The sequence below is a fragment of the Corapipo altera genome, unplaced genomic scaffold, assembly GCF_003945725.1.
Source record: "Corapipo altera isolate COAL_440 unplaced genomic scaffold, ASM394572v1 0, whole genome shotgun sequence".
Classification (NCBI taxonomy): Eukaryota; Metazoa; Chordata; class Aves; order Passeriformes; family Pipridae; genus Corapipo; species Corapipo altera.
The window spans coordinates 44,895,761-45,039,939 of record NW_020884872.1 but is presented as its reverse complement, the minus strand read 5'-3'; the positions used below and the strand labels follow the sequence as shown (position 1 = coordinate 45,039,939).

At 35.2% G+C, this 144,179-nt stretch overlaps 1 long non-coding RNA gene across 2 annotated transcripts; it reads left to right on the top strand.

Annotated features, from left to right (window-relative positions):
• The first annotated feature begins 79,714 nt into the window (after nt 1–79,714).
• On the top strand, nt 79,715–137,332 carry LOC113945326. 2 transcript variants are annotated; one of them, XR_003527047.1, is made up of 4 exons: nt 79,715–79,726; nt 79,856–80,004; nt 80,414–80,498; nt 137,214–137,332. It is a non-coding gene; the product is annotated as an uncharacterized LOC113945326 (long non-coding RNA). The 2 variants fall into 2 exon arrangements; XR_003527049.1 differs by lacking the exon at nt 137,214–137,332 and adding an exon at nt 88,446–88,531.
• Nucleotides 137,333–144,179: the final 6,847 nt, after the last annotated feature.

The window sequence follows — 144,179 nt, the reverse complement described above, 5'->3', positions numbered from 1 at the left end:
AAAATATAATTCTAAACAAACCCTAGCACTGATATTTAAGGCCTGTTCCAAAACTTTCAGGACCTCACAGAAAAAGGGAAATTTGGAATGGTGACAAGCAGTAAACATGAAGGAAAGCAAACTCATGACCCAGTTAGGACATGAACCACTGGAAATTTGAGGAGTAGTCCACATAACTAGTCTAGTAGTGGTGAGTAATTTATAGTCTACTGTTTGTGGCTGTTTGCAGTTCTTCACTGTAGTTGGAAAATACATATGGTTCTGAAGTTATTTGCATAGCTGGGAACACTGAACTCCTCCTCAAATGCTTCCTTTTAGATTAGTTGCATAATTTTCCTATTTTTTTCTTACAAGTCAGAATGTTTCACATAATTCAGATTCCTCATCTAAACTCTTCAGTCTATCCATAAGCTTTCACCTTAATTCAGCCTACAATACAATTTTTTTTTTTTCGTTGCAAAAAGAACTCAGTAATACAATTTTCTGTTGTCTTCTCCTGAATGGGCAATGGCAATTCCACCAAGGCCCCTTTTGGGAATTAATTTCATCTTGTGTGAAAAAAATAATTTCCTTTCTTATTTTTGTAATTTCCTGTATTTCAGTTTGCTGAAGGGATCCCTTTTCATTATGTGAGAAAAGGAACACCTGTTAGAGAAGAACTTTAAAAGTCATATTTTAAAACTTTTGTTTTCATTAATTCAGTGTTTATATCTATTTTATCTTATCCTTTCTCATTTCTCAAGTACATTAGGTAAATAAACTCTAGACAAAGTTATTTCAGGTATGTTTAGAGTGACGAGCTTTTTTCTGTGTATATGTGTGGTGTTGTTGCTCTTGCTTGTTTTGGTGTTGTTTTTTGTTTGACTTGGGTTTTTTTATTTTCAATAGTGAATTGCCTCAGTGGTATCTTTCAGTTTTTATGTACACCTGAAAATGTCTTAGATTTCCATCATAAGTGATTACCAGGTAGGTTTCTTTCAGATAAATGCAAGTTGTTTACTTCAGTGCTTGAATTCAGGAATGAAGCATTTTCTGAGCTTTTTAATTATCATATGACTTAATCTCCCTGGAGATCCTTTCCTTCTCCCAGACTATTTGGGTTTTATTAAGTTAGGTGTTAAGGTTTCTTTATTATTTATTCTGAAGAAAATGAAATTGCAAGCCTCCTGTCAGAGATTCAGCTGTTTGCAACCTTGTTTTCATATAGCACAACAGTGTAACCTTGGCTCAGACATCTGGGATAACTACTAAGCTGGGAGAAAGTACCTAGACTAGAGCCATGCAAGATAAGAAAATGTGAAATTACAAGCTATGGTGACACTGTTGAAGTGTGGGTACTTAAGCAACTGAAGAGGATAAAGACTAACAAAAAAATCAAAAATTTTAAGGGAAAAACAGAAAATCAGAAGATTGAAACTCAGCAATACTGAGGATCATCCTCTTTCAAAGAGTAGTAGGGCCTGACCCATCCCAACGTGACTGACACCTTCCTGGCCAGCAAAAACTCATTGGATGTGTTACAAAGCCCAACAGCTTGCTCATCTCAGCTATTTGTTACATCTAGAAATAAAAATTCCAGAGACAGAGATTCAAAGCTAGCTTTGAAATATAAAAATTGCCCATACCAAGAGAAAGAAATAAAATCCAAGAAAGACAAGTGACACAAATGAAAATAATAGTTCACCACCAACCAACCGTACGCAGCCAATGCTTGAACAATGACCTCCAGGCACATCTTCCCCTCGTCAGCTGCTGAGCATCATGTCATATGGTATGGAATTTGTTTATGAATGTTGCATAGCATCACAAATATGACAGCTCAATGCTGAAGGTACATATTTCTGTTCTGTAAAAATAGAAAAAAATATGTAGATCTGGCACTAAGGATGTTGATGTAAATGCTGGTTTTTATGGAACTGGAAAGCTAAATGGAAAAAAATAAACGACAAGATGATACAACTCTGGCAATTATAAAATGTATTCAGTGATAACAGTTTGGGGGGTTTTCAAGTTCTAGTATCTTGCAATGTAATGAGGCAAAATTATTTTCAGTTTCTTGTCCAATCAATTAGGTTGGAAAAGACCGCTGAAATCACTGGGGCAGCCCATTCCAATACCTCATCACCCTTTTTGTGAAAAAATTCCTAATACCCAACCTAAACTTCCTCTGGCACGGGTTATAACTATGTCCTCTTGTCTTGTCACTAGTTGCCTGGGAGAAGAGGCCAAACCCCATTGGGATACAACCTCCTTTTAAGTAGTTGTAGAGAGTGATGAGGTCACTCCTCAGCCTCCTCTTCTCCGGGTTAAACTCCACCAGCTCCCTTAAGCCTCTTCTCATAGTACTTGTGCTTCAGAACCTTCACCAGCTTTGCTGCCCTCCTCTGGACTCACTCCAACACCTCAGCATCCTTCCTAAAATAAGGTACCCGGAACTGCACACAGTACTCAAGGTGTGGCCTCACCAGTGCCAAGTACAGAGGAAAAATTCTCTCCCTAGTCCTGTTGACCACATTATTTTTGATACAATAATATCCTTTGATATAAGGCCAGGATTCCATTGGCCTTCTTAGCCACCTGGGCACACAGATGGCTAAATCAATATTTTTTACTATCAAATTGTAGAAAAAGAATTAAATTATTTACTACGGACAATTAATTCTGAAAATGAATTCAATAATATGTTCTCCAACATTAGGTAGAAGGAAAGACAGCCTTCTAAAAATATTAATTTATTTTTTTAATCCATTTAAAATATTAAGTTCTTCTGATTTGTTTGTGTAAACTTTTTGACACTATTTTTTTGTCAAGAAAATTCACGACAACTTCAATTGCCAATACTTGAATTAAAAAAAGCACTGAAAAGCATTAAACAAGATAAAATTGTGAGGAAAAACTTTCTATGGAGTATACTTTATGCTGACTGTGATATTCTAAACTCAGTTAATCATAGGAGAATCACTTCTCACTATCTTAGTTGTAGATTGGTTCAATCAGAATACATTAACTGAAGAAGAACTGTAAAGAAGCTGCATTAGCTGAAATATACATGCAGGCATAGCCAGGGGTGGTGTTAAATGAAGAATAATCCTTGTCTTTTGAAACTCTTTGCACTCTGCTGGTGTACAAATGCCTTGTGATTTCTCTCTGGGATTACAGGGTCTAGATTTCACTGACACAAAACAAGTTATATCAGTCCAAGTCAGTGGTCCCTAGACCAGCATGTTTTTGGCTATGTCCTTGTTGTTAAATTAGTCTTTTGGAGATTAAGGGATTCATTACTTATTCTGAATTGATTAACACAAAAGTATTCAGTAGTCATTTCCCACATTAATGTCCTGTAGTTTAGTTGTCCTGGTAACTAACAGTGTATTCTGCAGGGGGAGGGGGTGTGGAAAAACTCAAATTGATTTTGGTGTCTGGTACAAAAGGAATTTCAAATTTTTTTTGAGAAACCAATAGAAAAATTAAATTAAAACATTGTTGAAACACTGAAAAACATTATTAAATATTTTTTCTTCTGGTATAGGGAAAAAAATAACATAGCTAATAGTTTGGGGGGAGTGTAGCTGACAGAGAATTTAACCACTAGGATCCTGAAACAACAATGTTTAACAATTCAGTGGTTCTTGAATGAAAAGGCCTATTAAACTGTGGATATCTAAAATACATTTTGATGTGGAAGTGGTTTGTTAAGTGCAAAATTTAGAAATATTCTATCTACGTAATTGGCCACACAACCTCTCCAATGGAAAATCTGAAGAGTAGGAAGCATCAGTTCTGTCTTTCTCAATCAGGGTTACAAACAAAACTTGGAGTTATAGTTGTTTCTACTGAGACAGAGGCATTTTGATCACCCACTTCTCAGGAGTAAGCTAGAAAAAGATTATGTGTATATTCTAAGGGTCAGAGAACTCAACTGTGGTTGTGGCCAAGCCAGGGTAAGGTCTTACTTCTTCTGTAGTTGACTGGGGCTTGAATATTCGGCATCTCAGAGGAATACTTGAACTGACTTGCATCCAAACCTTCTTATCAAATATTTGTTAAGAATCATTACATTTGCCAGAGGGAGAATATATCCCTATATCTTAGGAGATTGAATGCACAGTTTTATGGAAAATACTTACTTTGCTGAATATATAATAAAGATTGGTTTAAAATGCTTTTGAGCCTTATAGGGAATCTGAGGGTATATTTATACTATTAAGTAAGAGAGAGAAAGTGAGCTTGAGTGCCGTGATTGTTGACACTGCACAGTCGTTAGCTTACTTTCTGACCTTCTTTGGGCCAGTCAGACACACCTGTTAGAAAATGGAGCATCTGAACAGAAATGTGAACATAAGATAATCTATGTTACATATCCTCGAAAGCCAGAGATATGTCCTTATCTCTCTTATTTAACAACATGGCATTCCTCAGTGTTCTTTTTCTGGACAAGAGAAGACATATTTTAGCTCCTGGAATATACAGTCATAGTTTTGTTCTCTGGTCCATGAAAAGTGAAGGTATTTCAACAAGGCAGCATAAGAGAGAACAATCTTCTGGCTCTTCAGCTATAATCAATTTTATAAGCTTCCACCTACGAGATGTTGGGTCAGACTTTAATTTTCACATTGAGTGAATGAGCTGTGTCATCCTGCAACCTGAGTGAGTTGGAGTATTTGCTGAGTTACTAAACAAAAGGGGTACACAACACTCCAGGTCACCGTGTCTTCTACAGTACTGAATGCTGTAGTGATTTCAATAAAATAATTATCAGACTGGGTTTCGTGATTAACACAAGCAGAATGTGACCTGGGTTTTACAACCTAGGATGATTTAAGGAGAAATTTTTCAGGCTGTGCTAATGTATAGGGAGCTTAGTACGTCCTGGAGAAAATGTGGGACATCTTGATGTTGATAATTCCTTTCAAGCACTTTGATACCTCAGCCAGCAGGAAGAAACTGGTACACATTCTGAGAAACTGTGTGTGTGGGTTACAAAATAATTTATATAATTTCAGATTTTTTTCCAGAAAAGTAATTATTTTAGTATGTAGTACAGAGTAGGAAGCAAGAAAACCTTAAAATAGTATTTCTGTCACAGTATGGCTCTTTGGTATTGTGTGAGATTGTGTGAACTCACATTTACCTGTTTGGCATTTGTTTTTGAATAAGTGAATATTTCTATGAAATAGCAAAGTTTCTGAGCTCATTATAAGAACACAGCATTAAAAAATAATGTCACTAATAAATACAGTAATTATGAATCTACTTCCATATGTGAGACTGAAGTTTGTCCCTTTCATAATACTGATTTCTCAATTTCTACTGGTTTCCAATCACAAGATCACTCAAAAATGACATCTTTCTTAATTGCTTTAGGTTTCTTAATTTAATGGTAGTAGTACTATTTTTATTTGATGTCCTAAATATTGTTGTGTAAGCACAAATTTAATTGAATTTTCATGCTTTTTAATCTAATATTTCGACCAACCCTCTACTCCAAAGTTTGCCAACATGTTGCACATGAGAAAAAACATTTTTAATGAAAAAAAAATCATGACGCAAAGAGAAAATTGTTCGCTATTGTGGCAATTTAAGGACTGAACTCTTAGAGTATGTCGTATTGTATACTTCAGTTTCATTCAACAACAACAACAAAAAATCCATTCACAAAGGACTCCTCTTTTAATAATAGTATATCCTTTCCATTAAAAAAAAACAAACAGACAAAATTCTCAAGGTTAAAAATAAGACAAGTGTTTAGGATCAGGGTGGCTTGCCTTTGGTTAGGTTTTCGTTTGTTTCTTTCCTTTGTGAATTATATAAAATGTACCAGTCATCTGTCTTTGCTGAAATCCTCAACTGGTTTCCATTTCTTTCACATAAATGTAATGTTTCCTTGCAAAAATCCCCTTGACATTTGAAATCACTCTCTTTTAATACCAAGACAACATTGTGCATAGTATTGAGCATTACATAAACTAGATTTTCCTCAGAAAGAAGAGAAAAAAAGACTAAAGGGATTGCTACATTTTAAGAACATTTTGACATAGTGTTTAATAATTTTAACATTATATACCCACATGCCAAAGGGGATTTTGATGCTATTTGTATTTTCACAATGTTTCTTTAATTAACAGACTTGGATCACATAATGTTCCTATGACAGTAACGCAGACCAGCACCTATAATTTAGGGTAGTAATCTGTGAAATCTAAATTTAGGCTCTTTGGAGGGGTAGTATGGGTTATTTACAAGATGCTGCTAGGACCAATATAATCTCATCAGGGACACAGAAAACTCAGCTCCTCAAGCAGAGAAAAGCATGGTTAAATTGTTAGAGGCTGCAATCTTAAATTATACATGATTGTTGACAACTCATAGTGTGAACAAATGCTATAATGTTCCTTTACAGATTTTCATTTTTTTCCTAAACCTCCCCTCTATCTATGCTGCTCAGGGTGATAGAGAGATCAAGTTGTCAAATGCTCAGAGTTTACATTGCTTTCGTTCATTTAGCTTCTTAGAAGCTGTGTATTTATTTTGCCATACTTTATAACCTTACTTTTGCTGCTCTTCATGTACAAACATTCCTTGTGTATGTATAGCACAGCAGGAGATACAGTTTTACATAATTTCATTGTCACCAAGCATCTATCAATGAAGAATTTATTGTGTTATCTACTGCTTTTATATGCTACAGCCATTCCAGAAGAGTTAACTGTTCTTTCAATAGGAACAGATTGGAAAAGCCTTTTTGATTATCTGCTTTTAGTGCCTTAGATACTGTGAGTTTGGAGACCTTGGTTCCTACTGCTCTGACAATGTTTAAGAAAAAATTACGTAAGAGAACTGCACAGAAACTGTCAGACTCAAAAAGTCATCCATTTCAAATATGCCAAACAGATTCTGTGCAGCTTTTCTATGCAAACTTTACTGTTTAGAAAAAGTAGGAAACAAGGTCTCTAGCCCTGCAGTCTGCAACATAGAAAAATCCAGTAATCAAAGATGTTTTTCCATCTGTTCCAAGTGAATGAAGATGAAGCTATCATTAATACAACTCTGGTACATGAAAATCATATAAGCTTCAGATAGATAGAAAAGTTGTGTTTATTTTTAATAAATCAGATGAAAATTACACCAGACAGAGTCTTCCAATTTACAAAACAAACAAACAAACAAACAAACAAAAAACCTCCCAAAAAACTGAAACCCAAAGACCCAGTCACATTTAAAACAGAGTTTACTGCATGATAGATGAAAATCATAGATTCTCCAAACCTCATCACAAGAGCTCCCCCCACCTTCAAACCAAGGGAAAAGGAAAAATAAAACAAGAGAACCAAAATGAGAGAGAGGCAGCTAAAGCAATATATATAAATATATTTACACTTATATTACATTTATATACAATTGAAATATATGTACAATTTCAAAAGGAAAAGGAAAAGGCAAGGGAGAAGGGAAAAAAGGAACAAAACCAAAATAAAATATACATGATCAATAGCCCAAGATCTAGCAACTAAAAGAATTAGCAAAAGAATATCTTACTACTCTCCTTGGGACAACAGAAAGTCACACTGGAATGACCACCGGCAACCTCCATATCTCGGCAAGGTCGGCAAGGCCTCACCAGGCCTCACTCCCCAACACAGCAGACTCAACAGCAGGGAACCTGCACCTCCAAAGCCACAGGAAGGAAAGGGCGGCGAAGTCCTCTCCTCCTTTCTTCTTATACCCTGGGTTACGTAAAAATTGTAGGGAATACTGGATAAATTTGGGCACTTCCTTGCTTACAAACTGGTCACCAAGGAAGGCCTAGACTAAACTACCACACTTGGGTTGGAAGGGATCTCAAAGATCATCTAGTTCTAACCCCCCTGCTGCAGGTACAGCTTCTACTATACCAGGTTACTAAGTTGCTCAAAGCCCCATTGAACCTGGCCATGAATAGTCCCAGGAACTGGGATCCACAACTTTTCTGGACAGTTGTCTCTGTTGCAGTGGCTCGTCATCCTCATAGTAGAGAATTTATTCCTAATATCCAATCTAAACCTACCCTCTTTCAGTTTCAAGCCATTCCCCCTTGTCCTATGACTACATGCCCTTGTAAAAAGTCCCTCTCCAGCTTTCCTGTAGTCCTCCTTTAGATATTGGAAGGTTGCTATTAAGGTTTCCTCAGTGTTCTCTCCTCCAGCCTGAATAATTTCTCTCTACCTGTCTTCATAGGAGAGGTGTTCCAGCCCTCTGGTCATATTCTTAGCTCTCCTCTGGATTCGTTGCAGTGGAACTCCATTTTTCTTTTGTTGGGACCTCCAGAGCAGGACACAGTACTTCAGGGAGGATCTCACTAGAGGGGAGTAGAGGAGTAGAATCACATTCCTCAACCTGTTGACCCAGGATCCAGTTGACTTTCTGTGTTGAGAGTGCTGACAGGTCCTGTTGAGCTCCTTGTCTGCCAACACTCCCAAGTTCTTCTCCCCAGAGCTTCTATCAATCCTTTCTTTGCCCAGATTGTAATTGTACTTGGGATCACCCTGACCCAGGTGTAGGACCTTTCACTTGATCATGTTGAACTCTGTGAGGTTCACACAGCTTGTCAAGGTCCCTCTGGATGGCATCCCTTACCTCCAGTGTGTTGATTGCACCACACAGTTTGGTGTCATTGACAAACTTGCTGAGGGTGCACTCAGCTCCACTTTCCATGTCACTGACAAAGATGATAAACAGTGCTGATCCCAGTGCTGACCCCTGAGGAATGTCACTCATCACTGGTCTCTATTGGTCCACTCCACTTGGACATCGAGCAACTCTTTGAGTTTGACTGTCCAGTTAAATTTTTTTAACTACTAGCTGATACATCCATCTACCAGCTGGTACATCCCTCAAATCCATGTCTCTTCAGTTTAGAGAAAAGGATGTCCTCTGGGACAGTGTCAGATGTTTTGCACAGGTGCTGTTAATTGATGTGTGTAAGATTCTATCACACTCCTTTCTGCATGACTTGAAAAACTTATGTGAAGGTGTTGCATTAATGGCAATACTAATTATATATATAAAACCTACATATTTTTTCGAAATAAACTTCTAATTCTAAACTTCTAACCTTTCTAGTTAACTGTTCAGAAAAGCTTTTCAATTCTTTTTCTCCTTAAATTAACATAAAATCCACACAAAAAGGAAAATATTAGAGCAGATTGCACAATGAATGGAATGAAGTATACAGATTTGCATATGGGTAAAAACTTTCTTAAGTGATCTGCAAGGATCTAATTTATAACATACAGTACGACCAGGACCACTTGCTGGTTCTTCTCTGTGTATGAGTGTTATTAAGCCATGTCTAAAATGACTCATGAATTAAGGAACTAAGTTTTTTGGGAGTCAAACTTCAAATATTAAATGCCAAGACATAATTACAGATTTCCAGCACTCAGCATGCTCCCAAAATACATCTTTTTAAGGTACGCATAAAATGAGGCAGCATAAATGTGTAGCCTACAAAACTTTAAAAAAACTCTCTCTTTTCTATGTAAAGAGTTAATATATCCCCCCATTTTATATTTTCTTTCATTATTACTATAAAAATATACATTTTCAAATACATTTTTTTCTGATTTCTTTTAATTCTTTCTTTTTTTTTTTTCCTTCTGGAACCTTAGTTTATCCTCACATACAGAGGATAAGATTGAAGAGTAAACTGTTAAGGCAAGCAATGGTTGTGGTCCAACTCTAGTTCCATAAATTTTGTGCTTCAGTGGTCATTGGATTGCTAAGTTGTTTATGTTCATACTACACTGCAGTTCATTTTATGTTTATTTTTCTGGCTTATGTACCACTCACTAAGTAAGGGATATTTAGAATAAAAGGCAACAAATTAGTTAAATATAATTGCAAAACAATATGCAGAAAAAAATCTTAATATCAATAATTTCTGAAAACATAGGCCTAGAAAAGACTGACTTTATCAAAGAAGAAATTAATTCTATCAAAAAATGATCAGCTTTTAATGTAACAAATTTATTGCAGACTAAAACCTAACTTGAGAATTTTTCCTTCTCATATCTGACACTTGGTGTTTATTCTTTTTTGTGTCCTTTAACCTCTAAGAAAAAATCAAACATATGCATTGATTTCACTACTCTACATTGAAATTGACCCATAATTATATGCTTGATTAGTTTTGTGTTTGAAAAGTTTTATGACTTCTAGAAGAAAAAACTGAAAAAATTAAACAATGTCAAAACAAAAATCCCATTGTTTCGTTTTAATGTCTCCCCAAGGTTTGCCCCAGAAGATGAACCCATGAGATATATTTATCATCAGAGTGAGATCTGAGTTTTCCATGCAAATGTCAGGAAAATTATTTTTTAATAACTGGCATTCTAAAATCACCGATAGGGAAGGCCATTTATTTCAAATGCAGTGCAACCATTGTTCTCTGTCAGTTCCTGTAATAATTATTTGAAAATCATCTCCATAATAGATGAGAATCTTCTACTTTGGAAAACGACTACCACTTAAAACAACTATGTAATCCTCACATGTCTGAAGAGTGCTAGCTAAAAATAGAGTAGAACATAGATTTATGCAGAAACTTTTTGTATGTATTCTGTATTGTGTGTTGCCAGCACAGCAAACATCTAGTTTTTGCGTTTTAAATAATTATCTAACATAGAATGCATTCAGGAATAAGAAAAAATATCAGATTACCTAAACTCAGCATCTTTTCTGCAGTCAGGCTAAGAGGTAATGATTACACGACACACTTATATTCAAGAATGGGTTTTGCACAACCTGACAATACATAGTCATCTATTAAAAAATAGTTTGTCCTTTTAAAGTGAAACACAGTCCATCAGAAAATTATAGCTATCTTTGATCCTCTACGAGACCCACTGCAATGTCAGTGGGAAAGTCAACCTATGCTAAAGGTTTCCAAGGCATTAAACATTTCATGAAGCACAATTTGAGTTCAAAAAGTAAGTGGTAATGCTGGCAAATGCTTTCATGAAGTTTTCAGTTCATTCAAGCTATATTTCTAATGGAAGAGTACTAATACTGTACCACAATGCTAAAAAAGTAGTGAGATCATGTAACTCTAAACTAGTTAATCTGACACTGGCCCTGGAGATTATAACACTGAAACTAATTCAGAATCTTTTGGCTAAGAATTAAAGAAGAGTAATATACTTAATGCCAGTCAAACTGTGTAATAAAAAAATAAGTCTTGTCAAAAAAGTTTGATTTGTTTTTTTATGCGAGTATAAACTAAGCTCACAAATGTAAGGTGTTTGTTGAGTATTTGATTTCTTCCTGCGAAACCTCTGATTAAAAACACCTGTACACACACACAAAAGTGGCATAGCACAATATGAACAAAATGTGCTCTAGATGCATAACTAACATCTCAAATGCTATTGGTGAGATCTTGGTTGAAGGGGGTGTTTTTGGCAGGATTGAACAGAAATCACTACTAAGTCCTATGTCCAGGAATAATCTAGAAATAAATTTTAAGTTGTTATTGATAAAATGTAAATATGATATAAAGATAGATGACATACTCTTAAACAAGAATGTTAATCATATAGAGTTCATCTTCTGTGATCTTTTAAGAAAGCTGACTGGTGATGCAGGGAGGGAAGTTACTTATAATAAAGGAAAGACTTATAGTAAAGAAGCAGGAAACTGGTATTGAAAATGGGGTGATATCCTTGAAAACTATTCAGTGTTTATAGCAGATAATGATTTATTCTTAGCTCCCATATAGCTTAGGGTTAGAGAGAGTTAATAAAATGCTTGACCACAAAACCCAAACATAGTTTGTGCTTTTATCAGAAATATACAAACTTTTACTGAGATCTTTGATCTAGAGCAGAGGCTGTGTCACAAACTATTGATTGAAGGGTAAACCTAGATATATTCAGAGAAGTGGCACAGAAATATTTTACAGTGAAATCTTAAGAGATTATGAAATTCTCCCCACTTAGTGACTTAGGTACAGTGGGGGAATAGTAATAATAAATATAATGGTTTATGTCATATATCAGATTTTAGAAGATTATCTAAATGAAAATTTCAACATTATATTCAAAATTCAATACTACATTACATCAGAAATAAAATAGAAATTCAATCTTAAATAAAAAATAAATTATGTGAGAGAGAAGGAAAAATAATATCAAACAGGATTAAAGAAAATCTATTAAGATAAGAAGACTCAGATACTCTCATCATCGTGTAGTGTCAACTGTTGACAGCTATCAACAAGTAAAAAAAAAATATTTTTGCTTGAGTATCCATCAAAAAGAGCAAAGTGTTGTAAATCTTCATCATAACACACTCCTCAGTTGCTGCTTTATGAATACCAGCGGATTGAAAAGGTTCATAAGGAAAAACAAATGAACAAACAAAAACGACAAGGCAAAGAGCTAGGGCAGGGTAGGCTTGGGTGAGAAACTTTTACTGTACAGTATTATGGAAGAAAGGAATGAAAAAAAACACATAGGGTGATCCCTAAGGAGAGAACAGATGAATTGCTGAGGAAGAGTTGAGGACTCAGTTTCTTTCCCAAGAAACAAACTACCAAGTTTGTTTCTTGGTAGTGTCTCTGTTATAAGGTTTTTACCTCCCCCTTTTCTTTAGTATCCCATTTGAACAAACTCTCAGACAACCTTAAGGGAACATGTGCCTTTTCTTTACAGATGGTATCAGAAAAAAACCACACCTTTAAAAGAAGATTTTGTGTTACTTTACGCATATGCCCCATCCCACTTTTTATCTAATATGTCTTTACTTAGCGTGAAGGATTTGTCTGGTAAAGACATAATTTCACTGACTGCCAAAAAGATATATGTACTAAACATCCACAAGTAAAACTTTTTGTTAGCAAACATCAACATGATGCCACTGGTGCAGCTTCCATTAGACTTAATGCATTGGTAAAGCTTTGTCTACAGTTTTAACTTTTTATTTGCATATCATCATTCCCATGATATTTCATGAGCAGATGAAAGCACAATTTCCCTAATATTTTAAAGGCTTCCTCATTATTTTTCTTATAGTTTTTTCAGAGTACCAGAATAATTAATAAATGCCACTGAACCTGCCATGCAAGCCTACAAGGTAAATGATCAAGCACATCCAAGATCCCAAGGCAATGTGTCACCGGAGTTTGACTCAGGCTAAAAGTCTGAGCAGCTCCAGAATTAGAATTGACTGCTCTTCTGTCTGTGTATCAGAGCCCTCAACTAACATTTATGCAATCCCAATGTATTTATGAAGAGGAGGTTCATGACCCTCAGCATTATCTATTTTATTTTAAACACTAGTGCACATCAATACAATGAATTATTCAGGATATACTGAATTTCAAATGTGTGACTTAGGTCAGGCTACAGGATCATCATGTTTAAAATTCAGACAGAAGCAGGGCTTGAGGGGATTGTAAGAGAAAGGGATAACCTCTGGAGTAATGAATGTATTACTAAGGATTTTATCATCATTTATTTTTTGTACATTCTGATCACAAGAATATGATAAGTACTGAAGTTAAAAAGACTCGAATCCCAGCTTTTTCATACCTTAAGAAAAATTCAGAAGTTATGTCTTCTGTGATCTATCTCTATGCTCTTCAGAAAGATGATCAGTCCTTCTGTCTTTCTTTAATTTTAACATAATTAACAGTAACATGTAGACCAATTCAATTTAAGCTCCCTCATTCTCCCACTGCTTTTAGTTAGAAGGACATTTAGAGATTTATAATTAGGAATCAAAATTGTATTTGTCAAAATTATATAGTTTTAACAACTACCATGAAATTCAATAGTCTTAACATTATTTTAAAACCCTAATAAATCTGGCAACCAGGTAAATTTATTTATAGAAACTGAGTTCATACCTGATAATTTTTCTCTCTCTTTTTTTTTCATCTTTTTTTTTTTTCAAAAGTGTTAACTGTCCTGGATATTCAAAATAAAACAGGAGGGTATACTTGGATTATAAGCTTATTAAAATACACTTGAATAGCATCTTTGTTTTACACTAACATTAAAACCTTACTTGTCATTCAAACATAGGCTTTCCCTTGATCACAGACCAAGAAAGAAAATAAAACAGAAATTATATTGTGCTTTCAGTGCTGGTTTATATTTAGATAGCTGTCTAATAAATCACAATCTCCTCTCGAACAATGTTTTCTAAATTCTTTAAAGACTTCTTTTTACATGATTGCTGTGTTTCTGCTATTGTGGAAACATTATTTTAGATCTCAATGGATTTCCTAGTCACAGTTCGAAGAAAATATGATGGATAATTACACTGCTGAAGAAACTTAAACTCTGACACTAGTCTCTCTATCAAGGAAGAGAGAAGACTATGTCTAACACACCAAGAACTACTTCTGAACCATACCCTGAATCAGTGTGGGTGCAAAACAGTAATTTCTTACTTCCATGAAAAAAGACCACATGAAAACCTTATTCATTTCCATCCTCAGAGGCTTTGAGGAGAAAAGAAAAACAGCCTACATCCCAAATGTGAAGAATCAGGAAGTTATGCCTCAGTAGGTGTACTTAGTATGGTGTAGATTACATTAAGAGACTTCAGAAGGGAACTTTATAGAATAAGATTTTTTGAAGTAACTTGGTGTGGGTTAGTGCAGGCTCATGGGTTGAGTCAGGAGTTTTATTTTAAAATATAGATATAGGGTTCTTTAATGCCTTGAGGTAGCATCAATAGAATAAGCTACAGACTTTTTCCCAAGAGGTATTTTTATTGATAATTAAGGGAAGAAAATAAGGGAATTTGGCAAAAGTTCAAAAGGGCACCACACAAGCTAGATAAAATGTTCCACCACGATACTGACCCAGCACACACTAATCCACAACACTTAAGTCAAAACCCAATCCCTTCACAAAACTTAAAATCCAATCCATCCACAACACTTAAAATCCAATCCCTCCAGCTCCAAGCCACCCAAAGCATCAAGAAAGGAATAAAAAGAAGAGAAGCAGATGGAGTAAGAAGAGAGGAGAAAGAGGATTATATAGCTACCACTGAAACTTTGTGGAAGACCAGCTCTCACGTGTCCAATGGCAGGGTCACGACATGAGGCAAACACATGCCTTTGGTTTTATCTGCTCTGGTCCCTGTGGCCAACCTCCGCTAGGTGGGCTCTCTGACCCAGTGGCCATTCTGGGGTTCCAGGCCAGGGTGAGGGGCAGTGTCCTCGCTGTCCCTGCCAATCTGAGCTGGATGAAGGACTGTAGGAGGTGTGGTGTGTTATACTTTTCCCGTGCTGTTTGTGACTGACAGCTACTCCAGGCCTTCCCTGTGTGGGATCCAGGGGCCCATGAGGTATATGATGCCACTTCACCCTCATGAGGTTCAACCCATCCCTTCCTCCTTCACACACACCCTACAAGGTGGTTCTGACCCAAAAATTACAGATCTGGTGTCTAATAGGTGGTGAGATATCCAGATGATGAGGTGCACATCTTTCTAGTATGAATTTTAAAGCACTCACTGAGGATGGGGAGATGTTCCATGAAGACCAAAAGACAAAAATCTTTTTTTCCAGATTAAGCAGAAAGAGAGACAGAGAGAGATAATCCAGAAAAAGAATATTGTCAGGAAAATATTTTCCCCTCAGAGGTAGATCATTGTGTTTAATTTTCCATGAGAAATATTTTTGTTTTATATCAGAAAAAGATACACTCTGGGCCTGTTTATATCTTGTCATGAAGCAGAATTCTTGCTTTCAGGTCATCCAATAATTTTCCCTTGAACTGTATTCTTATACCCAGGAAAACTTTATCACTGAAAGTGATAAAGTATTTAACAATGCTAAACTCACTATGAGCATTCACTTAGATTCTTGGGTAAAAAATGTGTCTAATTTTTCTCATAGTCTTAATAGATATATATACTGCAACACGTCCCATATATTTCAACTTCTTTGCAACTTTAATCTGTCCTTAAATATTCCATTGCATTCTACTCTTTTTTATCTCATTCTTTTTTTGAAGGATAAAGACAGAGATAATAGCATGGTTTTAAAATAATATTCTACTACTATATAAAAAATGTTATGTAGTTAAATGTTCACTTAAGATAAAAAGCAGGTAAAGTGAGTCTTTGATAAACTACACAAATGAGCCAAATGTGACTATATAAATAAGGCATAATGTGCATATTTTTCTGGTTGCTGTACTTGATTATAATGACTCCTATGTCTAGGAATATCATTTATATGACGTTGATGAATAATAGGCTCAGTGGCACATATAATATACCTCAAATTAACAACGCATGTTGAATTTCCTCCTATTTTTAAAAACTCATCCAAAGCCTGTTGAATCCTTACTTAACTTTTAAAAAAATACTGTTCATTAAAAATAGTTCCTTTTACTTATATGAGAATTTGTTAATAGGATATGATTTATATAGATACCACATACATCTAGATCTGGTATACAGTAGTTGAAATCGTAAGAATTCAAACACAGAGTTTAAAAGATAGGTAGGTTTTTTTGTTTGGGTTTTTTTTAGGTTACTCGGACACATATCAAAACAGAAATCAGAAATGAGAAAATTTAGTTTTCTTTGAGCTTCTAGATTTCATGTAATGTTTTGTAATTGCTATTGCTTATTATAAGGCTCTTACTACTTAGAAACTCTTGGAATTTTGTGAACTTTATCTCCTCAGCCTCTACTGAAAAAATCCTTCCCATCTTGTAAATATTAACACAGAAGTGTAATATTCAGAAGTACTAATAAAAAAATAAATCAACTTATACAAATTTTTAACTGTTATTTAGGCAGAAAAGTAGAATCTGGATAAGTGACTGGTCAGTAGATGAAGCTGCTGTTGTTTCAAGGCAAATGAAACCCCTGATGTTTCAAGGTAAGAGTAATTGAAAATGATGACAGAAAAGAGAAAAAAAAGGAAAAGTACTGGGTAGTATGATAATCCTTATCTTGCCTCATAATTTCTAAGATTATTTACAGTCAACAAAAATATATTTACTTATATGTCATACATGAAGAGAACCAGTTAATTCTTAGTTACAGTTCTGACCATGAATGATGTCAGAATAACATCTGAATCTGCCTTTTAAGGAAGAAATGTGGCTACAGGTAACTGAGAATTACTTATAATTAGGCTTTTAGATCTCAGAAATTAAATAAAAATATTATGTAATGATTGCATAATTACAGGAGAATTACAAATTTAACCTTTGATTCAGGTATTGCCAGATACTAAATTCTATTTTTTATGTCTATTTATCCGTAAGTAAGGAAAGACATGAGAAATAAGTAAAAGATAGGGAAAAAACCAACCAAACTCAAACCCAACCAAAGCCAAACTAAAATGAACAATCCACAAAGCAAGCTCTAGGATTTAATTTTCATACTGTTCATCTGTTATACTTTCTAAACTATCAGCAATTTTGTAAGTGTTATATAAGTAAGTGATTCAATGAATGTCATATAACATTGATACGGTAGGTAATCCAGTTTATGGCTGTTGGCTAATGACAGAAATCTCAAGGTACTGACTTACTAACCAGAGTTAAAATAATAGCACACAGTTGAGTTACAAATGGTAGGAGCAGAAATGCCCTTTGAGACAGTATAATTAATTTCAGTCATTTAAACATTAGTAACAACATTTTTAGGTGGATTATGTTAATGTAGATGCAAAACTAGTAAGGTTCATACTGAACATGCCCTATGATATCTCGTACTTTCCAAAGGTGGATTGAATTTACCAGCAGTTTTATATCCTCCTGTGCTAACCATCCATGCAGAAAGTACAGCTGTTGATGGTCACCTTAGAAATTCAAATGTTATACTTGAAAAATCAGGACAGCATGACTTCTTCATCAAGGCATCATGCAATGGCTATAAAATGGAACCAACAGTGCCACAGTACAAGTAGACATAGCTCATGTATTTTGTGCTGTTGGAGTGAAGTCCTCTCTTGAACAAGCATCAGTACAAACACAAGCATGAGTTTTTCTGTGAACTGGACACCCTTTAAACTTAATTTGTTCTAGTTATAAGCAATTTCTTTTGTAATTAGTCATTTGAGTCATATGTTACTTCAGCTTTTGATATTTAAAATTACCAGCAGCTACTCTTAGGACACTGACCAAAACAAATTAGCATGGAATAGGAACAGGAGTGTAACAAAAACTGTTTATCAGAATTTGCAGATATGCAGCTGGAGAGTTACTCTGAACTTCATGGTGACAAATTCTTTCATAATCATCAAAGACCTTGAAGAGATCAAAAGCCCTCAACTTAAAATCATTTACAGTAAACATTTGATTACTTCTTGGAAAAAATAAACCAAAACACATCTCACCTGTAACAGTCTGAAACACTGAGGAAATTCAGTACTTTAAATGAGAGACAAAACTCTATGTCTATGAGTGTATATCTGTTGCGTTGAATATCTTTCCGAGAGTGACCCATGCTGGAAAGAACAACAAAGAACCTAATTACAATGACACTTTCAAAAAGATAATAAAAAAACCCCAACCTAATAAATTTCTTTTCTACAGTCTAAAACAATAATCAAAGATGAAGCGCAGAAAAATCACTGTTAACAGAGAAGAAAAAAGCTCTTCATTCTTTTGCTTGTGAGAATCCCATTATACTACAGAATATTGATACTACCTCTTGCATGTGGTTTTTTTTTATGTTTCTGGGTTATTTTTGTTGTTGTTATTTTGGGGATTTTAGGGTGTTTTTTGTTTGGGGCTTTTGTGATTATTTTTTTTTAAATCTGTTCTGCAAAATGTCACCACTTCCTCAGGAAAACTAGAATTTCTGTTGTGTGCATTAAAACAGTCCATAAGTACTTTATTATTACATTAGAATACTCACATGTAGCTTAGATAACCACATACCTTAGACAGCTGCTTAGCAATTATTTGCCTCTGAGAACTGGGGGAAAAGAAAAGAAAATATTATGGAAGCATACTACATGGTGTACATTTCAGGAAATTGTTACAGTAAAGATAACATTGCACATCAGATGAAGGGCATAGCTCTGGACAGAAATCCAAAATTTTTTGTTAAATTGTGAGTACTGAGTCATAACAATGACAATTTTTAATTACTTAAGTATCTAGTACCATATAAATGAAACATATTGCAATGCACTGGGCAAAACGTGTAAGTCATATTTAACATTACTTTGATACTTTTAAGTTGCAGAAAATATTTTACCAAAATGTTCCTCTGTACTAATTCTGTAGGAACTTCATAGTAGGACAAGAATGACACTTGTCACTCATAAACTGATTACAAAATGCTTCATTTAAAGATAAATAATAGAAACATTAAAAAAATTGTAAAAATTATATATCCACTTTTCATGGCTGGTTACTCAAAAAAGAATTAATGAAATAGTAACAAGTGAAAATACCTGTAAAACTATTAATTTGGATTCAGCATATGTCAAATCTATCAACAATTCATATTAATGTTTCACTTCATACTTCTTTTATTAAAAAGAAAATATGGAATCAAAATACAGCTTTGCTTTCTCATGAAACTTTCACAGAGAGATCCAGCTTAGACTTTCAAAGTGTCCAATTCAGATAAAAAAAAAAGAAGGGAAAAGTGTAAATGTAAGTTAATAATGTCCACTATACATCTGTTTACTTTTCCTTTTTTTTTATTGTTAATACTACATATAATACATTGATTTAGATCTTTGACCCGTAGTGGGTTTTAGTTTGTATCTTTTTGTGTTGTTTTGGTTTAGGTTTGGTTTTTTTCCCCTAAAATTTTTGAGACCTGAACTTGAATGTGAGGTGAAACATCCACTAGCATCCTAAAAGTACAAAGACAGTTTTCATCATGAAAACTCCAGAGCATATCTTTAAAGAATGATGTAATAAGACAACTTCTAAGTATTATAAGAACTTCTATCCAAATCTGCTCATTAATGCTTTTCTCACAAAGCAAATTGTACACTTATTACTACATTCGTGCCCCATGATTGAAGACTAAAAAGTAAAAGATTTTGACTAATCAGTCATCCGTTAACAGCCCCCTTCAAATAAGTAGAGGAAAATCTTAACCCTGTTTCTAAACACCTCATGCAGAGGAGTGAAGATGATGGAGACGGACTTTTCTCAGTGGTCAGTCACCATCTCAGTGACAGGATAAAAGGTAATGACCAGACACTGAAATACAGGAAATTCCACCCCAGTGTAAGAAAACAGTTCTTTTGTTGTTACTGTGAGGATGGCCAAACACTGGCACAGGTTCCCTGTAGAAATTGACAGGATGAGACAGCTGGGGTTGTTCACCATGGAGAAGAGAAGGGACGGGGAGGCCTGAAGTCTGCAGCCTTCCAGTACCTTAAGGAGGCATATAAAAAGGAAGGAGGGGGACTTTTTATACTGGAAGATACCAGCAAGACAAGGGGCAAAGGTCTTAAGCTGAGAGAGGGAAGGTTTAGATTAGATATTAGGAACAAATTCTTTACACAGAGAGTGGTGAAGCACTGGAACAGGTTGATCAGATTGACTGTGGATACTCCATCCCTGGAAGTATTCAAGTGCAGGTTGGATGGGGCCCAGTTGTGTTATCTAGCTTCTAGATACATACATACATATATGGAAAAAGAAGCACAGATACAGATAAGGATGTTATTGTCCTTACAAGGCTATCACAATATCTGAAAATGAAGCATATGAGCTATGAATGATAAATAACAAAAATTAAAATTTTCCATGTTGAAAAAGAAATCTGAGATACTTTCCTATGGAAATTGAATGTTTTTGTATAGAAAAAGAAATATGAATATGAAACTGCTGATTCATATTTTTTTTAAAAACTAAAATATATAAAAATTATGGAATTATTTTTTTTACATTAAGTTAGATATGGTAGTGTAATAATAACCCAGTTTAGAATTCATATTTGATTCCTTATGTTTTAAGTGTTGGACCTCACTTTGTACCTGAACTTGGCTCAAGTAGCCCAGATTTCACACTTCAAGCTTTCTGAAATTTTTGCAGGCAGATTTTTAGAACTTTAGTGACTAGGAAAGGATTTACTGTATTCAGCTTTCTCCATCTAAAATTAAGGTACTTATTTTTTAAAAGATAACAATGGACAAGGATGTGTAATTTTAGAAGACTAGTTAAATTATCCTAAAATATGTAAGATCAAAATTGACTCGAGATTTCTGTGTGTTTGCTTGATTTTAACAGGAACTTAAGGTAACAAAAATCTACTGTTGTGTTCTTAAGAATTTAGGCATCAGTCAAAATAATCCCTTTAGTCAATGAAAAGAATGGGTTTATCCCAAAGATGATTCATGGTAGGAACCTAATTTTGTGCCCTCTGAGTATTACTCTGGAGCAGTTATTTCTTTCTAGTAACTCTATTTGAATTAAGGTGAACTCTCTATGAATTTTCCTCTACAATTTTTCTCAGAGTATACTTTCATGACCTCCTTTCTTAGTTCATGAATGTCATCTTGGAAACAGGTGCTTTGGTAGGATGCCTGAGGTCTGGTGAGCTGAACTAGGGAACTTTTTCAGATTCAGAGTTGCAGATTTGTAGTACCTATCAGGTTGACATCCTAATTCTGAAAGTAAAGTTATGAAGCATCATGTGATTTAATTCTTCAGACCCCTTGGTCACTCTATGGGAAAAGTGGTAGATTTCACTCGACCATTTATGTACCCTAAAAATTTAACCATTTACATGATTTTGTATATCTATATCAGATATTACCAATAGGGTTCCATAAGAAAAAGATGAAAAAAATCTGACACTCATTGTAAGTTAATAAACAGAATGAATCAAATAACCATGGAAATGTACGGAAATATTTATAGAGTATCTGTCAATTAATACTCAGTGATGCTTTACAAGTGATTATGTACTTGTAATTAAGCTCTGAGCTCTGTATGTCCAAATTAAAAATATTAGTTCCACTTTGAAAGAACGTAATCTTTATAAATCCAGTCTGTACAATAGTTTAAGAAAACAAATAGGTTTAGAAAATAAATAACCAGATCCTTTTTTTGTTGAGGTTGCTATGCAATTTTACAGTAGCTAATATCTGATTTAGAATTTCTGAGCTACTTATAATTCTTATAGTTAAAGGAATATCACATAGCAAAGAATCAAAGCGACATATTTCAAAATAAATCACAGTCTAAGATCCATGATTTCTTTGATTTCAAGGGCAATGGACAGGTTCAGTTTTGATCTGCCAGTAGAATTCTGTGAGTGATGCTGAAGCTTACTCACAGCACAGTATAAATTCCTTGAGTAATAACTGCTTTACCAGTGTTGCCTTTGTTTTCCTCCATCAAGTGCTATCCCAAAACAAAAAAAAAAAAAAAAAAAGAAAAAGACCTGCTAATTTCAAGCTATATGTAATAACTTGTAAGTAATATGTGCAACACACATCAAATGCTATTTGATTGTAGTAAAGCTAAAACAATTGTTATATTACAGGTCTAATGTATTTATGACATAAAATAGACCTGCAATCTGTTAAATGTTATGACTCGCAATGTCTTTAAATGGGACCTTGATGTCTTTTCTCCTTACTGTGGAATTCTCTGTGAAGAACCGGTAGGAGTCACCAAAATGACCTTCCTAGTTTTACAGCCTGCAATGGAGGAAAAGGACACTTACCAAGACTGTTATCCCAAAACTACAATGCTGTATCTTAAGAGGACAGAACATTTTCTAATGCTGGTAGTCTTCCAGTACTCTCCCATTTGAGAAACAGATAAGACTTGACTGAAAATGGGTCATATTTGTTTCCTCTTTAGTTACTGATGTCTTGAACTGTGGATCTACATATTTCTGATAGCTATAGATTACTATACGTAAAGGACTATTGTACTCTCTGCAAGAAATATTCCAAGAAAAAAATGTACACAAAATTAATTGAGGCTACCTGGTGACAGTTTACCCTCTTTTGCAGCTGATAATCTAAAGGAAAATATCAGAAATATGTATAAAAGTTAAAAAAAATATTTCACCTAGATAATTCACTGTATTACTCAACTGCTGCATACTAAAACTAAGGAAGTAGAATATAAATAAATCATAATTGAGCTTAAAGATGTGTAATACAAATTTTTATTATCATGTTAATCTGATGAGATTTCAGAACTCAATGCAATATTTCATTTAGAATCTTGGTATCCATGAAACTGTGAGACTGAAGCTTCACACTAAGGCACATTGAGCTTTCAGAGATCTTTTAAAAGAAGTCACCTACTGAAATTCACTTCTCTTGAGTATCTGATTTTTATTAATAAATAAAGATTGTAAGATGATTAATCTATGGAAAAGAGGCTCTTAAAATTTGAACAATACTTATATTTCTTTCCCACCATGAACTAAGTTTTTAATTGTAACACAAAATTTCAGAGAATTAATTTGGATTTTGCTGAGTTTTCTTATCTAATTTGTTTACAAGAAGTAAATTATAAAAATAACTGAAGAATAATTATTTAATACTGAAGGGAGGTTGCCAAAAATACGTCAGGTGGCACAGATCTCCACTAACTTTTGTCCACACTTTACTCATGTAGATATAAGTCATCTTACGCTCCTTTAAGGCACTGTACTACATTCACATGTCAAGGTTTTGGTAGCAGGGTGCTGTAGCGGAGACACCAGAAGATGCACCCATGTCAGACAGAACCAGATCCAGCTATCTCCAAAACAGATCCACTGCTGGTAGAAGTTGAACCCATTTTCGGAATTGGTCGATGCGTCTCTGATAACATATTTCAGAAAGGGTTAAGAAAACCAGTAGGCAGAATCTGTGAGAGAAGTGAGAATATGCGAGAGAAAAAGCTCTGCAGGCACCAAGATGAGATAAGAAGACGAGGGAGGAGGTGTTTCAAGTTATTTTTTGAATCATTGAAGAGACTTTTTGCAGCATGCTCTAACAATAATATTTTGCAGTCTTTATAAGGCTGGATGTACACTGAGACATCTTTCTAAGACCTAGGTATACCTCTAGTTAACCCAGCAGTCAACATATACTGAACGGGAAGCAAAGGAGCAGACAGTATGACCTGTGACACAACAATATATCCATGGAGGAAAGAACAAAGTAGACAGGCTGTTTCCAGTTACTGATATCATGAAGACATCCCAGTGACACCATACCATTTAGGACATCTCTACTTCTTCTTGCTGCTGATGTAAGTAGTTGCCTGGGAATCAACTTATTTTTATAAAATTGTTTAATATTAAGATGGGAAAGAAGGAAATACTGAAATAGATCCTTAAAAATGTTGAAAAATACTTTAGAAACAAAATAAATTAACTCCCCAAAATATATTGAAAAGTTACATGAAGGAATCTCATATTATATTAAAGTTTATTTCATTTCAAATACAGGCTTTGAAAAAGCAGAAAATTCAAAATCTACGTATATCTTATAAAGATATTTAATTTTCTGTGTGCATGGGTGTTTGCACTGTTGTACAAAAAATGCAAACAACAAAAAAGATACTCAAAAATTTAAAGATTTACTTACCTGTTCTGCTTATGAGTATTGTGGTTCCATCTAGCACTTCTTATCTCTAAACTTAACCTTTTCAAATTATGTAGGAGTATTTTTAAAAGTACAACATGAAGGAAAATATTGAGTGCTATGTTACAGTATGCCATATTTATCCTAGGCTAAATCCCAGAAATTAACTTAGGCTGGTTATCATCTAATTTCTAATTCTTAAAAGCAAAATTTCTTATTTCAAATAATTCTGGATTTTTTTTAAAGAGTCTAGCAAAATATTGTCATACATAGTTAGATTCTTTTGCTTTCTAAATCTTTTGTTAGCCTGACATGGTCCTTTTGTATAAATTCATGCATAAAAAATTAACTACATGGATATGGGTATATAAAACATTAGATGTATACGTTAGGTACACACTGAATGATAATCATATGTTTAGGAGATATATTCTTTAGCATTCTACCAAAATTAAGCAAACCTCTCTTTTGTAATACATAAAATTTCCGAACAAGCTTTATTTCTACCTTAGATTGCCTAAGAACTGAAGATAAGCAAACAGGAAAATAATCTGATGTAGACAATTAAAAAAAAAAGTAATTAATATATAATATAAAAGTAATTAATATATACTTCTTCCAAACAGATTTACTTTTTCAATCAATCATGTAAAGCACAGGAAGTGCAAACGTGAATATTTAATGCATTGTCAAATGCAACCATAATGAAATAAAAGTGGAAGTGGAACGTGAACAAGGAGAAGAGGTATGTGACAGATTTATAAGGCCTCAAAAATTAAAAGTTAATTTAGTTGCATTTTTAATATTTCCTTGATCTAACTACATCTCTTAGTTGGTATTCTTCAAATGCATGTTCCTTCTACTCCCTTATTCTTTTACATGGAAAATTATCTTTATAATTATAGCACTTATTTCTACTGTCTTCCTATGTGTAGCTTATTAGATGAACAGAATATCTTGCCTGTGGATCGCAAGCAGTTGGGAAAAACAATAACCCAGTCAACAAACTGGATGAAAAAAATCCGAACACATTGGAGCATCAAGTATTTTCCTTTGAACGGAAGTCAAAATAGGCAAGAGAAATCCTTTCTCAGTGGTTCCAAAACCATCCTGCAAAAAGTGTGAGGTGTTTAGTTTTGAGCTTTTCTTGGAGGACATCTAATTTCCAGATGCCATCTAAGACTCATAATTTTTTGCGTTACTGCACTACGTTTGCAAGTACAGCTAGTTTTCTCTGGATCAAATGCAGTTTCAAAACAAAAGATGCCATCATCTGATGTCGGTGTTTCTAAGTGCCTGATTGCACTTACCATTATGTGCTGCCAGATCAATTGTGTGAGCTGGCTGTAATAGAACAGCTAAATGTAATTTAGTATTCAGAACAGTGCTGAATGCAATACAGCCCTTTGTACTTGTGTTTTAAATAGTGTTAATGTTGCAGTTAACCTCATTTCATTTTAGTTGTTTTTTTCAATAGGTAAGTGATATTTATGAATATTGGAACATTGGATTAGGTTAAAAATTAGAAAATATGATGAGCAGGTGTAATCTGCATGTGAACAACCTATGTTTTAACAAATCTGTTTCAAAGGGGTCATATTAATGACTGAAGACAAAGAACTTATAATGGAAACAGGTGAAATACACAAAGGATGAAATGAAAATTATTCACCGTCCCTGTTCCATGTATTATCCACATAAAAAAATTACTATGCCTTTCCTACCTTTTTCAGGAAAGACTTTTCTATTCCTAGAAGTAATTGAGAATTTTCTAGTTAACTGATCTTATTTTGGAAATTGGTTATAGTTTGAAATCCTAGCCTTGCAGAAAACAGTACATGAACTTCTAAAGAGATGGATTTTTTTGGCAAAGACAAAATTTTTAACACACAGTCAGGGGAGCCAACGGCACTGAAGATGAAACACTCAATTTGTTTTCAAATTAGAAAGATGCTATTCAGATTTGCTCTGTATGACAAAAAAAGTATTTAAGCATATTCACTATGCCATCTATTCTGCCATGCAGAGTATTGTATTCTGAGGTACCATTCTGTCCTCCTGGAACTGTTCTCTGTGACATATCTCTGTGATAAGCTACAAACAGTTGACATGAAATTTATAACCCACAGTGCTTTTTTGCTTTTTTTTTTCTTTTCTTTCACTTTTATTTGTCTAGAAGATTTTTTTCCTCTATTACCTAAATGAACATTTTTTTACTTTTCCAACCACTAATAAAATTCTCTGAGAGGCACATTCCAATGTTTTGACCATTATCCTGGTTTAAAGGAGATATGTTCAAATAGATTCCTTGAATTAGCAATAAAAGGATCTTTATCAATGAACATGTGTATATCAGATGACTACTCTAATATAGAAGAACTAGTCCTCTAGGTGTTAGCTGTGATACAGTTACTGCAAGTAGTGGATAGGAGAAATAATAGGTAGATTTTTCTGATGACATCATAAAAACATGAAAGCATAATTCAGTCTTCTGTAGGTAACTAAATAGGATTCACCTCACCTAGCTTCAGACATCTGTGAATAGAACTAGTTTTCTTTAATAATCTTAATGGTGAAACCAGGTACTCAGAATCATAGAATAATAGAATGGTTTCTGTTGGAAGGGGGCCTTGAAAATCATTTAGTTACAATCCCCCTGCCATGCACAGGGACATTTTCAACTAGGCCAAGTTACTCAGAGCCCGATCCAATCTGGCCTTGAACATCTCTAGGGATGGGGCATCCACAACTTACCCTACTTTTTGACCTATTCTTCCAGTTTACTCTGAGATGAGAGGATATGTGAACTAAACATGACTGTTCTTTTTCCACTGGTTTTAAAAGACTAGACAACTAGTTCAAAAAGTTCCATGTCTACATCTATATCTGATCAGCTGAATACAATTTCCAGAAACTAAAGGATCATATATTGCAGTGGAAACATCTTATTTACTTGGAAATTTTTTCCTACTTTCTTGGAAAGTACATCATTTTTCTGAAGCAGGGAATAATCTCGGCTGAAATACCATTCAAGGCCAGGCAGATGGTAAAGGAAGTTACTGTTATAGGAGGTATAAGCATACACCTGAAATCTTAACTACCAAGACCTTTTTTATTCACCCTGTCCCAGTCTGTTGTATCTCATTGAATTTGAGCTACTCATTTATGTGCTGTGATGCCTTTAGTCCTAATAGGATAAAATATACCCAAGTCATAAACCAGATAAGTTACTCTTGCTTTATTTAATAATTCTGAAGTATGAGCCATATGGTCAAGTAAAATTATTCCTTAAGAGAAACTCAGTAATAAAATTTAAGGTGAAAAAATTAAAAGGAGGAAGAAGAACTTGATACACTAGAAACCATTCAGACTGATGAGAAAACAAACTAGGGTCAGTAGGAAACTTACTTTATAGCAACTGACAGATAGCTAACACTGTTAACTAGAGCAACAGAAATGCACAACCACAGAGACAACTACCTCTGACACTTAAGATACTAATAGGATATTAGTATCTCAAACAGACTCTTCTCCCCTGACTCTGATGCAGCATTTTTAGCCATCACACATTGAATTTTCTGCAGTTGTGACTCTCTGACCTTTCTGTGTCTGCACACAGCCTGCCTGTTACATCACCTTTTCTTTCTCCCTATGAATTGAACAATCTTTTTTGTCACTTATAAATGAAATTATCTCAAAATATTTCTACATTAAGAATAAACCATTATTACAGGAGTCTGTAAAATATGCTGGCAGAAATCTTATGTACTTAGTAGTAGTTCTTCTAAATTTCTCAGCCATTTTCAAGGAGTTTAGCGTGGACACTTCCTTAGTAAAATATTGCATTGAATTTAACCTTCAGGTAGAGTTGCTAAACTCAATGTAATTAACAAACTCTTTAGTGAATATTATCCTTTTTCTTACTTTGTTTGAGTTCTAAACTTATTAGTAAATTTTTATTCTTCCTTGTAGCTAAGATACAGCAATACAAGTCAAGGTTTTTAAAACAGGTCCTCTATTTTTTTAAGCATTGATGTGCAGGACCTCAAGAAATCATCTTAGATTGCAGAACACTATGACATTTCTTTTATTTGACTTTGTACAAGGAATTCAAAAGTTCAGCATGAGTTAGTGAGCAACATCCAGTCAAGTCAGTCAAGTTAGTCAAGGAACAGTCAAGTCAACTATAGTATGCAAGGAGTTACTGCTGAATGTTTTGAAGTTTGGGAAAGTGTACATGATGACAACACCATCTATTCCTCTTCAGTTTGATTCTTTAATCTTTGTGACATTTTGACTGATACTACTATTGATGCATTGAGTAATTCCTGTGTAATAAGATGAAAGATATAGACAGAAGCATTAATTCTTTTACTTTTATTGTCTTCTGACCTTACTCCTACACATAGTACATGTATTAAGCTGCAAGATTTAACATAAAGAAAAATTATCTTTTATTTAGATAAAAAGTAAAAATTACCACATCAATATGAGTTAATTGCTATTCCCTCAACTTTCTATGCTAGGTAAACAGTGCCTTTTTTAAAATTTTATTTAATCTTCTTATTTCAGTTCCAGTTGTGTGTGATTCAGCGCACCAGGTTTTCACAGTAGCAATTAAGTCATAGTTTTCTAATTGCACAATGGTGTCCAACTCCTCTTACTTTGCCACGGTCCGCGTGGTAAAGGGGGATGGGATCGGGCACTGCAATCAGGGTTCTGACACGGTTGAGGTCTGGTATAACAATGCCAATTTATTCAGGGGTACAAGGGTTTAAATAAACGAGTTTTGAGGGGTGGATTCCAAACCGGGGAGGTGCAAGAGATTGACAGCTCAGGGAGAAATGTGATAGGGAGACAGAGGGAAGATGGGTGGAACTCCCGGGTCTCTGAGGGAACTGGCCAATGGTAGCTCTCCCTGCACTGTGGTACACTACAGCCAATCAGTGGCAGAGGAGCGGGAAAACAGAGAACAAAGGGACAAACTTTCGAAGGGAAAGTCTGAGGGAGAAATGGGGACAACATGGAGGTATAACAGAATTCATAAATTTTGACAATAAACGGGTGCATAAGAATTCATAAGTACACAACAATAAACTGGGGTAAAACTGTCAGTCCACTGGGTGGATTGTCCAGTCAGTAACAAGTCCATTTAGATTCCATTTATGCTTCTCCAGGCAACATATCTCTCCCATTCTGTCTTTTCATCCATCACATTACTTATTTTCCTTGCTGTATGCATTGGTATACAGGCTCTTCAGCTGGGTTATCAGCCTCTTCACTGATAGGGAGTAGCCTTCTCTAATGGAAGGGGCCTTCATTAATTATTTGGGACAATTTACAGGTTTTTCCCCACTGCTTTCTAAAGTGGTGGTGTTTCCTGGTTTGTTTCTGACAGTGCATCCCCTGCCCCCACTGAATTTAGTTTTAAGTTCTGCTAATAAATCCAACCAGTTTGCTTCCCAGAACACTCTTACGCCGCTTGGTCAGGTGCACCACATCCAGTGTCAAGATGCCTGGTCTCACAAAGGTGTACACGAGATCATAGAACTCAAAACCTTGAGCATGGTACCACCCACTCAGCCAGTCATTCAACTAATCCAATCATCTCCTTCTTCCTGAGTCTCAGTCTCCAACTGGGAGGATAGAGGAGAACACTACCTGTGCTTCTGATACCTTCAACTTCTTTCCAAGGGACACAAAGTCCCTTTAGATATTTCGCAGTCTTCTCATTGCAGCCTCATTTGATCCTACACAAAGGAGCAGAAGTGAATGATAGTCCTCTGACTTTACGAGGTTTGGTAGCCTCTTTGTGACATTGCTATTTCAGGCCCCAGTAGGTATCAAACTTCTCTAGAGAGGTTGTCCAGTAAATGGGTTCTTCAGGGCCTTTCAGCAGGAAGACTCCAATTACTAACACTCTTCACTCTTTCTTGGTGGTCATTCTAATATGGATAGTTGATTGTACCAACTTTGTACCATTGTCCTTTTCTTGGCCTTGAGTATTTAATGTGAAGTTTTCTTCTTTCAGGCCCAGAACATCCTATCTGTTATGTATGGGCACATTGGTAGCAAGAAGTAGACTTCCTTCTGCTTTGAGCAGAGATGAGAGTCCAATCTCCCCTGTCTTGCAAATCAGACAAACCTGTCAGCTCAATTTTGTAAGCTAACTTACCTTCCTCTTTCAAGGGCTTGAGGCAGGAGTGTCGCTCTACCTGTGTCAGTGCATAATACTGACATCTCCCAGTTAGATTCCTTGATAGTACACTGCCTGGTAAGCTCTTCATGCAACATGGCTACCTACTCAAAAAAGTTTATCCAGATGGACATGCTTGCACTCTTGATGCCCACCTTTGTTGGGAAAGTGTTGCTACTAAGAAATAAAGACAAGTCAAATTTATAGAGTTCAGCAAATCCCTGTGTTCTATTGTGGTTTTTTGGGTTTAATTTTCTTACTTAGAAGAAAGCATACCAGACATTTTTAATTCTTATTCTGAAGTTTCTTTGTTTACACTATCTTTTAAATTGGAACCATTTTTAGGAAGGATGTTGAAAAGCATCATAAAGGCTAATCTGCTTCTGATAAAAATAGATTTCAAGAGAATTTCTAAATTATACACTATGTACCAAACACATATGTAGGAGTAAAGTCAGCATATGACTGACACAGAAAATTGGAAAAATTTCCCCACTTGACTTTCCAGTCAAAGTAGCACTTGCAGATCTTGCCAAATGACACATTCCTTTGTAGACTATGCACAGTCATTATTTTTTCTGCATTATAGCAGCTGCTGCTCACGTCTGTGATAAAAGCACTTCAGTTTGCCTTTTCTGCTGCTGTTGTCAGTATCAGTATTTGATGTTCTGTCTGGATGCAAAGATTCTTTCAGTTTTATGCTTGCTATATAACAGTAATTTTGTTAAGTAAATTATTACTGCTTCAAAACAATATTTTGACGGATCACAATATTTCCAAATGTTATTTTCAAGTAATTACTATAATTACTTTGAAACATTTCAACTAGCAAAATTATTTGTGATCTTTCAAAAATTATGCATCTATTTTTCTGTTGTTATGTCATCAATAAAATGCAAATAAATATTTGTACATCTTTAGAACTTTAACTATTTTTCATTCTACTAATGCATATTTTATATATGTATATGTGGTAAATTCCACTTAGCTGAACATAATTAAATCAAAGAATACAGATTTTGGTGAAGAACTTTTTTTTTGTTATTGTTATTGATATGATTTAACACCTTTAGAATATAGAAAAAAGGTCTAAATCATTTCAGGTTGTAGGTACATGTTAGAGCACTTTCACATTGTTGCAATACTGCTACCTTTATATTTGTTGAAATTTAGACTATTAACTTACATTTCATGCTGTATATAATTTGTCAGTATAGCTTACAATGCTCTGCAACATAGTTTGTTGAAGAAATATAGTGTTTCCTTGAAAACTCTGTTAGCTGTCATCCCATTATCTGTGCTACTAAATTTCATTTTTTTTTAATATAAACTTTTATTCTTTCTAAATATTTTTGACTAGAAAGTTCTTATGAAATATGATCATACTAAGAATGATTCTAAAGGCAGAGAAAACTTTTTGTGAATAATTGTTTTTCTTTCAGGCTGAAAATAGAGCGTAATTACTCTGTCTTTTTTGCTTATATACTCAGCCTCATAGTGGAGTTGTAGTATCACTTCACAGATCATGGAAAAGAAAGAAGCTTCTAGTCAAAGTACAAGAATGAGACCATGTAGGAGTTGAGGTCTGTCACCATTTCCACCACAGATGTCTGTAATTTGGGGATGATCCATTACTCTTTAAAGTTGATTTTTATTTCTGAAGTAGTTTAGGTGACAAAAGATGTTTCTTCCTTCTGCCATTTTTCTTTTGGACTTAGAATTGCATCATTTTCTGGAAAATGGAGTTATAAATGGCATTAATTTATTCCGTTTTTGACAGACCTTTCCATACAACCCAATTTCTTTCCTCTCCTGAGAAAATAGAGGACAACTGCTAAGCAGCAAGTGCCAGAGTCCCTACAACATCTGGGAGCAGGTTGTTGAAAACTGATGGAAAACTGGGAAGCAGCACCTGCTGCCACCACTTTACTTCCTTCTGTTTTCCTTTCATCCTCTAGTTCGTCTGCCAGTGATATCAGCAGTAGTAGCAACCTCTTATGCAGTACAAGAGCACAGGAGTATGTGTTCAGTACTTGCTACAGCATAAAACTGGAGTTTCAGAAACTCTCTATAGACCCAAAACAGCCAAGTTTATAACTCTAAAAAGTGCTTGCTCTCCAAAGCCTTTGAATATCTATGTGATCGTTGTAAGATATTATCACAGGGCATAAACAGGAGGTGAATTTATGAAAAAGTCAACTTCAAATATCCTGGAGACATATCCACTACTAACAATAAATTCAATTTGTCAGAGATAGAGGAACACTGACCCTTTAATAGTGTTTGATGGAAGAGAAACTTGAGATATTATCCAGTTGTCAAAAAAGGGTAGAGATGACAGAATTTCATCACAGATATTGGTCAGTATGTGTTCTAATACAGCAGAAGGAAATCACCAATGAAGAAGCATTGTATAAGGCACTATTAGGAGGTCAGTAGGTGTGATAGGTTAACAGATCCTTGTTCTATTTTGGTTTTGAGTTTTTTCCTGGGGTAAAAATTCAAGAAAAACCAACAGATTGAGGACATCCACAGTTCCCCTCAGAAGATTATAGTCAATAATATATCATATTCTGTAGGTAGGTGAATGCATTCAGAACTTAAGAAAGTATGTGTCCTTGCTTAAAAAAATTAAGGTTTCAGCTTTAATGTGCCTACCAAAGTACCATCTAAAGATAGATATGTCTTTTTGTAACATATGAATGAAAATAAAACAACAAACAGGAATTACAGAATCACATGGAGGACACAATTTTTGGACTACTCTGTTTTGTTCATGCTCTTCATGACCTGTAAGACAGTGACAAAATTGACAGTTTTTCAGGGTATCTGAGAAACAGGCAGCCTAAGAGGGTACTTCGGATTGAATTCAGAAGTTTTTACATCCTGATAAGTACCGTGACATTTATTTCTTAGCAAGAAAACGCCATGGTCCAGTGGGAGTAGGGAAATAGAATCATGACACTGCACAAAGGGGTCTGACAAGGTAGAAGATTGGGGTGCAACGGTCACTTTATTAAAGCAGAGCAGGGAATTATGTAGGGTTTGGCTGAGGGAGGCTTAGCAACCGGGGTGGACGGTGCGATGGACATCTTAGGGTATAACGGGATAGGAGGACATAGGGAAGGAGGAGGAACTTGGGAGGGGTGGGGCATCCGGGACCAATGGGGTCTCACTCCGCACTGCGCCATATTTCCGCCAATCAGTGCAGGATGAGTGGGAAAGCTAGGGAGAGCAAGGGAGTAAATAACTTTTGGCGGGAAAATAACATTGGGTAAGCCCGGGCAAGTCTTGGGCTATACAGACAAGGGGGATTAATACAGATACTTGGGGGAAATACATTAAATAGTGTTCAAAACTGGGTATAAACATGAAAGTCGATAAAATATAATGTCTTCAGGTGTCGTAAACGTCTCTCCACGTCTGGAAGCGTTCCCATTCGGATTCACGTTCCGCAACAAGCAAATGCATCATCTATTTTGAATCTTCGACAAGGAAATAAACGAGGAAAAAAAAAGATGTGACCCTTTTGGCTTCAGATGTCTCCTCCTTGAGTGTATGTCCAGCACCACCTCCAGAATGTGGAGTGTGTCTCCAGCCCCTAGAAGTTTCAGATTTATTTCTCAGATACGTTTGAGTACCGGTGCTGTGTGCTTCTCTGATGACCTGAAGTTTTGGTGCATGACAGGCTACTCACAACAGTTTGAACTGTCTGGAACGGGATATGACTGTCATTTGGTAGTTTACAGTCTCTTCCCACACAGGTCACCCCTGTAGTCTCTCGCTACTTAAACTCTGCAACTTATGCTAAGTGCAAATATATAGTTGGCTAAAAATTATATTACTGATGATTTAAAATTAATGTAATAACACGTCTGATTAATACTATGTATTAAACCATAAAACTACAAGCAGGAAGTTCTAAGGTTGAACACTGAAATGTCTAAATATCCTGTTTAGGTTAGGAAAACGTTTTACATCCAGAAGGTGGTTGAGTACTGGAACAGACCACCAGGGAAGTGGTCACAGCACCAAGCCTGGCAGAGTTCAAGAAGCGTTTGAACAGTTCTTTCAGGTACATGGTGTGATTCTTAGGGTGTCCTGTGGAGTTGGAGTTGATGATACTGATGAGTCCCTTCCAACTCAGTGTATTATATGATTCTATGATTCTATGTTATTTAGTGATTATTTACCTTGATGTTAGGTTTCTATATTACTTACCTACATGTTAAGAAAAATGTACTTCTGTGAATGAGATGCTTAAGGGCAAAATAGGGGGAGTCTAAACTAGCCAGAGGAAAAATTAGTGGATCAAGAGGTGTAAAACACGTATGGCCAGTCTTCGCTAACGAAGATTTGGGAAAGGTCTTTACCCTTTGAGCCTGCGCAGTGGATTTTTTAGGTGAGACACAGTGTGCGCTGAGCTGAGCCCACCTTCAATCCTAAGGTTCATCTGCCGGGACCGAGTAAGCTTGGACAGTGGCAGTGAGGTCCTCAGGATGTAGGTTTGTTTAGAGTGACCTTCTCTTAGATGGATGGCCTTACAGGGCTGATGAGCTCCATCTACCCTAGGGAGTTTCCCTGACTGGGAATCGAACCTGGGCCACAGTGGTGAGAGTGCTGCATCCTAACCACTAGACCACCAGGGATCCCCATGGTGTAAAACATAAACTGCAACTATACACTGTTTGCACAGTCTGTGTCAACAAAAGAGATTTGGGTTTCACTATAGTGTCAAAACCTTTGAGGACTGAGGACTGTTAGGAGGAGACCTAGGATCCACCTGTTAAAGTAGGCTAATAGTATTTTTTGGTAGGCAGGTAAGAAAGACTTAACTAGGAACAAAACAGAAGGAGGATGAAAAATCAACTGAGGAAACGGTGACAGAGTTGGCAAAGAAAGGGTTCAGGGTGATGGGGACAAGAGCGGCCTTCTATTCAATAAAAGAAGGCTGCACATCATGCTGGCCTCAGAGCTGCTCACTTCAGCTGCTGAGAGTTCATTCGTTCCAAAAGAAATGTGTGTTCAGAATCTTCTAGAGAGTCTTGGAGGTTTTTTGTGTTTGGTTTGGTTTTGTTGTGGTGGAGTTTTTTAATGTTTTGAGGTCTTCTTTATTCCTCAAGACGTAAAGTACTAGGTACGCATTTGTGGAAAAAAGATGTTATCATGACAACTAAGAAGAATAATTTCTCTATAATTATAGAGTAATCTATACATATATTACTTCTATGAACAGTACAGTAATTGTTCTGATAGGAAAGCACAAACAAGCTGATCTTGTGTCTTCATTACAGAATGATAATGAATTCATTGGAAAATACTTGTACCAACCTTAGGTTATATGAATGAAAGCAAAATATGAATATATGAAATCATAAGTGAATTGAGTTTCTTTTTTGAGTTATGTTGAAAAGTCTTTAAGAGTTAAGTAAGAACTTAGTGAACTTCAACACTTTTATCTTGACATATTCACAAGCAGATTGTGGTAGTCATAATGACACTTGTTACTCAAAAATTATTCATAAATTCCACTATAAGGTTCTCCCTTTTTACCTCATGAACAGTCCATAGACAGTCAGATGAAAATGCTGGCTCAAATTGTATAGTACTTCTCTTTGGTATTTTTTAATATTTTTACTTTTTCTCCTACAGAGGTTGGCAATTCACTGACTTTAATGAAAATTCTTTGAAAAATCTTCCCACACAGAGTTACTTCTGGGAAAGAGTCTTTTGTTAGTCAGATTTTTTTTTCTTTATCCTCTGGAGTTTTCATGTGCAAGTCAATAGAATGTGGGTTTGAAGTTCTGAATGTTATAGTTGAATGTGCAGTCAGAATTTACTGCTCAATAAAATCATGAAAAATCTTCATAAATATGTCTAAGAAATACTTGTTGAAATACTTTATTTGTGTTCAGCAAGTTCTGTATTTATGGGAAAGGTTTGCAGAAGTATTGTGAACTGACAATTTCTTAATTTAAAAATAATGATTGTTGAAAATATTTTCTTTTTGTGATCAGATTTACCCTATGTCTACTCTGATGTCACATAGTAACATAAAAATATTCAATCTAGTTTTCACTGACCAGTTTAGATACATGTTTAAGTCATTTTTGAAATATGTTGTTCACAGAAATGGTACTTAATTTTACGAGCAGTGAAGATTTTTTTTACAACTCCTCTCTCTGGCCTCCTATTCTCTTCTTCTAATTTTCCTCTCTCTAGATGTTACAGTTATTTGACATTTCATTTCCTGTACTAACATCTGTCTTCTAACTTACCATATACCTTTTTTTTTTTTTTTGTACCCTAAGAAACCTCTACTGTTTAGCTCTAAGATTGAATTCCTCAGTAAGAACTACAAACACTGATTATCTCCTGGTATCATGGCTCATCTGTGTCAACTAATTAGGAAAGTCATAGTTAGACACTAGAATCACAGAATTGTGGCGCCACAGGATGGTTTGGTTTGGGTTTGAAGGGACCTTTAAAGTTTATTACCAGTGTCCCCTGCAGTGCATCTTCTACAAAATAAGCTTGCTCGAAGTCCTGCTCAGCCTCACTTTAAACACTTTCAGCAAAGAGACATTCACAGCTTCTCTCAGAAACCTGCTCCTGTGTCTAACCATTTTTTTACAAAATACTTTTACAATATCATTCTTTTTATGCATGACATGAATGGTGTGGAAGGTTCCGACTATGCTGACCAAAAATTTAGAGCACTGACTCAGAAAATGGCCCTTCTAGGCTGAATATCCTGTAAATTTTGTAGGACTATGTATAGTTTTTGCCCAGGAAAAGGAGTAAAAGGAACAAAAGAGGGAGAGACATGCTAATAAATTAATAGTAGTCAAGGAAAGTTAAAAAATTATATGGCAAAAGAACACAACAGATTATGTAGTTTCACTGGCAAAATATCTTTCTGGAAGGGGACTAAGTGGTTTCTGGTTCTTAATTTTAGGTTTATTTCTCTATGATTCTTTAAACATTCATTATGGAACCTCAGCCATAGATTTTGAGAAATGCTAGACAATATTAATTGGGAATAAGACAGGTGCTTCTGATCCTTTCTGTGGTTCAATAAATGGGAAATATCCTGTAACAACTCTCTTGCAAACCTTATTTTCTATGTTTTTATAACTTTTAAATATATTTAGGTAATAGAATTGGAAGTTTAGAATTCTTAATTGTCAAATGCATCAACTTTTATCAACCTACAAGATTAATATTCCCTCTCTGTTGTCTGGTTCTTCTTTAATAGTGTTGACAAGAGACAATAATTCAGCAAAAAAGCTCATCTTCAAGACGATTCTGCCTATGATACTGAGATGAAAGATAAGGAATTATACCACCTGCAAGTCAAAGAAAGAGTTGAATGGAAAAATAGAATTAAACTTTAAGTTGTGGTTCACACATATTGTTCATCCATCCTACTTTGCTTCAAACTGTGCCCATAAATAGGTGTCCATGAAAAAGGAAAACTTGGTGATCCTCAATACTTCCCTCATAATACTCTTTCAGTTTCTGACTATTTTCTGTTCTGTTTTCTAACAATTAGACTTTCATGGTTGGTAAACCTACAGTGGATCTCTCTTCTAACTGACTACAGCATAAACGAAGTCCTTTGCAAAGCAGAAAGAGGTCTGCTCTTCTCTTTATGAAATACACTACCTTCTTGTTTTGAACCCAGACTTTGATTTGGTGACTTATAGTCCTTGTATTGGAAGAAAGAGTGAACAGATGTCTCAGATGCTTTGATTCTACCACTTACAAGCTTTTAGACTTATGTCATAACTTTACTATTGTTTCTCTTTCCTAGACTGAGAAGTTCTAGACTATTCAACACCCTACATATAAATCTTAATCAATCCCTCTTGCTGCTCTCTGAAACTTTTCCTATTCTATTGTGTCTTTTTTAGGTAAGGCAACTGGAATTACTCCCATCCTCAATGTGGTTGAAACACATTTATACATTTGAATCCCTGTGTTTTCTGTGGTTTTCATATACAACATAGCTATGCTATATATATATATTTAATTTTTTAGTTGCTTTCCTCATCATACTGAGCAGTGAATTGTTTCTTTTTCAATTTTCTATCAAAGATTCTAGATGTCTCTACAGAGTCGAAACAGTCAGCTAGGAGGACTCCTTTCTGTATGTGCACGTAGGTATTTTTCTTTTTCTTCATGGTCTGCCCTCCCATCCCCCATGCACGCCACTGAACATGTTCTACAGTCAGCTTCATCTGCCTTCGTACTGCTTAGTCATTTAGGGATATATTAATTTGGCCACACTGCCATACCTTTTAAAATTCCTTCTACACATCTGCATAGTGCAGCAGGTAAGGCATAAGACCCAAAAAAATTTATGACAAGCATGAGCTTATGACAAGCAGAATACAATAAAGAGGAACAGAATTTGACGTGCATGTCTATGTTTATCTGTCTGCCAAGATCGTATTCTGAGCTACATAATGAGTATAGAGGCTAGAGGGGAGGTATCTTGTAAATCTAGGTGCCTAACTCCCTCATGGTCTGCAACTGACTTCGTCTTAAAGATTTCTAGTAAAGCAGTGTCTCTATGACATCCCAGACAATGACATCAGGCAGATAACTGACCACTATAGGTATAAAAATAAAATCAGTGAAAAGGGAAATCTGTTTCAATTTTTTAAATGAAAAAAAATAATCTTTGGGGCTAATTGTTCTTTTCGCACATCTAAAGATGAAAATTAAAAGACCAAAGGAGTGACATGTATTAAATTAACTAAATTAGGACTTAATTTATGCTTTTACAATGGATCTGACTTTTTTTTTCTACCTTCTTCTGATTTTATTGGTTTTATTATTTAATATTTTTAAAAATACAATTTTTCCAAAATTCTCCATAATCCTTAATTCAAAATAAATGAAAAAAATAAGAAAAAACCTAAAACCTGTTAAACTTAACTACAATGGCAACCCTTAAATCTGATTTCTAATCTTATAAATTCCTTGAAAACAAATGTGAGAGTGATTTTCATTGTTATGCATATATTTATTTATTTATTTTGTTTATAAATTGTAATTGCTGGTACATAAAATAATAACTTCACAAGAGATTTAAAAGGAAATTTCTTGATGTAATTTAAACACATAGACCTAAGATAATTAGTATTTGATATTAGATTTAAAAATGACATGTAGGTAAATTCAAGAATTCTAAAACTATTAAAAAACAAAACCAAAAAAACATTTTTAAAAAAAACAAAACCACTCAAAACTGTTTTAATTTTGCACAAATTGCACATTTTTGCACTTTTTAAAACTATTTTTTCTAACATTTCAATAAGTGAAAATATCTTTTCATATTTAGATATTAATAAAACATTGATTTAATATTTTTACTTAGACATGAATTATAATGAGCTATATATATCCCGAAATTAAATCTTTAGCTTATGTGCACTGGTCCCTAACAAAAACCTGTCAGGCTGAGATTCATCTGAACTGATATTATCTACCTAAACCCTAGGCACTTCATACCTACAGTGGTTCCACTAATAGTTGTCATGCAGTAAAGTTCATCTTGTAAAAATTAATTCAAGATATAATTCAACCTAGATGCTGGATGTATGTCTACCTTGATAAGTTGTCTTCTTCTTTAGCCCCACAAAGGATTTAATCTTGTTTAGACTAAAAATTTATAAAAAATCTCAAAATTTAAATATAATCAAATGTGGTATCTAGAACTTGCAACAAAACATAGAGGTAAATATAGAAGGATATTATTAGTCTTCATTTTTATAAAACTAATTGCAATGAGATGTTATATTAAATTGCAATTTTCTAAGTACTCTGATGTCCAGACCTATGACTAAAAGTGCAATAATTTGCTTTGAAAAAAAAAGACTGATAGACTGACTAAACCCAAACATCCCCCTGACAAAGTCCCATTTTTGTTATCAACTCTCTAGAGGAAGAATTTAACTGCTTTATTTGGAGTAAATTACTTCCCCTAGATTTCAGAATATTTTCAACTGCAATTGCCTTGAGAAGATGGGATGATGTCTTCAGAAATGATCGTTTAATCTTGTAAAAATTTCTGCAATAGAATTTTAGGAAGTTAGCTTGTTCTGAAGAGTTTTTGGTTTGATTTGGTTTGGGTCTTGTTGTTTGTCTTTCTTTTCAGTTATACTCAGATATATATTTTTCAATTTAATAAATTTAAAATACACATAGGAAGTTCAATTTCAAAAAAAAGTGAACTATACAAAAAATAAAGTTAATCTTTTTCTGGATTCTTGTAATGTCAAAATATAAACAAACAACGTGTTCTAGGGTTTTTTGTCAGCAGATCTGAGTTACCTAAACAAAAATTAAGTAATTTAATAAGTAGAGTTCAAATATATACTGCATAGCTGAAGTTTAATATTAACTTTTAGAACAAAAAAAATAGAAATTGAGCCTCTATTTTTACATTATGTGATCATACAATACAAATCATACAAAATAATAAAAATTGTCAATTTTCATTTAAAATTGAGGCTAGTATAATTTCATCTAGCATAGCTCAGGAATCTGAACTCAAATCAGAAGAATTATCAGTATAGAAGTGACTTCTTCTCTTTCTAAATTTACAGCCTAATTAGTACTTCAAATTCTGCGTCTCTCTCTCAGTATTATGTTTTTTAATTGGTTTTTTCCTTCCTCATCTTAACAGCAAAAATAGAAGACTATAAACTTATAATAATTGATGTGCAAATTTAAATTGGATATTTAAGTAGAAAATGCTTCTTGAGGATCATAGCAACTAATGGGAGACTGGGGGTGGGGTGAAATACTGACTAATATCAGAAAGAAAATCTGTCAAGGGAAATATATACATATTAAAAATATGAATATTAGGTTTTAAAGAATGCATTATATTTTTAATATATTAATTTTTTTCAATATGCTAACTAAAATGTGTATTAATTTACTCAGTTTAGCACATTCTGTGGTTTCATTCACGAAGACAGACACATTCAAAAATGACCAGTGTACATAAAGGGTTTGTTGAAAGCCCTTGGGTAACACTACATTGTGTCAACAAAATCTGGAGTAGTTTTTGAGTTAGAAAACCTGACAAAGTAGCACACTTTCAGGTTGATTTGACATTATAGCTGGATGGTGAAAAACAAGCTGAAAAAGTGGTATACTGCAAAACATATTTCTCTAGAATGTGTTATTCAAGGTCATTTTTAAGATAATACTATAAGGTTTAAAAATACTGTCTCTAATACAAAAAATCCCCTAACAAAATAAGGTTGAGGATGAGGGAGAAGAAGAGGAGAAAAATTAAACTATACATACAAAGGTGACACCCAGAAACAAATTAAACTGAGATAATGTCTTAAATAGTGCCTCTCTGTAGCTATAACACATCAGGATCCAAATAATAAATCAAAAGTTAATTCCAGTTACATTAAAAAGAAACATTGCGTCCTTTAAGTTGGACAACACTAAGTTTGGTCCAATGATGTGTAGAAGTTCTGCAGATGTTCAATATGAGTATGTGAAAAAATATCTGAATATTGAAAGAGACACCTTGTTCTGTTGTCTTTTCTGATAAAGTTGTAGGAGACAAGTGATGCTGAAAATCATTTAAATGAACCTCAGTATAACAAAGATAAAAATGTGAAAAACATTCTTCCTAAGTGCTGAATAACAATAGGCAAGATAGTATGACACAAATAACAGATATACACAGGAAAATGCTTATACCACAATATAAAAAACTATATTTTTTGAAGTTAAAAAAAAGAAGGAAGAAACTACTAAGTAAAAAAGCACAAACTCAGTAGCTAGATCACTGATTATGACTGCTGTTTAATTTTATTTTTTTCCCTCAGTTTAAGACAATTCCAGTCTGACACAAGGGATACTATCCATAAGCAGAGTAGATCCAAGGTAGTCAGTGTTTCGGATGAAGACAATCAGATTTGGACCTCTTTTATTATCAATTTAGACACTGAAAGAAACGAAAAGATAAGGCAGGTCTACTAAGGAGACACCAGGTTTAAAGAAACCAACAAGTAAATAAATAGTAAATAGCTGAAAATTCATGATTACTAATGGATGCATGTCAAACTGCTTGGCATTCAAAACAAAAAAAAAAAAAAATGGAAAGGCAGAAAGGATAATATTTTTTTTTCTCTATACTTACTCTTTTCCTCTTATTTACATGTTGTTGAGTAAGGAAATCAATATGATCCTAACCGTAATACTCCATATCAGAACAAAAATAGCATGAGAGGAAAATTTTTTATGATGCAATGAAAAATTACTCCCTTTACCTGGAAAATGATCAATTCTACTTCTTGGCAAGTGTAAGCAGAAAGACTGTCAGCTACCAATATTTTCTTTTAATAAAGGTTAAATAAAGAATCAGGTAGAATGTTGAAATTCCTTTATTCTGTGACAAGTGAGGGTTGTATTTGGCAAGAGATGTTTAGATGCTGTCTACTTTAAACTACAGTAATAGCCAATGGGCTATGCTTTTAAGTTGAAATATACATATGTTGCTTATTTGCAGTGGTTATTGATTTTTAATCAGTTAAGTTTTAAACTTGACTAGGAAAAGAAAAAGAGTGAAGAACTGTTAAAGTATAAAACACAATAAAATAAAAGTCTGCTCCATTAGAAGAGGTAAACTAAATGGAAGAAACTATTATGTTATTTCAGCAATGATGATGTGGCAGTAAAATTCACAGGGGACAAAATGAATAAAGGAAGGTAGAGCTGTACTAATCTGGAACATTTCACTGAGTTCATAAATAAAAGGAGGAAAAAATTATAATTACCAGTAGAAGTGTAGATTGACAACCTATGACAAAATTTCACCAAATAATAGTCTACATTTCATCTATTTGTTTAAACTTACTTTTACAGTCAATAGAGAAAACTTTACACTTCTAAATTAAAATTTACTCTTAGAAAAATACCTACACAGATTACAGAATCATGCTACTGAAAATCCTAATTGTCTCCACCAATTAAAATAAGGATCTTGAAAGTATATACTGTCATTTATACTGTAGGTTATCCATAAAGTTAACTGTTCTTTGAGATTTTCCTCACAATGAAAAATACCATGCTATTTGTTCACAGTAAATAGTCACGTATTTTGATTTAACTTGTTTTAGAAAACTGTATATACAAGCAGTGATATCTTTTACCCACACTCACAAAAAGAAAGTAAGAATAGTAGTCCAAAAAGACAGAATATTATTTTGTAATCTGAAGTGGAAACTTGCTTTTTCTAAACCTTCTTCTTGATACTTATCTTTTTTAGACTTGACAAAATATGTTCTCAAATTTGCTCTAGAACTTTTGGTAGATGAGTGTGTCACTGGGTGTTCTTGTTTCTGAAAAAAATTGGTCTAAAAACACATGTTCATGCACTCTCTTTAATTTAAATTCTCTTATTGTTGATATTCAGAAGTATTAAAAAGCTGAAGTTAGATGAATGAGAGTTTTTCATATAGATACTGATAGCTCATTTGGTAGAAAAATGATACAGCTGATTATAAATTACCCTTGTGATCATTATACTGAAAGATTTGAAAAATAGAAATCTGAGTTCATGAGCCACAAACAAAATGCATATCAATCTTTGGATAGAAAGATAGTTGAAAACAGTGTTAAATGCTAATTTGATCTACAATTACTTATGTAGTTTCTCTTTTCGGGGAAATAAAAGCTCTTATTGTACTTCAGTATCAGAAAGCAATGCCTACATATTTTAGTTATTTCAGATTTTAATTTTTTTTAGGTTTGGTTTGAGATTCTTTGGTTCAGTTTTATTATGATACTATAGAATATAACTGAATGGGTATTTTCACTCATTTTTATTGTTGTTGACTAATGAATAACATATTCTGTGATTTATTTCCCTATTCTTACACTAGTTTGATAACAAATTTTGACAACCTAAATTTTATTTTACTGCAACTCTTTGCAACATTATTCATCAGTTAAAATTTCAGTTATAAAGTATGCAATAGGATGAGGTAGATTAAATGCAGCTATAACATGACATGTGACATGTGTAATCTTTCTGACTTTCACTCTCATAGGTGTAATTCTCTCATAAATCATTCATTCGCAACAGCCAAAGGACATTAGCACAAAACCGCTCGTATATTTTACCTAGTTGTGCAGTGAAGCAGAGCAGTGTACATTTCCAAATACTGTCTGTACTAAAGCAGTGATTGCTTCTCCATGCTAGTTTTCAATTTTATGTAGAACTTACACTTAAAAAGTTGTTTCATTGTAATGCTTTGAAAAGATTTCAATAAACTTAAACCATAAAATTTTCAAGGTGTTTTGTATATGGTCAAGGTTCATTGATTCCAATTCCTTCTTCTTGCAGGACTACCTAAAACTAAACCATTTGACTAAGACCATCATACAGATTCTCCTTGAACTCTGACAGGTTTTATGCTGTGATCACTTCCCTGGGAATCCTGTTCCAGTGACTGACCACCCTCTTAGTGAAGAAATTTTCCGTAACGTCTAATCTGAACTTCTCCCAGCAGAACTTCATTCAATTTCTTTGTATCTTATTGCTGGTCACCAGAAAGAGATGTGCATCTCCCCATACGATGTCCCCCTTAAGCAATTTGAAGACTGTGAGGAGGTTGCCCTTCATCATCCTTCTCTGCTCTAAGGCAAACAAGTCAAGTGACCTCAGTTGCTCTTCCTAAAGTCTTGCCCTTTGAGACCTTTCACCATCTTGGTCACCCTCTTCTGGCCACACTCTAACAGTTCTTCTTATATTGAGGTGCCCATAACCACACATGGTACTTGAGGCAGGGCCACACCAGTGCAGTGTAGAGAACAATCACCTCCCTTGATTGGCTGACAATGCTATGATGGTGCTATGATGCACCATAGGACATGGTTGGTTCTTTTGGCTACCAGGGCACACTGTTGACTCATAATCAACTTTCTGTTGACCAGAAACTCCAAATCTCTTTCCATGGGACTGTTCTTCCCCGTCTTGTCCCCCAATTTGTATGTATAACCAACACACGCTGGTCGTTGCCCAGCTCTTCAGTCCATTCAAATCTCCCTGTAAGGTTTCTCTATCCAAAAAGACTCCCACAACTCCTTCTAATTCACTATTACTAGCAAACTTACTTAGTGTACATTCATTCCTACATCCAGATAATTTATAAAAACTTTAAAGACACTGGTTTTAAAATTGTGCCCTGGAGAAACCCACTGGTGACTGGATGGTAGCCTGATGTAACCCCATTTACTATAACTTTTGGAGCCTTACCCTTCTGCCAGTTTTTCACCCAATACCTCCCTAGTTGTAGACTTTTACTGAAATATCTAGCCTCAGAAGAGGATATTGAGTATCCGGATATCCAATTTCAGCTCTTTTGAAAATGAAGTGGTTTTGAATTTGATAGCATAAAGAAACTATTAAAAATGTGACAAAAGAAAAACAATATCTTGCATTTTCAGTTTAAATACTTAGTTTATCTCATTTATTACTGGGAAGTGTTATAAAAAACCTAGATGGTTAACTCTACTCCCATGATATTGGAAACTGAAGTCCTATACAGTGAGAATGACAAAAGTTACTGTTTATTTTCACTACTCACCTCACTTAATGCTATGTGTCAGTAACAAGGTAACTTCAGGAGTTTCACTCTGGGAATCCCACTTGCAGTTCTTTATAGAGTCTCAAGTGTTATCTTTGGGATTTAAACCATGGGAAATGAACAATCGGTCTCTAGATAAGCTTGCTTTTAAAATAAAAAACTTAACCTCCCTCTCAAAAAATAAAACAAAACAAAAAAAAGTCAAATGCCACACACACCCCTGCTCCAGTGGGATGGCGAGTAGAATTCTGAAAAAAAGGTAAATCTTATGTGTTGAGATAAGAATAGTTAAATAATTGAAATAAAGGAAAACATAATAACAATAATATAAATGATATAATTCATAATAGGAATGAAAAGGAGTGGGAGAGAGAAAGAGAAGAATAAAACCCAAGCAAAACAAGCGATGCATAATACAATTGTTCAGCACCCACGGATGGATACCCAGCCTGTCCCTGAGCAGCAGTTTATGGATCCTGACCAAGTCCCACCACCTTATATACTGAGTATGACGTTGTATGGTATGGAATATCCCTTTTACCAGTTCAGGTCAGCTGTCCTGGCCACACTTCCTCATGGCTTCTTGTATATCTCCTCACTGGCAGAGCATGGGAAACTGAAAACTCCTTGACTTAGGGTAAGCACTACTTAGCCATAACTAAAACATCAGTGTGTTATCAACCTTATTCCCATACTAAATCCAAAACACAACACTGCACCAGCTTCTGAGAAGAGAATTCACACTATCCCAGCCACAACCAGGTCACTGGGAATGAAAACAAGGAAATCTGACTCTTCTCTGCAGTGGCCAGTGACAGGGGACTCAAATTGAAACACATGAAAATCCGTCTGAATACAAAAATACGCTCTCTTACTGTGATTGTGCTCAGACCCTGGAACAGGACACCCAGAGAATTTACAATTCTCTGTCCTGGGAAATACTCAGTACCCAGCTGGACAAGGTCCTGGGCAACCTGCTCTAGCTGATTGCGGATGGGCAACTGGGGAGGCAGGAGGGGGAAGAAGGGGTGTATGGGCAAGATAACCTGCAGAAGTGCTTTCCAGTCTCAACCAACCTGTGACACTGTGAAGCAGGGGCTTAAGCACAGTCATAGCATGTCTTCCAACTGTTGTCCCCATCACAGAGCACATTTTTTGCATTAAAGTATACTCAGAGGATTACTCTGGTGCCAGAATCTGTAAGTGTGACAGCTATGTTGTCAAATGGTGGACAGGAAAAAAAAAATGTAATGCTTGTCCAGAGACTGACCCTGCAGAAAAATAACAAATGTGATTTTTCAAAATTTACTTTGCAGCCAGTAATAGAACTGGATCAGCAGGAAAACAGAGGAATCCTGTCTTGTTAGTGTGACAGACAAAATTCCCTTTTCCCTTGCTCTTGCACCCTCTCATTCCCTCTACTGAACCAGTCTGACCAGCTTTTTCAGGTTTTGTTGTTGTTCTTTTTCAATTTCTATTAACTTCCCCTGTTGTTTAGTACCTACCTGTCTTCTATAAATGCAATTTTCTCACAATGATTACATCTTCCTTTCCTAAATTCTTTTTGTGTTCTTTTTTTTTTTTTTTTTAAATCTTCTAAATGACTTTGTAATCCATGCAGTTTTTCAGCCTTTCTATGTTGCTATGCTTTCTATTATATACTGCTGTTACCAGCTAGGATGCAGTGTAAGTCACCTACAATCTTCGCTGACAGGTACTGCACAGATGAGAGTTTCTGCAGCACAGACAATAAGAAAAAAAGGAAACCTCCACTCTTTACAAAATCCTTTGATGCCAGGGGGAGGAATTAAAAAGAAACCCAACTGTCTTCCTGCAGTCTCTTGTGAATTACTTTGGAGCTGACATGAATGACGAATAAGTGACTATCAGTACTGTGTGACTTTAACTTCAGACGACTGACAGAAGGTATGACAAAACCCCTTTTTTTTTTCCTTTTTATTGCTTATTTCACTTCACTTATGCTTAGTTTTATATCATCTATCCCATTACTTCACCTACTTACAATACAAGATACCTTATATTTATGCAGCCCTGACTTAAATTTCTTTAACAAAACCAGTTTGTGATTTCAGAACTGCTTGTATGATCTCAATTTTACTTATATTTTCTTGACGTTTCCATCATCTGTTAGTGATAACTCGGTAATACTGTTACTTCTTGAAGATAAATTTTCTGAAGTGCTTAAAGTACGTCATAGACATATTTTGATGAATGCTGTGTGAGCATAACAAAAGCATAAACAAAATTTGTTCATGAAAGTTCTAAAAATTGGGTTTGGTCAGTTTGTAGATCATGGTTTGGTGCATTCTTATGGAATAGATCTCTTTGGTGAGCCATTTATATTAATAAAAATAAAATTTACTTTAATGTTGAATACAGTAAGCTTCAGGGTTTATGGGGTTTTTTTCAGGCAAAAGACATATCAAGACGTGGAGGAATTTTTGCATAAAGTAGTAATCAACATTTCTATATAAAGATAAGATTTTAATAGGTCAGAATCTAAAATAATTTCTCCTTAAAATTATCAGCTTTATTTCAACCTTTCATGAGTAAATCAAACATTGGAATTTAGTATATAAACCTGACAAGGTTTGTCGAGGTTTTTTTTTCCTAACTATGAAATATTGAATATTTGTACCAAAACTTGGCTAAGGAACCTCAGTAAAACAAATAACACTTACCACCTTGTTTCTTTGTTTACCTTTTGATATTGTTAAAGGGAAGGAATTAGGAATGAAAGAAATGACAAGTCATTTTTATCCAATAGAGTTAAGTATTAATATAAACTTTTTACATTCCCACAGATTATTTTGCTGGTCATCAATCCATATGAATATCTTAGGTAAAGTGGACTATTTTTGAAAAATTCTTAAAGAAGTATTTTTGAAAATTTCTTAAAATATTTTTGAGGGTTGGAATCAGCTGAGTTTCTAAGTCTATGGAACTTCTGTAAATTACAATATTTGTTCATAAGATTAAGAAACACTATCATAGTCTAATTTCAGTGTCCACATCATTTCAATCTGTGACCCCAGCTAGGCAAGAGGAAAGTCTGTTGAACTCAATATTGCATTTTCCACCTGTTTGTTTTTGTTGGGTCTGGGGTTTTTTTGTGTTCTTTTAACTTACCTATATGTGCAGTAAATCTCCATGATTTGAAATTTCTGTACAGGTTAATTTTCACTCGAAAGATTGTTTAGGAATGCTATTTATGGTATTAATCCAGTTATCTTTTTTGAAAATATTTTTATGTAAACATTAGGGTACCTTGTAATGTGCTCTAATTTAGAACTCTAAGTTGTAAACTGAAATGAAATTACAAGCAAAATATGTATCAAGTTAGGTGGAAAATGTTCGAATAAAGATCAGAGTCATCCCTAGAGGAGATATTTTTTTCCCTCCCATGAGATCTATATATTAGCAGAACCGGTGTCAAACATTTTCCTCTCTTTGTTTTGATGTACTCTTTCCCTCTTGTCATGAATGATTTACTTGCACATTTTTTTTAAATACTTGACATAAGTACATATATAAGATTCATTCACCACTGAATGAGTAAAAATTTTTCCAACAATATCCATTCTGTCCCCTTGAGGTCCTTCTATTCAAACGACCATAGTTGGTTTTTCTTCTTTTAAAGTAAGTGAATCTTTTGTGATGATGTGAAAAGAAGCTTTATTTACTATAGCTTTTTTTTCAAGACATACTAATTGAGGTATTCCTTCTGAAATCAGAAATGTTGCAGAAATAATTAAATGGTCATAACAGCCACTGAGAAAACCAATTTAAAATAAGTCCAGAGTATTTCAGAGGAAACACTACATTAGAGAAAACTAATGAAACCCTAAATTCCTCATGAGGAAATCGGAATTCTGTATATTTATGAGACAATCACTGCTCAAATTCTATGATTTTGAATAGTTTTAATGAAATTTCATTAGTTATATTAACATTTAAAAAAAACCCAAACAACTCTTAACTCTTTTTTTTTTGCCTTTATTTGTAGATATTAATGCAATTAAAATAGAGTTTATTTCATCACCCTGATTGTCTGGTCACCCAAAGAAACATGTAATAGAACCTTGGGAATATATAGTGCAATAGGATGAAAAGAATTGACCGCTGGCAGTGATTAGAAGGACCACGATTTTTTATACCAGTATAGAAGTAGTGTGTGATTCTGAGTTCAGAGTCTACCTGTCAGGAACAGCATTCATTTTTCTGTCCTCTGAAGAAAATTCTGAAGGCTGCAGATCACAGGCAGCTGCATAAAAGGAAAGAGCATGGATTTTTTGAAACACACGTAAAGACAACATAGTCTTACCAAGAGTCAAATCTGTGGAGTATAGGATGAATGATTTGTAATCAATAAACTATAGTTTTGCTCTATTTTTAACACTTAGAAATAACTTATCTATTTTGATAAGATATTGAAAGCATGTATTATATTAAGTCTATTACTATTACATTCATACCTTAATTTTCTTTAATAATCAAGATACCAAAAGAGAGAAGATACTTATGTGGTATAATTTTTAAGGGAATTCTGGCAACTTCTGAAGTAGTTCTTTGAGTTTCTGAACCAAATTCCCAGGAAAGATATGCCAATTATTTAACGTGTTCTCTACTTCTATAAGATAAAAGTTTAAATATATTTTCATTTTCCCACTCTTCTAGATATTTATGTTTTAGAGCAATGACATCTATGACACTGTTTTTTCATGTGGCTTTGTGTGGCATCATTCAGCTGTGGCAAAGTAGTTTGACTTTGGACTTCAGATAAAACGGTTTTAGTTCTCCAGGTTATTCCTAAATTTAGCACAGAAATAAATCTTCACAAAACCAAAGTAGTACCAAATTCCAGAGCAAATTATGTCTGAATAGCTTGTATTTAATCCTCGGTATAGTTCCTTCTTTCACTACCTTTTTCCACTGTCTCACTCTCCAGTAACTTTTATTAAGTAGAGAGCTGTGGACAACTGACATTTAAATGTCAGATACAAACAGCAGAGACTCTTCCTGGACCACACAGTCTTTTATAGTGGTGTTTTCTAGTGTAGACTGGTAAAAATCTATCACATCATGGTCATCATGAACATTTTCTTTGCCACTCACCTATTCTCAAATTGTGTTCCTGTTATTGAAGCAAATATGTTTTTTTCAGTTGACGTCAATGAGCACCTTGCCTGCATAGGAAAACAAACTATAAAGCTTTGCCACCTTATTTCTGACCCATACACTTACCCATTTTCATACCCTGCCTCAGACTTCTCAGATTTCAATACTGCTTTATGGAAACTTCATTATCAATAATTCCTGCAGACAAGTTATCTTTTCTACTCCATAATACGCTTCCAAATATCACCTGAGATCATGTGCATTTGTCTCTAAGTGGTTACAGGCAAGAAATACAGTGTCAAAATCTTTACTGAGAGACTCAGTATTTCTATTTGTTTCCTATATCTGCATTCAATTTTTTGCTCCTTCAAGTGTAAACAAGTTTCAAGAGTGTGTGCAAAAACCAATATCGACAATCAAGATTTAAATCTGAAAAATATTTTTACTCATTGCTATCTTTTTCTGAAAATCAGTTGTTTTGTTTTGTGTTTTGGCTTCTGTTTTCAAAATTTCTGAGATAAGGAAAAAAGAAAGAGACCAACAATGAACAGAATTAAGTATTCTTAAAAAACCTTAAAACAATCAACCCCCTCCCACCCCATTAGATCTTTTAAATAAATTCCACACAGTCTTTATTGTTATGAGTTAAAATTCAATGTCAAGTTTCCTGAAGCAGTCACAGGGTGAGTTTACTAGATTGTGCTAATTGTGTCACATTAGGCATATTGTTATTGCTATTAATAAGTGTGTCAGCAATTCCTCTTGACAGGTTGCACCCAAGGCAAAGAAATGCCAGTGGAAGCTAAAAGAAATAAAGAAGAAAAAATGTTTTTCGTTAGAGAATCACTGAAACATTCTGCATCTCTTAGCGGCAGAATGAAGCAACTGTGAGGCAACTCTGAGAATGCGTATATTGTGAATATAATGTGGAATTTTAATGTATACATAGTATCATTAAAAGATCATAAGTAATAGCAACAGTAACAAAAATAATTATAATAGTAATTTGAAGCTTGAGGCTAGTTCATTACAGAATTTCAGGTTCATAACACTTGGAATATACTCTTTGTTGGTCCAAAAGAGTAGGAAAAAGCCCTTAAGAGAGAGTAATAAAAAAAAAAAAACATAAAAGAAAAAAAACTTTAAGGGTGGGATTAAATCTTAGATTCAGACGCATAAATTTAGGTGTCAACAACCTCTAAACTCCTCTTGCAGTAGGTGAAGATACAGAAGCAGATTCAATTAACCAAACGGAGATGCCTCCTGCCACCCCATAACAATTTACAACATTTGTATGGGACTGTAAGCTAATTACTGGGCTTCAGAGAGATCTTCAATATTCTGGACTGACAGTTGGATTCCAGGTAAGATACCACAGGACATTACAAATATTATGAGAAGACTGAATTTGAGCAACGTAATCATATCTTTAAATAAACAAGTTAGAGTAAATCACAGAACCACAAAATGGGTCAGTTTAGAAGGGACCACAGAGGATCATCTGGTCTGACCACTCTGCTCAAACAATGTTATCCTGGAGCACAGGATTATGTCCAGGTAGTTCTTGAATATCTCCAAGCGGGGAGACTCCACAACTTCTCCTGACAGTCTGTTCCAGTGCATGGTCACATGCATAGCAAAGTTCTTTCCCATATTGAGACAGAACTTCCTATGCATCAATTTCTGCCCATTGCCTTGTGTCCTATTGCTTGGCACCTCTGAGAATAGCCTGACTCCATTCTCTTGACACCTTCCCTTCAGATAGTTGTATGCACTGGTGAGGTGTCCTCTCAGTCATCTCTTCTCAAGGCTGAACAGGCCCAGCTCCCTCAGTCTTTCCTTATAGGAGAGATGCTCCAGTCCCTTAATCATCTCCATAGGTCTTCACTGGACCCACTCCAGGAGCTCCATGTCTCTCTCACACTGAAGAGCCCAGAACTGGACACAGCACTACAGATGAGGCCTTACTAGGGCTGAGTAGACGGGCAGGATCACCTCCTTTGACCTACTGACAATGGTTTTCTTAATGCATTCCTGAATACCACTGGTCTTCTAGACCAAAAGGGCACGCTAATGGCTCATGGAGAGTTTGTTGTCCACCAGGACCCCTAGGTCCTTCTCCTCAGAGCTGCTTTCCAGCAGGTCGGCCCCTAATCTGTACTGCTGCATGGAGTTATTCTTTCCTGAGAGCAGGACTCTGCATTTGCCTTTGTGAAATTTCAGATGATTCTTCTCTGTCCATCTCTCCAACCTGTTGAGGTCTTTCTGAAGGGCTGCACGGTCCTCTGGCATATCAACAACTCCTCCCAGCTTTATGCCATCAGTGAACTTGCTGAGGAGGCATCTATCCTTTCATCCAAGTCATTGATGGATAAGTTAAACAATACTGGACACCACTAGTGACAGGTCTACCTGTGCCACTGACTACAACCTCTTGGGACCTGCTATTCAGCCAGTTCTCAATCCACTTCACTGTCCACTCATTTAGTCCACAGACATACAGGGCGCCCATGCTTTTGTCGAGTGGACAAGGAATGTCAGGTTGGTCATTGAAATGGTGTCTACAGTGTATCACACTCAAAGGCATCAAAGTTACTATTTTGACTTTTAACGTTCTAGGACAACTCTGGTCGGTAAGTATAAGAGTACAGTTTCATTTAATTTGCTATACCTACTCCTGTATCCTTCAGCTGCTGATTCAGAAGGGCATGAGTCTCTGCAAATGCTTTCAATACTGAAAGCCTCATGCAGATTTCTCAGATAACTTAGACAGTTTCAAATTACACTACAAATCTATGTTTGACAAGTGAATTGATCTCATAGTCAGTAAAGTCAATGGAGAGACACACATTTGTTTTAAAAAAGCTGTTTATTTTAGGGTGAAGTGAGTCAATTGAATGTATTGATTAGCTCACCTCAGTGGGAGTTTACAAGTTTACACAGCTAACTCACTTGTAGTCTCTTACACTGTATATACCAGGAGTCTATACAGTTGTCTATAGATAAGTTCTTGATGTGCTCTAGGATATACTTTTTATTTTCAGCTGTTGCTTCAGGAGGGCAGGAGTCCATCATTTATCCTGTGTCATATATTTCTTACCTACACCAGTGCTCTAGATGTCTAGGGCTCCTTGGCTTCAAAGCAAAAGTTATTTTCAGGTGAGGTTTGTCAGGGAAAGTAAAGCCTATATAGGCGGACTTAAGACTCAGGAGTCCCTGACAGAAACTATGAATAAACAAAATTATAAATATTTATACTTTTAAAGATGAAAATTAAAAAGAACAATGTAAATGGTACAAATGATTGTTTCACATGTTTAAATTTAACTTTTTTTAAACAGTTTACATTTTGTGACTTGCTAGTATTTACATAGTCACCATGTCATTTGTCAACTGAATATGTAAGTTTCCCCTCTGTACTGACAGAGAGACCAGACAGAAGATCCTATATCATCAAAAATGGCCTTACATGTATGTATTTAGGCAACTACCTCATTAATTGAATACATCACCATCAAGTACAATTGCATGTTAGGTAAGTTTCATGTTGACATCTATTATTTCAGACTTCTGAATTGAAAATCCCCAAAATCTTATTAATCCTCACTGATAACAGTGACATTCATTGTTTAGTTCCTGAATTCTCATTGCATTTTCTATGAAGGTCTCTTCTTCTGAACTGTGTTCCATCTTCTCTTAGAAGAAACAAGATCATGGAGTGGTATAGTAACAGTAATATTCCATGACAAACTAACTTAATTGCTAAAAAATTTATTATCTAGGGATTTAATGATCATTTTTTGTATTTTTTGGAGACAAAAAGAGAGAGAAAGCATGTAAGGTGAAAGTTTATGAGTCAGTTGAACCAAAATCTATTGTCTACGGATGTAATGAAGAAGCTGAAGCGTCTGTCCAGAGATTCCTCGCAGCCTCCATCCTTGAAAATTGTCAGGTCCCAAGTTCATAAAACTCTGAGAAACTTGATCTGATCTGCTCTGATCTAAGAGCTGACTCCTCCAGTGTTTTTAATGGAAGTCTGTTACCTCTACAAATTTCAGGTTTGATTTTTTTTGTTGATTTTTTTTTTTTTCTTCATAAAATTATTTTCTCATAGCAATCCTCACATATTTAATTTGTAGAAGGTTTATGTTTTCTAAATCCAATTTTCCTTTCATTCATATGTGGAAAGCAATATTAAGCCTCTATTAGGTTTATTTTTGTATTATGTAAAAACTAGAAATTATCAATTCATCTCTGCATTTCAACTATTTTTTACATTTCATGTGCAATAACAAAAGCTTTCTACAGTAATTGGTTTACAGTCTTCCAGGTATAAAAATAAAAACATTTGAAATAACATTTAATAGGAAAAAGTGTTTGTTTCAATTCAGTTTCTTGGGAGTGGTATACACTCTATAACATATTTAAGTCAGAGTACAGAAGTGATCTTACCTGGTTGTGGTTCTGAAATATTTTTCTGGACTATTTTATCACTTCTAAGAACAAAGTAAGAGTTCTCTCAAGTTTAATTATAAAGATATGTTGTAGAGTAATTCAAAGGTATAAATGAATGAGGGTGTGACCATGCCTCTAAACGTTATCTAAGAAGTGAAAAGTAGATTAAAAATATAAGCTGCATGCTTTTTATAAGAAAATATGATTACTAAAAAAAAACAAACCAGAAACTCTACTTGCCAGAGATATGGAGGGGATAGGAACAAGATTACTGAAAACATAAAAACTAAATTGACACTTCAACTATAGTAGTAATCTTTAGTCCATTTGCTTTTTGCTTTTTGCTTGCAAAGAGAAGTAATTATAAGTGTCCTGTATCTGGCTGGAATGGAGTTAACTTTCTTCATGGCAGCCTGTATAGTGCTTTGGGTTTGGATTTGTGTCTATAAAAGTGTTGATAAAACACGAATGTTTTGGCTATTGAGGAATAGTTCTTGCTCAGTATCAAGGTTTTCTCTTTTTCTCTGAGAAAGGCTGGGGATGGGCAAGTCAGGAGGGGGTAGAGCTGGGACAGCAACCTGAATTGTCCAAGGGATATTTCGTAACATATGATGTCATACTCAGCAACCTAAAGCAGAGAAAGAAGAAGAGGGAGGGACAGGGCGATGTCTCCCAAGGTGACCATTGCTTAGAGTCTGTCTGGGCATCAATCTACTTGTGTGGCTGCTGAGAAAATACCTGTGTCATTTCCTTTTTTTTTTCCTTTTTTTTTTTTAAATTTCCTTCAACCATAAACTGTCGTCATATTAACTCACAAGTTTTCTCATGTGTCCTGTTGGGCGGGGGATAGTGAGCAAGCAGCTATATGGGTGTTTAACTGTTGGTTTATGTCAGCCCACCATTATAAGGATAAAATTTAATTTGACAACCAATAATTATTAAAGGTTGTTTTAGCTATTTTTCATTCTGGAAAAAAACCCTAGCAACATGCATAAATGTTGAGATATATCTATACAGGGGGCTATATATACATATAAATATATACATATCCATATATATTTGTTTGTTTTCCTGTTTCCTAGAAACTATTTTTTCCCAGAAAAATCAAAAAGGAAAATGATATTTCAAATTTTGGCACAAACTGCTATTTCTTAATTGGTGAAACCTCGCACAAAATATAGACTGATGATTTTTATCCTAAATCTGACTTTTGAGACACTGGTAATCTGTACAAAAGTCAGATGTGCATAACATATCCCCCCATAAGAGGCAAATCTGACTGGTTAAGATGGAGTTAATGACGAGTTGTACTGGTTTTGGCTGGGGTAGAGTTGATTTTCTTCACAGTAGCTGGTATGGGACTGTATCTTGTATTTGTACTGAACACAGTGATGAATACAGAGATGTTTTTGTTATTGCTGAGCAGGGCTTACACAGAGGCAAGGTCTTTTCTGCTTTTCGTACTGCCATTCTGGCTAGGAAGTTGGAGGTGCTTGGGATGTTGGGAGCAGACACAGCTAGAACACATGACTCAAATTGACCAAATGGATATTCCAGACCATACGACATTATGTTCAGTATATAAAGTGGGAGGAAGAATGAGGAAAAGGGGTATATTTGGAGTGATGGTGTTTGTCTTCCCAAGTAACTGTTATGTGTGATGGAGGTGCTTGAATTCCTGTCAGGCCATGGAAAGCAAGGAATCAATTCCTTGTTTTGCTCTGCTTATGTGCATGGCTCTTGCTTTCCCTGTTAAACTACCTTTATCTCAACCCGCGGGTTTCCTACCTTTTACCCTTTCAATTCCCTCCCCAATACCACTGGTGGGGGAGCAAGTGAGTGGCTGCTAGGCCTTGGTTACTGGCTTGGTTTAAACCACAATGCAAGCAAAGAGAAGAGAGAAATTAGAAGAACACATGGAAGAAACAAGACACATACAAGAGAAAAAGGAGCAACGTGTTTGGGACTTCAGGTGTATTTAGAGAACAGCAAGTCATGTCTATATTCATCTTACAGAATGACAATGAATAAAGGCATCTCTGATTTCAGTGAGACTGGGATTTCAACCCTGTCATTTCAGCTAGTGTTTTACACCAAGTAGAGACACTTAAAGCCTTTTTGTTTTGTTTTTTTTTTTTTTTAATAATAAAGTAATAAAAGCTTTACAAATGCAAGACTTTATATTTTGTTGAATGTGAATTGACCCGCTGACATTTGAAGGACTGCTTGCATTTTTATACGCTGTTTTAAACAAAGTAAAATTCTTGAGACCCTGCATTATATATACTGTGTTTCTAACTATTTATTTTGTGACTTTCTGAAACCAAATCATCTGTGTTTTCTGCCTATGTCTTTTCTGCTTCAAACTGTCTTGTTGCCATGGAATCTCTGTTCTGCATTAGGAAAATAAACTATTGTTTAAAAGAGAAGATGTTTTGTCAAAGTACACAGGAAAACTAACCAGATAACTGATATTATTAGATGAGAAAACTGTAAAGGAAAAGAGAGCCTTTTTTTAATTATTTACGATGTTTATCTGAAAGCTGGACTTGGTCATTAACTACATAATTTTATGCACATAGTTCTGTCCATACAAGTTACCCAGGCATCCCCTACAGTTATACAACCATTCTTAGGCTATGGTGTTAATAACCAGTGGAATTAGATTCAGGAATGCAATATGTGTAATCTACACTGACAATATATCTGTATCAACCATGAATCGGAGAGAGTGAAATACCTCTCTGAAAAGTTGTTCAGGGAAAAACTTTGCAGAGCAACATGCATGACCAAGATAAGAAAAAGTAGAGGAATTATTTCTCTAACTGGCTGAGATGGTTGAAAATAATACCTTAGAGTACCTAGGATGACTTCAAATCACTGGAGAACAGCAGAGAACCACTGAAAATGGTAGTTCTGGAATCTGTAAGCCATATTTCAAATCCCTAAGCAGTTCATTTTAAAGGTCTTCTCTCTCCAAAGTGGTAGAATTAATTTAGGTTATATGTATGCAGATAATATCACATGGACTGAAATACAGCTAAAAGAAGAGATGCCACTTGCATAACGGGGGGAGGGACTGAAAGCCTCTAGCTGGGCAGTGCTGGCCACACCTGCCCAGGTAGACATCACCAATTAATTGTATAAAAAGTAGAGGGCTCGTGCTGTGGGGCAATGCAAGCTTCACATCAAAGGACTACGTTGCCTTTTGTAGGGACAGCCGCTATCTTGAGAGTCTGATGACTCCCCGAGAATGCAGCTTCTGCTATGGGTAATTCTAGGCATTCTGGGGCGGTAAGAAAAGTTCATAAGCAACACCTGCGTAACTGGGGGAGTTGTACTGAGGGCTTATTTTTCTCCTCCTTCCTATATCTTGGGTTTTTCGTTTTGTTGGCCACCTCTTGGTAATCAATATTGTTTGTGTTGTGCTTTCAATGGTGTACTGGTTTCAATTTCAGCATCCTTCCCGGCAACACTTGTGTCAGGTAATATTTTAAGGGAAAAAACCTAAATATCTGAAGTCTTAACAAAAAATGCATTACTCATCTTGAACTAATTCAATGTTCCATAAATTAGAATGAAAAAAAAATGAATCTGAAGACCAGTGAAACAAGTGAAAAGCAATGTCAGTGGTAGACTGTCTATTAATTATGAGGAAGTTCTTGGTAAGATACAAGAAAATATTTTTAATATTGCATTAGGTAACAAAACAGAAAAAATAATGGAAAAAGGAATGATCATCTAAATATTGAAGAAAAAGGACCAGGATTAAACTTAATATACAGAAAAATTATCTCAATAGTATCATACTCTTATTTATATTACTTTGTATTAAAGATAATGCTCTTTGAAAGCTGCTACTTACCTTGTACTGTTCTATTGGTAAATGAGCTTCAGTAATTAGTGTATACTTCTTTATAAATTATATAGAGTATTTTGCTATTTTGGAGAAAAACATATAGCATAGTTGATTAGTATACTTGTTAAGGTTTAAATACGGCCATAATGAAAATGAAGAGCAGAAGAGAGAAAAAGATACACTACAACTGAGTAAGCCAGTATTTTGATATTCTTTTTCAGTGAGTAAGTTTATACCATTAAACTTATGACTGCAGTGTCAGAGCAAAAGGTGGAGTAACTGAAAAGTCAAGTTGTAACTGAGTTTTAAGGGATTTTTCACCATATAGAATTCAAAGCAGAGCTTCTCATAGTATATAACACTTCAGAAAAGTTGAAAATTTGTCATCTATCAGATCAGCCTGGCAATTAAGTTTCAATTTGAGCCTTACATTAGGGAATCTCATGAAATTTATTGATTAAAATGAAACTGCTTCAAGACAGAACAAATTAGAATGTCTCAAATCACTTGAAAAGTTTAGGAGAGTAAATTGTGAAATATCATTGTAATTAAGAGGTGTTGGTTACATACTTCTTGGTACATTTACCAATTCTATTTGCTCATGACTGACTTAGTATATTCATTTAATTACAGATCCTGATATTTTGTTTGACTCCCTAGAGGCACTATAAAGACATTAGGGACAAATCAACAGTATTAAACATTCACAGAAATCTTTATTTTTCTTCTTTGAATTAACTTTTTATCAGAAGACATCTTTCCAAAATCTGCAAAGATATGGACTGTAACTTGGATTTTATTAGTTTGATTCTTCCACTTATTGTTTTACCTGTCAAAGCAAATATCCTAAATATTTTTTATATTATGAGAGTGTCTTTCAGTTTGTTTATTATTTGAATTGATTATAGAAAAAATGTATCCTATGAATCAATTGGAAAAATTCTTGTTTAATCTCCATCTGATAGCTAATATCCACAGGCTACTGAGATAGTGGAAGAAGTAGTCTTCAGAAATAGCCTTCAGAGAAAAGAAACTACTTCCTTGTAGGACATACAGACTATTGCAATGGTCAAAAAGGTCCTTTTTCTTCAACTATTCTGATGTAAAACACTCAAGGCTATACAGGATGGCATAAAAACCCAACTACTTGGTGTTCCAGAAAACACCATTAAAAACCATGACACTTTATAATCCCCCAATTATGACTTCCTTATTCCATCTTGAAAATAAAAGCTTTAAATTGCCCTTTGTAAGAAGCAGATCACACACACAAAAAAGCCAAAACCCAAAAAGAAAATCTACTGAAAATTTCAAGAATCACTGTAGTCATTTGTGTCTGGCTGGCAACCCATACAATTAAAGCATGTATGTTGATTATTTATATTAATACCTAATCCAGTCCTCTTATTTTAATAAAATAGTCTTAGCGAATAACTTTAAAAATCAAAATAAAATAAGGCATTGCACTTTTTTTTATGAAATGGTAAATAAAATTTAAAAATCCATAAATTAATATGAGAATTTTTTTTCCTTAAAATTTGGTTTTGAAATCGTTGTAATTTTTGAGTAGTGAAATTTTGCAGTGCTAGATGCTTAGTAATTATAGTTCCTAAAATTTTTTGACATTCTTCACTGGAACTGTGTTTGATATTCATGAAATGTCAGAATTAAAATAAAGCAAATTAGTTTGGTGCCTTCTTACGTGTGTGTTATCATTTATTTTTTTAATTTTTTTAATTAGTTTTTATGCACACTCAAGCTACATTAATTGCATGAAAATTTCTTTGTATTTTCTTTTTTTCTTCTCAGAGGGCTCTAAGGATTATTCTTTTGATGTGATCCAAATTATTCAGTAAATGTAATTTTTTTTTTTGTCACATAATTAATTAATATGTCCTGGAGAATGTTACTAAGGTGCTCTGACCATAGCATCTGCGTGTTGAATTGATCTCAACAACATATTTGTGGAACTAAGTAATACTACAGTCTTCATCTGTGCAGATAAGAAATTTAGAGAGTGTGAAGTAAAAGCTATTAGACACCCATTAATCTCAGTGCCAAATTGAAAGCAGAGAAACTCTGATATTTTTCCTGGTCATGTAGAATTTTCACACAGAAATTCACATGTTCAAAGGATATAACTAATTAAATTTAGTGACAGCCATAAGCCATCATCATGTCTGTAAATTTGAGTCTTGGTGTCTTTTATTGAATATTTTCAATATATAGAATATACAACTAGTGAGTATTTATGAAGAAGTTGATGCATCACCATCAGAAAAGAACTCTGTTTATCAAAATATGTTCATATTACATTCTTCAGTATCTAATTCAGTCTTCTTAAAAAGAAGGATAGTTTTTCTTTTGCTAAAACTTTTTTCTTCATTTTCACCACAAAAATCTGTGAGAAAGAAATACACATATTGCAGAAAAGGGAGCAACTAAGTATGTAAGTGTGGGAAACCAAACAGGTGTTCAGTGTGGTACATTCTAGGAGGACTATTCGTTCTATAAATCAATGAAATGGAAATCATATGAAAATAATGTCATATGATCATAACATCAAATACCAAGATTGAGAATATGTATTATGTTTTATAGCCTAGCTATTCAAGTAGGATGAGATTGAACTTAGAAGTATTATTTCTGTCAACTTGTTATTATTGTCATTGATGTAATTTATGTTATATTCTTCACAGAATCACAGAACAGTAGAGGTTGGAAGAAACTTTTGAAGTTCATCTGGCCTAACTTTTCCTGCTCAAGCAGGGTGACCTAGAGCAGGCTACCCAAGGCTGTATCCAGACATCTTTCAAGTATCTTCAAGGGGGAGACTGCACAGTCTCTCTTAGCAACTTGTTCCTATGCTCAGTCACACTAACAGTAAACTAAACATTTCTTGATGTTTAGAAGGAGCTCCTGTGTTTCACTTTGTGTCCTTTGCCTCTTGTCCTATCACTAGGCACCACTGAAAATATGGCTTGATCATCTTTGCACCCTCCCTTCAGGTAATTACACATTCATTACATTATCCATGGGCATTCTCCAGGCAAAAGAATCTCTGCTCTCTCATCCTTTCTTCATATTCCTGGCTGTTAATCATCTTTGTGACTCTTCTCTAGACTCTCTCCAATACATCGATTTCCCTCCTGTACTGAGGAGGCTGGACATGGGCACGGTTCTCCAGGTGTGGCCTCACCAGCGCTGAATAGAGGGGAAGGATCACCTCCCTCGCCCTACTGGCAGTGCTTTCTTGTGATAATTTCAACTGGAATTTGTTTGATGTGATTTTAATTGGTGACAAAAGGAGGAACCAGTTTTATAACAAAAGTTTATTTCAGTGATATTTTCACAGTAAAGGTAATTTACATAAGATTATGCAAGATTATTTCTATATTCCTCTCCCTCAGCAGAGTGAAGGATATAATGACAAAAACAGATCAAGAGAAAAATTCAGATTACTACTATTTTTCCACTAGAAATAAGAGTATTTGATATTTTTAAATTTGTTAATACCCAAGTTACCAATTTATGAATTATCATAACCCATTCAATTTATGAATTTTCATAACTGTAATTGTATAAAATAAAATCCTCTGATAATTCATGAAGCAGGAGCTGAAACAATTGGTATTGGACCATTTCCCACAGAAATTTAAATTTGTTTATATTTTTTAAAATGTTTCATATTACTGTATTTCAATTACCTCAGCCAGCTTCTAACTTCTCTCTTCCCCAGCAAGGTGTGGAAGAGAACAGCAGCAAAAGCAAGAAAATTCATGTGTCGAGGAAAAGAGAGTTAAATATGTGAAGAAAAGAGAAAACAAATGAACAAATAAAACCCAGAACAAACAAAACAAAAAGGGACTCAAAGGCAAGTAGTAATCATCTACCACAAGAAGACCGACAATCAGGCAGTCTCTGAACAACAGCTACCTTGTAAATCAAAACACCACCATTTTTGTTTGATTCTGGACATCATGTTGTGGAATATCCCTTTGATCACTTGGGGTCAACTGTCTCTCCCATCATTTCGTGCATCTCAACCTTGGGTGCCTATTCTCTAAGCAGGCAAAGTGTTAAAAAGAGAAAACCACTGTGCCTTTCTAGCTAGACTCAGTACAATCTTCACCCTTTACTCCATACCATTATTTTCATGCTCAGTCTTACACTATAAAATATATCCTCATTAATACCCTCCGAAGAAATTATGATAGTATCTCAATTTAGAGTCAGATAACAATAATTCAAAATGACATCAGGGCAAGGAATGATCATAGGATCAAGGAGCCATTTTTTATTTAGTTGGGTTTTTTTAGTTTGTTTTGGTTTGGGTTTGTTTTTTTCTATGAAAGTGAGTAAAGAGAATGTATTTTGTGTTTCTTGAACACAAAGAGAAAATATTGTATTTAATTTAAAGTTGTGATATTTACAATTATTTTGATTATTTCTTATAAGGTGCAGTATTCATTGAATTCATTAAGGTAACACATGAATTTTTACAAGATATGGAGCAAAGGCAGCAGGTCAAGAGAATAGAATCAAAATGATATGTCACGACTATAGCATGAAGACATAAGAGATTTTTTAATCAAGGAAATCACAAGTAGTATTATTTGGGTAAGGATATAGCAGGAAAAAGTTGCTTTCAGCAATATTTAATCACACTGGTGTCCTAGAGGGAAATGAACAAAAAAAATAAAACCTCAGACTGATTGGATTCTTTTTTTTTTTCAATTTAAATATGTTAACCCCTGTAGCACCTACCATGAATTGGGGCTTATTAAACATTACTTAAAAAGGAAGAGACAAGAATAGGGGAGTAATTTAAGGGTAAATGAACTGCCCAGAGAACCTCTGAGGGGCAGGCTGTAAGTCACTGCAATAAGTGGCAGCCAATTGTTGAGCACCATGGGATTCTTGATGAGCTGATCTCTATATAATTCTATAGCTGACTGTGTCTTCCATTGCTTGAGATCCAAAGAGAGGCCCTAGACAAGCTCTGATACAGAACCAATCCCACACTGACTTTGGAAGCCACTAAGACCTAACAGAGGGGACAGAGGGGACCCCACAGCCCAGACACAGGACCATGTACCACACATTTAGGACTCCTGTGAGGACTTGCCTGATATTTTCTCCCTCCTCTAAGAGGGAGAGAATATCACTCAAAATTAAATATAAATATGTTTTGGTATTGAGTCTATGTATTGAGGTATATAGTCTCCCCACTGATAATTAGGTCTTATAGTGCTACAAGACCACAATAACGGGACCAGAATTTTGGAAAATTTTAATAAACAGGACAACTGCATTTAAAAAAAAGTAATTCTATAATTTTTTGTTGAAAGCAACATGCTTATTCATCCTGCCACAGTTTTGGACTAAATATATAAAGATTATTTCAAAATCTTAAATATTTTGTTGCAATAAAAATTGTCTACATTTGTCAGAATACGTAATTGAAGCTAGAGATCACATCTAAAAGAAAAGGACTCTGTCTCTCTGTTGCCATACATTGCTGGAAAATGCTCTTAATTGAATGAATCTTGATTCACCAACTTTTTGACCTGAATATACTTTATCATGTATGGGATCTTAAGGAATCTTTTTGAGATTGATTTGCATGTGCTGATGCATGATGTATGATAGTTACATATGTACTATCATAACAAATGTGCCTGTTGGAACTGTTTCACTGGGATAAATTTTACTGGGGTGATCTTGCCAATTACAACTGAAAGTGTTGCGATCATGTTTCAAATAGCAAATTGCCCATATCTAATTTTCTGCGACATAATGGAAATGAGGGAATTGTTCTGTCATTTAGAATTAGAAGGGTGAATACCATGGTGAAAGGTCATTCAGCCTTTGGCTGAACAGAATGAGTTTCAGGAACATGCTTTTAACACTATGTAATATTAATGTAACAAAACAACAGACTTTCTAGTGCCACTCTATCAAGATGAATAAAATATTAGAAGTATTACAAATCAAGCATTTAAAATGAGACAGGTACTTGACTGGGATAAAGTTCAATACTTTAAATTTTCTTTTAATTTTTCTTTAAATTTTTCTTTAAATTTAAACAGTTAACTTTTGTCTTTTTTTTTAATTGGAAAATATATCAGTGCATAAGGAAATGTCACAGAGCTATCACAAATACTGTGAGAAAGTACTAATACTGATTGATCAGCAATACAGATAGTGAAAGGGCTGTGTTTTACACACAGAGAGAATCAGGTGTGGTCAGTAAGATTCGTCTAAAACATTTAGATGCTAAACTAAAGTAAAATAATATAATTTAAGCTACTTAAGCCTAGTGTAAAAAATAAAATAAAAAAAAAAAAAAAAGATAAAATTGGACATCAGCACAGAGCATGAAAGTGTACATTTCCATTTTCAGGGAGAAAGAATAGCAAACATGTCTGGAATAGAATTGTGATGGACTGTCTGCTTTGGTTTGAGGTTTTTTACTTTCTTTTTTTCTTTCCTCTCATTTCCAATGCTGTTTTCTTTGAGAAGGTATGAACACCTGGGAGAACAGGAAATTGCTTATTTCCTGGAGAGCTCTTAGGCATCATTAAGTAGGGCAGTTTCCATTAACTGTAAGATATGTCAGGTTAAAGGATCTCAGACAAGAGTAGGCACCTGAAACCAAAGAAGTTGTCACAAAGAGAGTTAGGTAACATGCACAGTAATGGCTCACAGAAGAATAAAAAATTGTTTCCTAGGGATAAAAGTAGACTGCGATATGATACAATCATTGAATTTAATAAAACTAAAACTGGAGGAAAATTCTGACTTAGTAGGACATCTTGGATAAATGGAGAGTAATTTATAATCTATTTTTCTTTCCACACTGTCTTACCTTTAGGCTTTGAGATTTTTATATTTTAAAATAATGTATTTCTGTTTCTATTGTATCTAAATTTGTGTTTTGACTCTGTTGTATTTTTTGACCCTGTTGTATTTTTTGACCCTGTCTGATAAATTACAGAAATTATACAGCTAAACAAAATGATGCAGGTCTGTAAGGATTAAAGAGTACAGTTGCCTGTCTCAAGCACTGTCAAGGTCACAGAAGGAACTTGCCATAAGTCCCCACAGTGGAAATTTCACATAAGCACAGAAGGGAAGAATTTATGAAAGGAAGGCACTAATTCCAGGCCTGGGGGAGGTGAGGTCTGGTTAGCAGGTCTGGTTGTTAATGTTTCCCCTTCACCAGCCTGCCACAACCTTTCAAATATTAGATATTGTGTTTTAGCCCCTTTGTCAGCTAGTTCCCTGAGGACCTGATGATACACCTCATTGGGTTACATGGACTTGCTCATCTTCAGGCTCCTTAGGTATTCTCACACCTGGTCTTCTACAGTGGATGATTTTTCATTCACCCAGTCCCTGCCTTTGCTTACTTGGGTGCTGTGGCTGGAGCACTGAAGCAAAGAATGAGGCAAAAAAGTCTTTGAGTATCCCAGCCTTTTCCAAAACCTGAGTAACCAGGTCTCATGTTTCCTTCTGGAGAGTGTCTACATTTTTCCTAGTCTTCCTTTTATCACCCATATACTTATAGAAGCTTTTCTCATAGTCCTTGATGTCCCCGGCCTCATTTAATTCTGTGTCAGGGCTTGAGCTTTCCTAAACTGATCCCTGTCTGCTAGGAAAATCTCTCTGTATTCCTCCCAAGGCTACCTGTTCATGCTCCCACTCTCGGAGGATTTCCTTTCTGTGTTTAAGTCTGCCCTGGAGTTCCTTGTTCATACATACAGGCCTCCTAGTGTTTTAGCTTGATTTTCTCTTTGTTGACATGCATCAATCCTGAGCTTGGAGGAAGTGATCCTTGGATACTATCCAGCTTTCCTGGGACCTCCTTCCCTATTAATTATAATATCACTATCACAACAGATGTCCTAGCTTAGAAAAGAGAGTGTATGAACAGAAATGATTGGGGTATTTTAAGCACCTTCACAACAATTAGATTCTGTATAAACTACAACTTAAATTTCTTAAGTGTGAAACCATTCATGGATTATCACAAAATTATGAAATAGTTGATGTTAAAGGGATCTCTGGATGACCTTTGATCAAAGCTGCTCAAACAGGATCACTGAGACCCCATTTTCTAGAACCATGTCTAGACAGCTTTTGAATATCTCAAAGGACAGAAACTCCACAGCCTCTCTGGATATTCTATTCCAAGGCTTGGTCATCCTCACAGTAAAATGCATTTTCTGATTCATATAATAGTATTATCTTTTCTCCTGAAAAAAAATTATAATCTTGAGTTGCATAACTCAATTCAGAGATTCCTCAATGTTTTACTAGTATTGAAACTGAAGTATCTCAAAAAAAGAGAGTGTGAAATTTTTAATCTAATTAAGTCAATGGGAGTTTCTCCATGGACTCCAAAAAAGTGAAAAATTTACAGATAGACTGATTTCTCAGAAAATCTTGCAGTGTTGGACTAACAGACAACAGGAAATATAATGATTTAATAGATTAAGATTAATTTGTATTTAAATTAAACAATAAAGGTATTGCTCAGCAGTGCAATGTAAAACGAGCATCTGGATTCTGTATACATAACTTTGATGAACTTTTAGAACTAAAAAACTATAGAAATGCCACTTTTCATTAAATAAAAAAGATATTTAATTTGAAAAACTATGCTAACATTAATGTATTAGGTAAATAATGCCAATGTTTTTTGTCTAGAGTCAAGTTGAAATAGTAAGAAATATAAGGTATCTTAAAGATCTTAATTTTTAGAAAACTAATGCTTTTAATTGCCAGTTATAATGAAAAAATTATGTAGCTCTGGAAGAAACTTAGTAACACAAATAAATATTTTCCTAACAAAACTCTTTTACATATACCCTATTATTACTTCATAGTTTTACTGTATCTAATGGAGACACTTTAAATATAAAAAATAAATTATTTCCTTATTTGATTTTTCAAACTTATTTGCAATTCACAAAATACTATTTTATTTCACTATCTGGTTACATAATAACTCTAAGCATCGCTATACAGCTTGGATCTATTCTGGATATGTTATATTTGAAACTTACTGGATTCCTAGCCAACAAATTAGCTTCAAATTATTTCTTCAGATTTGTAACCTATGCATTAAAAAAAAAAAAAAAAAGATATGGAAGAACACCTTATCCATCAGCAATATGTGAATGTCTAACAACATAATAGATAAACAAAGTAACCTCTGGCTTTGATGATTTTATTCATTCATATTTCTTAAATAAGCCCTCATTAGTTAAAATTATTGAATGCTGGTTATTATTCCAGCCATGTTCACCTCCTCAATTACAGAGTAGTAACAAGTTTGGAAAAGTATATTTTATGACAGAAATCTTTGGTGGGTTAGATATTAATTAGAGAAGTAAAGAAATTCATATTGAAATACTCTGTGCCATTTTGACCCTTCTTCATTGTACTGCAATACTGAGAGCACTATGTCTCCACAAATTAGTGAACATCCAGTTGAAGAGAAGATTTAGTGAGATATAAATATTTGAATTTTTTTTTCTTATGAGTCTGATGGTGTACCTCGCCCAGCCTGACCTTTATTTCCCATAGCACTCTTCAAGTGATAACCACCAGCAGCAGTTGTAATGGATGGATATGGTCATAATGGTTGCATAGGACTCCAAGTAAATCTATTAGAGACAGATAATAACAAAATAGCCAAGAGTTAAACTAAGTAATTCACCCACCTAACCAGAGTGCTGGTCAAGGTTTGATTCAAGCCAAGTATGGAATAAACTAATATCTATAGTTGATATGCAAATATGACCATAAGTATGTCTGGAATTAACTTACCTTTTTATATATCTCTCAAAATACCCAGTTTCAGAAAACAAAACACACAAAAGAAACACTCTTTCTCAAGTTAACCCCTGACTTCCCTATCTTTCCCTGTTTCTTTCCCATTTGATTTTAACATTCATCTGGTTGAGGAATAACTCAAGTTCACACAAGTTCTGTATGCCTCTTCAGGCACACATAAATTCCAGACACATTCAGAAATTAGAAGCTGTTCCTCCTAAACCTTTTGGGAATTTCTGTGTGTTAGACATGTACATTTTTTTTAGTACCTTTGAAACAGGTTGTAAAACATTCATCTTGTTGAAGCTATCTATGCCCTATAGATTCAAGATTCAGGGAATATAAAAAGAACTTCAAAGAGCACCACAGCTTGAAACCTGAGTTTAATTAGTTATTTATTAAGCCAGATTGAGGGATGAGTTAAAAATGAACAAGACTTCAATTACCTTTCACTGTATCTCCTATTATGAATTGGAGAACCTCTCCACACTCACATGACTTCACTGCCTGGTGGGATCTGCTACTGTTTTGGGCAATGCTACCATCCAGGCATGGGTTACCAGAAGGAACCTCCAGGGTACCAGACAAACACACTCACTGACTTTCAAGTGGGGCTGCAGCAGAGAGGACAGGAAATTCCCACCACTGTCATCTTCTGCCTTGCAGTGAGGGCTGCAGGATGCTAGGAGCTTGCTGTGATTGCCACAGGCAGATTCTTCTCAATGAAGATGGAGCTGTCAGTCTTGGGACTTAAAGGAATATTGGAAGGTGAATGTAATACACAGGAAAAAAAGGATAGAAACTAGATTTTTTTTTATAATACATTTAATTTTTGTGAGGTTTTTCTGAATTAGATAATCCTGACTATTTGACCAATAAAATATCAACAGTTGTTGGCTTCATATATGCATTGTGTTACCTTTTGTCCACAGCAATGGACATAGTGCTTCAGCTTTTACACAAAGTTCAGATATGCCAGCTATGTACAGACTGACTGTCAACACCTCCCTGTAGATAAGTACCAGGCATTTCCCTTGTCAGTGTTCTATTAGGAGTATTATAAAAAGTCTATACATTTAAACATGCTGTATAGGAAGTTTCAGACAGTCATATGGCACTTAGCTACATCCCTCTGTTCAGTTAAGTTCTGAGTTCCTTTTGCAGGTACTTTTCATAGACACTGAGAGCACAGCAACAAAGGAATCTGAAGTGCAGTAAGAGAAAACTGATGAGTAGTATGAAAAATTCAAGTAATGTGAATTGCTGGGACCAGAGGGTACCCATCTGAAAGTTCTTACGGAACTAAAATTCAAAATATCAGCATCATGTGTGAGCTATGCCTTTTTAAAATAAAGTTTTTTCGGCATGTAGTGAAGTCCCTAATGGATTCCTGTCTATAAAAGAGAATCCAAAGAAGGAAATCCAAATTAGAGGTTGGACAGTTTCTCCACAGTTCCCTGGAAACCTAGGGCTCTTTAAAGTCAAAGAACGGTTGCTCCACTTTTCTTTGTGTTCAGATTTTTTGCTTTTATGCAGCCAATGTATTTGAGAACAGAAAGCATGACACTACTACAAATTAGGTAGTTATGTGATATGTGATCTTGTGAACTTAGTTTGCATATGCATCTTACTGAAGTTATTTTTTCTATTGTCAGATTTATGAATGACCATTTTACATCTACACCTGACTGCTCCTTCTATGTTTGAGGCAATTTCTATGGTACAAGTTTCCATTTGTGCTCACCTTTAGAATCACACTGAGAAGTGAAAACTGAGCTGTAAGGCCTTCATATTTTGAGGTCTTTCCCAAGAAATAAGCTCCCATCCCTGAGTATTGAACAATGGGGAGAAAAAGAAGATGAATTACAGAAACACAGATTTAAAAGCAGTAGAAGAGTGCAAAACATGTTGTGGGTACCTGCTGGCTCTAGAATTACTTTAAGCATTCAGTTACCTGTAGATTGCAGAAACTGACTAGGACTGAACAACATTTTAATAAATCTAGACACATAACATTTTATATGCCTATAAGCTGTGTGAATATACTGTCTAGGTTCTCCATGTGATGCCTGAACAGAATTAAATGTCTAAGAAAAGCATCTGACCACAGTCAGAAAAAAAAAAATAAATTACTTAAATTGGGACAATGGGAAACATGGAGAAGAAATGAATTAATGAGGGCCAGTTATAATTTCCTTACATAAGCTTAGCTTCCAGGATAATGTAAATACTCATTAACACACAGTAGTTACTTTTTTTTTTTAGTGAAATGAATGCAAGTGCAGTTTTATGAAGTCAGATTTCTTGAAATCCAAACATTATACATCTGCATTTGTTGGTAATTATTTTTAATTTTTTTAGAGGTTAAAATATTTGGTACTTAATTAATGAACAATGAATTTAACAGTCGTACTACCATAAGTGATTCTTCAAGGAGTCTACAAAGATCTGTCATAAGTCAAATTTTTGTATAAACTTGCACCAGCCCAAATCCTTTGAGAGTCACACAAACACCTTAACCTGGCTTTGGGTCCATTCACCAGCCAAGATCTGCTTCCCAGAGGTATCCTGAGCTACAATACCACACTTTGGATGTTTCTTATAGCCAAGGGAAACATCCCCTATTGTGGTATCTGGCATTCCTGTCTCCAGTCAGTTTACCCCTTTTGCAGTTGGTCATAAATTACTACTGCTGAGAAACTCTCAGTTCAGTTTCCCTTTCACATGTCTGGAGAAAGACTATGCAAAAGACTATTCAAGAAGCTGCAGTAAAAAAGCCTTTGAAGGAGCAGTTATTAAGAGATAATTAAATTTATATGAACTTCAGAAACAATACAGTCCTCTGTATTACAAGAATGAAAGAACTTTATACCTATTATCTGAAGTACTAACTCTTCTAAGGGTATATTTAAAAAACCTGAAATAATAATAATAATAATAATAATAATAATAATAATAATAATTTTTATTTAAGTATAGTGTATTGTAACAGCTGCAAAACCATGGGGGAATATAATGTCACTAGTCTTTAAAAATAGTTAGATGTTTCTTTTGAATTTGTTGATTTTTGCCACCATGAAAAGCAAATTAATGTTGATATTAATAAGTTAGTAAATAAGACGAAAATTGTTTAAGTTAGAGATTGCACTGAAACTAGAGGTAAACTGAATGCTGAGAATAAAAGTATTTTCTTAGGTCTGCTTACAGACCTTTATATGTGGTGCATTTGTTTAGTTAGCATAGCTAGATTCAAAGATTGTGTAGCTGAACTCTTCATACTCGACTGCCAGTTTTTCACGAACAACTCATTATATCATCTATTACAAATGTGTTGTGCTTTTTTTCTCCACTAATGTGAAAGATGATCACTAAATCTAACATTTCAGAAAACAAGCTAGTCTCTTGAAGTACTACAGATGAATTATACTTAGTTTACAGTTTAAGTACAAATCAGTATATTCCTCTATATTTCCCCGGACACAAATTTAACCATTCTCCTCTTGGTTTAAAACTTTCCATTTAGAGTTTCAATACCCACTAAATTATTTTAAGAAATTTACTGTAGAATTAGTTATATTGGTTTCTTCTTTTAAGTTTATAAATAGAAGTTTAGTTTCCTGAAGAGCTAGTTTTTGCTTTAATATATTTCAGGGAAAAAAAATGAGAAAGACTAATGTTCTACAGCTATGAGTTGCTGGTTTAAATAAAGAATGAATTTATGTCTGTCTTTGAAAAACCTCAAACTGTGGTGTTGAAAAAAGTATTGTGAACCTCTTGAAAACCAGGACACGTTCTGAGATCACTGTAGGTCAATAGCACCTTTTGGGTCACATCAAGATTAAGCTACAGATATTTTAAATACTGGCTCTTTTTCATCAATTATATTTTAATGGTCAGACACTGCTGATGCATTTTGTTGCTAGAGGATGAAAAAGTCTATTTTGAAATAGCAGCTATGTAATGTTGAAAAGCCTCCCCCAGCACCCTATACATATTCAGACAGCAGGGGACTTTATCAGAGAGGAGCTGAATTAGGCCTAGTTAACTCAGATGAAAGAACTGATCTCTTGAACATGAACACAATTTTTGCTACCAGATTTCTCTCAAATACCCCAGTACTCTGCTGATTTAAAGGGGATGTTAAATTAAAGCCATGCTATAGAGTAGAGAGATGATTCCAGCAGAGATGGCATTAAAATTAACTTTCTTATAGCAAAGATTGTTGCATAAGAGACTGAGAATGTGGGGGTTGATGTTTAGTTCTACAATATAAGCAATATTTCTGAAACTTATGAAGATGATAATAATGTTTCATTAAAGAGTTATAATAATAAGGTAGTCAAAGTTAAAATGAGCCAACTTTACTACTGCTATAATAAATTACATAATCTTAGAATCACAGAGTCATTAGGGTTGGAAAAGACCTCTGGGATCATCCTGTCCAAGGTCTTTTTAATTCTTGAAGTAGAATGTGTATGACAGTATTTCATATTTCCTTTTTAAAGTTTTTAAAAGAAGTACCTCTCTTCTTCAGGAAAACAACTGAAACTTGCAGTAGCATCACTCTTGCTGAATTTCTGGGAGCAAGCAAGCACTAGGAGTGAAAGTGGCTCAGGATCCCTTACCCTTCTGACAGGTTTTGGCAATTCAAGATAGTTTATTTGGAATTCAACATGTTTAAGGAAAAAGAAAAATGAGGGGATTGATTCTGGTCTCAATAACACCTGGCAGGTCCTTGGTATCTTTTGGTGTTATGAGAGACAGTTCCTTCTAACCTTAGGGACTTTCTAAACTGTGAGAAATCTTTACTCCTCAGGGAGGTCTACATGCAAGTCTCCCAGTTGGGCAGACATATAAGAAATCTGCTGGAGCATATTTATCCGTATTTAAGTGTTTCTTTGTTCATGCTTGAGTGTTTCTTTGTTCATATTTGAGTGTTTCTTTCAGGGAAAAGTAGACTCTTGTGGGAAATGGTCTCTATGCAATTGTTCTGGTATGGAACCATTATACAGCCTCATCTGCTCACTTAGTATACAGAATTAATAAAAAGACAAACAATTATCTTTAGTTTGGATGTACCTGTAAGTTTCAAACTCCTCTGACTCCAGGATTACCATCCATTTACGGAAAGAACCTTCTTCAGTTCAGAGTGTCACAAAATTACAGACTTTCAGAATCACAGAATCAGAATTACAGACTCGCAGAGTGGTTGAGGTTGTAAGAAACCTCTGGAAAACATCCAGTCTAACTGCCCCTGCTCAAATAGAGTCACCTACAGCTGGACCATGTCCAGGTGGCTTTTGAATATCTTGAAGGAGGTAGATTAACAACATCTCTGGGCAACATGTTGCAGTACTTGATCACCCTTACAGTATCTTTATGTTCAGAGATAACTATCTGTGTTTCATTTTGTGTCCACTGGCTCTGGTTCTGTCACTGGGTACCACTAGAAACCTTTCATATTTCACTAAAAATATCTATTTTCTGGAGGGAAAACTACTTTACATGAAAAAACAAACAAATATGTAAACCTTACAGTAGTCTAAGATCTTACTGCTGTATCCACACAAAACTGACACAGTGTTGGGACAACCTTAGTTACTGTCATAGTAACCATGGATGAAAAAGGTCAGAAAAGAACGGGAAGAAATCTTAAAAATCTGACCTCTTCTTTTAGAGTTCACACTACTGATTAATTTCTATGTGGAGTACGTAAAAATTCATGAAGAAATCTCCTCTTTAAATCTCAACGCATTTATTTGTGACAAGACTAAACTTTCACTTAGACTATTCTACAAGGAAGCTAACAATTTGCAAATTTTATTGCCTGTACTTTTGCATAACACTTGAATAATCTGTGCATTTAAACTTCCTAATTCAAGGGTCTTTTCATCAACAATCCTATGATTTCCGTGCCAACGAATAAAATCAAAAAGACAAAACAAATAATTTTTAATCTCAGGATTAGGAAATGAAAAACACAAATAACAGTACAATGTTAATGGGACTATCAATGTCAGATTAATATTTCAGGCAACTGATGAAATTCTCAGAAGCAGTATGTTTGTCAATTATACTCATTAGAAGAAATGTTCAAAAATTTGGTTTAATGAGAAAAATTGATAATAGAATATAATAAACTTGAAGTTTTTGTGGTTTTTTTTTCATTTCACTTAACTTTATATTTGAGCCTTCCATAAATGCGTACATAGAATTCAGAGCTAAAACAGTGTTTCTTACTTTATAAATTATTTTTTTTCTTAAATTTACAATTTTTACAATGTAAACCTACTTTTAACCCTGAAGTTATAGCATCTTACAAAGGAATCTATTATAGAGAGCTTAAAGGTTTAGTTGAAGGATGATCCACACAACAAACTCTTCCTTTACTTTCAATGTTGTTGATAAATTCAACAGTGCACCACTACTTACTATTTTAAGATAATACTGTATTTCACCAAATAGAGTGCTAGAAGAGGTTTGAGCTACTATTATTAAAGATGGCATTTACTGCTTAACACATGCTTTAGTTTCATATAGTTCCTTAAACTGTTCTATACAAATGATATGCTAATTCAGTCTTTATTAAATATGCATTCATTAGAAAGAAACATTTTGTGTTTTCTTTCTCAACAGGATGGAGTTTCCCCATTAAGAATGTCTTTATTTTTTCTGTAGAAGTTCTCAAATTAAAATGTATAAGAATCACTGAAAACTCTCACGCTTATTTGCCAGATTAGAACTATAATTTCGGTTATGCTTAATTTTGCTCTTTTCAAGACTCTGTAAGAATGTTACTATCTCTTTCTTCATTTGGAAATTAGAGAAAGGTTTTATGATAGCAGACAGACATTAAAACTTCTGAGAGTTTTTATAGCAATATCTCTGACACAGACATGAATGGTAATACTTCTATTAACACTTCTGCCTGTGTGTGAAGATAAAGAATTTTTCACAGTTTAATGCTGTATAATAATAAACAAAAATCCTTAGAATTTAATACTTTATGATAGTTAATTATATGGTAAGTCCTTGTCATTTTTTTAACCCCAGCTGGCAACTAAGCACCTTGCAGCTGGTTGCTCACTCTTCCCACATTAGGATGGCAGAAGAGCAGAAGTGAGGAAACTCATTGGTTGAGATATAGGCAGTTTAATAGGAAAGCAAAACAAGGAATTCATTCACTACTTCCCATGGGTAGGTAGGTGTTCCGCCATCCCCATTGGAGAGTAGGGCTCCATAGCGGATAACTGTTACTTAGGAAGAAAAACACTATCACTCAGTGAAAGACCTGGGGCAGAAGTGACCTTGATAAAACCTGCTTCTCACTGGGGAAGATCAGCCAAGCATAGGAAAGGTAAGAGTAATTCCAGAGTACAAGGATGGATACCAGGAGATCTTTCAATAAAAGTGATAGTATTTTCAGTGAGACTGTATTATGATGACTACGAAAGTTGAATACTGATATAAAGAGAGTAATGATGCCTGTATAGTGTATTTGTATTCAAATAACAGTTGTTCTATTAAATTGACAGTAATTCTTACCTTTATGTATATGATGTCTTCTTTTTTTGCCTGTAACAGTATTTTGAGTGTGACAGTGAGTCTCAAGTGCAGATTAGTGAATAAATATAACAAACAAAGAAATCAGTTATATCTCTGGGTGTTATATTTGACAGGGGTCCTTACAAAATGAAAAAAAATCAGTTCCCATATTTTAATTTGACATCTCATCACCAGAGTATGTGGGTGTCATCTGATTGATAGACTCCAAGGATGTTTCTGTTATGTTTCAAAGAATGTTTTACACAAGAATGCTTAGTCAGTTTTTACCATCCTCCCCACTACTCCCATCAAAGATGTTGTACTTGTAGGTGCTTTAAACAGTAAGTCCACAAGATAGTTGAGGTTGGAAGGGAACTCCTCACATTAGCTATTCCAATCCCCTGCTCAAGTAGGGTCACCTACAGAATGTTGCCCAGGACTGTGTCCTGTTGTGTATTAATTACCTTCAAGGACTGAGGCTCCACTACCTCGCTGGGCAACCTGTTCTTCTGTTTGACTACTCTCACAAGTAAGAAAATTTTCCTGTATTCTGACAGAATTTTGTATGTTTTAATTTATGCCCATTTCCTCTTGTCCTGTGACAGTGTACTTCTGAGAAGAGTCTGGGTCCCTCATCTTTTTTCCCTCCTATCAGGCATTTATAACCACTGCTAAGATCAACCTGAGGCTTCTCTTCTCCAGGCTGAAGAGAAAGTCTTTACAGATGAAGCCAAAAAGATTCCCAGGTGAACAGTTCAGTAGGAGGTCAGTAAAGAAAGAGAGGTGCTGAACTTGTAATCAGTTTATACTTTGATACATATGAATGAAATATTTCAGCTCTCCAGAGAGATTCTGCTCGCTGTAAATATGAATCTCATTATCTCTTTTACTGATTAGGGTTTGGAGAATTTTTCTTTAAAAAAGACAGCAGATGCACTCTTCCTCTACAGACGCTGTAAGAAAAGATCAAATGCATATTTTTAAACTGCCTTAAATTAAAATATGCAAACATTGGTCTTTTCCAAAATATGTAAATTGTACAATGGTGTATGTTTTTAATTATAGAGCTTTTATGTGTTTAATTTATTAATCCTTGGAATTTGATATTTGAATATTTTAGGTACAGAATTGATCCCTTTCTTTATAAGCAATCTTCAGTAAACTTTTATAAGCAGAGGTTTACTGAAGACAGTTAAGACCCCTCATTAAGAAATGGTCCTCTTTGTGTATAAAGATATACATCCTTATTTAAAAAATCTAAAAGGTTCATAATTAATTATAAAGTCACTACTATTTTCATACAAAGTTCATTTACTGTATTATTTATGAACTCCAAACTGATTGATGACTTATATCAGTCAATTATATACTACTGTTTCATCAAATAATCAAAATCACAGCTTAAAAAAAAATTGATTTTTTTTTGCCCCATATCCTTACAGAAAAGGCTGTTCCAGATTTTAACTGATGGATAGAAAGTTATTCTAAATCTATTAATTTACCGACTTATAGATGGTACTTCTTGTGCCAACCCTCTTCTTTATCCCCAGTCTTACTCTGCATGCGGAAGACCTCTCAGTGTACAGTTTCTTACAGAGCATTTCTCTTACATAAGACATTTTCTTTCAGTCTGCAACAAATTCAATTTAAATATGTCTTTTTTCTTGAGCACCAGATTCAAGAACTGAGCATGATATTTCTTTTTGAAGTCCTATTAGTGGCATTAACGCTTCCCTAAACCTATTGTAATATATCTTCTGATGAATTTCAGTATTGCTTTTGCTATTCATGACAGTAAACATACCACACTCCTGATTCTCTGTCTAAGATCAGCTATATTGCTAGATCTTTATTTTAAAATAATAACCATTTTTATTGCAAAAATCATAATTATTTGATATTAAATGCTGTGAAATCTTACTTTATTTTTTTACATTTTTATCAATTAAAAATACAAGGTTTTCTGAGGATAATAGCCCAGTCTTTTTCTCCTGTGTCAATAGTTCCTGACTTTATTCACTTCTTCTTTTTCATTCTTCTATTCACTGGTGTTTCAAAAATGTTATGAATTCCACATTCTTCACATATATTAACAATTTCTGTGAGCAGACTTAGGTCTTTTAAGCGTAAGAATAAGCTTTCGTTTAGTTTGGTCCTAAGGTTTCTTCAGCCTTATGGGTAGGCTTAGTGTTTGTTTCTTCACCGTCTTACTAGTACCTTCATGGAAGCATAAAATATATAAATCAGAATACATTATTCCTATGTAATTCTGGGTCAAAAAATGATCAACAGAAATATGTTATCTCTCCGAACCTATTACATATATTATTGGCCATATTTTGAGTAAACAAGTGTCCTGAGTAGAGTTTTTTTCACACTTTTCTATGGATTTCATACTGGGATCAGAAAATGCATTATCATCCTGTATTTTCTTCAGTATGTATAGTGAAATTTGGGGGTTATTTCCCAGGTTTTATTCATTCAAATCTTGGATTTTCTAAATTTCAAGATGTGTCACAATGCCAACCTTTTCTTGGAGGCAAGAAGTGGAAGACGAGTCTGAATTTTGTCAAGCATATTTCATGTTATCAAAGTTCTTATATAAGTCTCTTAATTGTAGGTTTCCTGATGTCTTTCAGGAGATGGTCAAGTGATGTCTCATACAAGTTACATGGCTTCTATTTTGTATTACCAAGAAGACAAGTTGTGTTGCAACTGTTTATGAGGTGCTTACTATTACATGTTTTCACAAATACATAAGATAAACCTAACAGCACTTGGAGTGGAAGAGGTAAGTGCTTAGTTGCTCTGGAAGTTCTTTCCATAGTTCTCAGCCGTTCCCGGACCAGTACATAGCAACGTCTGGGATTTGAATCTTCACTTAACAAACAGAAGATAGAAATAATCCATTACCTTGCATGCTTAGCCATGTTAATTTAAAAGGTTTGAAATGACTGAGTAATGGGGGTTTTTTTATTACCTTTTATAAAAAATTCATAGCATTTCCATGATTCAGTGACATCACTGGAACATTACTTCGTTGAATTTTAAAGTTTTAACTATGTTTTAACTTTAGAAGATGCTTAGTACTATGAATAAATTGCTGCACTAAACAGAAAATATGCTGTGCTATGTTTTACTGGGAGCATATAAAACAGATGTTTCACTTGGTTTCTTTTATGTTAACTGGAATTCTGAAGCTTTAATTCTCCATTCAACACCTGGAAGGACTGGAAGAGTTAACAAACCCCATCGATCATGACCTAGACTATGACTGATTCACTTGTGAGTATATCAGTTACTATAATTTATATGTTATTTAATGATGTTGAGATTTCTGGAATTTTAGGGACTATTGGTTACAATGTTTTTTATCACCCTAATGAAGAGTTTTCAAGTACTTTTTTTGTACAACTGGGACACAGATGTTTGTGATGTATTTGAGTATGTGGTTATTCAGTCTTTGTAATTTACATATAATCAGAAGCTAAATGGAATTTGAGAAGAAGATTATTACAGGATTGATTACGTTTTTCATTCTTTATTCTTTATTTGAGGGAAAAATATCTTTGAGAAAGAACTGTCACATTCCATAGACATTGTTTTCAGGATAAACAAAGGCTAAAATTTACTTTTAAATTTCTTTCAAAAATAGTTATCCGTATGTGCAAGTCACATTTGAGCTCTTGATTATGTCAAGAGCACTTTTTAATAACACAAACTTACTTTTCTAATTGCTACTTAGTAGTTTTATGAGAAGTTGTCTAGTAATGAACAATTATAAAGCAAGACAAGGCAAAAGTTTTGGTTTTCTTTTTTTAAATGAACTTGTTTGAAATGTCCAAATCACAGTACTATATATGCTTCAGACTGAAAGGTTGACTGAAGGTCTTTCTTCTGGCATGGACTAGGGTGCCCACTCATGTGTGTGTGGTGAACTGAACACCTGCCAGTCTAAGATTATAAGAAATCACAAACCATCCAAAAATAAGTGCATTTACATCTAAGTAGAGTTAGACATAAGACATACAGGCAGTTCAGTAAACCCAGGGCATCATCAAATTTTGTTTGGTAACCCAGCTGAATATGTGTGGATGTGTTTCTTCCTGAAAACTTTGGTAAGTTGATCATTTTACTCTTTACCTTTAGGATAGTCAGATAAGGATTTTCTCTGCTTCCTAAACTAATTTTTGCATTAAGAGTATTTTAGTTCTCACAGCACCTGGAACCAGGTTCATAGTGTTTGCAGACCTCTCATCCTCCTTTATAAATACACAAAGTATTGGAAAAAATACTCAAAACTCACAAAAGTCTGCTGGATATAACTATTTAATGTTTTATATGCCTAATTTTCATATGAAAACCGCAACTTTTTTTTTCAACTATATTTAAGAATAGGAAAAATTAATCCTTTCTTTACATTACCCAACAAAAGGCTTAGGTAAAAGTCTTTATTACCTCTACCAGAATGCTGAAATTTTGCAGAATTTTGTTATCTAGTCATATATTGGAGTTTTTAAAATAAAAAGGAACAAAAACTAACAAAATGAGATAAAGTATAAGTCTATGTCAATTTTATTTGATACAACAATTAAAACTAACAACCTTGAACCACACCATCTCATTAAACAAACCAGATCATTAAACATACTAGTGCTAGATTAGAATTTTATAAATTATGTTTCTTCTGCATTTGTGAGAGTTAGAAAAATGTAAGGAGAGGGTTTAAGGAAACTCTAGACTCACTTGGGGAATGTCTCCAGGGAGAGTTATCCTAAGGAGAAAGTCTGCTTTGTGCTTCAATGAAGGCTGTACTACATTATGCAAGAACATTTCCCATTCTCTGGGGTCCTGTGTTGAAAATATTCTGGTGAAATTCAAAAAACATGTCCTGGTTTTCCATATTGCCAAGGCAAAAAAATATCATGCACATTCCTGTAGCATCTGTAGCATTAATTATTTGAAGAACATAGTTCATGAATTATCTTGCTTGATAAAATCAGAGAAAACTACTCAAATCAGAAAAGAGCTATGTTAAATTAAAGTCCAATAATTGGCTAAGAATGTATTTCTTGGGAATTTTGTATATATATATATATAAAGATATATATTATACATATATATGTGCACAATAGTTACAGATATATAATATATATATTATATAAATATATTTATATAATTATACATATATACATATATAATGCACCTATCTATATCTGTGTGTGTGTGTGTATATGTAAGTATAATATACACACATATATGTATAATATTTTTTAAAATGACAAAAGAATCCACTTAAGTACCTCATAATACAAGATTTGGGTAATAATTCCTGTATTTTCCATACATGGAAGGGCACTGACTTAATTCTGTGGACTTAGCCCCTGCAGGAGCAGATTCAACTTATCTAATTTTAGCTGCTTTAAAATGCAAGTATCTAGTGTCACATACTTGCTTAGTCTCCCTTTAATAGAGGTGAAGAATCATTTATGTAGTTTATTTCATTCTTTATAGCATACCTACCTTAGAATGGGATGACTTGTCTTCCCTAAAGAAAGCTAAGAACTTAGGTTAGAAAATCTGTAACTCGAAAAAAAACCAACAAAAACAAACAACAAATCCTCACAACCATATTGAAACAAATCTTATCCTTACTTCTCTCTAGTTCACTTTAGTCAGGTTCTGATACATTAGTCAGCAACATATGACCATGGAATTTCTTAAAAGTATAATAAGCAACATGATAAACAATGGCTTTGGGTATAAAACAAAAGTTGTTTTACTTTACAAGTTATAACTTTTAGGGAAGAGATTGTTTCAATTATACGTGGATTCTGCTTTGCATAATAAAGAGAAGTAGTTCCTTCAAGGAAACAATAAATATTGTCTATTTCAAATAGCAAATTCAACAGATTTGTGTACTAAAAGTAATTATTTTTTCTATTTACTAAGTGCAGAGGGCAACTGTCTCCTACTACATATATCTAAAAAAGCACAGGTAGCCAGAGGAATACCACTACCCCAGTATATGTCATTTGTTAATCAGGGTCTATAATTTGATTTTTTTTTTTTTAATATTAAACATATGTCTTTGGTTGGTTTCATAATTCAGTAAGTGACTAGATGGTGAATTAAAATTTGAATGGCTAAAAAGTATGTGTTCAAAGCACAACACAGTCAATATGCTTTAACATAGACACTATGCTTAATAACTTTATTTCCTAACACATATATATAATGTATGTATGTTATTCACCATTTCTAAGGCCAGACCAAAGCTTACTTAATTTTAGACAGAATCACAACTGGCATTTGTTATATAATTACAGAGGCAATTAAACCTTCACTGTTTTAAAATTCCATGTGTTATTAAAGGCAACCTTTCTGAGCTGCTGCTGTTGGTATTATTTTTAAATTGCGATTAACATTAGGTTCTGAAGATGTTGTCTCACAAATATCATTTTTGCTTTTATCCATAGTTTTCAGGCAAAAATTCATTATTGACTGATGACAGTGCTCCAACACTATGAAAATAACTATTAAATAATCCATTTACAATTGAATTAATTTAGCAGTTTTAGATTGCTTATTTAGAATGTTAATATGTGTTGCTACTAAAAATAGCAGATATAAGTACACTATTCACACAAACTAGAAGACTCAGGATACTTACCTTTCAGATTATTCTTCAGATTATCTTTTTTCTATATCCTGAAAGTATTTCACAATATAAGGTTATAACAATATAATGTTATGAAGAACTTGGAAGTGTTTTGAGTATCCAACTGCTTGCAGTAACAGGTGATATTTTATCTTTATGATGAAATATCAAGATTGATATTTGTATGCCAAGTAGTACATTATACTTTTGATAAAGTACAGAAGTCTGCTTGTGGGATGTCTGATTCTTGGAATCAAAGACATGGAAAAAAATCAACAAAATTTCTAAGAACATGCGTAACTGATGTGCAAAAATATTCATTAATCATTAGGATCTCAAATTTGCTGAAGACCCTTGCAATTTTTGCTGTAATGTACCTGCTTTTTACTTATCTTCAATCTTAGCATTTTTGAGAGACACAGTGTCTGCTGTTGACCTCTCAGATTCATCAAGTCCTAGTTCAATATCAGACCAGACCAGATTGCAGAAAAAGTGCTGTAGCTCAATGCACAGTAAGGTTTTGCAAAATATCTGCCCGCTACATTCTCTCTGTAACCCATAATTAATTCTCTATCCTCTACCATTTTTAAATCAAGCCTAAATTCATTGTCAATTATTCACAGAGTAACAAAGACTTTTACTTAAACATTATTTAAATAAGACTGAAGGAAATATTACAAGTTGCACAATGGGAGGAATAGCATCATAAAAACATTATTTATGAAAATAGTTATTAAAAATATAGTAACATCATGGTAAAGTAGGCCAAAATGAACGGTTTTCTTTAGAAAACAGAGATATGTGAGAACAAAAAATGCAAAAATTAGATGGAAAAACTGATGTTTAGAGAATCATAAATAAAATGTTTATGGTTTTCATAGTGGAATCAAAAGTTAGTGTTAATGAAAGGTGACATTTGTGTATGCTATTCTGTAGCTGTAAGGTTTATTGGCACTTGCTTAACTACTATGATGATTTTGTCAGTTTTGCACTTTGAAAAGTTAAGAAGTAGAGAAGGGATTATATAATCCTAAAATATTTGTAGGGGATAAAGATGTAATAAACTTTCTTCCTTTCAGAGAAAAAAAATTCTGAAGAAAATAAAATTCTAACTACTAAACTGCTAACCTTTCTGTGAATTCCAAAGTACTTCTTTTAATGAAATTATTTATACAAGTTGAGCTTGTCTAAGATGTCTCTGCTAGGTATATTGATTTTTGATGTTAAGATGTAAGAAGTCATGGGTCATTATAACCACACCCTGGATTCTCAACTTCAAAGTCACAAAAAATTTTGGGGTTTGGGGTTTTTTTGGTTTGGTTTGGTTTGGGCTTTTTTGTCTCTGGTTGTTTTTTGGTTTGGTTTGGTTTGATTTTTTGTTGTTGTTAATTTGTTTGGTTGGTTTTGTTTTCCTGTTTGGGGGTATATTTTTAAACTGTTAATGTAGAAGGTTGCCCAGATGGATTTTGTTGGGATGGGAAGGTTACCGTTGTGATAAACAGATAAAATATACAAGTTTTTCTGTTTTATTTTGCCTTTAAGGCCCTTGTTGCAACAACGTGAAAGACTCATACTGTCTACAGATAGCTATAAATCAAACATAAATCCTATACCATATCATAATAACTGTAAAATAACAGTTAAATTTTATTTTGTTAAACTAGATAAAGGGATAAATAACAAAAATATAACTTAAAAAATTCACTTTATCACACAGTCAATATGAAATGCTTTTAAAAGTATTTTCTTCTAAGTAATCTACAGTTAAAAGTCTTGAAAATTTTATTTATATAGTGGAATAACATATTTTTTTTTTTTCATTGTTAGTTATTCAGTTATATTTTAGTTAGTTTATGTTAGCTATTCTTAGTTATGCTTTAGTGGGTGTGATGATATTTGGTTGAAAGTTGGATTTGGTGATCCTTCAGGTCTTTTCCAACTTAATGATTCTATGTTTCCATTCTATGATGTTTCATGTATTTGACTGTTCACAGGAAAATGAAGTTATGTACAATATCCAGTTAATCTACAGGACTATATAAAAGACTATTTCTTTTAACAGGACTGTAAACAGTAAAATGTAAGACAAGATCCAGAGTGACTGTGGCTTTTTCTTGGTGGTCATGAATAGAACCGAAGAAAGTAAGACTAGCGAACCAATTATTTGTCATTTTAATGCAAAATATAGTGATTTGTTTAGAGGAGTCCCCCCAAACCCAACTGAAAACTGAGTGAATAATTCATAGCAGAAGACTCAGTAAAAATATGTTCAGTTTGTTGGATTTTTTTCCCCCCTCACATTCTGTAGTTCACAACAGCTTTTTGCTTGAAAAGCCTTCTCAAATCCCAGCTGCAACAAGTCCTATTTCAAAATTATTTGCAAGTTTTTTGCTCTAAAGGTCTGAGTTGAGTAGGAATTAGAGATGATCTGTTAGTTATGGGCAGATTTACAATGCCAGTTCATTCCCTTTCTGTTACTTTCTCTCTCTCTTTCGCTAGGACTATCTTAATTTCTTTGGTCTTTTGTATGATTTTAATAATCTTTTTAGGATCTGTCTGAAAATCCATTGTAACATCAGTGCAAATATCTATTGTATGGCTTTTACGAGATGTTTGACTATATCTGTACTACCAGGATGGGGGTGGAGGAAGGGCAGGGGGGAACTAACAGAAAAAACCCAAACCAAAACCAAGCAGCAATACCATGGTGGTCTTCAGACCCACACTTCATATCTATAGAACCTAAACTCTTATGCCTTCCTTTCATGTAGGAAGTCATTCTCATTTAAGGGAAAATCTTTGTTCTCATGAGATTGTTTTCTAAAATCTTGGTTTATTTGTATAAAAGTCACAATGAAACACACGTTTCCTAGTTTACCAATTTACCTAGGAAAGTCAGGGTAACTTAGAGGCTGAGAATTTCAGCTAATTACACTGTGAACTGAGCTTCCACACAGGGTTTCTGTTCAAACTAGTAACATATATTAACAAATTTGTTTCCTTTTCAATCCCAAAGAGTGAAAATTGACATATCACAGCTAAAAATCCACTCAAAAGGGAAAATACAGTCTGAGGTAGGAAGAAATACTGTCATTGTGATATACACAGAAAGTGTGTCTCAGTAAAATTAAATTACTTCTTTAATGAGCCAAGAATTTCTTTTTATTCTCAGTGAACAACTTTTACATGATTTCTTATGCCTATGACTTCCAGAATAATCAAAATACCTTTACCTAAATCAATTATTGGCTTTGACTATAATAACATGAGAAAGTAATGTTTTTTTCTTTTCAACTTTTTTCCAAAATTCTGGTTTTGTTACTTACTCTATTAAAGGATATCTCAACTCCATATGGAAAAAGGTCCATTATTTTATGAGACAATTCACATCCAATAGTCATTTACATTTCCTGTGAATTATTTTCTATTTATACTTTATATAATTTAGAAGAAATACCTACTATAATTCTTTCAACTCCATCTGTAGATGAAATAGTCAAGTTATCAAGTTCAATCAAGATAAATCTTGTCAGAATAGCAAAGTACCAAAATACAGCTTAAGATTAACAACATCTACCATCTTTGGCAGCTATTATCTCATACTCCTGATCCCGTGAATCTCCAAAACTTACTTCTAGAAGCCAAAAAAACTCAAATCAACCAAAAAAAACCCAAAACAACAACAACCCTTCCCCCCCAAAAAAAATCAAAAAAACCCCAAACTAAGCAAAAAACAACAAGACAAACCAACCAACCAACCAAACAGAAAACAATAAAATACTCAACCAAATAAAGAAAAAAAATAATTACCAGGTGTGATGGAATGGGAAATTTTGTGGGAGCAAGAATACAAGCATCTCTTGATGCAACTCAAGAACCACCTTGCACAAGATAAACACTCAGCATTGACCACCACTTTACACTGTAATTGGGGACTATACTCTTCAGCCTTTATCATTGTCAAATTATATTTTTCTTACTTACATCAAATCTGTTCATATTTCTGAAAAGTTAAATTAACAACAACTGAATTATGTTTTCCTTTTCACAAATAAACTCAAAAATTATTAATACAGGACAGTGAATGAATTGGGCTTATCTGTAAAAGTTTTCAGAAATAAGACTGAGTGTGAAAACTCTTTCTGTTGGACATGATTTTTTTGCGTATTGATACATGGCTGCTGACGAAAACCACAAATAAATATTGCATTAGTGTTAATCATTACAATGACTATAAATATTTATTATTATTTAGAGTATGCAGAGCCTGCTAGAAAGGTGATATCATTAATGTTATTACAAGATTTACTTTCTATTCTCATGTGCAGGAAAGAGTAAATACCTCGAGGAAACAGAGACATGCTATTTTGCAGTGTCTGTTTAAGGCTGTGTCAAAGTTTTCTAGGAACAATTCTGCTGGGTTTGGCTGGAATAGTTACTTTTGTAGCTACTAATGGGCTATGTTTTGAATTTGTGCTGAAAACAGTGTTAATAACACGGGATGTATTGCTTACTGCTGAGCAGTGGTTACACAGCCTCAAGGCCTTCTCTGTCTCTCACCACCCCACCAGTGAGAAGGCTGGGAGTGAGCAAGAATTTGAGAGGGGATACAGCCAGGACACTGACCCAAGGTATATTCCTTACCATATGGTGTCACACTCTGCATATAAAGCTGGGGAAAGAACAAGGTAGGGAGGGATTTTTGGAGCGATGGGGTTTGTCTTTCCAAGTCATATTATGCGTGATGTGACCCTGCTTTCCCAGAGATGGCTGAACCTGTCAACAGGAAAGAGTGAATTAATTCCTTGTTTTGTTTTCCTTGCATCCACAGCTTTTGCTTTACCTATGAACCCACGAGTTCGTCTCAACCCACAAGTTTTTTCACTTTTACTCTTCTGTTTCTCTCCTCCATCCCACCGTGGGGGAAAGTGAGCAATCGACTGCATGGTGCTTAGTTGTCACCTGGGGTTAAACCATTACAACAGCTGACAGTGTTTTATTTATATATCTCCATTTCTCTGATAAGAAGGTCTCTTGCTAAAAGCTAAAACTTTGACTACTTAACAAGAAGTCCACCCACCCCAGCTGGAGTAAAGACTCTGTCTGTTTGAACAGTTGCTCAATATCCATAGAAGTATCCATTATACTTGGACAGATCAACCCAACTGAACATGTTGTAGGTATCCATAATAAGTCTGACATGCTTACAGTTTGGCATAATTTGTTCATATTCATTTGCCATCTGTGTTGCACATGTAGAGGTACTCTGTGTGCCCAAACTAAATTGGATTCAGTGAATATGTCTACAGTAACAAGTAATGCAATTAGATAGGACTGATCTTGCAAAGTGAAACAGCTGGTAGTGAGGATGCAATATACACACAATAAGCATTTCAAAGCAACTTCACATTGAATTGTACATCCATCAGCTGTTCAGGTGCCAGGCAAACACTTGGATTTGTCTTTTCAGTAAGTACCATTCAAAGTGAATGCTGAGGACAACATAGTGATCTGTTCCAAAACTAACTTCTAAATGAAATCAAAATTACTCTTTAGATACCCCAACTTACCTCTGTCTAAAAAAGACCATTGGAAAGTGACAAGTAATAGGTGAATATTAGGGAGAAAACAATGTATATTTTCTGTGATTTTTTTTCTTCTGATTTATACCTTTATGGAAATGTATTAGTCAATTAAATGTTCCAGTGGTAGTAACCCTGGATTATGGATTAGCTTTGTAATAGAAGTAGGTACTAGAGCTGAGTTTTTGTAGTACCACCTTCTCAGGGGAAGGAAAAATTGGATAAATTCAGATCAGGCATCATCTTTTAAAGACTCTACTGCAACTAAGATTATTGGAAACAACATGTTTCACATCCAGGGATGAATAGTACATTCTATGAAAAACCTTTTTTACAAATGAACTTCGAAACACCAAACAAAATTTTCTTTACAAGTACAGACTTGATAATACAGAAAAACACATTTTAATGGTCTCTTACAGCTTTTCCAGAGGTAATAAACAGCTTAATTATTGAAATGAAGCCGAATATTAAATATACGATTAAAAATATTTTCTTTTTAAAAGGAGTTTTCACTTTTAGAATCTATGAAAGAGATGTCAACACTTTGAATTTATTTTTCATAACCTAAATCCCTTATTTATTTCTATAAAACCAGAAATCTTTAATGTTTACTAACAAAACAAACAAAAAATTCAGCCTATGGAAGCATATCAGAGTGTATAAACTTCTTGTAATATGTTGCTGTGCTTCCCATAGGTCCCAGATGAGATACTACATCAGACACATTTGGAATGGAAACAACACTTAAGTATGGTTATGCTGTGCTATGCTTGTTCAGAAGTTCAATATATACACTGCAAATTTTTATTTATTATACTGATCAATATTGTCTATTTGCTTCATGGTACTTTTCTGCCTCGCCTCAAATATTATCTGTTCTCTTAAACTCCTCTATCTCTAAGAAAGTAGAGATCTTTTTTAGTTTGTACTTCTACAGCATTTAAATGTCCTTGTCTAAAGTTAGAGTTTCCATACCTCCATAGTAAAAGCAGTATACTACTTATGACATAGAAGTGATATTAAGTTAATAAAATTGTGATTAAAATAAGAATCATTTTGCTTAGAGGATTATTCTACTGATTTTGCATAATTTCAAATTTTTTTACCTGAATAAAGGAGTGCTAATTTTTTACATTTCAAGACCAAACACTAAATTCTTTTTTGTCTTGAAGCAAGTCCTCTATATACCCCAGATTCTATCCTGAATGCCAGCTATTTTTAATATTAAGTCACAATAAACAGGAAAATGCAGTTTTGCTGAGTTAACAGAAGCGCACTGCTCAGCTAGAGATTCTGAATTTAGGGAATCATGGAACGGTTGAGGTTGAAAGGGACCTCTGGAAGTAAGTTGGTCCAACCTCCCCTGATCAGTCAGGACCGCCTACCACTGGTTTCCCAGGTCCATCTTCAGACAGCTTTTGAATATCTCAAAAAGGAGAGACTCCACAGCTTCTCTGGGCATCCCATGCCATTGCTTGGTCTCAGTAAAAAGGTATTTTCACGTTTATATAATAATAATCTCTTTTCTTTGACTTTTCTTCTGAAAAAAAAAAATAATCCTGACTTATATTATTTAATTTAAACTTTCCTCTAAATTTTACTAACATTGAAACTGAAATATCCTGAGAGAAAACATGACAGGTAGAGGAGTGAAATTTGTAACCTTATTAAACCAATTGGAGTTTCTCTGTTGTTCTAACAAAGGTGAGAAATTCCTTTGATGGTATCTGATTTCTCAGAAGAACTTTCAGTAAAAATCTCTTTCCTGATATTCAGAGGGAACCTTCTGTGTTTTAGTTTGTGCGATTACCTCTGGTCCTGTCACTGGACACCACTGAAAAGACCCTGACTATGGTCTTTGCACCCTCTATTCAGATATTTATACAGATTGATAAGATCCCTCCTGGACCTTCTCTTTAGGTTTAACAGTCCCACTTTCTTAGCCTTTCCTCATGGGAAGGATGCTCTGGACCCTTAGTCACCTTAGTGGCCTTTTTTGGATTCTCTCAATTATGTCATTTTCTCCCTTGTACTGAGAGACCCAGACCACCTATCGGCAACACTTCCCCTTATGCAGTCCTGAATACCATTAGCCTTCTTTGCAGGAAGGGAATGTTGTCGTCTCTAGTTCAATTTGGTGTCCACCAGGACCCTCAAGGTCCTTTTAAGTCAAGCTTCTTTTCAGTCAGTAGACCCCCAGGTCTGGTGCATGGGTTTATTTCTCCTCAGGTGTAATTTCCATTGTTGTACCTCATGAAGTCCCTGTCAACTAATTTCTTTAGCTTGTGTAGGTCCTTCTTGATGTTACCATGACTCTCTGGTATATCAGTCACTTCTCCCAGTTTTGTGTCATTGACTGATGGTAAATTCTTCCTCATCATGGGGGACAAGACTGACATAAGTAAATAAAAAGGTGAAAGGAGCTGTTAGGAAAAAAACCGAGAAGTGTTTTACCAAAAATGGACATGGCAGAGAGAAAGATGGGGGATTGTCATAATGTGTGTATTTAAGTCTCTGAAATCAGAAGGAGCTATGGTGGCTCCTTACCTTCAGTTGAAGCGCATTAGACACTTCTGGTACAGTAACAAAAGCTATGGAACGTGTAGTGGTTATCTTTTTTCCACCAACTTTTTTTATATCTGTGAGACAAAGGCAACCAGAAAATTTATATCAGTTCTAACTTGCCACAGATCAAAACATCCCATCCTTACTTTGCTCTTGCAGAGATGTGGTGGGTTTTAGTAGATCCAAAGCCTAGTACAGATGCAAAATACTGCTTTAATTTACATAATGCATATGCAGGTAAGGAGTACAGGCCTTTATTTGCCTGGGGTAAGAGAACAGCTTTTGTATGGTTAATTAGACTGGAATCCAGACATGATAAACAAGTCTTTGTCATAATTTTGCTGTTACTTCTGCCAGTCCCTTGCATTGTTTTGATTAGCTATTTTAACTTGCTAGAGGCCTTGCCCAAAGTAAGGATGGAAGTATCTGCTGGGTATAAAGATGAGACTTAAGCAATATTTATGCAAGCATGATGCTCTGTAGTTTGACTGAAGGAATCTCTGCAAAACTATTGTCATCATTCTTAAGGTGATACAATTCATTTCAACTGTATCAACAAGTAGTTCACACAAACACCATCTTTTCCAAACAGTTCAAGAATTTCAGGGCTGAACAAATCTCGCAGCTGCTTGTTCTGATGGTGATGTTGCCTATATGCTTGGCTCTGCTCTCTGCTTATCCTTCTCCTTCAGCTTCCCACTATTGCCCAGGACATATTCCCTGCATTATCAAGATAATAGAGAACTGATAGTGGGAAGACAGGTAGGTGAAAAAAGTCATGCTCAAGTTGTAGTCTACGTCCCTCTTCTCTGTCTTCTGTCCTCTTCTGGCTACTGGCAAATTCGTGGTCCTCTGAATGTCAGACAGTAGCTTCCGAGACAAGATGAAAAGATGGGCAAGCAGTAAGACGTTGTTGGACTCAGATAGTACATTGACGCCCTGAAGAAAATGCCCGTGACAGTTGAGCAATCCACTACCACCTCTCATCTAATACACATCACTGCTCCAACAGCTGTAGAGAGTCTGTGTCTCTCACTTTTACATGCTTATGCTATTTCCATTGACCATCATCCTTGTAATCTTATGCAACTGCCTCTAGAGCTTACACCTAACCTTGCCAATGTGTTGTTTACAAACTAAATTAGCAGAAATTAATAGAAAATTAGGTTTGTACCTTAAAAGAAGGTTTTTATATTCTAAAAAATCTCTGTCCCAAAATGGAATTGAAAAGTGAAAAAAAAAAATTACTAATAATATTAGTATTTCAATTATTAAAAAAAATAATTCAGAAATTATTTTTATGTCATAGAAATGTGTTGATTTGTGATTTGTATCTGTAACAAATTTTTAATGAATCAAGAATTAATTATTGAAAAATTGAAAACAATTGTTGGCTTCTTTGAGCACTTTTACCTTCCTAAGTAAGTAACTCTACAGGGCATTAATATTTTCGGTTATATCTGCTGCAGATATTTTTATCACTTTGGCTGTTATATCTCACACTCCAAAATTACTTAATTTCATACCATGATAGAAGATATTCATAATATATGTATGAGACAGTATCCAGGGATTAAAATTCCCTAAATGCTTTAGCTAACCTGAAAGGTTTTTTTAAATATATTTATTCAAGAAGGAAAAGAAGGCTAATGTAAATAGCTTAAATGCCACAAGAATTTATAACACTGTTGAAAACATTGCGTCACAGCCTTTCTCATCACTAATAACAGAGATTCTTTGGCACCTTCTCAAGCTAACTGGCAATGAGGATTACTCTGTCAGAGTAGGATAACAATAGACTAACATTAGATCATTAAACATTTCAACAAACACAGAGAAGAGTATCATTAAAATTAGTTAATCATAGGGCATGTAGAGTAGCAGCCAAGGAAAGCAACACACGATATTGGAAAGAACAAAATAATGTTACCAATGGTTTGAGTGAATTAATATTAAAAAAAAAAAAAAAGAGAGAGAGACAAAAGGGGAAAAAAGACCCTGAATATATGAGCAGTTGTAAGCATTGTTTTATAAACTAATAAAATAAGATCAAATACTTGATCAAATATGCTGTGCAGGTTTTCCATCTCCAAGTGTCATATTCAACTTGTCACGGTTTAACAGTTTCCCTGGAGTTCAAAGCATTCTAGCTTTACTAGAGAGTAGATTGAGAGCTGTACATGGATGAACAACAATCTGAAGGTCTTGTAACTAATGCCTTTAATACACTGATCTATCTGAATTTAGAAGGTAAAAGAAGAAAAATCGCATGAAACAAAACCTTTGATTTTTATTATCCTTATTGAAAAAAATTTAAATCATCAACTTTAAATAACCAAAAGAAACAAGGTAAGGGAAGCTCTTCTAATCACAGAAATTGTTAACTGAGTGACCTATTCATGAGCTTGGAGATGGAAAACTTGAACACCATATTTGATCGAGAATTTGGCCATACTATATTTACTTTTAAAACCAAGCTTACATTCTGTGTAAGAGAATGTGGAAACTGGGGGCATGTACTTTTTTAAGTTATTTGATTTAGGACTATTCAGTATAAGAGAAATAAGTAACAAAGAAATTTGTAATTAAACATATCTATACACAAACCTAAAAGAAGTTACAACAGTGACAATAATGAAGATCAGAACTCTTTGGCCACTAGTGGATGGGACATAAAGGAACTACTGAGATATAACCCTGAAGATGGTTACTTTGAACATTGTAACTGCCACGAGGAAACAAAAATAACAAGATTATTAGGGATTACTTGACTGGGACCTGTGGAATGTGTGAAATTTACTATAGGATGTTTAGGATAAGGGTCAAAGATGGTGAAAAGGAGGCATCACATGAGATAAGGGAGGAACAAGTGTGGGAAGACAGAGAGAAGAGGGTATAAAAGGGGCTGGTTGCAGGTAAAAAGGGCCAGTCAGTACACTCCCAGTCTGTATTATTTTTTGTTATATAAATCCTTTTTTCTTAACTATTTTTTGCCTCTTTAATTTCACTCTCTGTCTCCCTGCAAATAGGAAAACAATTAACTGTATCTCTCAGCCCGGACAGGTACTCCAGGAACCAGGCTGGGCTCCAGTAACCAGGGGATGAGAGTCTTTGGCTGAAATCACTGAAGAAGGCAGACACTCTCAACATGCCTTAACAGCCCTAATTCCAAAATTCTTTAATATAGATGGTTTTTACTTTGAAGTTTAAATACTATTCTGACAGAGTTGCATTTTTGACACAAAATGTTACAGAGTTTTCAAGTAGGAATATTCAGTTTTCCTTCTCAAGCCTTTCTAAATATAGGAGGAATATTACTCTATGACAATGATTTATAAAGAAGAAAATTAAAAGTCAGCAAAGTGACTATTTCTGTATCTATTTTATCTATACAGGATAAGAAAAACCTGAAAGCTGGCCTGAAAACTCAAAAATAATGAAAGTTAACTGCACTGTATTAGTATGAGATGCATTATACCATACTCTTATTTCAGAGCAGAAGGAAAAAAAAATATTATCACTATTAAAGCAAATTACAATCTTAATGCATTTATATTTAAATCTTAGCATCATATACACACTCAAAACCATTAAGATAATAGCAGAATTTAACAGATGTGTTCCATGCAAAATAGCAAACGTGCCTTCATCCCATAAAATTGAAGGTCCTAGTACTAATTCCACATTCTGCTAATTTTTGGTATTCTGTTTTAAATTTTGTCAGTTCCCATTACCACCACCATCCTCCTCTTCCTCAAAAAGACCTTGTTTTTCCTGGGAAAATGTGACTTTCATGAGTTTTACCAAGAGCAAGGATTATTTTCCCACAACTCTCATGTTAAATTAGAAATGGACAAATCTCTCAAGGCTTGGAAGTACAACTGAGATAAGCAATTAATCTGAAACTTTTCTTAGTGACCTGAGGCCTTCAGTGCATGTTTATCATTTAGTATTCCACCATATGTTTGGAGAATTAACACTTTATTGTGCCACATAAGAAGAATCAAAGGAAAGCTAGTTCCAGAAGTCATACTGTCTTGGGGAAGATTAGAAGAATGAACAGTTTGAATTGTGTCAATACAGAGGAGAAAATAATTTGTTGCCCTTTATTTTTATTTTTGTTAAATAAATTTACTTTGCACTTTGGTGTTGCATCTGTCCATGTGTCTCTACTTCAAATGTTTGAGAGAAGCACTTGAAGACACTAGGAGCAGGTTCTATTCCCTATTACATTTACAGTGTAGCTTTATTCTAAAAATTATTTCCTTTTGCATCTATGTAAAAGACTCATTACTACCCTAATTTTATTCCAGTTGTGTAACACTAAATAATTTTAAAAAAGGGAAAGTTGTCTGATATTATAACCTGGGCTGTTGGTGAGTAACCGTAGCTCTAACACTCCCTGGTTCTGGATCTTTAAAGCTTTTATTTCTCCTCCCTTTATTATATGCCATTCTCTTTCTGTGCTAACTACAAAGTTAACCTTCTTCAGTTGTTCCATGGTCACAGTTCAGTACTGCAAAACATTGTAGTAAAACTATTGCATTTACTACAGTCTCTATCCCAATTAGGTTTATTATACCAACACCATGGCTACTGAGAAATGCCACTCATTCAATATCTAACATTCTTAATCCCAAACCCTAAAAGTATTTTCTTTTTTCTTCATTTGTTCCATTGTATTTATTTTTTCTCAGTCTTTTAACAGTGCTCCCTGAAGTAATAATATATCTTATTTTGAATTTCAGACATTGTTACTTTGTTGATGTATTTCAGAATCTTTTTTTTTTTTTTTTTAAATCAGAAACAGGATTAACTCAAGAAGAAAACATTTTTACCATAATTGGGGCAATGGAAACAGTCTGCAGGTATCACATGATTAACAATTGTTATTCAAGGCTTCTGTCTTGAAACAATTGATTGTAAGACTACTCCATGACAGGGGTGGGGGTTTCTGGGTAGATTTGCTGAAAATAAGCACAGATCATACTTATAGAATCTCCATTAATGATTGTCCCAGTTTAGATATTAACTCAGTAATGCTAAGACAGATAGTGAACAGCAAGCAAATACATTTGTTCTAGAAAGAGATTCTAAGACTATAAGTTTACTAATTTACATTATTTCCTCAGTACCACTTTGCAATAACAGAATGCATCAGGCTGTGATTTTTTCCTCTCTACCTATATGGACAATTCATCTCATTACAGCAGTAGCTTGCCAAATAGCCAGTGCAATTTTGTAAATTTCCAGGGCTTTCACTGTTCAGAAAGGAAAATAAGATCTTGCATTTTAGCTGATTAAATTGTACTCCATAGTCCAACAAGTAATATCAGCAGAATTTGTATTTCTACCATTCTACCCACAGAGTCAGCACTATCAAAGCTCTCAAAGCAGTTGAATCAGACTAATGATTCTCAAAAATACAGATTTGTCGCTGGTGTTTGGCCTCTTTCCATCAACCTCAATCCTTTATATGCATTTCCTTCTCAGAAAACAGTGACCATGACTGTTGAGCGAAGTTCCTCTTTCCTGAAGGTAAACTTATAAATACTAGAGGTGAAAGGGAGATATCATTAGTAACTACTGAAAATCTCAATATGTTTGAGAAAGAAATTCTTCAAGACTTCATCATCAGTTGTAGAATAGACTTAGTTAGGTAAAAAGGTTATTCAATAGGTTACAAAACACATGCAGTGAAACTATAAACTGAGAAAGGCAATCACTGTTGAGTGTACAGCTCTGCACAAAAAAGGCTTGAGCCTGCAAGTCATATAATTTTAGTTTCTAACTTCTTTTTTCCTGCTGCCTGAAAATTACTTAAGGCAGAGACTGTGTGTTCTTATTTGGACAATTCTGGGCACAACAGGGCTGAAACTGCTGGAACAACAGAATCTTGCAAAAGTAACTTTTAAAATTAACAGTTCAGATTAATTTGAAAAGAGGAAACAGTTATGCGTTAGGCTGATTATATGAAAAGGTTTTCTGTGTAATTTAGATTAATGTTTTCCTGGCAACAAAATTAAATATAAAAGTATTAATTATTCACAATGTAATAATTAAGAAATTGGTAAATTTAATCACATTGCACAGCCAAATGAAATTAACAGATGTCATCAAGAGGAATAAGATAATATATTATTAAATAGGGAAAACATTCAGGAAAAAAAAGCAACAAAAAGATTTAGCAATATCACTATTTTTAAGATGAATGCTACATTAAAGAGGACCAAAGGGACTAGAACATTATTACACTGTGTGCCGGTGCCCACGCTGAATCGCTAAAATTTCTGAAGACGAAGTAGAAGACATTTAAAAAGTAAGTTCAGTTTCTATACCTTACTATGTTTCTTTCCTCACAAATAAGAGCATGTATGTCAATAAAATGATCTGAATAATTTTGTAGATAGTTTAACTTCACAAAAGAGATTTGCCATCAACCACCCTCAGGGACTTTTGAAAAATGATATTTCATCTACAAACAATGTTTTCTGTCTTACAGCTTGTTCCCCTTGAAAGACATATGGATTTAGGACTCTTCCTCTGAGCACTAAAACACAACTTTCCAGACTCACACCAAAAATATGCACTGCTAAAAGTGTTTGTTAAGGGGTATGGAGGGCGGATTCTTAGCAAGTATGACTAACGGTGCAACCTGAATTATTCAGTTATATTTTTACTATGCATCAACCTTTGGAAAACTCCACATCCCTTTTCCTTTTAAATGTTTATATTTGTGCAAAAAAGCATGTTATAGATACATGCAAAACAAAAATGCTTTTCAAAATTATTCAGGTAAATTCAAATATACACAAAAAATAAATTGTACAGATATAATTTTGCAGAATTACGTACATGCTTTGACTTGAAAAAAGTTCTTCAAATATTAGTTTTAACTTAGCATACATCTTTACGGTACTTTATAACAGCTTTGTTTATACTGCAGAAAAATAGAAATGTAAAGAAAAGTTCAAGGAGCTCTCTGAAGCTCTCTTCTTTTGAGCTTTTTCTGACTGCAAAACAAGTAAAGAATAATCATGTCTTATGCCAGGTCAGGAGAAAAAAACTAGCCGTGCTGTTTCACTAAATTCCATTTAAATAGACATAAACTCGAGGAAGAATGTATTATATACTAAGTAAACATAAGGAAAGATAAGGAAATAACTGATTTTGAAATTAATTTTCAGTTATAAAAACAAATATAAGAGTGTCAGCTAAAAAAGTCACCAGCATTTTCAGTGAATTGAAGAATCAGACAAATGCTTTCTGAGCAGAATGAATTATTTTATTCTGAAAAAAAGTTAAATTTAGTTTTAACATATAAATTCTTTTCAACATTTAAGGAATAGGATATTTCAAAATGAAAAGTGAATTTAAACAAAAAATTACAGAAATGTCAAAACTTGCCATCACAGAAATGAAATAAGAAATTACACTTGCATCATAGAAAGTCACAAGAAAAAAAAAAACAGAGGAAAAAAAAAAACCCAAAACAACCATAAAATGCTTGTCAGTCTTCCAAACTTTGGTTTAATAGAAGAAACCAAACCACTGTATAGATGGTGTCTGTCTTTTTTTTTTTTGCTTCCCAGTCAGACATCAAACAGAAGAATATTTTGCATAACAGTTGTCATTCAATATATGGATTATTCTCTTCTTTCAGATATTTATGAAATCTTATTGCCAATCAACATGAAATTAGATGAAATTGTTTCACTATTTATTACACTGTGTTTGTCCTGCAGAAGTAAAAGCTACTGAAGTGTTCCAGTGGAAATACATCCATATTTATTGAAATATATATGTATGTATGTATAACTATAGATGTATATGTAATATATATATATATATCTCCTATACTGGTGAATATATCTTCTATAATAGTGAATATATTGTAACCTTGGACCAATTTGTCTACAACTGTAAATTTTTCTGCATCATTTGTTAAGTGTCTCCATTATGAAAACAAATTACACTTGACCTCAATGTTATAGAATTAGCTGCATGGTCACAACTATTAGCAACTATATGCTAATAATTTTCTCTTACCATAAAAACTCCCAATTCAGTGGGCTGATATTAAGCAAATAATAAGTGAATCACGCAAATAATAAGTGAAAAGATGAGGTTAATCAGGAGTGTAGGAAACATAGCTCTTAAAAATTCCAAGCACTGTGAAGAAATACAAGAGCATTCTGGGTAACTGGACATATCACCATGTGTTAAAGATTATATGAATTTCAATCGATTGACCTGTTTAATGACCAATGACCTTAAACTGACCTTTACAATCATGACTTATCCCTGTCGATTATAGAAGGAGTTCAGCAAACCCTTTTCAGGAGTCAAGAATTACCATGTAGAGAAACCAAAAATCATCTTGCAATGCACTTAACCACAATGTTGACAATTTTGTATTTAAAATCCATCTTGAAAATGTTCTTTCTGTTTGCAGTTCAGACACGTGGTAACTAGTTTGCTTAAACAAGACCTACTAAAGTAAATGAGCATTTCTGGATTTAGGTGAGGCTTCTAAACACATGCTTTAAATTTATCCTTAAGTAAGTATTTCATTTATGTCAGCCTAGTAATTCAACACAGTGAACATTGGCTTTAATAAAATGATAACTTAACATGTATTAATTTCATAATGCTAGATTTATTTCACAAATATAACCTCTGGGTGTCATAGTTCAATTCTCTCTGATTATTTTAGATTTTTCACATTCGGAATATTTAATGTTTTAATGCTAAATTTATTTCTTTGAAGATAATTGACATTACACATAGTTTTGATTTAGAAAAGTGATTCATCAATACGCTGGATTCCAAACACAGGTACAAAACAGCAATTGTAATGCACGGGTGTATCACAATACAAACATGATTCCCATTACCAGACTCTACACGCTCTCTATCAAAACTGAGCATCCCCAGTCATTGAAAAGGACTGCATGGGTTTAAACCAGCTCAAGCTCTTTGCTCTTTTCAAAGTTATTTCTGTTACTTTCTTGTTTTTCATATTGAGTGGCGGTCTGAAAAATAAAAACTAGACACGATTCCAGTATGGGCTAACTGGAATAGTTTATTGAACACGAGAACACGATTTTAAAGGTATCTGAGGTTGGACATGTTAATGAAGGGGACGAGCTATGTTAATTATGGAATTACACAAGTTTTTACTGCAATTTCTAAATAGTTAATTTTTCTTCTAGTAGGATTGCATGGGGCATAGAGGGATTACAGGGGTTTAGACATGGTTTGATACAATCATCTCAAAAGTCTTTTCTGATTTCTGCTGGAACCAGGCTTGATCCAAGAGGTAGAACTTTAACAGGTCTTGTGGGAAGGGTCCAACTCCTTCAGATCACAAGGTTTTTGTCAGCCCTTGTTTTCCTTTGCTGAAAGCTGGGTTTAGGCTCCCACAATATTCCGTGTTGGATTGAGACACATATACATTTCCCCCATGTTGATCTGTCTGGACTAGGAATATAACACTTTCAACTGATTAATTTTGGGAGACCAGTTACATAACTAGTTGACCCACTTAACTGATGCAGATGTTTATTTAGGACAAAGTCTACCTTCTGGTCTTCCTGCTGTTGAGAGAAGTTCAGCTTCCTTTACAATATCTGTGATCCTATTCCTACATTCTTTTCTGAGCTTCATGAGCACATCATCCTTGCCTGTCTTTGAGTCTTCTTCCGTTGTTGGAGTTTGTTGATCACTTATAAAAGGATAAAGATTGATCTCATGGCACTTGTGTTAGTATTCTTTGTACGTAATTGTTACAAGCTCTGAAAATCCATGACTTGTCATTTCAAATCAAGTAATCAATACTTTTTTAATAAGAAAAAGAAAATAAGCCAAAATTAACCATGATAAATGTTAGGCATAAATAAATGAGCAGCATTTTATCAGTTTTTACAACAAAGTGAATTACAGTAAATTCCTTCTTTTTTGTCGTACTATTTACAAACACCAAATATCCTTGTTGAACTGAGCCATATGTCCTTCTCTTCTTTCAAATCCGGTTAGGACATAGTTCTTCCATAAAATTACATACAAGACTAGACTGAGATGACATGAGTATATTTTCCGTAGACTGTTTAATTCTCATTTAATCTGGACCCCACTCTACATATGTTGACTGTTGTGGGAACAGACTAACGACAGATTATTTAACATATGTTCCTAGCACTGTTCTGACAGTTTGAATTCTTGGTTTCCCTGCCATACACCTTCCTCATCCTCTTCAGTTTTTGATAACTGAGTTAGTAATTCAAAGAGAAAAAAAAAAAAAGAGAAATACGATGTCAAAAATATTTTGGGCAAAAAATTTTACCAACGTGCTATGAAAAACAGCATACCTATTTGATAGGGTGACCGCTACAGCTTTAACAGGTCCCTCTTGTGCAACCGATGTGTGTGTGTGTGTATGTGTATGTGTGTATATATGTGTATATATATATATATATATGTATGTATATCAGCTATTTAATTTCACTTGATACTTAAATAATTTCCAAATTCTGTATTTATTGATTCACTTGACTAGGTTGATTCCAAAGAAACCATTACTGTTAATCAAATAAAAGATATGCATTTTAAAAATATTTCTGTTTAGCCAAGTATGTAGTTAATGGGCAAAATAAAAAAGTATATTTAAAATCCTGCATCTCTTCAAAATATTATCTATCACTTCCTTACCCTGTATGACCACATAGATACATTTTGGCATTAACAGTACCTTTTTTCTATAATTAAATCTGACACTAAGATATATATGGAATAATCTGGAGAATTTGTTGGATTTATACTGGAATTCTCTTGCTGTAGCTGAGGATGAAAATTTACATTCACCAATTCTGACTCTTGCAGGATAAAAGTTTAAGGAACACAAAATATAAAAACTGCATAGAGCCTTTAAAGTTCATTTGCCTGAACATGACATTACTGATCATGTAAAGGGAGCTACCTAGTCTTTGTAAGGTCCAGGTGGCACACAACAACCCAAAACATGAGCTTCTCTATCACCTACTTGTCACCTTCAGCTGGAGGGCACTCAAGTACTTGAATTGCTAAGGAATAATCAACTATTCCAGTCTTCATCTGGTCTCCACTCTTCACTGCCAGTGCACAGAAAAGAATTCAATCGTAATTACAGGGAGGCAATGGGAAAATTATTTTGTAGCTTGTTGTGTGGGATGCTTACATAACAGTGGCGAAATAGGATTCTGACCCTTGTTGCTAGGGCTGCTTCTTTAATTTGTTTTATTAGTTATGTAAAATACATAAGCACTACATGGGAACAGGGAGCATAACCCATACAAGCATACTAATCAGTAATTTGAGTAAGTATATACTCTTGAGAGTGCTCTTGGACTACAGAAGCATTCTTTATTTTCACTTCTCTAAACAAGTAAGCCTTGAGGTCTTCTCTGCTCCACGGAGAAGGATCTCTTGCTTCAGGTCCCAACTGAAGTAAGATCATCTGGTACAGTGCAGGCAAGCCCAGGCAGCTGGACACCTTTCTCTCCCCACAACATCTCATACTCAGGTGACTGTTGTCATGTGGTAGGAATGTGGTACTCGTAGTTTTGTTCAGGATCAGCTACCATAGACGAACAAACAAATTCCACTGGAAATACATGATCCAAGAATACATAAAGTCTTGATTTTCTGGGTTTATGTTTGTACTAAAGAGGATTTCTAAATATTTTTCATCAATTTGTCTATTCCCCTAGAACATTTTAAAGTGAAAGGATCATAGATTCGTTAAGGTTGGAAAAGACCTCTAGGATGGAGTCTAACCAGCATGTTCACTACTAAACAATATCACCAAGTGCCACAACCACATGCTTTTCAAATACTTCCAAGGATAGTGATTCTACCACTTCCCTGGGCAACCTATTCCAATGCCTGATGATCACTATCTTTTTATTGATTGATATCTCATTCAATGGGGATATAGGTTTTTAACTGTTTAAAAATCCATGCAGTTAAATTTAAAAAGAAAATTTTGAAAAGAAATTAAAAAATGTGGGTTTTTTTAAATTTGTTTCATCATGTGTTTTTTTTCAGAACTCAGGATTTTCCAGAATACCATCTTCAACCCCACAAATTCTATTCAGTAAAGCAACTGTTAAAAATATTGCCAGAAATATGAGATTCAATATTTACACTTGTAAAACTATATCTTATCTACCTGGTCACTAGAATGCCAACAAATTGCAAACTATAATTTTAAGAGGAATAAAATAAACAGCAGAAATACAGTTCTATTAATTCACAGTTGCAATAAAAGAATACACAATTTAATGTTCATTGCAACTTATTATTTCACCGAAAATACCAGTTGTTCTTACCGAGTTTTTTTACTGTCTTTACTATTTTCTGTTATTGTATTAATGTGCAGATATTCAGCCCCTGAGAGTCACTACCTAACTGTAGCTCTTTCCCTTGTCTCTCTTTCTCTTACAGAATAAAGTAGAAACAACAGGAGAGTTTGAAAGTATGTACACAAATGCAAACTGGAATTTTTTTTTCTCTCTTTTAAATTAAATGCTTGGAATGCAGTTTGATTTTCCATAATCAAATTTCTCCTCATTCTAAAAAAAAAAAAAAGTTGCATTTATGAAAATAAATGCTAGACCAAGCTTGAGTTTACAAATTGTAACACCTTGATTGCAATTTAGAGTGATATGTTGCCACTTCAAATTACTTTTCATTGGTAGTTGCGGGTTTTTTTAGAATTACAAGTTAATTTGGCCAACATTCAGAATAAATAAAGTGATGCAAAAATGTCTCTGCATTTATTGTACTTGAATGATTGGAAGTTTTTTTAGCTTAAATACTCCAGAATAATTTTATGTAACAGCAAGAGGTATGAACACTTCAAACTAAACTGCTCCTTTGATGTAACTTTTAAGAAACCTACATAAAAGAGATTGTTTTAATTACTGAGGCAAATGAATGAGTCCATGGAATCAGTAAAAACTTTATAAATAGACTTACTTAAAGCTAGAAGTTAGACAATTATTAATAGAATATCTATTTAAGGTTTTGGTTTGATATAGTTTTTCAGTTTCCCAAAAACTGTGAGATTCAAGTTGCGTCTGGAATCTCAGAGGTTTATTCTTCTGTTTCTTCCATTCCAATAAGCTTATGTTACATTAAAGTTTGAATTGGATAATTTGTCTTTCTGGTTTGAAATGGGAAAAAAGAAATAAAAAAATTTCTTCCTTATAGTTCATAAATGATTCTCTATAATTTGTAAAATCCTATTGCTTAAATTCTTAGATATTTCTTTCAGCACTCTTTTGGCTCATAAACAGTCAAAGACACCTTAGTATTACATAATAATTGAAACAATATTTATTTGGAAAGTGTAAAATTCTTTCTAGGACTTCATAAAGGAAACAGAACAGAGATTAGAGTAGCATCTGTATATTTTATATTCTCTTTGGTTTGAGAACTTTACTTTGTGCAATAATAATTGTAAAGATGATCCAAAAAGTACAGTGGATTAACGGAAAATAGTTATCTCACCATAGTATCTCTTAATGTACCAATACCTGGGTTTCTGAATGGATTGAATGAACGAGAAGTATATTCATAGGTTCAAGTCTTTAAGCACTTCAATTTTTTTTTTAAAAATTAGTGTACTAACTAATAAATTATTCCAAAAAACAAGAACAAAAGAAAAGTATCTGAAACCATACATTCTCTGTTTGACCTGCACATGGTTTGGTGGGGAGAATTTGGCAAGATTTAGGTGCACAATTCTTTACTTTGGTCTAAATACAAATTGAGAAAAAATTATCTGGTTAGTTTAATATGCATAAATTGGACATTCCTTGAAAAGAGTGACAGTTGGCATCTATAAGAACAGATGTATTTTAATTGGAAGCGAGGAGAGAGAAAGAGACAAAATTGAGGAGCAGGGAGAGAGAAGAGAGGAGGAGTTATGCAGCCTAAGAAAAAGAGAATGATTTGCGTCTTGAAGATTTTGCTATACAGAAATAAATAACTGGTGGGAAGAAGACACAAAATACAACTTATAGTAGAGGTTCAGTGAGTTTGTGGTTTCAGGATTCAACAGAGCTTTAAATTTTAGTTTCCAATCTCATCTTTGGAAGATGAGCTGTCACTCAGTGAAATGAACTTATTTCTAACTAAATGTTATATTTTCACTAAGTTTTTGAAGAGTTTTAACTGTCTCACAGAAAGGCAATTGATCAAAAGACAACTCTTTTTCATCAGGAAGATATACTAGCATGTAGTCACCACCATTTTATAACCACAAAAGTATACATCACATGGGGTGACGCATATCACTCTTGTGGGTAAAGCTTCGTCTCAATCTAACACGAATGGCTTTGCTCCAGATAGGGGCTATAATTGCTATAACAACTATTAATGAAAACTTTGTATATGAAATTATAACATTTTCATGCTCTGAAAGGCAAATGTTTTAATATTTATTAGGTTCACCAAGCATAAAATAACAAAAAGTAGTTGAAAATATTACATAAATTCATAGGTATGTCTCTGAATACTGATTGTGAAGAACTATGTAAAAAGAAAAAAAAACCAGAACCAATATGTGAGATGAAATTAAAATTTAAAATTATGTGTACCAGCCACAACAGCTATCCAAAATCTATATTGATGAGTTTTGGGTTGTTATTCTTGTAATGACAGGATTCTGTTAGCTCTGAGTTTTAGTGTGTGTGTATTCATGTAAAGTATATATACTGAAATGTTTTATTATTATTATTTGACTTCTGTGTACTGTCATTCCTTAGAAAATAATGAAGTTGGAAATAGATTCCGGATCCTTATATAAATTCTGTCACTTCTGTAATATGTATTGTGCGATTTACATATCCCAAGGGAGTTAGTTTTCTTCTCATGTCTTCTGCCTCTAGCTGGAGAGAGTTGGAGAGAAACAGTAGAGATCAGTATTTGAAACTCATCAATCAACTGCACAAAATAATGGAACAATAACAACAAAACCAACAAAAACATCAAAATAAAACATGCAGAAATAGAGTGAGAGTTAGGTATCCATGGGGAAATGAAGACTCTATTAAACTTCCCAGTCTCTCAATACCCTGATGTTCCTTGACAAGCCTTAACTACAGATCATCCATCACACCGTGTAAATCTGATGACTTAGTAAACACATTTCAAAGTTGTGTTTGGCTTATTGTTACCCTAAAACAACAGTTTTCCCTTTTTCACACCAAATTCTACATTTAGATTACAATTTCTGTTTTTTTCTAACCTTTCAATTTTTAATGATTTAAAAAATAATCTGTGTAGTCGTACACCATGGCAATTAAATAAGGAAGAAAATAATAAAAAAACCAACAACAACCTCCATACCTGGGTTTTAATTTTGCAATTTTCCTAGTTTTTCACCTACTGTGGTAATTGAAGCAGTGCAGTGGGACCCACAAACTATTAAAATACGTAGACCCCTTTCCATTGAATGTAGATAATGTTTTGTAAGGACTTGAGAAATAGAATAATCACAGTGACAACATCAAGGACAGAAAAGTAATTTAGTTCTCCTTAGTTTACTTCTTACTGTAACAATCCCTGTGGTTCATCGAACATTTTAGTGATAGGAATGATATTGAGGATTAGGTTATGCACAGATTCTTCAGGCAAGCCATATATTTAGGATATTTAAAAAACATTTTTACTGTATTAAAATTTCTCCTTGCATTACTATTCATACTGCATAGTCACTCTTCATTGTCAGTAGCCTGAACCATCAGAGCCTTACACCAGATTTTACCTCTTTCTGAAATATTTTACATCTCCAGTCAACCCACTTTTCTATGAACAGAAAACTAGCAAGTTCTGATACACCTTAAGGAGTTGTGCTATCAAAAGTAAAAAGAAAGGGAAGAGGATATTAAAGAGAGGTTTGCTAAAAAGGGGAGATGCAGGAAAAGGCTCAGATTGTTCATAAGTCTCATATAAGTCAAAAGTTCAAGCACCATATCCTCTAAGATACATATATATATGTATATATTAGAGTCTTTGGGCACATAGCTCAGGGAAGATCAGTTCATCACAGTCCTTTCCTGATTTAGATTTTGTCACCCAAAGCCCTCCTAAATCCAAGCATAGGTGACCAACTTTACATATAAGCACACATCCATAAACCCTTAGCAGATGAATATTTATCACTGAGAGTTTACTTGCAAGCACAAAGTACTGGTGTCCACCTTGTTTTAGAATGTTTCACTGGTTTAACCATTAGTGCATTAGTATTTCCTATATGTTCAATGGAAGATGACAAAGCAAGTAGGATGGGTGAATTTATGGAGTTGTCAAAAAGTCTTCAAAATGTCAAAAGTCTGAGAAAGAAGAGGATTCAAAACTGATGTAATCTATTCTTTGCCTGACTACCTTTCTCTCTACCCAGAACCAGTTTTCTGATTTCAGTGAGGAAACCTTCAGTTTGTCATCTATTTGTCTATTTAATAAAATACTGACCATATGAAGTAGATTCTATGTCTTCATTGTCCAAGCACTTTGTCTTAAATTTTGCTAATTTTCTTCAAAGTAAGATCAAATAATGTATTTAAAATTACATATTTTGAGTTGCTTTATCTTTCAGTGATTATAGATAAAGTTATGGAGACCAGATTTTCTGCTCTGTGTTTGATTTATAAAAGTTTACCTGTGTAGAAAAGGATATTTTTATTTTTCCTTTAATACCAAATGGAGATGTCCTGGATAGTATTTGTTCTGCATAGAAGGTTGTGCCTTTTATTTTAATACATTTAGTTGATTCTTACTCAACATATTTAGGAAGTTGTGACTCATTTATTACTTGGAGTCATACCTAAAGAACTCATTTTGATAGATTTTTGTTTGGACTTTATTTGTTTGTTATTTTTGTTAAATATTCTTCTTTGACATATAATTCCATATAAAGTAGAAAAATACATAATGATTTCACTTATGAAATAAAGAATAACTATATTTACTGTTTAATTGAATCATCACTGTAAAAATGAATTTCAAACACTAAAAAAGAAAAACCTTTATTTATTTCATAAAAAGATCCAGAAGTACTAAACAGTATTATGTTATGAAAAGCATCAAGAAATTTTCATGTTAAAGTTTGAACAATGTTCCATACAAATTCATCTGAATTCAGAGGCGGGGCAGAGAATGCATTGAAAGCAGCACTAAGAAGGACTTGGGGGTTAACAAGAAGCTGAACATGACCTGGCAATGTGCTTTTGCAGCCCAGAATCTATCCTCTCTGTCCTGGGCTGCATCAATAAGAGTGTGGCCAGCAGGTCAAGGGACATTGTTCTCCCCCTCTACTCTGCTGTCTTGAGACCCGATCTGGAGCACTGTGTTCAGTTCTGGCACCCTCTGTGTAGGAAAAATGGACTTACTGTGGGTATTCCACAGGAGGGACACAAAGATGCTACTTCATCTGGGGTTGCAGCACCTCTCCTACGAAGACAGACTGAGAGAGGCGGGATTGTCAGTCTGGAGTAAAGAAAGCTTTAGGGTAACCTTGTAGCAGCCTTCTAGTTCCTGAAGAGGGACTACAAGAAAGCTGGAGAGAGACTATTTCGCAGGGCTTACAGTGACAAAACAAGGGGAAATGGTTTTAAACTGAAAGAGGGTTAGGATGTTAAGAGGTTAAGAACAAATTCTTTACTGTGAGAGTGGTGAGACACTGGAACAAGTTACCCAGAGAAGTTGTGGATGTCCCATACCTAAAAGTGTTCAAGGCCAGGATGGATGGGGCTTTAAACAACCTGGTCTGGTGAAAGGTGTCCCTGCCCATAGCAGGGGATTGCAACTAGATGATCCTTAAGGTTCTTTCCAGTTCAACTCATTTTATGATTATGATTTCTGAAGGAAACATTAGAGAAAGTACAAAGAAAGGGTCAGGAGGTTCATATTTCAAATCTGGCATATATTCTGTGTGACTGTGGGAAGACGACTGAGGGTAAAATGATAATGATACAGAATTTATAGGGAAAAATACAGTCGCTACTCCCTGGATGGAACACAGTCAGAACACCTGATCTCTCCCACACAATACAATCTAAGGGATAGTCATAGGAGAGTGAAGCAGACAGGCTCTGTCAAAACCCTTGCAGAGGAGGGAACTCAGTGGTAATTTTTAGTTGATAAGCCACACAGCAGCTGAAAGCCAAGGGAGATACAGGACGATGTCCTGCTGTGAATTAGCAACCATGGTGAAATCCCTCTCCTTGGACTGACTCAATGTCCCCATTCCAAGATTATCTCAGATACTATCTTCAGATACAACTATCACTCACTAAGATACATAATTAAAGTTACTCACTCCACCTTAAACCTAAAGATACAGTACAAAAGTGAGTTAGAATGGGGAGAAGAGAGGGAAAGAAGACTCCACTGTAATTTGTGGGATCTGTTAATGGAATGAATCTGTCTTCTCCTAATAGGGATGCCTATTGGATAAGAGCCATATTCTGTGCACGTTGAATGATTATTTTGAGTTAGCTTTTACTGGGGATTAGGGCTTGTTAGTATATTGCTTTGAATATATTTTTGGAGTCAGATACTATCGTTGGCAATTCTCAAACCTTAATCTGTTATAGTTTTATTAATAAAGAGTTTTATTCTGTAAACTACTAACATGAGTGAGTCCTTCAAGGACATTGGCAGTCACTGGCATTGGGTAAAGGTATGGAGGCCTAAGAGGGGGTTTCTCGCTTTGGCCTGTGACCCTGACCAAGTCAGTTGAGCCACCCTCCAAACTTGTTGACTGCTCAGTAAAAGCTCTTGGCTTTTCTGGGGTTTGAGAAAATCTCCCCTTTTCATATGACAGTGACTCTATTCACATGCAAATTGTGTAATACTGATTTATTCTCAGATTGGTTCTGTCTACACCTTCAGTGTTTTATGAGCCTTTATATACATCACCACACAACTTCTAAAAGATATCTAGTATTTTTATAGACATTTGTCGTTCTGCATATATCTGTATTAGTTCATCTTACCATAAAACTATAAAAAAAACAATTTGTTTGTTCCCTTACAATGCAAAGAGTCATCCTAATAAGTAAGTTAATGACATATTCTAGCTAACAGTGATAATCACAGAAAATCTACTTAGATTCATAGGGTGCAAATAATATGCAGCTCTCAGGTTTCAAATGCTTATTTCTTACGAAGCTTTCTTATTTTTGAAACATCAAGTAAATATCCCCTTTACTTTCACATAGATTTAATTTAGAATAGTTTGGAAATACCAGAGTGCCTGCTGCAAGGAAGTTTACTCATCAGCTGTCTTTCATTAATGTGCTGGCATATTCTAAGATCATAAAGTACTGTAGAAAGAGATGGAGAAGTAGTATCTTGCTGATTGTTCTGCCTAAATATTAAGATGCTGTGGTTTCTACCTTGAAAGATTGATACCTTTTTGCTTAATTTTTTTCCTGTTTATTTGTCTTTCTGGTCTAGAAACATCTCTCCTCCTAGGGACACATAATTAAATGGAGCTATCTTGTCTGAAAGCAGTAGAGACTGTAACCAATTTGAGTTTTGACATTTAGAGATTAATGGAAGAGAAAATAACATAGGTATAAAATTTGAGCAGTGATGAAATAGTATGACTGAAACCAATTACTCAGAAGACAGCCTTTGTGCTAGTGATGGAGAAAGCTTTACTTTAAGCCACAGAAAACAAATTCGTTCTATAGATGATAGTAACATCTCATGTAGAAAAAGTACTTTCATTTTTAGAATATTTAACTATAAGGTAACTTTTTTTTCTTCAAATAAATGAACAAGGCTGTTATTAAAAAGAACTGGGATGATGGGGAGTGGGAGAGGAAACAGAAAGGAATCACTTTACTGCTATAAATAGTGTTTTGGGAAGAACTCTGTTTTAGAGTAGGTAATATTTCTAATGTAACATTTTTAATTTTTATAAAGCACCATTATAATGTTGGGTTTAGTTCTGGCTCTTGCAAGAACAATGTTCTTTAGTTGAAAGCTTTTATTGGTTGTCTGAATTTCTCCCCTAAATGACCTATTTTGGAGTAGCCTCATTAACCTGAAGTATGTGCTTACTAAGGCAGAGTTTGATAATCGGTCTCTTCTCTTTAAGAAAACAAATAGTTTGCCATTAAAATAAAAAATAAAACAAAAAACAAAGCTAAACAAAGCTATTACAAAGTAAAGTGCTTTTTAAAAAATTAATAAATGTCGTTCAGATACCAGAAAAACCATATTTTCATTTTGATGAGAGAGTGAGCTGAAAAGAAAGAACACTTGTCTGAAACTTCAGCCCGGAAAATCAGCATTGACTAGGGAATAGTATGGTGGGAAAGGAAATCCTTCAGTTATAGCAGATGAATGCTGGAAAAGATTGCCAAGGGCAGGTATACAATCAGCCTCAGTGAAAAATTCAAAGCCAGTTGACACCACTGTATGAGACCTGGTTTAGAAACAATAAAATATTTCCCCTCTAATGCAAAGGCATTGGCTAAATGACCCAGAAGAAACCTGTCACATCTAAAATACTCTTTTAAGAAAAATCCATTACACTGAGAACTGTAATACATTTTTTTCTACTGCCCAAGGAAAATACAAATCTGTATTTCCACTGGGTTTTTTGGACATGAGCCAATAGTGTGTGCTTGTAGTCATAAACCCAATTGTATCTTGGGCTTCATAAGAAGAAACGTAGCCAGAAAATCAAGGGAGGTGATTCTCTGCGCCTTTGCTCTGCTCCTGTGAGACTGTTGTGGACAGAATAGGAGCTTCAGACAAAGTTTATCAGAGAAACTCTCCTGTTGTGTCACACGATGCAGAAAAGACGCCCTTGATTTCTAAACTCTTTCTCAGAGATGAATCTAGGTGTGGTTGAATCCAATCCTAACTCCAGACTTAGTCAACGGTTTATGTCTAAAGGACATAAAGGTGTAATTGAAACTTTATAGAACTGTTCTGTAGGATTAAGAATGACAAACCAAATATATTTATATAAATTAACTGTTTTATTTAAATTGATTATAATAAAGATAATGATTAGACAAAAATACCTTACTCAGAAATATTTACTACAAAGTATGGCTAGCTATAGCTATTAGTATAGACCTCTATTTTTGAAGCAATTATATGAAAGCTAGCAAAACAATTATTAAGTAGAGATTGATAATACCAATTACCAAGGGCAAATCTCTTTCACTCAGCCTCAAGGAATAACCTTGAGGGATGTTTCCATTCAAGGGAACAAGCTTCATACAGTTTAGGGAGATATACTAGAAGTCCTCACTCTGCAAATGTGAGACTGACCTTTTACTGTATAACGGGATTGACTGTCAGTCACATGCATATTTGAGGTTATGTGCTGTCAGGTTTACTCAGCAAAATACACTTTGTGCTGAAAAAGGTGTTATGAGCTCTTTAGTTTCTTCTTCTCAACACTTCTGACTCTCAGTTCTGTATCAGGGCCTGCACATTCTTGCTGCTTCCAGCCTCAGTCAGGGAGCATCTGTCTTGCATGTCCTCATGGTCAGTCTGATAGTTTGGTCAAGCTGGTCTCAGCATGCTTCAACACTGAAAACAGCAGACCCTCCTTGCTTAATCTTACCCCTGATGAGAAAACCTTCCTTACTTAATCTTACCCCTGATGAGAAGACCTTCCTTGCTTCACCAAGTAACAGAACCTCCCCGCTTAAACCACCACTGATAACTTGTAAACAAGACAGAGTTTGAGCTGCTGTATCCTCTTTTAGACAGAGCATCCTGCTACAGAGACTGCACCTGGAATACTGTGCCCACATCTGTGGACCCTGTGGGGGACTGAAAAAAGTTATTAAAGTTATTACTGGTTCAAAACAACTCTGTATGTGGGAGTGGACAGATCAGGTTCTGCCAAGATGGAATGGTGCTCTGGGCCCCCCATAACCCCATCTCCTTGAGAGCCTTCAGTGCAGCTGTCAGTCCCTGGCACACAGGGAGCACTGCCCCACACAACACCCCCTGGAACCCCTAAACCAGCCCAAGAATGGCTGGTACATCAAAAGCCCCACATGGAAGGGGTGGCCATAGGAGTCCAGAGCAAATAAAACCAATACCACACAGCCTCTACGTTGTGCATGGCCCTACCATTCCTGGACTTGTGGTAGCTGGGTCTACACTGGATCTAAAGGTGGTAGCTATAATTCTCTCTCTTTCTTTACTTCTTCCTCATCTCCTAATTTCCTTTTCTTGTTATTTGGGTAACTTAAAGTTGGAGGGTTGGAATTTGCTAAGTCAATGTTGTATGCTGATTGAATGCTTGTTTTAAACTTTTACTAAATTCCCTTATTTTCCAAAGTTTACCAGTTAAAGTGTGTTATTTCAACCTACTGAAAAGTGTTGTAGTGTTTTTCCGTTGTGCAGCCTCAAGGTATAAAAGGATTGAAGGGTCCTTAAAAAAAATAAAAATCCATTGGGCAGATTTTTGTGGCCTTGTGTCTTTTTAAAATAAAACCCCTTCTATGAGCTCATGAAAAGATCTTGGTGCCTTAAGGGCCCCAGAAAAAGAAAGACCTAGAGCTATTAGAACAGGTCCAGAGGATGGTCACAAAAGTCATCAGAGGACTGGAATGCTTCTCCTATGAGGAAAGACTGAGAAAATTGTGGGGGTTTAACCTGGAGAAGAGAAGGGTCCAGACACAACATATTGTGGCCTTTCAATACTTAAAAGACGCTTATAAGAAAAAGGGAAAGGACGTTTTACCAAAGCCTGTAGTGACAAGACAAAGGGTAAGAGTTTTAAACTGAAAAACGGTAGATTAACATTGGGCGTATGAGAAATAAATAATCTGGTTTTATTCTAAGCAAATGAATTTAGTGGAAAAAGAGAAGGGGGTGGGGTTTTCTTTTTTCATTTGGTTCCAAAGTTTTTTTTGACGTATCGTGAAAGCCGTAAGGTGGAAGGTCCTGTCTGGGCCTGACTCCAGAGAACCTTTGCGGCTGGGAATAGCAAAAACGCATAAAAATAAAAATGTAACCTCTACCACATGGTCAACCATTGTGTGTGGAGAGACCCCCGCTGTACAAAAGGCCAGGGGGGTACGTCATCAATCAATCAGGCGGGAGGGCGACGCCCCCTCCCAAGTTCAAAAAATTACCTTTTAAGGTAAAAATACCTGTTACCTGTTGAATATTTAACAGCTTATGTAACCGAAAGGGTACAAAAGGGCGCGTTTTTCAAATGGGGGTGTGCTTGGACCGGGTCACGAGTTCATGCACCCAGCACTCTGTTAATAAAGCTCTTTGTTGCACTATATTTGGCCGTCTTTGAAATTTTGATTAGAGATATTTCTCACAGGCACAAGGAAGAAATTTTTTAAAATAAGGATGGTGAGGCACTGGAACAGGTTGCCCAGAGAAGTTGTGGGTGCCCCATCATTGGTTGTATTCAGAGTCAGTTTGGATGGGGTTTTGAGCAATCTGATATAGTGAAAGACATCCCCTGTCCATGGTAGGGTGTTTAGATTAGATGATCTGAACTCTACAGAAGCAGAAGTACCTTTTGAAGTTTTTTGTCATTGTTAGCTGCTTAAAGGAAGAAGACTAAAAGCTCAAAAACATGTCTACATCTTACTAATATTGTGTGAAATAATGCATTTCTACCATGCATTTCCAAAAGCATAAAGATTTGATGAGAGAAAAACCCTATAATTTAATCTCACCTCCTGTGTAAAATAAACTGTAAATTTCATTCAGTTACTTCATACTAACATAGGTAATTTAATTTAATTCATCTCTTTTTGGACCAGAAGTCATACAATGGAGACTCTCAGGATTGTACTCTTTGAATGCAAATATATTGAGGTGAATTATAGTAGGTCTGGAGCCTTTCATGTCACAATTTACTTTTTCTAGCAAGGTGTGGTTTTGGAATGACTGATCAGTTATTTTAACCATTTCCCAACATTTTTGTGTAGCAGTATTTCTAGCTATTGTTTTTCTTTACACTAACTGTTAATCACCTGTTCTAGTCATCCTTTATTTTCTATCTGCATTTTTCTATCCTGGCTCTTGTTACACCCTTTTTGCTATACTGAAAACATCATTATAAACAGTTATATTTATAAAATCTGATTAGATCACTTGTTTATCTCCTTCAATTATTTTCTTAAAACCCTGCAGGCTTTTTCTGTGGGTTTTGTAATTTTTTCCACCTTTATAGTTTCAACATAAGCCCATTATATCTAGAATATTTGTAAATTAGTGTCATATGAAGAAATAAACTCACCCTTCTTGTTTTAGTTTCTTGAACTCCACGCTTCCAGAACACATTTTACATGCCATATAGAATGAAGTCTCTTAATTCTAGGATACCAACATTCGTTTTGCTGTCACCATTTAGCCAGAGGTACTGGAATCAGAAAGGTGTCCTGTGATGAATCACTCTGATCAAATCTCAACCACTAGAAGTAAAAGCTTTTCTTTAGTTTTGACACCTCCTTTCTTGTTTAAATCAGGGCTTACACTGATGAAAGATATGGAATAAATTAGATATTGTAGTCCCAGTTCTCCCACTGACTGTTGGTAATCTGATCTACAGAAATCTCTTACAGTTTTGAAACTATTGATTTTAGAACTTATCTCAAGATAGCTGTGAGGTTGAGAAGTATTTAATCTCTCTTCATATATCACTTCATGCACTGCCCTGACATTGGTACTGGACTGTCAGTCCAGTACTCTCTGACCAGGTTCATTCAGCTTTTTCAGACAGGGAAGGTTTAATGTTTTAATACAAAATTTACTTATTTGAAGGTAATTAACATTACACCGGATTTTGATTTAGCATAATGCATTGTACTAATATCACAACACAATACAGTAAGTGCAATATACAGTTGAATCACAATGATTACCACTACCAGTCTCAGTATGGTCATTGCCACAGAGTTGGGTCTGCCTATTTTCTGGGAAGGATTACATATGTTGAAGTCAGTTCAAGACTACTACTCTCTTCAAGGTTCATTTTGATAGTTGCTCAGTTTTTAGGAGCCACTTACCCCATGCTGGTCTGACTAAATCAGGAAGACATGCAAATTTTTTATTAACTCAGGGAAGGCCATTTACACAAACAGCTGATTCATTCAACTAAAACATCCATGCACCTAACACAAGGGCCACTCTCTGCTCCCCTTTGTGTTCAGGTAAGTTCAATTCTCTCTACAGCAGTTGTAGTCACTTCCTGTATACTACCCTGAGCTTCCTGAGCACATCACTTGTGCCTATCTCCTCCATGCCTTCTTCCACTGTAGTCACACAGATGCATCCCACCTGAGTTTTCTCTGCTCCACAGAGAAATTGCCCGGTCACATTAAGCACATTCTGATAATGCTGCATCAAAGGGAGCAAGAAGCAAGGATAAATCAGAGATACAAACTTGACTGAATCCATTTACCATTAGCTTACCTTTTGTTGTATAACTTGACATGGGACAGATTCCTTTACCTACACACTGACCTCAAATGACCAATGCATGTGACTTGAGAGGCAGAGTACTGCAAACCTGCCCTTGTTTAATCATCCTTAAAACAGTCTTGCAAACTAATGTGGCTTTGAGCATAAATTTATGCAGCCCGTGGAACTGTTCTAGTTTATGTCTACTTAATACAATTGCCTCTGAATACCTTTGAGACCCAGAGTTGAGGACTTTGTTACTCCTCCTCCCCTTAGCAACAGATAACAGCTGTGGGATTTTTATGATCACATTCTTTAAAATTATTAGAGAGATGCCCCTGCCCAAATTAAGGTGCAAATGAGACCAAGTCAATAGTACCAATTTTTATTTAATGGTAAATGGAAGGTAGAGAGAGATAGAAAGAAATAGGAAAAAAAGAGTGGGCTAGAGAAAAAGAGTGACAGGGAGATAAATTAAGTAGAAAAAATATCTCCACTCTGTGGATTCCAACGGTATCCCATTGACCCTCTTCTTGTGGTCTTCCTGGGTGAAAAGGTCCCACTCAAAGGAAAACAAAAATTACTTTTCTTCAGATTTGGAATAACTTCATCTACTGCAAAAGCATCAGTAACAAAAAGGAAAGCACAACACCCCTTGTCACTGACATTCAGATACATATTTCGGGGCACATACCAGAAATGTTCATCTTCAGAGTGTTTGAGTTTTTTGAAAGAAATTAATTTATCACTGAACTAGTTTCAAAGTACAGAAAAGCTCAAACTCAAGTATACTGATTGCTGTGATACCAGATAGAATTTACCAGTTCTACCATCATATTCTTAAATGAGAATAGCTTGAAATCTGCGGGTTAAGGTTTTGGGGGGGTTTTGTTTGTTTGTTTTTCACAATAGCTATATTTGGAAGATACCTTCTTGATGTAGTTGACATTAAATAGAGTGTTGAAGAAATTTGCAGTGGGAGGATTCCTACTAAATCAAGATATGAAGGTAAATGATCCTTTACATGCTAGAAGGAACCTAGAAGACATCTTTGACTGCGAAAGTCCCAGGGTAAAAACATTGTTAGCTCTGGGTTTAAAAGAGGATTAGATAGGTTCTGAGTGGACACACTTTCTGAGTGTTCTAATTGCAACTGACTTTGTGTCCTAAAGCAGCTTACGTATCTATTACGTAATTTCAAAGATTAAATCCACTTCAAAAAGACACGTGAGCATTTCAGAAGCCTTTGAGGACTACAGAGAGAAAGACTAAGATTGAAACTTTCCAAAAATTACTATCATACAACAAATATACTTGAGTTTATAAAAGTGAGAAAAAGAAGTTCCACAAGGTCTGTCTGAGTATTTTGGACACAAGAGGTAGGTGAGATTTTGGAAAGCTACAGCCGCTGTGTCAATGCAATTGGCAGTTCAAGATAAGAGTATTCCCTGTAACTAGGAGGAAATAGTAGTCTAGAATAATAACACAGATTAGTAGTATATTGGTGTCTAGTTTCACACTATCCCAAGAGGATCGAACTACATGTTGGAGAAGGTTTATAGCTGCCAAGTTAAGCAGTCTTCTAATAGAACCATGGTAAAGTTCTTTTGACCTAGATGCCTTTATTTTTAAAGGTAAAAAAATGTTGCCCTTGAGATAAAGCATCAAACACAGATGAAAGGAAGAATTCTACATTTACCCATGCCTTAATTATTCTGATTGGCTCAGTGTAGGTGTCCCAATATGTCAGATGCCGAGAAATTCCACATGTACTTATTCCTCCTTCAATCAATGGCAATTTATCTACCAACTCTGCATGTGTGACGTATAAACTGGGGTGTGCAATTCATCAGGAATTATAACTTGTAAAACTTATGTTTCTTGTTCAGATTTGGGTGGTAGACACCTTGCTGACTCAGGGACTGAAGAATTTCAAGTCAGGAATTCAGGGCATTTGTGCAGTACAAGAGAGGATTTAACAATTTTAAGTAGTTTCTTCAAAACAAATAACAGCCAGAACACCACACAATCAAATCCCAGCCCACAAAACAAACCCACAAAATATTAAAAGAGAGGAAAAACTTAAGCTACTGTGTAAAAATACTTGGGAATAGCTGTGGCTTGAGGAAACCCCCACTATAATTTTTAGTGTGTCTGGGATTTTATTTGAATTCCAAGACAAGAGCTCTGATCTTCAGTTTATATACATAAACACACTCTGTGTTGCAAAAGAAAACAACAGGTGGTGTCATCTTTTAACCAGTATACTACTAGTAAAAGAAATGCCATGATTTTGATTTTGATTTTGCAGGCAGGTGCCAAAATAGACTTAAACTCTATCAAAAGTAGTGTAACCAGCAGGTTGAGGGAGGAGACTCTCCCCCTCTACTCTGCTCTTGAGACACCCCACTTGCAAGACTGCATCCAGTTCTGGAGTCCTTAACATACAAAGGGTACAGAATTGTTGGAGATAGCCCAGAGGAGGGCCACCAAGATGCTCAGGGGGCTGGAACATCTTCCCTATGAGGAAAGGCTAAGAAAGTTGGGGCTGTTCAGCCTGGAGAGGAGAAGGCTCCAGGAAGACTTTATTGTGACTTTCTAATAACTAGAGGGGGCCTGCAAGAAAGCTGGAGAGGGAATTTTTGCAAGGGTTTTTAGTGACAGGACAAGGGGTAATGGCTTTAAACTGAAAGAGGACAGATTTATATTAGATATTAGGAACAAATTCTATACTATGAATGTTCTGGGACACTAGAACAGGTTGCCCAGAGAAGCTGTGGATGTCCCACCACTAGAAGTGTTGATTTGGGCTTTCATCAACCTGGTCTAGTGGAAGGTGCCCCTACCAATGGCAGGGGATTGGATCTAGATGATTATTAAAGTCCTTTCCAACCCAAAACATTCTACTATTCTATGAATATTACAAAAGAGGTAATTTTGAAGTGTATAGATGCTTCATTAGTCATGTGAATGCCTATATTGACATGAAGGATTGGAGACAGTCTTTTCCTTTTTATTTATTTGTGAAAAGCTCTTCATCTTTGCATTAATTAAATCTCAACTGAGGAAAAAGAAATGTCAGAAGAATGTTGGGTGAGGTTGGCAGCACTAACATAGCAAGGGATCCATCTTCCACTTCCTGTTTCATTGAATGTTTAACAGTTTAAAACCTAACGAAAGGGTTGCACTGATTGTGAACATGATGGGGTCTTCAAAAATGGTCTTACCCTCTTTCAATTGATTTAATGTTTAGGAGCATTCTGGGAATGTCTGAAGAGCGATTTTATTAGAATTCTGAATGGTTTTAAAAGGTTGTTTTTTTTTTATTTTTTCCCTTAAATACAATTGTATAGTTCTCCAGTTGTTACTGTGCAGTGTTCAGGTTCCCTGTGGCCTTCAAAGCTCTTTTATTCATGCACAAAAGAATTTTTAAATTGCAGCCAACCATTAGCAGAACATCAATAGCTTACTTAAAGATTATCATAAGTGCGTGCCTCTAAATCAAAATCTTTGCAGTCATGATCATCAATAAATATGGTCTAATATGGCATAAATAAATGACCATGTACTCCAATTTTACATTGAAATGAATATTTTTGAACTCTGATTACTTCAAATGATAAGCAAAAAAACTTAGCTGAAAAAAACTTTCCAGTAATTCATAAATAATAGTGACCCTTTTTAGTTTTTATTTTCTTCATCTTTCTATATTTCACAATATATTTAATCCAATAACACAATGATATAGTGTAAAAAAAGGGCATTATATTATTTATATTCTTAACCATGTTTTGTACATTCAAGGTCTGCTTCTGGTCTCAATCTGTTCCAGAATTAATGAATCTGATAATAATAAATCTAAAGAGAATTTTTCAATATCCCTTCTGGCATTTGCTCAGACTAGTGAGGGCCACTAGACAAATTTCACTGGTAGGAAGGTCCTATAGCCTAGGAGTAGACTGGGAGGGTGTGTTTAATCTTTGTCAGTCAGTCACCAAGAGTAGGGACCTGGCTCATGAACACTTCAGTCCCTTTCAATGGGCACATATCTTCTTTCCTGTGGGAATTAAGGCACAAACAGAAAATGTTTTCGTAATATGTCTTGTACTTAAATGGACCTTAAAAAATCCCATAAGGATATAATGGAAGGAGAGAGCATCTGTTCACTTAATCTGGTCCTTTCCAACAGAGAAGGTGATAATAAGTAAAAGAGAATGCCATAAGCATCAACACACAAGAACACAAACTTGATCTACAGACAGTAACAGAGAGAGTAAAAGGAGAATAAAACCTGGACAGTCACACTAATTGGGAAGGTATGTGGAATGTTGAAATGTTTATTTCAGTAAAGTTACCTGATGGAGGGCTTTGTCAAGTGGCATACTAGGAAAAAGGGATAAGTTATAAACAAAACATACAGAGGTACAAAGGTAACAAGAGACAAACATCAACATTCAAGCTGACTGATGGGCTACCGAGAAACTGTAGCAAACCAGACTTTGTAATTGATAAGGAAGCAAACCTGAGGGTGCAGGCTATTGGAAGAGAGTGGTGGGACTGTGCCAACTGATGAGGCAATATGCAGGGGAAAGGTGAACTGAGAGAAACAGACAGTGGGAATAGACAAAAGGGGATACGAAAGGGATTGGTCAGATGTGAAAAGACCAAGTCAGTTTGTTTGTCTGACAGGGCCCTGTGCCTTCTTTGCTGACCGACTGGCTTACATTGAACTTGCTGTGCACCAGGACAGAATAGAGGGTGGAGGGTTTTTTGTTTGTTTTAGCCTATTTCTAGTCTACACGGTTTCTTAAACAATTTCTGGAAAACATGTTTATGAAATTCATTGCACTAATTACAACCTAAGTTTAGAATATTACCTTTATCTCATTTATTATGAACTATTAACATAATTAATTTATCCATGTAAACAATTATAATTTATGAAAAAACCTTCTAACAACTTTTAAATGCAATGAATGGATGATTGAGTTAGAAAAAAATATTGTCACAGTACAGATTATTTTCAAATTCCATTCCCAAGAGAAAAGTACAAACTCCTTGATTTTAATAACGGAGATTACAACTTCAGATATATTGCATTTCTCTATATTTTACCTTCAGGAATATTTTTTAGCAATGCTGACATACTAAAGTGACTAAAGATGCAGTTAAAATAGCATAACTTCAGACATCTGTAAAGGAGCTGTCTGGAATTCTAAAATACTATCATAGTGAATGGGGAGGTGCAGGTCATTTTAAGAAACAATTTAGATCACCATATGTGTAAATCTCATTTTGAATGAGGTGAGCCATGTCCTTGAAGAGCTCATCTTCTTTTTCTATAAAATTATTCTGAGATATCTTGTTTAGAATCAGAGAATTATAAAATATCCTGTGTTGGAAGGCACCCACAAGGATCACCACATTTAACTCTTGACTCCATACTGGTCAAGCTAAAAGCCAAATCAAATAGCTAAGAGCATTCCCCAGATGCTTCTTGAGCAGTGATAGGCTTGGAGCCATAACTTCTTTCCTGGGAAGCTTGTTCCAGCGCTTCATCACCCTCTTAATGAGCTCTTCCCTAATATCTAATCTGAATTGTTAGTGAAGCAGATGTAAGGGATTCTCTTGTGTCCTATTACCAAACATCGGAGTAGGTCATCACCTCCTTCTCTACTCCCTCTCATGAGGAAGTTGTAGACAGCAATGAGATCACCCTTCAGTCTCCTCAAAACTGAACAAACTTAGAAAGTACAGTCATTCTCCGTTAAGTCATGCCCTCTAGTCCTTTCTCTGTCTTTGATGTCATCCTTTGGACATATTCTAATATTTTTATATCGTTTTTACATTCAGAAAGACAAAACTGCACACAGTACTTGAGGTGAAGATGCACCAGTGCCAAGTCCAGTTGGACAATCCTTTCAACTAGTTAGTTATACTGTGACTAATGACCCCCAGGATACAGTTGGCCCTTTTGGCCACCAGAGCATACTGTTGGCTTGCATTGAACTTTCCATCAACTAAACCCCCCAGATCCCTTTCTGCAGGTCTGCATTACAGCCTCTTGTCTCCTACTTATGCATTCTGAGGTGCAAAATCCAGTATTTGTTCTCTCTAAATTTCATATGATTGGTAACTGCCAAACACACTGACCTATTGTGATCTCTCTGTAAGGCCTCTCTACCCTTCAGTGAATCAACAGCTCCTCCTAGTTTAATACTGTCAGCAAAACTTATTTTGTGTGCACTCAACTCCTGTGTCCAGGTCACTGATAAAAACATTGAAGAGAACTGGCCCCAAAATTGAGCTCTGGGGAACATCACTAGTGACTGGCTGCCAAACAGGTTTTACCCCTTTCCTACTTGGCTGTCAGTACCTGTATCAAAAAGTTATCTTCAACATGTTTCAGAAATTCCCTGGACCTTTTTGTGTCTGCTCTGTGAGTCCCAGTTAATAACTACGAAGTTGAATTCATCCATAAGGCCAAGATCTAGAGATTTCCTTTAATGTCTTATATAGTAATACATTGATGTCATCATACTGGATGGGTGATCTACCGTAGAATATAACAATAGCATCTATTTTTTTAACTTTTCCCCTAGTCTAAACACAGAGGATCTCAACCATGTCTCTCCTAACTGCAAGCCTTGTACAGTACAATCCCTCCTCTACTTGAAGCACTACCCCTTCTCCTTGCCTGTCCTGTGTCCCTAAGAGCCTAAAACCATACATTCAGTGAAAGAGCTCTTGATAGATGTAGTAAAGGCATACAATTATTTCACACAAATCTTGTCTTGGATAACTTGAGTGAATATTAATTTTCACTGGAACTTGCAACGCTAAAACCTGTAGGTACTTTTAAGAAACTCAGTCCTACAAGTAGTGTATCCTAGGTCGATATCAATCTATAGAAAAATGCGGTATCTGTTAGAGAGTTTATTATTTCTTTAGCTGTAAATGAAAGATAAATAAAAGTTACCTAAACAACAGTGAAAGTGCCCCAGCCCTTCTGAAATCAGATGAGATTTAACTGTATCTTCTCAATTCTTACAAGTTAAAATAAGGTAGTTACACATAAAACAGTTTAATATTATTCAGATGTATTTTCATATCTAATACACAAATCATATGCAAATTGATGCATTATATGATCCATCAGAATCATATAGCCAAAAATATATGGGTCTTAAAAGTAATTTCAGGAAACTTCTATTCCATCATTTGTTGAGGAAGGACAAGAACACTTGGGGTTTTTTGTTTAATCCGCTCTTAAAAATCTCCAGAGAGGGAGACCTCAAAAACTTCCAGTACTTCATGATCCTTATATTTAAAATATACTTACTTTTTTCCCCTTGCCCTATAACGTCTTAATCACCCAAGTTGATGAAAAAAGCAATTGTTTCATCAGTCTCACTGTAACATTTTTTGCTTTGTTTCTCTTCCTAGATCTTCTCTTAATAGGGAAATCTGTGTTCTTCAGCTTCTACTTAATTAATTTTGTTCCTTTCCTTCAGACCTATAACACTTTCCTTAAGAGTTGGTGCATGAAATTCAACATAATAAGGTATCTTCCCTCCTGAACATTAAGGAAATTCATGATTAGGGAAATCTGGAAGGAAAGGAGAGGGAAAGACTGCTTTACTAACCTAACAATCTTCTTTTTACATTCTTATAAAACACATTTTATTACAGTTGCAGCCTCATCAACATCAGAAACTAGAAAACTATATTTCTTTCACTATTGCTATTTAGTAGTGGTATTTTTGGCTGGCATACAACAATCTTACTAGTCTGCCTCAGAATAAAATTTATTGTTCTCCTCAAAACTACTTTTTGTCCATGATAACCGTCACATTTTTCTCTGCAACACTGTGCTTAGCCATTTTTCCCTCATTTCATTCCTATATGTTGGATGTCTCCTCTCATGTACTTCACTGAATGTAATCCTATTGATTTGGGGGTAGTTGTCCAAAACTTTGATGAACTTCTGACATCATCTTTTTAAGTGGTAAGTTTAACCTCACGAGTTTTGGTGTCATACACAGTTTTCCTAAGTGCAATTTCTATCTATCAGGTAAGTAAACAATTAAGCTGAATAATGCTAATCTCATAATCAGTATCTACAGGCTTTCAGTTGAAATGCATTACCAGTTAGGTAGTAAACCATATTTAATCTCTGACATTGGTAATATTTTCCTGTAATAATTACACAGAGATAAGGTGTTTTCTGCAAAAATACCTTCATCAGTAGGGAAGCCGAGTAGAAAAAGAGGATAAAGGAAAGCTGTTATGATTTTTGTGACCTAATTTTCTATCCATAAAAAATCATGACTTGCTGGATCTCAAATTTAGAGAAAGCTATCAAGTGAAGGGCAGAGGAGGAAATATTTCTTGTTTTATTTAAATTTAATATAGTCTATAAAATACTGAAATATGTTAGAGAGTCTTATTTAGAGTTGTCTTCATTGTTAGACACAAAAAAACCACAACATTTCTATTCGAATGTAGCATGCATAAACCCTGCTTCCATGAATCTTGCACACAGAAGTTATGTCTTGCCTTGGAGTCACAATTATAATGTTTATATTTTGCTGAATTATCCAATATTGTTACCTGTGCTGAAATAAATGTTTTAAATCTTGCTGGGAAATCCTAACATAGTCATAGTCATAGTAGTTACTATAGTAGATATGATAATTTGTATCTTTCCTATATATGAGAAAGATATATAATATCTTTATATATATATATAAAGATATATAATATATAAGAAACATATATAATTAATTATCTGTATCAGTGATCTGATTATTGATGATCTACTGTGTGTAGAAGGTAAAATTGAATTTTATATTTAGGAAAGAATTTGTTTTCAGAAAAGAAGAGTGAGAAGTTTGGGCTTTCTTTGGTTTCTCTTTGCTCTTCAAGAGAACCCTATTATACACAGGTATTTATAAACATACCATTGTTTTCTGATATGACAGCAACATCTTATAAAAACAGATTTTTAAGGCATTTAGATAGTTATTTCCTGCTTTTCATTTAATGTTATGACTAAAAATCTTTTACAAAACTGTGTGAGGCAGTACACTAATAATCCTGTAACATACAGACATGGTTAGGTTTCGCGAACGAAGATTTGGGAAGGCTACATGCAGAATACTTATTTTTAGTAAAGATTTTTTAAGAATCACTAAATAATGCTTGCCTTACTAATCAAGGAAAGGTGGCAACTTGTATAAATCTTGAAAATGTGAGAAGATTTGAAAAGGCAGATGTTCGTCTCTGGGCTCATCTGTCAGTTCATTTGTACATCTCCTGGATCATGCTGAAATTTGTTAACGCACTTTTAGCTTAAAGAGCATCTACTCAGCAGAAGAATATATTAGGAAGTTCGAAATTACCCTTTTCTGTTCTTTGCTCCTAAGTGTCAGCTGCAAACTTGATTCATAACAGAAGCAGGATAAATACAGAAATCAAGAGAGTACCACGAAAACCAAAGCCATGAATTGTCAGAGCCTATTCTTTCTAATGTTGTTTAAAGTTCACTAAGAACTGCTTTGAATTTTCATGAATGTGGTTAACAAACTTGTCTCTTTAATAATATTCCACTGTTAACAGTGTGTGAGGAAGATCTTAGCTGAAAGAGGTTACTGTCTGTCTTTAACATTAGTAAAACACACATTAGCAGTTTCATTGACAAAAGAACTACACAGCAAACCAAAAAAAACCCTGTAATACGTTGCATAAAAATAGGTTTTATTCTTGACATCAGACACTCTTGCAGGATTCTTCCCCTCCACTCTACTATCAGTTAAAAACAAGGTCTAGCAGCAGAAAGAATATTTCACCCTACAGGAAGAACAGTAAAGATAACCTCCTCCTGGCATGCCTGTACTTTAGGTTACATTGTAGATATTGTTGTCAAAATATTATCAAGTGCAGCTCAAAAGAAAGTAAAGTCAAGCTGTTCACACAAAAAAAACAACACAAGAAATCCACTATGTTAAGATAATTAAAATATGTCCAATATTCTTTATTCTGGTCACATTGAAGGTTCTAATTATACTCAGTAAAACTCACAATAAAAATAGTATAACAAAATTGGTTTAATACACAGAGTCAAGGTCTGGTCTACTTCTCACATCACCCCACCAGTGAGTAAGCTGGGGATGTGCAAAAAATTGGGAGGGGACACAGTCAGCAAAGCAGACCTCAACTGAAAAAAGGGATATTCCATACCATACAGTGCCATGCTCAGTAATAAAAGCTGGGGTAAGAAGGAGAAAGAGGAGAATGGTTGGAGTGATGGTGTTTGTCTTTCCAAGTTACCCTGACGTGTGATGGAGCCTGGCTTTCCTGGAGATGGCTGAACACTTGCCAGCCATCATGGGAAGTGGTGAATCAATGTCTTGTTTTGTTTTGCTTGCATCTGTGGCTTTTGTTTTACCTATTAAACTGTCCTTACCTTAACCCACGAGTTTTCTTACTTTTACTCCTCTAGTTCACTCCCTCATCCCACCAGAAGAAAATGAGCAAGCAGTTGCATGGTGCTCAGTTACTATCTGGGCTTAAAACATAACAACTCTATTAAAATACATATAAAGTTACATGATCTATAAATGTTACATAATATAGAATTGAATAATATAAAAAATTACTGCAGAGTTCAGTCTTATATTGTCTTGTTAATGATCTATTCATTGTTTGGTTAATGAACAGACTGACAATTTATGAGTGGCTCTGCTTATAAAGTAGTACACTAAATGTAAAAACCTTTTTAGTGAAGTAAAATTTAAAATAATGTTGTTCTTTTGTGAAATATTTTTATTAGAAAGAGTGACCAAAAACTGTTCCCTCTCTAAGACCATTAGTTTAGTAACCAAACATGTAAGCATAAATTCTACATCAAAGATTTCTTGCCCGTTTGTTAATACTAGGCTTACTAAAATTCAGATATTTAAACATTTACCTTAAACAAAGAAATAAAGGGTATATTTCTGTACTTTTCTCTTCAAATAAACTTTTAAGATATTTCTATATTTAATGTAGGCTAATAACATGAAGATAGACAGAAGTTGTAGACTGAGGTGTTGTAGTGGTTTGAACCTTGTTTTCCCCCAGAGGCTGAAAAAGTGGTAACCCCCAGGGGTGGAGACCCCTGGAAGTTTTGAAGTTCTGCCCAATTAGCGCTCCTGCAGAAATGAAAACATATCACAAGCACCGGAAGAGAAGGGGTGTAGTTGTAGTTTGAGTTGGTAGAAGAAGTAGCCATGTTGTGGTAGAGCCACGAGGAAAGGGACCCGGAGCCCCTCGGGGCCTCTGGGGCCCCCCAGCCCAGTTGGGGGCTACAGAGACAGAGCAGAAGTGGCGGCAGTGTCCAGAGACTCTGGATAAGAGCCAGGACAGATAAGAACTGAACCGGAGGAAGCAGCAGAAGAGAGCCCGCAGCAGAGCTTTGGAGTTCTGGAGGTAGGAACTGTACCAAACCCCTAAAACTCCTTTGAGACCTCCTGGAAAGGAGGAAGATGATGGACTCTTGCTTGAAAGAGCCTTGAAGTGCTACAGCACTTGCAGAGAGGAGCTGAGAAGCTCAAAGGTGTCCTGAAGCTGGACCGGGACGGAGAAGGAATGCGGGGGGGGGGTTGACCTTGGCCCCCCCTCGCTGCTGCTGCTAAGCTAGCAGCCTTGAGACAGAGCACAGAGCTCTGCAAAGGGGAATTTGAATCCCCTGAGGAAAGGGACTGCCACGAAGACCCCTGAGCTTCGTGGTATGACGTGGTGACGTGAACTTGTCCCTGCTACGCAGTCCACGGAAGAAAAAGACCCTCGTTTTGGAGATGACGGGCCAAGGGGCTTGGAGACCCCCTTGTGTGTATTGAACAGAGATCCAGCTACAACAATCCAGTTACTGCTGCATGCATGAGATGAGGAGAACCTGCTGCCTTAGAAGAAGCTGCTGCCCTGAGAGACTGGAAGAGATCTGTCCTTCTTTCCCTCCTGGACTTTTATTTGGAGGGGAGAGGAGATCTGATCCATTGTAAATACTATATGTCATGGTAGAGATAGTTGTGATCGTGTGTATAATGTGTTATAGTATTTATTTGTACAGTCATTGTAATATATTCCCTTTCCCCCATTCTGAGTCTGGTTGTGTTTTGTCTGGAAAAACCCATCTCACATTAGGTTGAGATGTGGGAGGGGGGATGGAGCTAGAGAATTGGATTTTGGGGCTATCTCAAACCATGACAGGTGTAAATTAGTGTCATAGTATACTATTTTCACACAAAAGCGATGGTGAATTTCCCGTGTCTTGAGATCACATGCAAGAAAACCCCTTAGAATTGGGGAGTTTCACCTATCTTAACCTGTTGACATCCAACACAATAGGCTGATCATTTTTTAAGATATTGAGGAAAAAAAAGAACACACCAAAAAGTGAAAGAGCACATTTCGCAAACACTTTCACACACACACTTCCCCCCCATGCACTTTTGCATGTACATAAACATCTACTTCTCTCTCCTGTTTCAATTTTACATATTTTCACCATGGCTTATACTTAGTCTGGCCAGTTCATCCAGCCAGGTGTAGCATGGCATAGGAGGTTGAGGTGGTATGTATCTCTGCCTTTAATTCTCCTGGCTGGTCTGAGTCACGTGTGGCCACAGTCTCTCAGGGTTGTCCCTTAGCCATCATGGGTCACTCATGGACTGCAATCCCTCAGGGGTGTCCCTGAACTGGCACATCTGTCTCCCACAGATTCCAGTGCTTCTGGGGACTTTGAGTGCCTTTCTAGAGCATGTCTCTCCAGACTCTAACAGCTCTCTTTTTCAGATGTGTTTGAGCAGAGGTCCTTGTTGCTTCTCTGATTGGATCAACTTTGGTGTAGCACAGCTAAATTTTGATGCACAGTGAATATTTTCCACTGTTGTTTCCCTTTGTCTCAAGGCAGTCTGGACCCCATTTCAACAGACACATTGCAACATGTGGTCTTTCCCACATATATCATCACTGTAGCCTACTCCTGCTTACACACATACCTACTACAGCCTCCACTCTTTGGTCAAGTGAAACTTATATTTAAGACTAAATTATGAAGATTAAAGAAGTAACCAAACACCTATACATTTCAACTGTGAGCACAAGGGCTGAGAACCATTACAAATTACTAATCATGACACAAATTCTGCTTTCTTTTGATAAAACAAGTTCAACTCTGTATTTCTACCTATGCCATTACTTCAGTTATTTTCATCTCATTTGTTGAAGTGTTCACCAAAGAGGAGAACTTTGTCCTTCTTTTTTTTTTTTCTGTCTACACTTTTCTCTCAATGTTTTGTACTAAATAAATGAAACACAAAACTGAATGAACAGCAAACAAAAAATGAGATACAAAATATGTCAGTCATTTAATTTTCTTTAAATTTGCTTCCATGTGTTTGGAAACTTTCTATTTATGGGATATTGGTTTATAATCAGACAGTCTCTAATAATTTTTAATCAAGTTTCATAATTTATATTCTTGACACTGAATTCTGAAGTGCATTTTGTCTTATTTCTGGATTCATTCCTGAGGTTAAGGTTTGCAGTGGTTTTATTTGTTTTGATTTTCATTTCAATATTTTAGCTAATTACTTTCTTTTGAAGTTAATTTAACCTCGATTGTTCAGAACTCAATCATTTCAATAGTTTTGTTTACTTGATTAACTGCTCTTATTTCTATGGAAAGGTACAGATTTGTGGGCAAAGAAAGGTATAGATTTGTGGGTTTTGGTAGAGGGGGGAGGGCTACAGGGGTAGTTTCTGTTAGAAGCTGCTAGAAGCTTCCCCTGCCTGGTGGAGCCAATGCCAGCCGGCTCCAGGATGGGTTTCCTGCCGCTGGGCAAGGTCAAGCCAATCAGGAGTGATAGTAACGCCTCTGTGATAACACATTTAAGAACAGAAGGTTGTGGTGCAGAAGGAATTCCAAACAGGGAAGAGTGGAGTGAGAACATGTGAACAACAATGTAGACACCAAGGTCAGTGCAGAAGGAGGAGGAGGAGGTTCTCCAGGCGCCGGAGCTGAGGCCCCTGCAGCCTGTAGTGTAGACCATGGTGGAGCAGCTGTGCCCCTGCAGCCCATGGAGGACCATCGGGGTGCAGAGACCCACTTGCAGCCCATGGAGAAGCCCATGCTGGAGCAGGTGGATATCTGAAGGATGCTGTGACCCCATGGGAGGTCCAAGATGGAGCAGGGTCCTGCTGGAGACCTGTAGCCCACAGAGAGGAGAACCCACACTGGAGCAGGTTTTTCCTGGGTAGGACTTGTGGTCCCTGTGGGGGACCCACACCGGTACAGCTCATTCATGAAAGACTGCACCCCATGGAGAAGTGACCCACGGGACAGTAGTTTCTGAAGACCTGTTGCCCAAGGGATGGACTCACGCCAGAGACATCCATCAAGGACTGTCTCCCATGGGAGGGACCCCTCGGGAGCAGGGGAAGGACCCATCTCCCTGAGCAGCAACAGAAAAAGCAACTGACCATAACCCCCATTCCCGATTCCCCTGCACCGCTGGTGGGGAAGAGGGAGAACATGGAAGGAAGGAGGGGTGGGGGAAAGGTGTTTTTAAGATTGTTTTATTTCTCACTCTTTTGCTTTGATTCTGTTAGTAATGAATGTAAGTAATATCCCCACTTTGAGTCTGTTTTTCTTGTGAAGGTAATCAGTAACTGACCTCTTCCAGCTCTTAGATCAAATCATGAATCCTTAGCTGGTTTTTTTCCTCTCTTCACTGTCCAATTGCAGAGGGAAAGCAAGAGAGTGGCTTTAGAGGGTACCTGGCATCTGACCAGGATCAACCCACTACAACTGGTCACCACTGGCAGCCCCATGCTGGAGCAGCAACAGCAAGTAGGGACAGGGATAAAGTGCATATGGGAAAGTGGAGCCTATAGATTAGTATTTTTGTAAGCACCAGGGGATCCACTCTTCAATTTTTTCTTCCAGGACTTTTTTTGAATTTCAGGTTATACTGGATAAAAACTGAAATGAGAAATGAGAAATAAGGTGAACTGGGGTTATAGTCATGGATCAGAACTCTTAAGGGAATTAATACCTTTCTAATTACGTTACAACTGGGCTTTACCTTACCTAGGAATATATTATATATTGACCCAATTCAAAATAAAAAAGTAACAAATGTCCCTTGGCATTTAGATACTTTTTATTCTGGGAAAGGTAGTTTCAATTTTTCATAAGCACAAGTGAACCTGAAACTCACTTTTTCAAAAGAAGCTTTTGAATTTTTAGTTCATCCTTTGTGCTTCCAGCTGATGTGACCTCTACTAAATAACCTAGACAAACTTAGTGTCTGGATCCCAAGTAGCCTTTAACCAGGATGTATATTTTGATATTCAATGCCTTAAAGACAGTGGTGCTCAGAATTCATGTTACAGAATTCACTGTGTGAGAAACAATAGCGTTTGGGACAGATATCTGAGTTTCCTGGACCCTTAATCATATTTTAATTGGCTTTGGTGGATTACCTTTCTGAATGTACGCTCTAAATCACACTTTGAGTATCTAAACAGTTTTTGTTTAAAGTTTGGCATTATCATTGTTTAACCATTCATACGTGTTCATGACTTTTTGGTAGTCTTTCTTAAAGAAATTACTATGGTTTTTACTGTAACTTTTAGAAATATTTTTTTACAGTTGTTGGTTTTCAAGTAATTAATTATTCTTCTGTTTAAATTAGATTTCACATGATTAATAAATATTTTTGAAGAAAAAGTGAGGTTATTGAAATATCCTGTCTGGTAAAGCAAAATCACTGCAAGCTAACAGGCTTTTTAATTTCATGGTTGATCTTGAAGTTGCATGAGATCATGAATTATAAAACAAAAGCTAACTAATCTTTACAGTCTTTATTTTCCTCATGATTTGCAGAAGTATTCAAGTACCTCATTCAACATAAATACATTATCATGAAAATATAATATAGCTAATTTACACCTTTGTGGGTCAGACTTGGAAGTCCTTTGCACTGATTTTTCACAATTTACACCCTTTTAAAGGTCTAAGCTATAAAACAGACAAAATGTGTCTTCTCCAAAATTTTAACTCGAGAAATGTTTTCCTTCCTATTCTAATTACGTTGTTTTCAGAAAGCATAAATTCTAACACTATTTGCTACCTCAAATTGAGAAATGAGCCCAACCTTTTATTTTTTCCTTTACTGCAAAGGTATAACATCTGTATGTACTTAGATACCTACCTCCTATTCCTAGTTCATCCTTGGTTTGCATGTAGGTATTTAGAAGCCTGACCACTCTAGATCTGAGCCACAATGGTCCATGATCATTATCCCACAGTTTTTATGGTAAAGTTTCCTACATTTCATACATGTAATACCAGCAGTACTTGGACAACCTCAGTGTGATCTGTAGTCAATTCTTGACGCTGCTGTCAGCTCAGGGAAGGCAGTGCAAGAAAAGAGGTCCTGTGATTCAAAATGTGCAGTCAGAATCAAATATTAGCTTCAAGCTGACATGAGCTTTTGCCCACAAGCAAAGCTGGGGGCTAGCTTTTGGATCCTTCAGTACTCTGCCTATAAGGGGGTCCAATACCTGAGTCCACCTCTTGTATCTGCCATACCTGGGCACAGGTACAGTATAACATTGACTTCCATCTATTTCTAAACAGGAATACAAAGGTTCCTATGATGCTATCGCTGCATATATGTATTTGAAGCCTGGGCTGTGGCATCAGTGTGGCAGAAGTATACAAAAGATTGGCACAGGTTGTCAAGTGTTAGGAAGGTGGGACTGGATAGGAGTAGAGATACTACTTAATAAAGACAGAATGATGGTAGATATAAGAAAGTGAAGCAATAATTTGAATTGTTGTGAAGAAATAAAATATTATGTTACAAGACAAAAGACAAATGATACAGAACCTGTTTCCTGTAGCCACGTTTACTGGCTGACATAGAGGTGCATGCTCCTGTTGTTGCTTCATGGTTGGTACTTATTTCTGGGATCTTTCGCTAACAAAGCCCAGATAAACTATTCCTGGGAAGTTCATTTTACGGCAACTTGTGTTACCAACAAAGTTTGTTATGTTTCTTTAAAATGGAGTCTAGCTTCAAAAAACAAAAATGGTGCAATGTATAGATGCCATTGAATTGTTCTAAACTGGGAATTTCGAAGAAAAATCATACAGTCATAGAATATCCTGAGTTGAAAGGGTCTTACAAAGATCACTGAAGTCCAACTCCTTCCCCTGCACAGGACAGTCCCAAGAATCACACAACATGCCTGAGAACATTGTCCAAGTGCTTCTTGAATTCTGTCAGGCTTGGTACTGTGCTGACTTCCCTGGGGAGCCTATTCCAGTGTCCAGCCACACTCTGAGTGAAAAATATTTCCCTGATATTCAACCTAAACCTCCCCTGACACAGCTTCATGCTGTTAAAATATTTTCTTTTACTCAGAAAATGGGACCTGGAGAGAGGGATATCTGTGCTCTCTCAAAGGGCATTTAATAGACTTCCAGAAAGTACTGCTAAGAGAAAGGTGTTTCTATGGGAAAAGAATGAAAAGATGAGATGGTAGAAGATGTGGTTGTTGAGCATAAGAAACTGGGTAGAAAAAGAATCACACCAAAAAAAACAAGTAAAACAAATGAACAAATATTTTGGAATAAGAAGTTCAGTATTTCAGCTAGGTTTTTAAGTAGTCTTGGAAAAACTGTAAGTGTTATGCTTCAAAGCATCCTTTAGAACAAATAGTAAGCAAACCTTACACAAATATATAGGTAGACAAGAATTCACTGTTAGTGTAACACAAATCCTAATGGTCTAATTCAAGAATCACTGTAAACCTTGATCTAATTTTTACAGAAAAGGAAGCATAATAATGCCGTTAAAATGTTATGCACACATTTTGTTCCTACCTCTTTTCTGTATGTTACAATCGCACTTCCACTGCCTTAGTCCTGAGGCCTTGTAAATTCACTAAAAAGCTAATGGTCTGTTACTAGCGACAGCAATACTGTATTACAGGCCTGTGTGGTTATGAATCAATCATACCAGGATTTAGGTGTAAATATAATAAGCAAACTTTGCCTTATCCTTTTCTTGCCCAAGGAAATAATTTCTACAGAAGAGTGTGAAGGGCAGAAGCAGAATGACTTTTATAGACCATCAGTGGCTGGAACCCAGGTTGAGAGAGAGACTATATTAAGATTTTAGAGGGGTAGAAATGAAAGAGCTTTTGCTATTAAAAGGACAAATATCACTCTTGTGGTAAGGACTGTTAAAGGAAATAAAGTAAAGTAAACCAAACCAAAATAAAGTAAAAGCCTTCAATATCTGAAAAGAGGACAGGAGATGTTGAAACCTGTCACCCATGACTATGTAATATTTTTGTTTCTCATAATCAAGACAATGAGAATACACTGAAATACGCTGCAGATTTTAGAAAGAATAGCTTGTCTGTTTCAGAGGTCTGTTTAAATCTGATTTGTTTTTGTCTAATTTGCACTACAGAATTGAAAATCTTTCATACTACAATGCCTCTCTTCAGTTGAATGGAATAATTCATTAATTTGTTGAAGCTCTATTCATTTAAGATTAGAGCAGGATAATGTTAACAGATAGTTTGTTTCTTATAACTCTACTGCTAAGCACTGAAAAGTCTTGAAAATAATGTAAGTATACTTTATAATATCTGTTTTGAGTTCAAGAACAGATTTGAGTTAGATGGCTTTTGATTAAATTCATTTTTATGCAGATGACTCACACTCCTACAACCCTCTCTCAGGTGAGAGGAGGAACTGTGTAAATTTATGCATCGCACATTTTTAGTAACACAACAATAATTCTAAGAACTGAAAGACTCACTTAGAAGGAACAAAGTTAATTTCAGTTTACTCCTCATAAGTTAAAAACAATAGCTCCCAATTTCCCTGAGAATTTCCTAATTCAGCGGGGTATAGATTTGTACAGATAAAAGAAATGGAATCTTTTCCAGACTTTTTTTCTGATCCGTGACACAGCTTCAAAAATGTGAAGTCATAGCAAGATATGAAAGATGCATGTGTGCACACGTGAGGTAATGTTTGGTAAGGACACTAATCTGAGAATAAGGAGTTCTGGCGTCTTCCTACTAGTATTCTCATGCAATACCTAAACTTCTCAGCGCAGTTACAGAGCTAACCAGTTTTGCCTCCTGACGTCTAGTACAAAGTACATAACATTGTTACAGCAAATGAGAAGTTGGATATACAATAGAGAAAGACATTGCTTCTATGTGAGAGGTGGAACTGTTGTTGTAGTCAAGAGCACCAGTTCTCTCTGGAGAAGGAATCAAGAGTCAAAGGAGAAGCAAGGGAGTGTACAATAACGAAATACAACTAGGGGGGAAAATTTAGGAGTATAATGAGTTCCATCAAAAGTAGTAGAAAAAACCAGATAAAAAACACCAAGACAGGCCATTCTTCTAATAGAATCAAATGATAGTAAATCAGAATTCATACTGTAAAGTACTGAGGAGAGATGTCACAAAAAAATTTATAACAAGTGTAAGACACCATATGTTCCCATGTTTAAAGGTAAAACTTGTACTGGGTCTGGCTGGGATGGAGCTAATTTTCTTAAAAGCAGCTCAAATTGTGCTGTGTTTTGCATCTGTAGCTAAAACTGTCTTGATAACACATCAGTGTTTTATCTATTGCAGAGCAGTGCTTAAGCAACATCAAGACCACCTCTGTTTCTTACTCTGCTGTCCCCTGGCGAGAATGCCAGAGGTGGGTGAGAGTTTGAGACCAGACACAGCCAGGACCACTGACGTCAGCTGACCAATAAACTGAGGAGTAGTCTTTCCAAAGTACCCTTAGAGTCTGTATGGGGTCAGTCATTGTTCTGCTGGTAGGAGGTGATAAGTGCTTGCCTCTTCATCACTTGTTTTTTTTCTTTTCTCTCTTTCCTTTTTCTTTTAATCTGTCTTCATCTCAGCTCATGAATTTTTCTTGCTTTTGCTCTTACAGTTTTCTCCTTTCCTCTGGGGACAAGGAGTGAGTGAGCAGCTGGTGCTTAGTTGTTAGCTGGAGTCAATCCACCTCAAAAGTGAAAGTGAGCTGGGATAAAAAGGTGACATTCAAGAGAGATTCTGTTAGAAATTATGTTAGTCTTGTGAGTTTCTACTGACATGAGGAAGACTGTTAATAAAATCACTAATTTTAAGGAAACTGTTGAGGCAATGAAACATAGATCATACAGAACTGTAAAATGATAAAAAATAAGTTACGTGAAATAGAGAGTGATTTTTTAAAAATGGAAAAACATTGAGTTAGATAGGAATAGAAAGCATGGAACTGAGAGAAAGAAGGCGAATATGAACTCACAAAGAATCTTGTTTTATTACAGTCTTTCACTATAGTGTTCTTTCTACTTTCATGCTGATTTAAAACTCATATAACTTCACTGAAATAATACAAAACAAGTTAAATGCTTTTAAAGATTATACAATTTAACATATTATAGAGAAAGATATTTTTATTATACCTATACTGTAATGTATATGTGGACTATGCATCATACACATAATATACATATGCATGTACACATACTGCATGTACACATTATGTAGTAGATAATGTGTACACATTATGTAGTAGATAATGTATACACATTCTACACACATATTTAGTATGTGTATATGTATACAAATGATAGAGTATATATCTCTGTGTGTGTACATATTATATGAATAACGTACATATTAAAAAAAGTAGACGATAGTCACCTCTACCTTTGTTTTTGGTTGGGGTTTTCTAGCTTTGATGGGTTTGGTTTTGTGGGTTTTTTTGCTTGTTTGTGGTGTTGTTGTTCTAGTTGTTGTTGTTGTTCCAAGCCCCTCTTCATCTTGAATAAATGCATGGCTAATCTTGTTCATCCAAAGCTTGTGTAACAGCAGAGAGTATATCTGCCTAGAGAAGGAGGAGAAATTCTCCTTAAAACAGACAAAAGGAAAAGACGAAAAGAGAAAGGGGAAAGGGGAAGGGGGAGGAGAAGGAAGGGAAGGAAATTACTCTCTCACTCTTTCATTAGGGGTCAATAATGATTTCAGCAATATTGTGTCACAGTTACATATAGTGCATGGGTAATAAAAATAAAATAGCTTAAAACAGCAATAAGAACAAAACAAGTAAACAAAGAGAAATAAAACAGAATATTGGTAATATACTGTCTTTTGAACATTTTCGATATTTCTTTTTGTGGATTGCTGCATATCACTACAGCTTGCAAATGCATCTACACAGAATGCAGTGGATTGGAGAGTGACTTCCAGGTTAAAACACTTATTGTAGCTGTTGCTGGAACGCTAGCTCTAGGAAGCTCTTCCACTGTCTTTTTGCTAAGCTACACCAAATCTTGAATGACACAGAAAAAGCAGATAGCCAGCATAATTCTCTGAGGCAACTTCCAGTGATCACACTTACAAATGTCTGATTCCTCGTCTTAGGAGAGCCTTGAAACCCAGACCACTCAAGTAGCATTAATGTCACCAATCTTCTAAGACCAAGACTCTGCTCCTGCAACTCCAGGCAATTTTTAGCCTGTGTTATTTTCAAATCCAGTAAATAAGTATTTCAATAGTTGTTCACCATAACTTCCAGAACTATGAATAATAACTGCTAATTATTAGGTCCATCTATTCCATCTTGTTATATCTAATCACCACGTCTGTGTTTGGCAGAGTAAATTTCCTGTTGTGGAGAAGAGAGTAGATAAGTAATTAATACTTTCCTATTTTTGTTGGGTTAGAATACCTTTCAAATAAACACCTTTGCTCTCCTCCTAGTCCTCTCTCCCACCATGAAAGCAAATTCCGTAAAATTGATATCAAAGAATCTGAACTCAGATTTATGTTTTTCAACAATGTTCCTCATATTTGGTTCCAGATGCAACTAATTTTTCATCCAACCTGGCAGCCGCAGCCCTGAGAGGCTGCAATTGAGCTCCGAGGATATATTTCAAGACCATAAAGCTGAATATCCATAGTTCAAACTGGCTTGATATTGAGAAATATCTTTATTACACAGGGGCTTTTAAGTCCTCAGACTAAATAAACACTACAGTGCTTCTCTCGCATGAACTCCTGCTGATTGTTAGGGAGTTTCTAAATCTGGTTTTGGTTTTGGTTTCTTCATTTGTTTGTTTGGTTTGGTTTTTTGGTTGGCTTTCATTCATCTTTTATTATTAATATTTAATTTAGGTTTTTTATTGGAAGACTATTTCAAAAGATCTGATCTGTATTTTCTGGTCTTAAACATCCAACTGACCAGTCAACACAGAAATTTTTTGCCACTTAAAATAACCCACTGTTTCAAAACAAGGACCTTTGCCAAAAATATCTGCAGTATTTTTTAAGGATTATAAGGATTCTGTCACTTTGAGAATTAGGGAGTCATAACATTCCCTGCATCAAAGCAGGCACTAGCATTTTTCAAGTGTATATGGTTCTGCAACAACAGAAAATTAATTTTCTTCAAATTTCTTCTCTTTCTACTCATGTCTCTATTTGAGCACAATTTCTTTTGCAAAATAGTAATGATCCGTTTTTCAATATAAGCTAACACATTATTTATTTATCTATTTTTGATGATGGGGATAGTACACAGTACATGGAAATTCTTGATTAAATGTCTATGAGCATTTCAGAGCACTTCACAGAAGCACAGAATGGGTCAGGTTGAAAGGGATCAGAGTGGGTTACATCCGGTCCAACCTCCCTTCTCAGTCAAGGTCATCCTAGAGCACATTGCACAGGATTGTGTCCAGATGGTTCTTGAATATCTCCAGGCAGGGAAACTCCACAGCCTTTCTGGTCAATCTGCTCTAGTGCACAGTCACTCACACAGTAAAGAAGTTCTTCCTCATATTCAGGTGGAACTTCTCGTGCATCAGTTTCTACCTGTTACTTCTTGTCCTATTGCTTGACACCACCGAGAACAGCCTGGTTCCATTCTCTTGACACTCTCTTTTCAGATACTTATAGACCCTTATGAGCTCCCTTCTCAGTCATCTCTTCTTGAGGCTGAACAGGCTCAGGTCCCTCAGCTTTTCCTCATAAGAGAGATGCTCCAGACCCTTGATCATCTTTGTAGCCCTCCACTGGACCTGCTCCAGGAGCTCCATGTCTCTCTTGTACTGAGGAGCCCAGAACTGGACACAGGACTCCACATGTGGCCTCACTAGGGCTGAGTAGAGCACCAGGATCACCTCCCCTGACCTGCTGGCAATGATGCTTCCTAATGCACCCCAGAATACCATTGGCTTTCTTGGCCACAAGGGCACACAGTTGGCAATTGACAGCTTGTTGCCCACCAGGACCTCCAGGTCATTCTCTTCAGAGCTGCTTTCCAGCAGCTCAGCTCCTGTAGTGGTGCCTGGGGTTATTTTTCCTCCGTGTCCTAGTTTCAACCAGGACTTTAGTGTCCACCTCATGTCATTGTCGGGGTGGGGTTCTCCAAGGTGTGCTCTCTGGCTTCTCAGAAGAAGGGTGTGGTTTCCAGTTGAAAAAACCCTGGGGCATCGTCTACCTTTGTTCATTGTCTCAGGTTTGGTGAATATTTTGCTTGTGAATCACCCTCGTTGTACACTTTGTTATTTATATTGTTACTGTTCATTTTCTTATTGCGTTGCTGTTTCCAGTAAATTGTTCTTATCCCAACCTGTGATGTTCCCCTTTTATGCCTCCAATTCTCAACTTCATTGCACTGGAATGGAAAGGGGGAGGGGAAGGGGGTAGCGAGCAAGCGGGATCCGGTTTGGGAGAGTCTTGGTGGGGGCATTGAATTGAGGAGTATCATTCCTAAATTGTGAGAATCAGGTGCAGGGCCATGCATTTACACTTACTGAATTTTAGTAGGTTCTTCTCTTTCCATCTCTCCAATCTGTTGAGATGTTTCTGGAGGGCTGTACTCTGGGGTATCAGCCATTTCTACCAGTTTTGTGTCATCAGCAAACTTAAGGAGGAGTCATCTACCCCTTCATCCAAGCCATCGATGAATAAGTTAAATAATATAGAATCTTAAGGGCCACCACTAATGGCAAACCTCCAACTAGACCCTGTGCCACCGTTTACGACCCTCTGGGAACTGTCATTCAGCCAGTTTTCAATTCACCTCACTGTCCACTCACCCAGTCCATACTTCCTGAGTTTGCCTATGAGGATTTGTTAGAGACAGTGTTGAAATCCTTGTTGTAGTCAAGGTAGACAATATCCACTAGTGTCTCCCTCATCCATCCAGGTAGTTGTTTCATCATAGAAGACAATCAGGTTGGTCACTTATGATTTACTTTTAGTGAACCCGTGTTGTCCACTCCTTATCATCTTCTCGTCATCTATGTGGATAGAAATGGCCTCAGAATGAGGTGCTCTATCACCTTTCCAGGGATTGAGATGAGGCTGACTGACCATGAGTTCCTTGGGTCATTCTTCTTGCCCTTTTTGCAGACTGAAGTCATAGAATAGAATCATAGAATCATAGAGTAATTTGCTCTACTTCCAGTCCTTAGGTACCTCTCCTGATCACCACAACCTTTCGAAGATGATCCTGAGCAGCCTTGCTATGGTGTCTACCAGCTCCCTTTCCACTTGTGGATGCATCCCATCATGGCCCATGGACTTGGTGATGCCAAATTTGCCTAGGAGTTCTTAACCCAATCCAACTGGACCAAGGGAAAGTCTCCCTTCCAACATTCCTTCACCCTGGTCTCCCGGCTCAGAGATTTCTGAGGTCTGATCTTGTAAGTGAAGACTGAAGCAAAGAAGGTATTCGGTTACTCTGGTTTCTCTGTTTCCTCTGTAACCAGGGTCCCTCCTCCACTTAGGAATGGGGCCACATTATCTTTTGTTTTAATTTTGTCTCATTTCTACTTACTCTGACAACTTCTCTATATTCATTCCAAGATTTTCCAACTCTTTTCTATACAAAAAAAGTCCATCCACACACCCCTAACCACTGAGGGCAGCAAATTTCATATTTCTCTGCAGTATTGAAAATACTTGAGCTGACACTAACAACCTGCACTGAATAATATCTTCTACAAAATATGTTCCCAATTGCATTTGGATATTGAGGTCAAATATAATGTTTTTCCCTTAGAGTATCAGTTTCATACATATTTAAATCATGAGGATGGTCTTTCTCTCTCTCCTTCACACATATGCATTGCACTAAGCACATTGGAGCAATCTCACACTGAGATATCTAGACATTATTTCAACATTACGATTGTCAGTGCAAGTTGGAAGGCAATATCCTATTTTCTAAAATTATATAATTAAATCAATCAATCAGACTTCTGATAATAACTGACCAGGGTAAAGATTATGACTGATTCTCTTAAACAGATGACTGACAACCACTGACATTGTTCCTTAATATAAAAGTAGAAAACTGAAGGAATATTTTCTTCCTGAAATTTGACAATATTGTAGTTAAAATTTTGTCAGTTTCGATTGTGGCAGAAACTGTGTCTAGCTTCAGAAATCCTTTGGATCTGTTTTTCTCAGCTGCCTTGCACAAGCTGAAAATGAGCAGAATATTGAAATCAACATTAAGTCAAACATGAATGCTATGTGACTTTATATACAGATCTTAATACAGATTTTTAAGACAGTATTTCTGTTGGTGTTCCCAGTTGTCCTACTTTACTTACATCATATTAAAAAAATATAAGTATGCTGATGTTTACTTTTCTGTCTCATGGTGTGTTTTCTAACAATTCATGAAGTGATTAACCTTTTCAAAACAGTCTTAACCTATCTCTCTCACACTGACTTTTGTGAATTAGGCCATCAAAGAGATTTTAAAAATACTAGCAAAATGGAATTTGCCTCTCAGTAATTAACTCTGAAAAGGAAAAAAAAAATGGGAGGGGGAGTGTCTTTGTAATCATTGCTGAATTCCCATTTCAAGGTACAAGCTTCGCCCAAGCACAGTTGCAAAGTTATTCTTTAAAACTCCAAGTGCTTTTTGAGTAGTTTTAGTACTTGCTTTTCTTTTTCACTTAACCTAAACATTTGAAAAACTATCCTACTTTTTTATACTTCATCTTAAATCTCTTTGGAGACTAAAATTTTAGTGATGTGAAGAATTTTTTTATCCACAATGTGCTTTTTTCATTTTTCACTTTAACACTCTTTGGAAAACTTAATTCCATGTGTAAAGTGTTCTATAAATCTGGTCATCTTGATTGATCTCATTACATTATTGTGTTAATTTTAATATGTTTTCAGTTTATTATACTTTTCATTTCATTGTAATGTAGTGTCAACAAATTTTATTTTACGATCTGTCTAAATTAATTTATGAGACACTTTTTCAGACTAAAATAGAAATATATTGCACTACTGGATGAAGTAGTTTCCTTCTGGTTGTTTAGATCTACAAAACCACGTAAAACTGTGTCAGGAGTGATATACAGCTGTCATTAGAAAAATCCCTAAGATTTTATAGGCATCTTCTGGCACTAGTACTAAACTCGTGAACTTTCTTAATAAACATCCAAATGATGTTTATTTGTATCTTGTACCATCATAGAGCATTGACAATTGAAGATGAGAAAACAATTCACTAGATAATGTTTTGTAACTTTTTCACATTATGCTTAATAAAAAATAAGTTTAGTT